This window comes from Strigops habroptila, chromosome 2, assembly GCF_004027225.2.
Source record: "Strigops habroptila isolate Jane chromosome 2, bStrHab1.2.pri, whole genome shotgun sequence".
Lineage (NCBI taxonomy): Eukaryota > Metazoa > Chordata > Aves > Psittaciformes > Psittacidae > Strigops > Strigops habroptila.
The window spans coordinates 93,801,254-93,925,356 of NC_044278.2; the positions used below are offsets into that span (position 1 = coordinate 93,801,254).

At 42.9% G+C, this 124,103-nt stretch overlaps 4 protein-coding genes and 1 long non-coding RNA gene across 5 annotated transcripts; 4 read left to right on the top strand and 1 right to left on the bottom strand.

Moving 5' to 3' along the window:
- Positions 1–1,097: 1,097 nt before the first annotated feature.
- On the top strand, positions 1,098–13,995 carry SLC25A30 (solute carrier family 25 member 30). Its single transcript, XM_030477621.1, has 10 exons — positions 1,098–1,240; positions 4,399–4,477; positions 5,902–6,049; positions 6,705–6,799; positions 7,074–7,159; positions 8,104–8,199; positions 9,937–10,061; positions 10,598–10,736; positions 11,655–11,735; positions 12,461–13,995. Exons 2-10 carry the CDS (start codon positions 4,414–4,416, stop codon positions 12,497–12,499), a joined length of 873 nt encoding a protein of 290 aa, XP_030333481.1. The 5' UTR covers positions 1,098–1,240; positions 4,399–4,413; the 3' UTR covers positions 12,500–13,995.
- A 673-nt stretch (positions 13,996–14,668) lies between these two features.
- On the top strand, positions 14,669–47,701 carry COG3 (component of oligomeric golgi complex 3). The gene is made up of 23 exons (XM_030477622.1): positions 14,669–14,922; positions 17,381–17,527; positions 18,061–18,122; positions 19,831–19,996; positions 20,787–20,861; positions 20,983–21,075; positions 21,353–21,478; positions 23,623–23,703; positions 23,904–23,947; positions 24,153–24,279; positions 24,791–24,882; positions 27,357–27,496; positions 28,747–28,907; positions 31,300–31,405; positions 34,327–34,451; positions 36,067–36,156; positions 38,050–38,170; positions 40,407–40,495; positions 40,594–40,728; positions 41,916–41,991; positions 43,604–43,731; positions 44,618–44,716; positions 45,684–47,701. Exons 1-23 carry the CDS (start codon positions 14,761–14,763, stop codon positions 45,711–45,713), a joined length of 2,475 nt encoding a protein of 824 aa, XP_030333482.1. The 5' UTR covers positions 14,669–14,760; the 3' UTR covers positions 45,714–47,701.
- Positions 18,129–19,702, top strand: LOC115604492. Its single transcript, XR_003990278.1, has 2 exons — positions 18,129–18,445; positions 18,488–19,702. It is a non-coding gene; the product is annotated as an uncharacterized LOC115604492 (long non-coding RNA).
- Positions 47,702–48,612: 911 nt separating the features above from the next.
- Positions 48,613–73,982, bottom strand: LOC115604450. The gene is given in 10 exon segments (XM_030477575.1): positions 48,613–48,957; positions 49,756–49,804; positions 49,806–50,101; positions 51,159–51,528; positions 53,038–53,191; positions 53,338–53,467; positions 55,431–55,532; positions 69,884–69,890; positions 70,803–70,860; positions 73,622–73,982. Coding segments are annotated over 10 exon segments (1,647 nt in total). The 3' UTR covers positions 48,613–48,837.
- Positions 73,983–97,075: 23,093 nt separating this feature from the next.
- CBY2 (chibby family member 2) lies at positions 97,076–100,475 on the top strand. The gene is made up of 2 exons (XM_030476742.1): positions 97,076–97,188; positions 99,129–100,475. The coding sequence occupies exon 2, from the start codon at positions 99,243–99,245 to the stop codon at positions 100,395–100,397; it is 1,155 nt and encodes a 384-aa protein (XP_030332602.1). The 5' UTR covers positions 97,076–97,188; positions 99,129–99,242; the 3' UTR covers positions 100,398–100,475.
- Positions 100,476–124,103: the final 23,628 nt, after the last annotated feature.

The following is a 124,103-nucleotide window of genomic DNA, read 5'->3' on the forward strand; positions in this document are numbered from 1 at the left end:
GGAGCAATACTGCAAGATGTTTTGACCTTTTGGGGTAAGGCATGCCATCTGGTTGCAAGGCAGCAGAGTGACAGCAGCAGCAGGGTAGATCCTACAAGCACGTCTGGCAGCTCTTTGGTCAGAAAGGGAAAGTGCTGAGTTGCCAGAATAGACTGCTTTTGGAGGCAGAGAAGGAACTAACTTCAACTACTTCAGAGGGAGTCCTGGGCTCTGACCCAAGGGAACTGACACGTTGTCCACTCACCTAGTGTGGGTGGACTGGTCACTGACACCCGTACTGTGGCTGAGACCTGCCCTTTTGGGTAGCGCCTGTGCCACTGCTGGTGCCCTGCACAGCACACCCTGAGCTTTCTGGAAGGGTACTGGATATGTATTTACAAGGCAATATAAAGCTCAGTGCATAATTTCAGCATTGGCAATGCAAAGAAATTGTAAAGAATTGCATAAAGCTGCATAATTGGACTAGATGACCTTTGAAAGTCCCTTCCCACCCAAATATTCTATGATAGTAAAAAAAAAAAAAAAAAAAAAAAATCACTTGTGGAACTATATTGTCAAAAATATTTAACCGGGTATTTTAAAGAGCAAACCCACCCTGCCCCTTTGTGTTCCTTCTCAGAGCAGATATCAAAGTTTCCCGTAGCAGTTTAAGGAAGCTTAACCCAGATACAGCTGTGGTGTCGCTAGGCACTGCAAACCTAGAGACAAAATCTAAACGCAACTGTAAACCTAGGGACAGAATAATGTCGTTATAGTTAATGATGAGGAGGAACCCCGAGGGGTGAGCAGCCTGTTCACTAACCGAGGAGGACTGCAATGCCTGACATTCCTAGCACAGTCCCCCGGGGCGACATTGCTAGTGGAAAATACCATACTGTCCCAGCCAGCCACAGGTGTCCCAAAGCCAGCAGCGAAGGGCGGCTCCTGACGGGAAAGACAGGGACAATTTCTACCCCCTTTCCCCAGTTTACTACAGGCTCGACATCGCCCTTAAACCAATTCCCCCTCCGCGGGCCCTTTAAATCCACCCCTGCCACACACCCCCTTCTCCGGCTTTCGCCGGCTCGTCCCCTCAGGCGAGCCCGCCCCGACGGCCGGGCGGGGCGGGGCCGGGCTGGGCCCCGCGCTCCCCAACCGCCGCCCTGCCTGAAGGGAGCGGGGCAGGGCAGCGGTTTATAACCGGCAGCGGCGGGGCGGCGGCCGTTGGCACACCGGGACACGGGCAGGGCAGGCCCTGGCGGTGAGTGGGGCGGGGGCAGCTACTGGCCTTTCAGGTTGCGGGTGATGGTAGGGAGTCACCTCTCGGCCGGCCGGGTGCAGGTGTTTCTCAGTGAGCTTCACCTAGTGCTGCCTCTGAAGGAGGGCGAAGGTTTGCTGAGCTTTGCTCGGCACCCTCCAGAGCCTTCCACCCCCGAGTAGGGACATGCCGCTTCCTTTTCTTTCCCTTGTTTTCCCCTCCTGATCCCGTTCATTTCGAGGCGAAGGTGTGCTTTGTTCTGTAGGCGGTCGTTGCCGAAAGGTTGTTTGGTCGGTGCAGTGGTTATTGCCTCCTCCCTTCGCCCCTTCACAGGTGTCGTTGTGTCACTGCTCCAGCTGTTTAAAATAGGCTGGCGGTGCTGCTCAGGGAGGCACTGCTGCCGGGCATCCCTTTAGTTGGGAAGGGCTTTCACTAGCTTCCCTACTTGTAAAACAGCTGCTATTTTGCAGGGACTTGCCCCGATGGCTGCTAGCTTTAGCCCTAGCCTTTTTCTTTCTGATCATACTTCACTGCTTGAATAAGAACTCTGAGCTGTGTGGCTGCAGTTAAATCTATGCAGTTAAAAAGTATTGCTTAGATAACTGTGTTGCATGTGTGAGCTTCTATTACAGGTAATAGTTTTTTAGGACTAACAGTTCATTAGTGTAAGCCTTCTGTAACAGTCAAATCCATTTTAAATAGCTAAAACTACTGTAAGCTAGAGTATACTGTGGGCTTAGTATGCTAGCAATATGTTTAACTAATGAAGAATTTGATATGTGTCTTTTAAAGTCTGTTTCCTAACAGGGAAATATCTAAATATTTGTCCTAACTGATTCATTCTTTTATGGAACTTTGGCTTTTGATTTTTATTTCAGTTACATTGCCAGTTAAGAGCAATCAAACTTGCTTCTAACTTTTGCAGTGTGTGGATGAATCTGTATTAATTTAACCCAGTGTCCATTAGGGAGAGTACCTCCTCTGTCATCTTCCTGATGTTCAGGGAACAACTTTGATAAAACTGGAGACCTCACTATAATGAGGGCTAACTTCTGTTTGCCACTCATCTGATACTTTTATCAGAGTAGGGAAGAAATTCTGAGTAAGAAGCAAAACAAGAATTCAGAAAAGAATAAGGAAGAAGTTCTTTACTGTGAGGTGGTGAGGCACTGGAACAGGTTGCCCAAAGAAGTGGTAAATGCTCCATCTCTGCCAGTGTTCAAGGCCAGGTTGGACAGCATTGGGTGACATGGTCTAGTGTGAGGCATCCCTGCCCATGGCAGGGGGATTGGAACTAGATGATCTTAAGGTCGTTTCCAACCCAAACTATTCTGTGATAGTATGAAAATGAGACAGCTGAGGTGAAAGGGCAAAATTGCTTGCTGGTGTAAGGTTTTTGAGAGATATATATATTTAGATAAGCTCTGCCACTCTGCTTTTATTTCTTCATATAAGTATGTAAAGTTAGAAGGGGGGATGGCAGGGTAGAAGTGGAAAGCCTCATATCCTTAGTTTGGCCTAAACAGCAGGAGAGGAGGTTAGTAAGCCTTTCAGAGGCACAAACCTCAGCAGTGCTATGTAAGGCCCTCACATTGGGATGCATCAAAGGAACAGTGTGCTGTAAGATTTCTGCATTAGGGTGTCCTACACATGTATTGGAACTTCAGCCAGCATTAGTAGTTCTGTGTACAAATGGGAAACTTTATTTGGCGATGTTTGCACACTTCTACATCATGTCAGTGCCCCAGAATTACATAGAAAAACTGGGTAGCCTTCGTTGCCTAGGCAGAGTGAAATAAAAATGCAGATATGTGTATTAATTTTAGCAATGTTACAGTGTTTGTGATAGATGGAAACTTGTTAATGTGTTGAGGGACAAAGCTAATTGTATTTTCAATTTTGACAAGTTTCTCCAGAGCAAAGATCACATGTATGGCTGATAGTGGGGAAACTGAGCTTGGCTGTGTCGCTGTTAATTAAGTGATCTGCCATTTATCATGACAGAGCAGGAATACAAGGAACTTGGAGCTGGAAGTGGCCTCCCTCTGGCACAGTGTCATACCCGTGTGGCTCTGATGCTTTTGTATTGAAAAGCTGGCATAATCTAAGCCTGTAGCTCCTGATCTTTGTGCTGTGCAGTTCTTGGCAACGTAGTGGGTGTCCTTACTTGCCTTTTCCTCTCCTTTTTTTTTTTTTTTTTTTTTTTTTTTAACATTGGTGCTGTTCTTGGCAGCAGCCTGAGGAATAAGGTGGTTTTCTATGTGCTTGGTGGTTGAGTATTTGAAATTGTGCTTTGAGCTGTGATGGGTTTTTTATTAATTGGCAACAAATAACTGTAGAATCCAATGTTTAGGGGAGGATATTGTAGAAGATGGGCAATGGAAAGTATTTACATTATAAGAAAGGGAAAAAGTAAGCTGTGGAGAGGCCTACTTTGTTTTCGGAAGGGCAATCTTGTATTGGCTGCACTAGTCTGGTTTTGCAGTTATTGACTCTTTTTGAAGGCAATGGGATTATTTCAGCATCTTGAAAAGCCTGTGCCAGAGTTAATTATGATTTGTGTCACTTTGTCAAAGTCACTTAGTTGATTTCTAAGTTAGAGCAGCCTTTTTTACTGTAAAAGGCCTTATGTACCTGACTACACTATTTTCATGTAATGTTCACAGGAATTAACATTGTGAACACTAGTAGCAGAAATAGGTCTTAATGGAAGCAAAGTGTTTTATGCATCCTTATTTTCTGACCAACTGTAGCAGCTCAGCTCATGTTAATGTTGATATCAGGAAAAGAGGAACAAAAGTTTAGTAATTGTTGTAAAATTTCATTTGATTGCAGGATTTAGTCCAGCTAATTCAGTTTGGTAAGAGTTGTTGGAGGTTATTCACTGCGGTGCTCCTTAAGGTCATGTCTGGGAGACAAACTACTTTAACCTTTCATGGTGAGGATAGTGGTGGCCCAAATACAAGGTAGAGACATTGATTTGTGCCTAGATGCCTTTTGTGTGGTAATTACTGACTACTGATTATAAAAGGTAGTAAATGCTTTTATCCTTGATGTGCTTGGAAGGTTCATCTTAAATGGACACGACACAAAACTTTATTAAATGTTAGCATATATATTTATATAACATGTACTTACAGAAGCATTGTCTTATTTTGCAGAAAGAATAATCAATAATGTCTGCACTAAACTGGAAGCCCTTTATCTATGGAGGTTTAGCATCAATCACTGCAGAATGTGGTAAGCTTTTCTCGTAACTGTTTAGATAATTTCCAGTACTCAGTCTCTTTTAAAAAAACAAGCTTGGTTCCATGGTATCAGTAGTATATGGTAGTCTAAAGCACAGGAGGCTTTTTCCTTAATACTGACTAAGGAGTTGCTCAGGACTTTGTTAGTGTCAGAACATTTCTGTCTGTAAACTCTCATCCCTTGTGAGTCTTGTTTTTATACAGACTTTGCCTTTGCATTCTATTATTTGGTGTTTGATCTGTTCCTGGACAGTGGTCATAAGTATACCCAGCTTTTGTGTTGCTGGAGTAGGCAAGTTAAGCTCTTAGCTTGTAAAATTTTTCTCTTAGCTTTTCTGAGTATGTTGCAGTTGAAATTCCCTTTTCTTGACTGTGAGTGGCTGATTAGATTGGAATACCTAAATTCAGTTAGTGAGCATCATAGAATAATTGATATGGTGAGGCAGTGCATCGGATGTCTTGGTGTCTACTCTAAAGACAAACCTAAAATACCAACATCCTTTCAAAGTCTTACCTGAATTGCATGTACATGAAAATAAAGCAAGTCTGGTTTTTCATAATAGAAGAACACAGCCTGACATGTGGTGGGCTTGCATGTGAAATTTATCTAATAAATAGGTGTTGTATATTAAAAATACTATTTTGTTTTCCTTTTCTATGTTCTTTTATGAATAATGTTCAAACTTGAGTTTGAAGTGTCTCTTACTTGACTTGGCTGAATGTGGCCAGTGATGGCGAGAGCTTTGTGAGGGAGACAAGCAATTCATAAAAAGCCTTGCTTGTCTGGTAAACCTCATTAGAACAGATGTAGTTAATCCTGACTCCTATTAGTGTTTAGATGAATATTGAATGTTGAAGTGGTCTCTGTCCTAAAGATAAGTTTTAGAGGAATAGGCTTCTAAGCCCTTTCATGAGGGAGCATGGAGAGTATGAACTTGACATAGCAGTAGGCTACAGGAAAGCAGTGACAGAAATGGCTACTGCTGCTGTTGCTTTTTTAGATTCCAGGCTAGAATCTGTATAGCTTGTCCTATGGAATTTATTTCTTGGCCTTCAATTAAATGTTCTTAAAAGATGTTGGTAGAACACACATCCAAACTCTGTACTTGATTGTGATTGCAGAGTCTGTTCAGTGTGGCTGTTTACAAGCAGACAACACCCTATTTCCTAAAAACATAATGAATGCAAAACAAACATAGGAAGCAGGTAGGGCCTCTGACAAGCTTTTAGAAGAAACAAAGTGACATAAAATGAATCACTTGCTTAAAAGAAAGTCTTGGTAAAAGAGACTTTTTTTCCTGTGGGAGTGTTTATGTATTTTAGTATATAATAAAGGTTACTGATTTTTATATCATGTTCTTTGTTGTGTTTGGTTAGGTAAGTACTTGATTAATTTTTTGATTTTTTTTCTTTGAGGTACTTTCCCCATTGATCTGACCAAAACACGTCTCCAGGTTCAAGGTCAAGTTAGTGATGCCAAATATAAAGAGATCCGCTACCGTGGAATGGTGCATGCACTAGTCAGAATATGCAGAGAAGAAGGATTGAAGGCCTTATACTCTGGGTAAAACTAACTGACTTGCAGTAATGGTTTATGAACAGTCTATTGATAAGTATGAGCTCATAGTGTGTAAATTCTTGGGTTTCAGAATTGTAAGGTATTTGGTTATCCTCAATCTGGAAGTTGAAAGTCCAAGCTTAGATTGCTTCAATCTTTGTACTCTGCAATAGCATTTCATTTTAAAAAAACCCCAAACAAACAAACAAAACCTACTTGGGGCGGGGAGGGGTGGGGGTGGGAATAGCGAAGCATAAAGTTGTTCTATACAATGCTGCTATGCTTGTTCCATCTCATGAAAAATTGAATTAACATTTGTGTATAAATGGACATGCTTTTCTTTAAAACGTGCAAGATGGTGGGGGAAAGATGTAATCTGCAGATTACATTTCACACAGGCTTGCCAGCTATTTTATAAATTTACAAGTTGAGGCATGCTCTAATAGTAATCCTTCCCCAGTTCATTCATGTTCTTGCAGGCTTTAGTCAAAAGAACCCAAAACCCCAAACCTTTTGTCTATAGTGAGATTAAATTGTTGATTTAAATGGTCAGACCTTTCTCTGGTAGATATCTTCTCTTCAGTTTCCTGCTCTAAAAAGTATTTGCTCATCAGTCTTTTGCAATTTAGAGCATAAATATTATCACTACCTATTTTTACAGGATTGCACCTGCAATGCTACGGCAAGCTTTGTATGGAACTATAAAAATAGGCACTTACCAGAGCTTAAAAAGGACATTTGTTGAACATCCAGAAGGTGAGTGGGTTTTTTCAATTTAATTGAGGACTGATTTGCTTGAAGCTGGTTGTTTCCATTTGGTATCTTACTGTCACAGTTTGAACAAGTCTACTGATAATGGCTTTCCTTGTACCAGTTAAAGTGAACCAGCAAGGAAAATTTGTCAGAGCGGTTCTTAAGGCTTCTGTAACTGGTACTCTCTCTGGTTAAAAGAGGGGTGGCATCATCCTACCCTGATGCATCTAAAGCTTTGTAAATCTGCAGCTAAACTACTTCTTTGTTTATGGAATAGATGAAACCCTGATGATAAATGTTCTATGTGGTGTTCTTTCGGGAGTAATCTCATCATCTATTGCCAATCCTACAGATGTCTTAAAGGTAAGTATCTAGAGTTTGCCTGTCCATTTTTGTCCTCTCCTTGAGGAAATGCAGAATCTCGTGATGAATAGAAGATCTGTAACCCTATTTATTCTCATCTCTTGACTTTTAAAAATCAGTAACATCCTGAATTCTTGGAAGCTCCTTTTAGTCCATACTTATAATTTGGAAGTATGCACCGGGAAACTGATGGCTGGGTGGGTAGTTGGATCCATATAACATTTTCTCGGGGTGAAGAGAGAATAATATGGCTTAACTTTCATGCTATGTTGTGTGTGAAAGCCACACTGCGTATTTTATCTATAGTTCTTGATAATACTGTTATACTAGGATGTTGTAGAGCTCAGAAGGATTGATGGTATTTAACTTACAAAACTGTAGCATATGACTTGTATGGCTGCCTCTAATGAAAAAAAAAAAAAGAAGACTATTTGAAGTGTGGGTACAATTAGTTATTTCCCAAAATTATGTCCATGTATCAACTTACTTGTCACCAAACTTGTTCTTGGGAGCCTGCCGTGGTAACTATCAAATACCTTCTTGGAAATCCGCAGGGTTGAAGACCATGGTTCTCACTAGCTGAAGCCTTAATCATTTTAACCTTCCATTTTAACGTGTTCCTGTGAGAACACTGTAAAGGACATCCTGCAGAACCCATCTGTCAGTCTAATCTAAATGGAGTAGTATGTGAGAACAGAAATAGAAGTGACTTAATGCGGCTGAGAATTATACCATGTACTTGTTCAAAATTAGCAGCTGCATTTGGATAGTCAGGTCAAAAGATTGCATCATACTTATGATAATGTCAGCTATTAATTTTTATTCTAAGAGAACTTGAGTTTACTAAAAAGATGTTAACTTAAAATGTCAATAAAACTGTATTAAGCTATTGTTGCAAGTTTGAAAAATATTTATATTCTGATTTATCTTCAAATGAATTGCAGATCAGAATGCAAGCCCAAGGTAGTGTCATTCAAGGAGGAATGATGGGCAACTTCATACAGATCTACCAAAACGAAGGCACTAAAGGCTTATGGAAGGCAAGTTTGTTGGACTGTATTCTACATTTTGAGCACATGTTCTTGCTCAACTGAATTTCATGTACTTCTGCAGTATTCTCAGTTAAAATATGGAGAAGCTAATATGGATGTAGTTTGTCAGGACAACTGCATTGCTGGTGTCTTGGTATGTTTTGACAGAGGGTTACTGCCAGTCTTGTGTTCAAGGATTAGCCAGTTACTAAAGGGGAGATAAAAGGAGGCATAAATTAGGGTGACTGGCTCCAGGACTAGTTTAGCAATCCTTTGCAAGACACCTCTCAATCTGTATGCTCTGCTTTTTTTAAAACACACTAAACAATATTTGGAAATGAAGGCACTAATGAACGCCCCCTCTAGCTCAGGATTTCTTGTAGTCAGTCTTGTAGGTTGTCTCTTATGCCAATTACAGCCAGTGAGTGTATAACAACTGAAGATCCAAAATGGACAATTGTTCTGAAACAGCTGAAAAATAGAAATGTTTTTCTATTAGTGTGCTTTTCTCTGCAGAGTTTCTTGATCTCCATTTTTCTGTTCATATTCCTTATTTTGCCAGTTTTTCAGTTAGCATTAAGGGACACAGTATCATCCCGTTATTGAGGTCATAGCTTGCTGTTGATCTAAGAATTTGGAGGTTAAGCAGAGATGGAGTAGCATAAAGAAACTGAAATTGCCATGCAGTGTGGATGCTGGAGAGGGACTCTTCATCAGAGACTGTAGTGATAGGGCAAGGGTGATGGGTTCAAACGCCAACAGGGGAAATTCCGGTTAGATATAAGGAAGCTCTTTACTGTGAGGGTGGTGAGGCACTGGAACAGGTTGCCCAGGAAAGTGGTAAATGCTCCATCCCTGCCAGTGTTCAAGGCCAGGTTGGATGGAGCCTTGGGTGACACGGTCTAGTGTGAGGCATCCCTGCCCATGGCAGGGGTTTTGGAACTAGATGATCTTAAGGTCGTTTCCAACCCTAACCATTCTGTGATTCTAAGTGTTCTATCTATTAGTTTGAATTTTTGGTTTTTTGGAGCACATACATCTGAGACTTGTGCTAATTAGCCTTATTTGTATTCACAGTGTTCTTAACACATTCATGGTGTGTTGCTTTGTATTATGAGAGTGTCCTGGTTTTGGCTGGGATAGTTTTCTTCCTAGCAGCTGGTACAGTGCTGTGTTTTGGCTTTAGTCTGAGAGTTACACTGATAACACATCAATTTTTTTGAGTTGCTGCTCAGTAGTATTTACCCTGATCAAGAACTTTTCAGTCTCTCATGCTTTGCCAGTGAGAAGGGGCACAAGAAGCCAGGAGGGAGCAGAGATAGGACACCTGACCCAAACTAGCCAAAGGAGTGTGCCATATCATGGGACATCATGCTCAGTATATAAACTGTGAGGAGTTGGCCAGGAGGGGCTGATTGTTGCTCAGGGGTGGGCTGGGCATCAGTCACTGGGTGGTGAGCAATTGTATTGTGCATCACTTGTCTGTCTGGGGTTTTCTTCCTCTTTCTCCTATTTCTATTATTATTAAATCATTTTACTTCAATTATTAAATTGTTCTCATCTCAACCCATGGGTTTTACCTTTTTCTGAGTCTCCTCTCCATCCCACCAGAGGCCAGGGGAAGCGGGTGAGCAGCTGCGTGGTACTTTAGTTGCAGGCTGGGATTAAACCCTGACAAAAAGCTAGGGTTTGCTGCTGGTGCACAAAGCTAATTTTAAACTTCAGGTGTATCTTTTCTTTTGCCAGGGAGTATCATTGACAGCACAGAGAGCTGCTGTTGTTGTTGGAGTGGAACTGCCAGTGTATGACCTTATCAAGAAGCACATAATTATGTCTGGATTTATGGGAGATACAGTATATACTCACTTCCTGTAAGTTTGCATAACTAACTGTTTGCAGAGCTCATCATTGATTAGGTCTCATTATGGGGGGGGTCAGTATTTTGATTTTTGTCATCTATAAATTTAAAAATATATTTAAATATACTTTTGATGTGTTTATACTTTTTAATGCAGTAGCATCTGAAATGGTAGCATATAGCATGGTACTTAATTTTATTTAGGATTTGGATTAACTTCCTTTTGAATATGGAATTTTTTGTGGGTGGTCCAAATCATTCAGCTGTGCAAATTGAAGTTAGAGGAGAGTTCCAATCAAATATTTGCTATTCTCAAAGGCACAAACATCTGTTCAAGTGTATGGAGACTGTATATAAGGACTATATATCAAATCTTCAAAATGATGCTTTATAGGAAATGAAAAGTAATTTTTCTCATTTATTAGCAGATGTAATTTTTAAGTAAAAGCATTAAGTGCTCATTATTCCCCCTCCCCAGAAAACATGCAGTAATTCTTGTGCATCTCTAAGTGTGGTAGATCAAATTTCATTAAACCTTTCTTTTGTTAGCTCAAGTTTTACTTGTGGGTTTGCTGGAGCCCTTGCATCCAACCCAATTGATGTTGTAAGAACACGCATGATGAATCAGAGAAGCCAACAACATGGGGGACACTCAAACTACAAGGGTTCTTTGGATTGCTTGTTGCAAGTAAGTAGTTGCTTTATCAACTTAAGCAGGAATCGGTGCCCTTGGGCAATGATTTTGGTGTAGAGCTTGAAATTGTTCTATGTTTCCAAGTAACTTAGATATGCTTTTTGCCATAATGCTCAAAAGGACTAAACTACCAATAATGCACTGGGTGTGAAAAATATCTACTGTCTTGACAGAAAGGCAGTATGTGCTGCAGGCACCTGGTTCCTTTTGGTGCTTGGAGGAGGGCACTGTCTCTTGCTTAACTTTGTAAGATGTAACATTTGATATATTGGTAGGAAATAATAACTTCATAGGTCAGTCCTTGAAGAACACCTGCTGGGGTAGATGGTTTTCTCTGCTTACTGCGTAGTGGAGAGGCTCGTACAGCCAAAGGCAGTATCAGTGTCTGATTTTGATTATTTTGGCTTGGGTTGCTTAAATACCTACATTGGATATGAGGTGGGAGCGTGATGGCCTTTTATATGCAGAAGAGTGGCTGGACAGTGCAGTTTCTATTGCAGAACAAGTCGCACTGTCCAGTGTAATTTTGTGAAGTCCATAAAGCAAACTGGAAAATCTCAAGGGGGTGCCAGATGTGAGCTACAGGTTTGTATATACATGGGGGGGTGTGTGTATGTGTGTGTGTGTGTATATATATACACACACCCCCCCCCCCCCCATCTGCAAGGGCTTTTATAGGGGTAAAAAAAGTCCAGGAATGTAATTTGGACAAATCTGGGTTGGGTACTGAATGACCTGCATCTTTACTTACCATGGTAATGTGGGCATCGCTAATTTTGGCTTTATATAGTGAAATGTTTTTGTCTCATCACACAACATGTTTAGGAGGTGCTGCCTAGATTTCTCACTAATAAGAATTATTTGTTCTTACAGTGTGGTGTTTGTGTTTTGTTTTTTTCTTCCTTTCCCCAGACATGGAAGAATGAAGGCTTTTTTGCTCTATATAAGGGGTTTTGGCCAAACTGGTTAAGACTTGGTCCTTGGAATATCATTGTATCCTTTTCAAAGGTGTGCAAAATTAGGAAGCTAGCCATAAAACAGCAGGTATTGAAACTTCACAGAATGCTCAGTGTGGAAAGTGTCACATCAGCACAAATATTCCCTTCCTATGAATAGGAAATTGTGTAGTTGACAGTCTTCTTCATCAGCTGCTGCTGGTCAGAGTGAATTTGTGATTCACATAGAGTGAATATTGGAATGTTACCTTGCAAAGCATTTTTCTGTTCCTCCAATTTTATACTTGTCCATTTCTGTGGTTTGGAGCCTAGCTTTAAATAAAATTGCCCAGATAAGTTAGGAATGGGGGCTACTTCCAAAACTGGGGGAAATGATGCTTAGCCGTGAAGTCTTTTTCATTTCTCTTGCACAATTTTGTTTCAAGAGCCAGCTGATGAGAGCCCTGGGAAGTGAGTTGGTAGTAATGTTTTTTTACCATGAGCAAACCTACTTTAGCCCATCAAAGCTCAGTGAGTAAAGACTCTAAACACTTTCACAGTGTTCTCCTGCCTCCTCAGTCCTGTGTTTAAGATCCAGAGAAATAAGTATGGGAAAGGGATTGGCATCACCAGCATTAAAGCAAGTTTCATTTTTCTGCCTAGTACTGTGTGACAAAAATGGCCAACCAGCAGGATTGCTGGACAGATGCAGCTGTCCTTTAGTGGTGAGGTGGCCATTTTCCACATGTGAATAGGAAAGTTTTCCTTAATCAGCCGTCCCAGTTCTTTCTGACATATGAACAGCTGAAGAAGTTGGACTGACATGCTGAACTGTATCCTGAATTCTGTGAATGTACTGTTTGAGTTTAGAGCAACATGTAAGTTGTCTCAAGTATTTACTCCTTGTTGTCTGAGATGCTGGCCAGAGGAAGAGGTCACTGCAAGACTGTTGTGAATGAGAAGAACCTGGAAGTGGTTTCAAGGCTGACTGGCTTCTGTAACAGCAGCTTGCTTATGTGACTCAGTGGGTGATATGTGCTCTTTTCTAGACTGAACCAAATATGGTGGCATTCCTTCTGTCAGCTGTGTAAGTGTGCTTGAATGTGAAGGTCTGTGAGCAGCTTTATGCTGTTGAGGCTCAGATGCACAGTGTTTTATAAAACAGGCAAAGAACAATCTTTCTGCAAAGGAAGACGGCTAGTACCACACAGCTGGTCTTCTCCTGTTTCCACAAGGGTATACAATTTGACTGTGGTAGTTCATAGTTTCTGAGTAACTGGAAGTGTCACAAGATGTCCTTTCAGGCTTTCAGTTCAGTAAAATACCTGCTGCAAGACAAAAATCTGCTTCCGGTTTTAGAGCTTTTCTGTGTTCTAAGACCTTAGATGTTGGCATAAGTTGCTGGGAATAATCCAGTTTCCTTTGAAAGCATGGTTGCTACAGCTGTCAGTTTTGCATAGTTGCAGGTGTTCTTCCATATATCATTCTTGATTTTCAGTGTGATTCTTCAACAAATGCATATGTAAATTGCAAGTAGGAATGAAGTTGGAGCAAGTCCATGCTCATCTGTGAGTCTTGCAGAGAAACTTTCCATGCTTTTGCTGTTGTTGGGAAGAACTACTTGTAATGGATACTGGATGTTATGTATCATCTGAGAGATACAAGTTTTACACTGAGCAGTTCAGGCTATGTTATGTAGGTGCCGTGGGAAAAGAACCAGGCTCCTCCAAAGGTAAATCCACAATAAAGACTGTTTTCCTTCTTTAAGATGACACTCAAACCCAGAACTACTGACCACTTCCATACATGCAAGTAAACTCTTCATGTAGAAATCAACCACAACTTCTTCAACCATGACCTTTTGGCTGAAATGTATATCTTAAACTTCAGGGCCATTAACTAAACAGTACGTCAAGGTTCTTAAATGCTGCTGGTGAATTCCAGGCAAGGAGATGTGCAAGATGTCAGTCATGGGATGGTCCTGTGTTTACAGAGGATGGCAAAGTGGGATGTATAGCTTTGTATTTTTGTGGCATTGTGTGAATCTCTTAAGCAGTTTTGGTTAACTGTACATTCCACTTAAACTGTGTTATAATTTCAAAATTGCTATATTCTCAAGATCCACAACTGGATTTTTAAATGCACAAGGCACTTTCTTTCCTGAACTACAAATTTTTGTGTACTGTTATGCTATGTGCAGTGGTTTCCTGCACAGCCGTTTCTGGGCTTTAATAGACATACTTGTAGAAACTTTTGTACACTATGTAAACTAAGTGTATGGGTTTTGTAACCTTATTAAAAGTTTTCAAATCATTGTGTAATGACTCTGAACTGCTCAGTTTGGAGTGACGGTAGGGGGAGGAGCGGAGTGTGCTTATACCCGTTATGCTGTAGGGAAGATGGGCTGAAACTAATGGCTGAGCGCTTAGGGTGTGAGAATGGTGAAACAAAATCTTAAAGTCATAGAATGGTTTGGGCTGGAAAGGACCTCAAGATCATCCCCTGCCCCTGCCACAGGCAGGGACACCTTCCGCTGGACCCGGTTGCTCAATGGACTTGCTCCAACAGCTCCATATCCTCACAGTTCCCATGTCCTATCCATAACTAGGGCTTCAAGGTCTCAGCTGAAGCTGATTGCTGCAGACAATGCCTCCAGCTCTTTAAGTCAGAGGTGCTTCATTGAAGATTTAGCTGATGCCCAAGAGGAGCGTGGTTTGCCTGGGGCAAGCTGCCATCGCCAGGGCTGTCCTGCGGCCTCGGGAAAGAAAGCCCCTGGGCATGGGGAGGACGGGCAGCCTCCCGCCCGTCCCTTCCCCACCCCGCCGCCGGTGTCCCCAGCCCCGAGCAGCGGGAGGGCGGCCGGCGCCGCGCGGTGGCCAGGCCCGGGGATGCGGCAGGCACTGAGCTCCTCCCCGCCGGCAGGGGGTGCCGTCCCGGCCGGCTGACTCACTGGTCCCCACCAATGACGCTCCTGCTACGCGACGCAGAGCGGGGTGCGCTGCGCCTCCCCGGAAGCGCTGCCGCGCTGTTCCGCCGCGCCCCGCCCCGCTCTCGGCCCGGCCGCTCAGCCCTGCGCCGCCAGCATGGCGGAGCCGCCGCCCGCGGAGCCGGCGGGCAGGGATGTGCGGGACCGCCTGAGCCTGTGGGACCGCCGCCCGCAGCCCGCCGCGCCGCTCAGCGACCGACAGACTGACTCGGTGCTGGAGCTGAAGGCGGCGGCCGAGAACTTGCCGGTGCCGCCCGAGGTGAGGCGGCGGCGCTGCCCGGCTGAGCGCGGGTGGGCGGGCGGGAGGAGCCGCAGTGCCACGTCGCCAGGCGGCCGGCTGGGGCGTGCGGGGCAGCCGCTGCCCGGCGGTGACCACGGGGCTCAGCAGCGGTTTGCGTTCCCGCGGGCCGTGAGGCACCGAGCCCTCCCCTCGCTGCGCCCACAGCCGCTGCCCCGGGCCCCGGCAGGGCTCATCCTTCCCTCAGGACTCCCTGCCGCGGTGCAGCCCGCCCGTCCCGGCTGTTAGGGGCTGGTGGGCAGCGGTGGCAGCTTTCCGCCTAAAGTCCACGGGGCTTTCTCTGCCTGGCCTTGCCTCGGTTCATCAAGAGTTCTTTCTCCTGAAACTGAGAGCTTCCGTCGTGGAGTTCTGTGGTTTTCATAGAATCACAGAGTGGTTTGGGTCGGAATGGACCTAAAGCTCATCTAGTTGCAACCCCCTGCCATGGGCAGGGACACCTTCCACTAGACCAGGTTGCTCCAAGCCCCGTCCAGCCTGGCCTTGAACGCTGCCAGGAATGGGGCAGCCACAGCTTCTCTGGGCAGCCTGTGCCACTGCCTCACCACCCTCACAGGGAAGAACTGTGCTTAATAATAGTTTTGGTCGTCTTAACTTGATCCTGATCAATGCATAGCTGCTGGCACTAGTGTTACTTCCAAGTACAACTTACAGCTGATTTAGCGAGATCTAAAAGACAGGGATAGTGGTAAAAAGCTTAATAATTTGTTATTTCCATGGAAGACATGGTCTCCTATTCAGTTATAAAATATTAGACTCTAATGAGTTGATTATTGATGAATGCTCCCTTGTCTGCAAGGGGAAGTGGAGTGAAATGTTTGCGTGCCTTAACTGCACTTTTCATGAGAGGTTTTGTATTTGAACAGGAACATAGCACCAGATATACTGCCATAAAATCAACAAAGCTGGCTCTCAGCAAGTGTCTGAAAGGTCAAAATAACAAAGAGGAGGGAGTAAAACAGTTCCTCCCTGAAATGCACCTGTTCATTTCATGCTTCCTGGTTTATTTTTTTATGTAAGCTGTATGTATCTGTACTCAAGTAAATATTGGCAGGTATCCAAAATGATTGTAGAAGTTTATGCTGCTATCAGAGCAGGTTTTTAAGGATCCAACCCAGCTTTGCAACAAGGCAGGTACTGTATTTGCTGTTCAGGACAGCAGGGATGCCACGACATTGAGTAATTCAGCTGGTCTTCACCTCTGATGAACTGGATTGGGACAGTGGTGTCTCAGCTGTTCTGGAAAAGCAGGCTCCAATGGTCTCATCTTTTCCTCAGTAGTAGTCACAAGAGAAACCCTGGCTCGCAGCTGGGGATCCTGCCTGTTTTGGGGGGCCAGGGGAGGGAAAAGAGATATGCTTAGATATTTCCTAATATCTAATTAATTCTACCCTCTTTCAGTTTAAAGCCATTCCCCCTTGTCCTGGCCCTACATGCCTCCGTAAAATGTCTCTCTCCAGATTTCTTGCAGGCCCCCTTTAGGCACTGGAAGCTGCTCTAAGGTCTCCCCTGAGCCTTCTCTTCTCCAGGCTGAACAAGCCCAGCTCTCTCAGCCTGTCTTCATAGGAGAGGTGCTCCAGCCCTCTGAGCATCTTTGTGGCCCTCCCACGGACCTACTCCAACAGGTCCATGTCCCTCTTGTGTTGGGTTCTCCAGAGCTGAATGCAGTACTGCAGCTGGGGTCTCAGAAGACCTCCCTTGGCTTGCTGGTCATACTACTGGTGATGCAGCCCTCATACAGCTGGCTTTCTGGGCTGCAAGCATACGTTGCTGGATCATATTGAGCTTCTTGTCATCCAGCAGCCCCAAGTCCTTCTCCTCGGGGCTTCTCTCAATCCTGCTTGGATTTCTGCTTGTGATTGCCCTGACCCAGGTGCAGGACCTTGCATTTGAAAGAATATGAAACATTGGATAAATTCTGGCAGTATTAAGTCTTGGATTATCTCTGAATATCTGGCAAAAAAGTCTTGACAATTCCTGTGCAGTGGCGTTGCCTGGCAGTGTACAACATAGTGGCATTTATTTTGCTTTTGCATGCTTTCCGAATTCTTCTGTTCTCAGATACTTTTCTAGTGCTTTTCTCTGAGTATAGAACCTGACATAGTAGGTCATCAGTATGTGGGATACATGTACGTTCAGTTTCTGTTCTTACACAAATGTGTACTTGTGTAAAATTCTGTGTAATATTTTCTAACTTTGACTAAAAAAAACGGAATCGTTAGGTGCTTCTGAATATATAGATAATGGTAGTTGTTGGTGTATTATCATATTGTTAGATAAAATGTCCATTGCATTTATTTCTTTAGAAGTAGACGCCTGTATCTTTCTCAGGTTGATGCTTTGGATTATGTTATTGTAGCTGTGCTGAATATACTAATTCTTAGTAAGATCTCTAACAAAGCTTGTGGGTTTTTGTGAGCAGCTTCCAATTGAAGATTTGTGCAGCCTGACGTCCCAGTCACTAGCTGTTACGCTGGCAGCTGCAGTGCCAGAATCCACAGAGGATGTCCTTCTGAAAGGGTTTGCCATACTGGGGATGGAGGATGAAAGAATTGAAACAGCACAGCAGGTAAGTGATGCTGAAGAACCTCCAAGGTGTAGTGATCTTCTTCAGAGAATGTGTGAGTTTCTGTGTCTCTTGCCTAACTTTTAGTGGGTTTGTTAAATATTTGGGGATGTTTTCAAGTTGCATGAAGAGACTTTGGGGAAAAAAGTCTTAGTTCTTAAGTGGTAGATACTTTTCCCGTTTTGAGTAGAGTCTTTTGTGAGAGTAAGGCACCCCTTCAGTAAGGTGGTGTTGCTCATAATATAAAAGAATGTTGTGCCCCCTCCCTCCTGTTCTAATGTGACAGCCTTGTTCTTGTGCAAATAAAACCAGATTAAATCCAGTCTTTCCCATTTTAATTTAGCAAAGGAATAGAATATAATGTTTCAGTTGGAAGTAACCTACAACAAAGAGTTATGGTTTGTTTCCTTGATTAATAATTAAGTTCTGAAACAGCTCTTTTTAACAGAAGCTCATCTTCATTTTATAGATCTGATTTTATTTTTAATTGATTTCATGTGATGTCTGTATTTTTCACACCGTAAAATCTCTTCTAGTTCTTCTCGTGGTTTGCTCAGGTACAGACACAGATGGATCAAGATGAAGGTGCCAAGTACAGGTACGTGTTCTTCCTCAGTTCCTTTCACTGTAAGCAGTTCAAACCTCAAAGGGCTTAATCTTGTTTATATAATGTTAGCGCACATTTGGGTTCAGCTGGCAGGGAATGGGGGAATGTGTTGGAACAGCTGAAGCTTTTCAAGGCAGTATGCCCCACGCCCAACCTGAAGGCTATTGCCCTTATGGCAGAGAAGTTAAAAGGGGTGCAGATTTCCTTGTGAACTGCCCAGTATAATAAAACAGATTTAAATTAGTTTGGCTTATAGACAGGGCTGTAGACAAAAGCAATCTAGGAGCTTTCATACGCCTTTTCAGCTGCTGCTGGTGCTATTGAAATGGCATCCTCTGAGGGCAAGACTTTGTAAGCAGGTGTGGCTGGTAGTCATTTCTGCTCTCGCTGTTTGGTTCCCCAGTGACTATGGCTGTGATTCTATATCTGCATTCCCTGCATGCCTTGACACTGCGCTGAGCTCCAGTTTTGAGACTTGGCATTCTCAGCTATTTTCGTCAAACTGACTTTTCTATCAGGCTCAGAAGAACCCCTTCCCACTGACTTCCACAGTTACTCCTTGAGAGTCTGAAGTACAGCTGAATGGCTTAACCAGAGCTGCTGATGGCTTTTAGGGAAACTGGCTTGTGCTTTGAGACTTTACAAACTTGTCCTTGGCCACAAAGAGATGCTGCTTTATTCCCCTCTTCTGTTCTTCTCTGCTTTTGCTTGGTCTGTCTCTTCCACTCTTGCTCTGACGTTTGAGGACATGATGTTTCTTAAAAGCAGAGGTTTAGGCATAAACTAAGCCCATGATCGTATCATTAACAACCTGAAAAGGGTAGCACCCTTGAATTTTGTCAGCTGACATGTTCATAATAGCGCACAAAGGTACCTAAGTGTGCCATGAATGCGGAATGGTTTGTAGGATGGCCAATATGTAATTGTTTGCAGGAGGCCAGAGGAGCAGGAGGAAAATTAGTAACTTTTCCTGAGGTACACTAAAGGGTTGCAAATGACTACAGAGAATTGTGATTTTTACTTGCTGCTTTGTATGTGGTAAAGTAGAGCTCAGAAGTTTTAGCCGACACCCAAGAGTAATTCATTTGAATAATGTTTTGGTCAAGCAGAATGGTTGGCATGTTTTTGGTGGTCATCTAGAGTTTATATTTGCATTGAGCCTTAGACAAACTTGGTGACATTAGATACTGGATCTATTTCATTTAAGCCTCTTTCAATCCTCCCAGTAAGTTTTGAATCCTCTGGCTAATTTCAGCTACTTTAGGAAAATGTAAGTGATTTCTAAATGAAAACTGAAAATTGTATAGAAGAGGAGAACCAAATTAGCATCACTGTTGGAAGCAAGGCAGGCAGAATTTGGCTGATGGCAGTAGTCAGCAGTAGTCACTATGTTTGTGCTGTCCATTTAGACAGTCTTCATATGCTCTAGACTAGGTGTGATGCATGCTGCTGCTTTCTGGGTAGGCTTGCTATACGGAATGGTGGGGAAATGGAGTTACTGTGGTGGCTGTTCCAAACCCTATAACTCTGTTATTTCTGCAGATCATGAAGCATCTGCTTATTGTGCACTCTTGCTTTATGCAAGTGGTCTTTTATTCCTAGAGAGAGAAAGGTAGTTGCAGTTCCCTATAGGCAGCTGGATTTGCAAATACAGAAAGTGGAATTTTACTACTGTTATCTGTTGATTCTCTTTTTCCAGACAGATGAGGGATTACTTGTCTGGCTTTCAGGAGCAGTGTGATGCTATCTTGAACGATGTGAATAGTGCTCTTCAGCACTTGGAGTCACTGCAAAAACAGTATCTTTTTGTATCCACAAAGACAGGAACGCTGCATGAGGCCTGTGAACAGCTTTTGAAAGAGCAGGTAATCTTTGATGAGAGGATCACTGGAAACTTCTAAGATACCATAAGTGAAATTTGCTTGTTCTCAGGCTGGGAAAAATTGTGAGCTGTGATGACAATCCCTCTGTTTGCTTCGGACCTCATTTTTGGTGTGTTTCACCTGCAGCTAGGCTGTCAGGCTCTGTGCAGTAAAATGTTGACTGTGTGTTGATGCACACTGTAATCAAGAAGGATAGCCAGCTGAGAGGAGCTTTTGTAACTGATGCCTGGCAAGTGCAAACTTTGAGATTAATAATTCATATAAATTAAAGAAGTATTTTGAGATCGTTGTTGGAAGAAAGATTTAAATTACAAGCTTCTTTCCCAGACACTTCCTTTTTCTTCATGAACTGCTATAACAGTGATATAATAAACATGTCTTTTTAGCATGACTGGATAAGAGAGAACTTCTTAAGACTCCAATCCTGAAATACAGGATTTCTGCAGTTCTCTGTAATACTGACGACAGCACTGCTGGTTTTATGCAGTATTATCTGTGGAATGCTGAGGAACTTGTAAAATATGTGTGTTTTTAAATACACTTTTGAGAGTAATGTGTCTTTCTCTGGTAAGAGAGAGCAAGAGAACACTGCTGTATTCTGCATCTTTTATTGCACTTATTTAGTTTCAGGTTTCCTGGAGGTAGGTAACACTGGTGGGTGCTGAGAGCCAAAAGAGAGGCTGAATAATATATATATTTATATACGTATAAAATATATATTTAAACTACTTGCTAGGTTGCTGATTTTCTTTTATTTATTGTTTTTTAATAGTCAGAACTAGTTGACCTGGCTGAAAACATCCAGCAGAAACTTTCTTATTTTAATGAGCTGGAAAACATCAACACAGTAAGTATTATTCCACTGTTAACAGTCTTAGAAAATGAAGGTGTACTCATTTTTTGAAGTTTGTCTCCAGCACTGAGTTACTTGCGTTCCTTACAATGATGCTTTGTCTTGTTTTTCAAAGAAATTGAATTCCCCTACGCTGTCCGTGAACAGTGAAGGATTCATTCCCATGCTGGCTAAACTTGATGATTGTATTGCATATATTTCATCACATGTAAGTAATTCTGTATTGGTTTTGGTTACATTTTAATAGTTCCAAAACTATGTATTCATACTATTTTTGTGGTGTTCCCTCCCCCCACTCCCCAAAATGTCCTGTCTGCTAAATAAAGTAAGAAAGCAAAGATAAACTTATTTCCTGAATATATTTAACATTCTGCTTAATTTTTATAAACTACTACATGTCTAGCTAGTAAAAAGAGTATTTTAAATTTTGATAATTTTTTTACTCTTAGTGTTTGTAATTAAAGTGGATTTTTTATTTCTTTCAGCCGAATTTTAAAGATTATCCTGTATATTTGATAAAGTTTAAACAATGCCTTTCTAAAGCTATGCACCTTATCAAGACATACACTGTGAATACACTACAGAACCTCACAAGCCAGTTAATGAAAAGGGTAAGATGAATCAGTAAGTGGTAACTCGAGCTGTCCTGAAATGTCTATTGCAACACTATACAGTTTTCTTCTCTTTTTATTTCCTTGAGGCTGGGAGGTACCATCAGTTTTGTTTGAAAACAGGTCAGTCCTGTACCACTGTGTTTGTGTAGATTGGCCAAGTTTCAGCTGAATCTGTCAGAGAAGTAGTGATTCAAAAGATTTAAAAATAGTAATAGTTAAAAAGTCCTGGAAATTGAAGACGGAGAAGTAGGTGAATTGAAGAAGGTAGACAGTAACCTCAGTGAAGGCCAGGGGTGGATAAATGACTGTTAGGGAGGCAGCAACCAGCTGGCCAGAGAGCATGCTTTCCTGTAGCAGTTTGTGCACAGTAGCTCTGAATCTGCTCTAGTGCATGCTGCTGTGTGTTGCCAAATGGGGAGGCTGCACAAGAGGAAGATGGGTACTGTGGGGTCTGTTTTGGAGTGGGATAGTTAGAGACAGAGGGAGAGGTTGCAAGAAGTACTTAAAGTATACAAGAGCTGGGTGTCATAGGATGAAAACAAAGCACAACTCTGAGTTAGGACATGAGTCGGTATTATATTCCAGTAAGTATTTTTGGGTGTTCTTGGTCATCTGAATATTTCTTTTTTGATAAGTTTGTGTAGCTGAGGAGAATAACCGTGACAGGTTCCTACCAGTTTTGGCAGTATCTTTTGGTTAGTTTTAAAGTGTTGACAGTGAAGTTAGAGAGTCACAGGGAAGAGTTAGGTGCTTTACTCCCACTCACTCCAGTGGGATTTAGGCATAAAGATGAGTAGGGAGGTTTTTTTATTTCATTAAAATGTTAGTAATTTCATGCTGCAGTATTTTGGCAGAGGAGAAAGGAGAGGGAAATGTCTCTTTCTACACACTTTATTTCTCCAATTAATTTTTGTATGCCTTGTGCTCAGTCCTATTACAGGCAAACTTGTTGTGAGGGATAACCAGTGAAATTGAAAGATGCTAGAATTGAGAACTGACAGACATAAAAGAGGGGGACTTTAGACAATCTTACTGGAAACTTGCTAAGGATACTCCAGGAGTGAAGATCTTTGTTTGGTACAAAACTAGTTTTAAAGAAAACAACATAGAAAGATTAGATGCCAACAGATTGCCATGACTAAGCTGAATTCAAGCAGAATTGAACATTTCTCTTAACGAGCATGTCTACAGAAAGAAGTGAAACCTTATTTCTGGATTTGAACTGCTGCTTAGCAGTTTTAAGTCAGGAAGGAGACCTCTTTTAGGATTCAGATGGCCTCTTCCTTCCCATCTGCATGGGGGTTTTGCGGATGTTTTGCACATATCTCTGAAACATCTAATGTCTGCTTTCTGCTAGAAATGCAGTAGTGGACCAGTGGTCTTTAGCGGTGATCAAGCATTGAGATTTCTTGTTGCAACACAAGAGGTCTTGTCAGGACTGAAAAGGGACTGATAAGAGCTAGATGTTCTTTGTTAGTTCTGACATATGAGTGTTTAGGGATTTTGGTCTGTGTTTGTAGAAAGATGATCAGATTGCTCAAAGGGATGACAATAGGTGGGGAAGGTGGAAGAGTTTTCCTGTCCCCACCTTGTTTCAAGGGAAGGCCATCTGCTTTTCTCTCTCTCATCAGTGGGGATAAAGGGAAAAAAGCCTGGTGGCTAAATTGGGTCTCTGCTGTGCTTCCTTAGTGCTTTGTCTAAGTCCAAGGGGTCTGCCTGGCTAAGCTGGGGAACCCCAGGGGGAACTGGCTCAAAACTTGACATTTCAGTTGAAGCTCAAATGTGAGCTGAAACTTAGCTTCTCCACCCTGGGACTGGCATGCAAAAGGGAAATTTTGTTCCATTTTAGTACTACAGATTAAGGAGCCACAATCTGTGGCAGATCCAAAGAAAATTGTTGACTCTAATGAAGAATCATAGGATCATAGAATGCTTAGGGTTGGAAAGGACCTTAAGATCGTCTAGTTCCAACCCCCCTGCCATGGGCTTTTCTAGGTAGGAAGTGGCAAAGAGCTGTTCTTCTGGCAGTATGAGTATAAAGAACCAATAACCTGTTTTAGAGCCTATTATCTCAGCCATTAACTATTAGAAGCCAAATGCAGAATTTTCCTTTTTAACCAGTTAATCATCTCTTCTTTCAGGATCCTTCAGCTGTGCCAAGTTCTGACAATGCCTTCACACTGTTTTACGTAAAGTTCAGAGCAGCTGCTCCCAAAGTCAGAGTAAGTAGGCTGGTAACTAATTGTAAACAGGAAGCTATGAAAATGGGGTTTGAATTGTTTAGTAGTGTGAATGCAAGGATTGCATGTTATGCAAGTGTGAATGTCCAAAGATTGTATATTGTGTCCATAGGAAAAATACCAAAAACTGTTTTCCAATTACTAGAAAAAATTGATAATACTTTTTTCTTTTTATTGAGTAGACACTTATTGAACAAGTAGAGCAAAGATCTGAAAAAATGGCAGAGTGAGTATGTCTACACAAATTATTTTCAACAGTTCTAAGTTTTGAAAATCTTTACTTTTGTTTAAGTACTGTTTAATGCATTATTTGTTTAAAAGAAAGTTTTAAAAATTGAAATTATTACCCTAAAATAGGGTATTAGTATGAATTTTATGTTTAATAGAAAATGAGCTTCAGGATGCAGTTACTGTTTTAATTTCTGTTCTAGGTATCAACAAGTTCTTAATGAAATCCATCAATGTTACCTCGACCAGAGGGAGCTTTTGCTTGGTCCAAGTATCGCTAGCACTGTTACAGAATTAACCAGTCAGAACAACAGAGATCATTGTGCTCTGGTACGTAAAGTAGTCATGTGTTGTGGGGTTTTTGTTATGTTTTAATCCTCACCTCCCCAAGTAAAATGTACTTATTTAATAGTTGTTTACATGCAGAATTGTCACTTTTGTTTGTGGTTTTGGATCATTAAAATTTTACTAATATTTTCAAGTAATGCATGTTTTATGAAAGATTATTCTGTAAAAACTCTGCTCTGCTACCAGCCTCACAAAGGAGGATTTGCAGGAGCATAAAATGTGGTTACTTAAATTTCATCAGAAAGAAAAAGGCACAGAAGTTGCACAATAAGCTTTTATTCTATTAGTTACATTTTTTCAGTCCTTAGTTTTATAGTCTATCTCAATTTTTAAATTTGCAATGCTTCCATTTAACCATAGCTGTAGTAGTAGTATTAATAATACAATATATAATATAATGATAAAACACACAATAATATCTGTGATACCTCCTGTGCTACTGATGCCAGGAAAACAGCTTAATGATCAAGTATTTGTATTTCCGTAAATACAGGTACGGAGCGGTTGTGCCTTTATGGTCCATGTATGCCAGGATGAACACCAGCTTTACAATGAGTTCTTCACAAAACCAACACCAAAACTGGAGTAGGTGGTACATGCTGGTTTTGTTTTACTGCATGTTGTATTTACTGTGCTGTGATATAGCAGACGATGTTATATGGCAAATAGGGTTGTATTGAAGTGGTTTGATAAGAACTAGCAAGAAAAAAACCCCAAACTTAATCACTTTATGTGTCAGAATTCAGTGTTCTTTTGGTTTTTTTTATTTTTTTCCTCAAGCAAAGCTGATAGTTTACTTTCCCCATAAATAATCTATGTAAATGCTCTGTAGATGGTCTGAAAGGGATAAAGACATACGGTTGCTTTGGAAATAGCAACTGTAAACTGTACAAGTTTACAGTACTACAGCTCTTAACTGGTTTTGTACTGCCTCTATGCCAGTGGTTTGCACAACCAGTAGCAGAAATGGTTTTCATTTACTTTGGTGTAAAATTAAGCTGATGAACTCCAGTCATTTTTCACCAAGGATTTAGAGTTAGTGAGCTGCTCTTACTGTCAAGGAATATTTGCATGTGTCTGTGTGTGGGCTGAACAGAAGGCAGGGTAGTGGGCACTTGACAAGAACAGTACCTGTATATGGTCTGCCTGGGTCTCGAAGAGGGACAGGTTGTTGTCTTCACATGGTGATAGCATTATAAAAGTATTTTAAGTTTTTTGCAACAGACCTGTAATATTAGAGCAATTGAGTAGGTTATGCCCCTTCTCCAATTGGCTGGTATGTTTTTATAATTATATTTAATTTTGAAATTAAATGCAGGTTATGTTCCCTTTCTAACTATTTATGTTCATAAATAAAGTATATTCCTATTAATGTAACTAAAACACTAGTTTTGAGTGTTATATTGTCTTAAAATCAAGTGCAGCTTGACTTGACTAAGTGTAACCTGGAAAAATACTGCCCATTACCTTCCCTGTCCTCTAAAGCTAAAGGAAAGCTGTAAACACATACTAGAAATAAGCCACAGTGGCAGAGTAGTGGCAGAGTAGTAGCAGTCTTTCTGTTTTCCGAGAAATTGAGGTCTTGTGTGGGACATGCTCAGGATTTGAGGTGACTTAACTAAATTGGCTTAAGAACCAATTTAGCTATCTCAGTCCAAATCCTGAAGTAAACATCTCTAATTGTTAACAGTTAAAAATGCTGTTCAGACAGAAATTTCATCCCTATTGCACTTCACACCAAGAATGAGAATAGGCTTCTGATTATTTTTGGATCTTGATGGAAAGTAGTTTTACCTCCTTTGTAAGAACTTGCTTCTCTTTTTTGCCTAAATCTAAGTAAAATATTTTGAGGAAAATGTTTCAAATAGTATCTACGTTTTTAGGTTTTTCTTAGCTACATAATAAATAACCTTTTTTTTCTGAAGTGCTGTGGTGATCTGAAGACATAATAGCTAGGTATCTATGTACAGACAAAGGAGTTTACAAAAATCTAGCCAAGAGTAGAGATCTGAGGTTGAGTGTGGTATTTAACAATAAGGCTGTTGAAGCTTTCTCCTTTGTTTCTGCTTTTAACACGGAGAGTTACTGTTTCATCAAGTTGTTTGTATAGCTATAGAATACAAGAGAGACCTTCAGAATGTTTCTTCTGTGGACATTCTCTCATGAGCATTTTTTGTCCACAGTCTGAAAGGAACTGAAATGTCCTTGTCCTGTTGTCAGACGTTCTTTGTGAATTAGGAAAAAAAAATTACAGTGCAGTAAACTTGTCAACTCTACCGCACTGTAAATACTTACATGTTCTTAGTGTTTATATTTCCAAGTCTAACTGGGGAATTACTTGAATTTTCAGCTACTGGCAACAGCATTATCTAATTGGTGATTAGCAACAGGAGCATTGAGAATAGCAAAAATGCTTGGAATGAATGTTACTGGTGTCTTAACCAAAATATGCATCACTTTGAACAGGAAAGAAAAAAAATAAATCCAAGTGGGATTCCTGGTGTTTCATTTTGCATTGATATCATAACTTCAGTTGCATGAGAAAGTGTGCCCTGCAATGTTGGAAGTTGTTACAGAAAAGGTTACCAGGGTTTTCCCCTTGTGTCCCTCTTCTGGTTCTAATAAACTATTGGATACTTGTAATCAGATGAACCTTTTCTGAAGGGGAAATCCGGGGTATGGCTCAGAGCTCAGCAGGACATATCTTTACACAGAAGCCAGGTAAACCAGTTGGCAGTATCTTCCCTTTGCAACAGGTTGAGTTGTTTTTTGTTTTGTCTTGGTTGGTTGGTTGATTGTTTTATTTCAAAATGTATTAAAAACTGTACCATTGCTCTAAGCAGTTGGTATCCTACATCTCTTAAAAGACTTTGTAGGATATCAGGGATTCATGTTTTAAACAGTCCTTTCTAAAGCCTTCTGTGATACCGTATTGCATTGTTTTCTGACTCTCCTTTAAAAATCTTTGTTATAGAATAATCCATGTTTGTGATAAAATTTTATTTTGGTATTGCAGGATCCTGAAAGTGTTTCGCTTTGCTTTATTTTTTTCTTCATAGTGAACTCTTGGAGAAGTTGTGTCTTTCATTGTATGATGTCCTGAGGCCGATGATCATCCATGTCATTCACTTAGAGACGCTTTCTGAACTCTGTGGGATTCTCAAGAATGAGATGCTTGAAGATCATGTACAGAACAATGGTAACTGATAGATGGAACCTGATTGTCTTTAACTTTCATCTTAACTGATAAAATTCTTAAATTCCATAGGCAAAAAAAAACCACCCCGAGTTGGTTTTTTTTCAACGAGTCTTACACATGTCAGAGATGAGATAAGGTTATTTTAAATAAATTATGTTTTTTCATTTATAATGAAAGGTCTGTATTACTGATGTTATAGAGCCCTATTTTCTCTCGATTGTACAAATGCAAGCAAGCAACCATCCAGTGCATATATGTGCACCAGGATTGATTTAAATGAACTTCTCAAATGAATTGCTTTGCTTGGCCCTACTAATGCATCATCCGTGTGGAGCTTTCTGCATGCATGACGATAAAACAAAGGAATGCAAACTTGATTTTTTTTTTATTCTTCTTGACTTAGTGTTTCCCAGTCTAGAAATTGTAACTTCAACAGAGGAGTTACTTAGCTGGTAGAGATTTTGGAGTTTTGGAAGTGTTCAGAGCTCACAGTCTTGTAGAAGTGAGCTGACCATCAGAAAAAAATCTGACATCTCATTTCCTTAGTGTGACCAGAATCATTTCACAGTCTTAACCTTGCATCAAGCGACAAATAGAAATCATTCTTGGTTGCTGGTATATAACACAGCATAACTCTTTCTCTCTGATGCTGTGCCAATGTCATGAAGAATTGCTCATTTTCCTGGAAGTCGAATTGTAACACTCTTTTCGAATAAGATAAAAATTGGTGACATAATCTTTTGGCTAATCTTAAGTGAATTTCTACTGCTTAAGCTTAGGTTGATACAATAGTTCTTAAGTTGGACATGACCTGCTTTGGATCATCTGTTCTGGTAGGCAGATGAGTTAGCTTGTCAGCTCCTAGCAGTCACACTGCAGGCTTTGGCTATGATAGAACCAAAGCACGTTGCTTTGGTGACCAGGTTGAAATGCCACTTGACATACCCAGGTCTGAAATAATTAGAATGCTTATTTCTAACCTGGCATCTGATGTCATCAGTGTGAGATTGCATTTTCACAATCTAATGAAAATTTGGGGAGCTGAAGCAACTGTTGTATGGAGTTCAGTAATTGTAGCAGTTTGTCACAGATCTGTCTGCATGATGCTGTTGCAAAAATAGGCTGACTTCACCTGCAGCAAGGCAGTTTTGTGACTGTTCTATATGTGATGCTTCAAACTTCTGTGTCTATAAGCTTGTTTTGTAATTAAATTAACAAATTTGTGCCTTTTTTTTTTTTGCCTTTGTCAGCTGAACAACTGGGTGCATTTGCAGCTGGTGTCAAGCAGATGTTAGAAGACGTACAAGAGCGCCTTGTCTATAGGACTCATATTTACATTCAGACTGATATCACAGGCTACAAGCCTGCTCCGGGCGATCTTGCATATCCTGACAAGTTGGAAATGATGGAGGTATAGCATCAGGTTTTTTTATATGCAGTATATACAATTGTGCAGTGTAGTGCTTTGCAGATGCAGTTTTCCTGTTCTTAGTTGTATTATGTATTACTGACACTATCAAACTGTCACTGACTGATTAAATTATGATTCTAAACTAGATGTCAGAGAACACTTTATGTCAAACTTGGTAAAACTGGCAATAGTTCTCATAGTTAACACTTTTATATAAACCTGAATCTTCTACATTTTCTCTCATAACAGTAAATTTTTGTTTAATTTCAGAAGTAGTAGGTATTACCCAGTGTATTTTCTAGTTGAGCTGGAGGTGAAGACAGCTTGTTGACAGAGTTGAAGCTTTAGACAGGTACAGTTAGCTGCAAGTTTGTTTTCAGAATTATTGGTCAACTGCTGTTTGGTACATGTGTGTACGCTATGCTCAGACAGTATAAGGGGAGACTTGCTTGTACCTTTCGATAATTTAACATGGCAGCAATGGTTTCCAGTAGCCTTTTTCAGGTTCTTATCAGTATTAGCTATTTTTGTAGTCATTCCAAGCCCTTTGAGTCAATGTTCCTGTTGAAAGGAATCAAACTAATTCTATTTACTAATTCTACTTTAAAAGGTTAATACTTCATTGATGACAGATTTCAAAATGAAACTACTGATAGAAATAAAAAAGTGACCAATGAAAGACTTTAAATTAGTTTTTGACTAGAGCAAACACATTTGATATGCAACTGAAAAGTATTATTACATGGAAGGGATTAAGCATAATAAAGACTCCTCCCAAAATAACAGTTATCATTCACTTTATAATGAGAAGTCCAAGCTGTCAAAGGATTAAGATGACCGAGAATGGCAATTCCAGCATGGACTGGCAAGATCCAGATTTTATTGCTCTATTCTGCTTTCCATCTGTCTGCCAGAATAGTTGATGGTGCTTAGAAAGTTGTAGGACTTACTGCAGCTGACCAGTTGGTAGAGAAGCTGTTGTTTGACTTCAGAATCAGAGCATTACTTATATAAAACACAGAAGCTTCATAGCTATATATAATACATGTATGTATATTTTGCTGTGGGCTTGAAGAAATCAACATTGTGTAACTGTACTTTATTGTGTTCCATTCTTGCCTGTAAACAGACAAACACTGAAAGAAACTTCTTAGTACTGAACTCATGTTGCTATAATCTTAATACATGTCTAAAGCTTTTATTGTGTTACAGTTTATGCTTTGGTGGGGACATTCATAGGTTTTTTAGGAAAGCATTTACAAATCCTGAAGCTAGTGAGTTTGTAGGATACTTGCTCTTTATATTGAAAGTTTAAGGGCTAATAAGCTTTTGAAGAAAAAGCAGAAATAATAATTGAGAAGCACACCACACAAAATGTAGCTAAACGGGATCTGTATGTTGAGAACAACTAGTGATCAGAAGTTTGACCAGTAATAACTATTAGGAGTGCAGGTTTGTTTGTTTATTTCTTTTCTAAAATGGTGTGAATAGAACTGGATAAAAAAAATGATTTTGAGAACATTTTAATATTAGCTATAACTTCTATGGGCAAGCAAAGCAGGTACTTAGTCTATACAAGGCCGTATTTTCTAACTAGGTTCCTCTGGCTGTTCAGTTAGGAGGAAGAAGAAAGGGAGTTTTACAGTTCATTCTAAATTGAGAAATTATGCTGCTCTTCATATGTTCTCAAAAAACTCCAGTTTTTGCCTGGTTTGACATTCATTTTGCTACTTGATTGCTTTTAAATCTTAAAACCTTGCTATTCAGAGGGTAAATGAATTATTAAAATGTTAAAAGCACAGGGCAGAAATATTTCTTGTGCTGTTCTGCTCAAATATTAATGCAGTTATTTCCCCATTCTTGCTGTCTCTCACTGCTTTGAAGCAGACCAAGTAATGAAAAATGTTGAAGTGTGGAAGTGTGGAGTAATGTTAGGGGAACGCTTTTTGTTGAACTCCTGCAGGGAATAAACTAGAGAGTACTTTGGGGCCATTTGCAGGTATCATTTATAGGAATAAAGCCATCACAGAAATTATCTGTATGAAATTCAGGTGAATGTTGAATTGGGTTCCCCTATTTGAGTTTCTCTTTCTAGGTGGCTTCACAGGTTATTATTTAGAGATCAGTAAAACCGGGCAAAATGAGAAGAACAGTGCTTTACTCAGATCTGTGTAATATTTGTGAATCTTAAATTGATACTGAAATGTTTCTGCTACTGTTTTGGAAACATCTGTCTGTTTCTTTTAAAGCCTTTGAAACACTGGGGAGCTGAGTGTAGCTGACTCCTTTTGCAATTTAGTGTGATTTTCTCTATTATAATGAAAGCAGCGTAATGCTGCTTAAATTAAGGACAAAAAAAAATTACAATGTTGTGGTATATCTTCCTCTGCAGCAAATTGCACAGAGTTTAAAAGAGGAACAGAAGAAGCTGCCATCTGAAGCTTCATTTTCAGATGTCCGGCTAGAAGATCCTGAGTCCTGCAGCTTAGTTAAATCTGGTATGAAATAGATCTCATGTTGTCAAATTAATGCATAAAGCTCCTGGAGAGCAAATATTAACTTGAACCATCGGTGAGAAACTTGCATGTATCTTAAAGGGTTATTTTCCTAGAGAAGTTCATGAGAGATTTTGAGAAGTAAACTTTGTCTTAGGGTTCTTAACTTTTTTTTTGAATGAGAAGAACTTAATCTTGTTCTTTGTGTGGCATTTCTTTGTGCTTTCAGTGCAGTCCATTCTGTGAAGCAACTACTTGTATAGCTGACAGCATCTATTGTACTTTATATAAAACTGAGCCGTGGTATTCTCTACTGCAAAGTAGCCGTATCATCAAGATGTATACTTATGGATTCCTCTGTTTGTTAGCTGTGCTAAGATGTGCTAAGAGTGGTTTGGTGTGTCAGGCACGCCTCCTAAGTGAATGCTTTGAGCATCTAGGAGTGTCTTTGTGTGTGCCTTTACCTGGGAAGGCAGCTTCTTCCTTTGAATGCATTTCCACTTACTGAAACGAGTCAGTAATTTTAGCTGTTTACAATAATTCGGAATATAGTCCTTGACTTTTCAAATATGTGACCTGTGTGCCTGTAAATTACAGTGAACTGGAAGCAAATTCCAAGAAATGTGGCTCTTTAGATGTCAGTCATTTGAGTGTTGCAAACTCTTTAAATTTTTGTCTGAGAGCCATAAAGAATTTCTCCCTTTATTTTTAAATTGTTCAGAATGGTACAGTGTTATTTCTCGCAGCAGCACCTTTTTCAGCTCTTCATCAGTTGTTTCTCATATTCCTTTTGATTACTGGGTAGTTTCTTGCTTTTGGCTTGCAAGGCCTGCAAAGATCTTTCTGGCTGTTTCTAGCTGGGCTCCATAAATTGTGTTGAGAGTGGAGTTCATCTTGCTTCAAGCCAGGTGTGTGGCATTCACAAATTCTGTAAATCCCACCTGTGTTCAGGAGGTGGAAGGAACCTGGATGGTGTAATTTGAAGATAAGTGTCTGAGATAATTGGGATTATTTGCCCTTCAAAGGTGCCTCTCCCATTTCAGTGCCCGCAGGAGAAGCTGAAGTGACTAATAAATAGCCTAGGAACCTCAAACTGACAGCTAAGGTCTTACACGCCTTCTAATTACTGTGGCAATAAATCTATTGTTGAAAAGGGTAGAAAGATATTGCTAAATTATTTTAGACAATTCCTGCACTGATGACAGAAAAACTTCTCAAGTGCTTGTTCTGTCATAAGGTAAAACTTAAAATTTTACCTGTTTGGTTGCTAATTGGAATCAGAGTTCTGATGCTACTGGCTCAGCTGTTTCCCAGGATTTAAGGACAAAATGAAAGTAATACAAAACTTTTGTCTGTCACGTGCTGTGCAAATCCATTTTGAGCATACAGAATTATTACAGAGGTTACCCAGGAGGAGCACTTTTTTATGTTTACAACCCCCTCACGACAAAATTGGTCTTGCCATTATTTTTTCTGTAATTAACATGATATTTAAACTGTGCACTTTCCGCAACTGTTTAATCCATGTTTAATCCAGGATTATCTCCAGCAGAAAGGAAAGCATCAAGAAGTAAAATTCATAGGATCATAGAATACCAGGTTGGAAGGGACTTCAAGGATCATCTGGTCCAACCTTTCTAGGCAAGCATGACCTAGACTAGATGTCCAAGCACCCTGTCCAGCCAGATCTTAAATGTCCACTGTTGGGGAATCCACTGCTTCCCCGGGGAGATTATTCCAATGGCTGATTGTTCTCATTGTGAAAAATTTTCTTCTTGTGTCCAATCAAAATCTCCCCAGGAGTAAATTGTACCCCTTACCCCTCATCTTTTCCATGTGACTCCTTGTAAAAAGGATGTCGCCATCATCTTTGTAGCCACTCTTTAAATATTGGAACATGGTGATAAGGTCTCCCCTAAGCCTTCCTTAGGCTGAACAAATCCAGCGTTTCCTTGTACAACAGGCTGCCCAGCCTCTGATCACCTCTGTGGTGCTTCTCTGGACCCTCTTCAGCCTGTCCACATCTTTTTTGTATAGTGGGGTAGTGGGGACCAAAAAATTGATTGAATGAGGGGTTTTCTTATCTTCTTTTTTTCTCTTTTTTCTTTCTTTCCTGAGCAACTCCTGTAGTTGATCACTAACCATTTTTTTCTCCTATGTTTTTTTTTTCCCCAGTATTTTTTTTAATCATTTCAGCTGTTGAGCTAAGGTGGGGGGAGGGTGTGTCCTTGGAAACATGCCTGTGAAACTAACTCATTAAAAAAGGTCAAGCTGGGCCATGCCTGAAAGCAAATTCTTGTCTTTCACAGCTGTGTGCTCTATACACATCAGAAATCTAGTACTGGCTGCTCAGAAGGCAAAAAAAACCAAGCCAAACCTAACCTCTTTGGGTGCAATAAAGTATGTCACATTACTGTGGAGTCAGGATAAAGTGCAGTTGATATGAAGCCTCTCCTGTGAAGTCAGGCTGAGAGATTTGTGCGTGTTCAGCCTGGAGAAGGCTCAGGGGAGACCTTAGAGCAGCTTCCAGTGCCTAAAGGGGACCTACAAGAAATCTGGAGAGGAACTTTTTACAAGGGCGTGTGGTGACAGGACAAGGGGGAATGGCTTTAACCTGAAAGAGGGGAGATTTAGATTAGATATTAGGAAAAAATTCTTTGCTGTGAGAGTGGCGAGACGCTGGCACAGGTTGCCCAGAGAAGCTGTGGCTGCCCCATCCCTGGCAGTGTTCAAGGCCAGGTTGGACGGGGCTTGGAGCAACCTGGTCTAGTGGAAGGTGTCCCTGCCCATGGCAGGGAGTTGGAACTAGATGAGCTCTAAGGTCCCTACTAATCCAAACCATTTTATGATTCTATGATATTGCAGTTGTCTTCAGTTAGGAGAGATGGTCAAGTTTTTCATGTGTGTGTTTTACTTTTAAACAGGTTCAGCAGAAACCCTTAATCCCAGGCACCAGACCACGATTTCACCAGCAGACCTGCATGGAATGTGGTATCCTACTGTCAGAAGGACTCTAGTGTGTCTCTCCAAACTGTACAGATGTATAGATGTATGCAAAAATTTCTTTATCTATTTTTTTGTTAAGTGAAGTTATGAAGTGTGCAGTACCGTGTCTAAATATTTTAATGTAAATTCGGAATGGACAATTACTGGCCTCTGTTATCTCTTAGTCTTTTTGCTGCCATCTTTATGTAAAACAAGTGAACTGACAAATTTAGGTCACCAACACAATTTCGTATGTGTAGAAAAAAGGCACTGGTTTTACATCTTTTGCTTTGCTATTACAGAAATACTTCATTGTCTGATGCTCAAGATACTTATCGCACCAAAGTTGCGGAGTGAATAGGACAAGAAAAAATAGGTCTAGGTCAATTATAGAGAATGATTTTATTGCTGAGTTTATTACTGGGTGAATATGTTTCTTGCTGTGTGCTTTGCAGGACATCAGAGAAAATGATGTTTCTGGTCTTAAAAATGGTGGCTCTACTACTTACACATTTTTGAATTCTTCTCAAAAAATTTTTGTGGCACATTTTTCCACCTTCTAAAATGTAGGAGACATTTCCAAAGTTTAAGCCAGTAGGAATCGTCTATAACAGAAACAAAAGTGGTGCTTACTTCAGAAGTGTTTTGGGACTTGCCCTTTAGAATCTGATCGATGTCTGTCACCTAAAAGCATAAAAGGTCTCTGAGATACATAATGCCAGTGTTTTTATTTTTCTGTAGGTGTTGTGTCTTTATTAGATACATTTAATGCTTTGATAGGTGTTATGTAAAACTGCTACCAAGATGGTATTTGCTTAAAAAGCTGGAAAATATTAATACTTTATCGCTTAATATATCAATCTCATTAAAGATAAATGAGTGTTTGCCGTTGTTTTCAGCTAGACTTTTGGCAATGAGGTCGGTTTTGCATTGTTTGCAAGGCTCATTTGTAGTGTGTCTGCACAGTGATTTTAGTTTTTTGCTGAGATACTCTAGCAGAACTGTTATGCCTGGCCTGCACCTTGTAGATAGGAGAAGACATGAATGAAGTGGCAGTCACTGGCAAGTCTCAGGGCAGTCAGGGCTGTCATGTACTATGCTGCAGCGCTGGTGGCAGCGAGCTGTGTTCCTACAGCTAGCTCAGCCATATGATCTAGTTGCTGCAGCTTAATGAGTTACTCCATGTCACTTGGGCCATAGCAGCTGTCATGTTTGTTTACTAACCCGGTGCAAGTAATTTGAAGTAATTTGAGTTTGCTTGAGGTTAAGCTCGCTGGAATGATCTCGCGTCTGTTGAAAGCGTCAATTGCACACGCACACAGTTTACCCTGACACGCAAAGTGTCTGGTCAGGTTACCCAGGAAGCATCACTCATGCTGTTGTCTCTGTGAATGCATGAGGTATCACTGACCTCGGCACTACCCAGGTGCAAATTCAGAGTCAGAGGGTGAACAGGGCGTGCTTGAGTCTATACCTGTACCCAGCCTAACTAAGTGCTGTACCAAGCTTTTATATATGAATGCTCCATCCTTGTCTTATTGCAATTAGACAATGTGATTGTAGCTAACTAATGTAGAGTTTTATGGGCTGGTAAGCACATCCTTCACAAGCTACAGCTCTTAAATTGCGTTTAAGTTTTGCTAATATCTTTTTTTGGTCTCATTTCGTCTTTCCTGCAGAGGGCAGTGTTTCAGGGATTATCGCAAGAGGCCTTATCTGCCTGCATTCATTCGCTGCTGGGAGCTGCAGATTCTATCAGCAAAAACAAGGTCAGAATCTGTGCTTTGGGTATGATTTCTTTTTCTCCCCCCTCTGTGTATATCTAAAGCCATGAAGCAGTTGTTCAGAATTCTGCTGAAATCTCAGTGAAACTGTATTGCTCTGCCCCCAGAGACCTGATGGATTCGCCAGCTTTTAGTTATGGTTAATGTATTGTAAAACAAAGATAATGATTCATATGCTAGCCTGTCTGAAAAGGTGGAATACAAATCATAGCAATCATATTTACAGGCTGCTTTAACTCATGTGATTGATCAAGTGATACCTAAAGAAAAATTTCTGCTAGAAGTCTCTGCTCCCTATATGTTTTCACAGCCTACTATTCTTTTCTCTTTCTCTCTGCCTCCATTGTTTGAATTTTCAAAAATCTTTCAAAGTATTAAATTTATTTGGAAGATTTGTTAAGTATTCTCCACTCAGAACTGTCTGTTACCAAAACATTTGGTCCAGTGTGTTGCTCAGAATTCAATGCGGTTTCATTACATCATTGTAACTTTAAGTGTTGCCTGAAGTAGTTGGAGTAAACCTTTTTTTTCCTGTCACAGTTCCCTTAATACAAATACTGTAGTAATTTGCTAATTCCTAAATTCCTAACAGCCAGGAAGTGAATTTAAGGGGGAAAAAAAAAAGTCATCTTAGTAGGCTAAAATTGTTGGATTTGTATTAGCAGTAAATATTTAGTGATGAAAAAAGTTTTAGTTGCTTTTAGAAATGAAGAGCTGATTTGAAGTATTCCTTTTGAGTGTCCTTTGAAAAATGTCTGTTAAATGTAGTATCTTTAAAAAGAAATTCAAACCACGTTTTCTTCTAGCCTGAGCAAATAACTGTTTCATATGTATTTGATTCAGAGTTCTATAGTAATTATCCATTCCAGCACGGTATATTGGCTCAGCATTGACCTAAAGTATTGCAGAGAATGAAACTCATCCTGCAGTGAACCCTAGATAGGTTGGCCCAGGACTAGGGTCTGTACCACTTGGTTCTTCATGCATCTTCATTTAAAATTATCTGGTGAAATCATGCATGTAAGACTAAAAAAATCCCGAACTTAAGAAGGCCTCGCATCTCTTATTTTTAATAAACAGTTCTAGTTGTTCAAACTGCAGATTTAAATCTAATTTCTTCTTTACTGTTCTGTATAACGTTATATCAAAAGCAGTTGTCTTCCAGCTTGCGAAAGCAACTTTGAAATCTTGAGTCCTCCTCATTTACCTCAATGAGCCATGAACTTCAAAGGTTAAAAGCAGCATGCAGTATAAAGCACATAGCTGAAATAACAAGCAGTGCAAAACCCCTTGTCTCAGTGGTGTGAACTTGGCCTTGTTTTATTCTTTGTATCTTTGCTGTACTGTTTAGAAATTAACTAAGCTTTGTGTTTAATGGCATGAGAAAAATGCCTTGTAAGACCTTTGCACAAGAGCACAGTTAATCAAGGTTATTACAGAAACTGTTTAGCTTTTTTTTTTTTTTAACCATCATAATGATTAAAAAAAAATTTAGAACCTCATGTTTTTTGACTATAAATTATATGAATTACTTGAAATAATTCCTGGCTCTTATGAAGAGTAGGTTTGTAGCTTTCAAATAATGGATACCTGTATTTAATGTGGACATTTAGTACTATATAATCTCTGTAATCTAATTCTTCTAAGAAATGTAAATAAAGTCTGCTTCTGTAGAGCAATGTGTTAGAAACAGGCAAAGGTGGGATTTGTTGATCCCAGGGTGTAGTTAATGGCACTACAGGCTAATGGAAAAAGCTTGTTAGTAAGATTATTAGTATTAATTTTGTTATAGGAAGTAACTAATAAAAGTGGAGGCATTGAAATTATGCTCTTCACTTAATTGTTTTTGTAATGCATGTTCTTTCTCTTGTGCTGTAGACCCAGGTTGACGGACAGCTTTTCTTAATAAAACATCTTTTGATTCTTCGTGAACAAATTGCTCCTTTCCACACTGATTTCACCATTAAGGAAATTTCCCTGGACCTTAAGAAAACTAGAGGTACTAAACAGTTGCTGGCTACAGAATGGGATAGGATTGTCCTCCCTGAATGTGCCAGCAAAAGTTCTGGGTTTATTTTATGTTCACTTGCAATGATCTGTATGCTTGTTCTAATATCTTGCTTTGTTCTTAGCTTCTCTGAAAAAAACAGAACCATTCTTCTATTCAGGGTGATTCAGGATGTGTCTAACAAGTGCTTTATTTTTGTATGAAATGCATTTGCTTTTTGCTGCTGACCTAACTTATCTATCCAGTCTTTTTTAAGAAGAGCTAAGTAATGTACATTTCTGCTGCACAAAGATGTCTTTCCCCTTTTCTGACACTTTAAAGGAATATCTTTATCACTGTTTAGACCTTACTGTGAGCTTTTGTTTTGGAAAGGATTTGTTATGTTGCAAGTTCAATAAACAGCACTGATGGATAGTTTTATGTAGCAACCGTGTCTGTTGTATGAAGGGAAAATAGAGTAGTGGCCATGGTCATGATTTTTAAATTGTACTATGGTTCCTTTGTGAAATGCAGGAAAACCCTCTCAGTACAAAAGTGAACTGTCATGCGCTTGTCAAGCTCGTAAAGATATTTGGAAGAATAATTGGAAGCATGTCAAGTTTCTCTTCTTCTATTCCAGAAGAGAAAGCTGAAGAAATAACTTTCCTTTCCTGCCATCTAATATGCTGCTGTTTTAACTCGGAAGCAAACAATTCTTGCACTAACCATTTCACATGTTGCATTTGAACATCAATGAAACCTCCTACCTGTTGAGTGGTTTCTAGTTGACTGGAGGTTAAAGGGCAAATACATCCTTTTGGTGTCTTGTCCTGGCTGACACACAAGTTTGTTCTCCATCTTCATTTAATTGAATAAATTTTTGTGCCAGCCAGTGCTTTGCAGATGGTAGTGGTAAGTAATGGAAAAACACTTTATTTTGGGGGGTGGCGGTGGCGTTGAAAAGATGTACATTGTGTTTAATTCTTAATGTAGTGTAGCACAGGCCAGTAGGGCTTTTATATTTGGGTTGAATTGTATAAGTAATGTATAAGTAATGTATAAGTAATAACATGACTAATAGGAGTTTTACTGTGCCCTAGCCAAGCTTTCTGCCCATAGATTTAATTTGGGATTTATAGACAAAGGGACACTGCTTAATGTAAAAGTAGTATAATGCTAAGGTTCATGTAAGTGAAGTATATAGTGAAGTGACTTTTACACTGACTAGCTCATAGGCTTCTAATCAGAACTTAGACTCTTTGTGGAATCAGTGAAGTTTCTGGGAAATAACTGAGAACAAAATGAATCTTTTCCTGCAATCTTCTTTAACTGCATAGGAGTACAGATTCTTAGTTCAGTACAAAACGTACATGTCCACATGTCTGGTATTCCCTCTTTGTATAATACCTTCAACAGCATTTCTTTAACTCTTGTCTCGTTTCCCTCACATTGTTTTATATAGCAAGGGGTGTGCAGAATTGCTTTTGAAATGAATAATAAAAAAACCCAAACCAGATTGATGTGTAGGATGATAAATGAACGTCATTAAGCAGTAACCTATACTGAAACGATATTGATGATTTTATTTGTTTCCAGTTTGGTTAGATTTCAGGTTGACAACATCCTGTTAACACTATAGGAATAATGTCTGTATCTTGTGCTAATTGCAGACATTGTTGCTTTTCCTTCTTGGGACTTCTGTAAAGACCACAAAACATGAGTGTGTATCAACCCTGATGTTTTCTTGTTTAGTCCTAACTAAAATAATTAGGCACAAAGGAAAAGAGTGCCAGTTCTAAGTTACTTTATGCAACTGTACTTTGTTGTCTCAGGCAACCTGGGCCAAATTCTACATATCGTTCATAAATGCTTACCTACACAGCTTATGTAAAAGTCTTTCACTTGTGGATATAATTAGAAAGGGAGTAAAGCTCACACAATTTGCATGCTGATAGCACCATAGCTAGTATCAGTCAGTTGTTAGGTTCATGTAATGTATTTATCTGGTTTGACTGTGCAACTGTCAGATTGAGGTTTACCATAGCTGCAACGAAAAACTAGTGGATTGAGCTTTGTGTGCTTCTGTGCATGTGCGCTTGTGCATCCACACCTAGCTATAGTGCAGTCATCAGTGTTATAGTCCTCATCATGCTAGGCCATTTTTTATGCATAAATGAGTGATTACAGCTTTTAATTCCTGGAACTGAATCCCATTGACTTACAGTGTGAGTGACTTTCTGATTCACAGATGCAGCATTTAAAATCCTGAACCCTAAGACAGTTTCAAGATTTTTTAGGCTAAACAGCAACAACGCCTTGATACAGTTCTTACTGGAGGTAATATGGAGTCTTACTGCATTAAGAAAATTGGGTCATTTAAGCGGGTGGTGATCTCTGGCAAATAAGAAGGAGAGAATTGTTGTCTTCTGTTAAAGGGTACTCCAGAAATCAGAGAACATTATATCGACTCTAAGAAAGATGTAGATCGTCATCTGAAATCAGCTTGTGAGCAGTTTATTCAGCAGCAAACCAAGCAGTTTATAGAACAGCTGGAGGAGTTCATGACAAAGGTACAAACATGTTGTATGTTCATTAACCTAACTGAAATACTGGTAGGACAAGGGAATTAGTATTAAATTGGGTAGAGGAGAAGCTGCTAGTTCTGATTAGCTGAAGATGCTGGCATTTCCTGTTATATGGTCATGTTTCCTTTTAAGTTCCAACAGTAATTTTCTAGGCATCTTTGAGATTAATGGATTAAAGGAACATGACATAGTTTGTTTTTAAAAGCATCCCTTATGCTCTTTGGTCAAGAAGCTTTAATGTTTCATTGAGTTGAAACAGTTGGCAGGAGCTTTTCTGTTTTCAGAAAAACTCCTGCCTTGACTGAATGTGTAAGCCTTAAAAAACAAAAAATCTTGGGTCGTGAGGGTTTTTGAGGGAGGCCTTAAGAGTATGGCTGTGAAATGTGTTTAAATGTTCTGTTCTCAGCATATTTTACACCAGTGTGGTGCTTGCTGACCAGGACTCTCCTCCCAAGTCCTGTTTGCGACACAAGTTCCTGATAAAAGTTGGTCAGAAAGACTAGGCACCCTAGGGAATAGGAACAAAAAGAAGCCTCGCTACAATACACTTCTTTCTAGAACGTGCTCTAGAGCCAGGGATTTCTAGGCATCCTGAGAGAACCACGCAGTAGGATCTATTCTGGAAAATGGAAAGTGTGATGTGGATCCTTATGTACTGTAAATAAGTGGCATGACATCTCGGAAACTGGGGCTACAGTGTTGCATGGACATCACAAATATACCAGCTGCTGTTTTTTGAGAATTTAGAAGATTACAGCACTAAATTTACTGATGCCTGTCATGTTGGGGTGAGGGGTCAGTGGCATGCGTAAAATATAGATGGGTAACTGGTGAGATTGATAGATTGTTCAAGTGATTCAATGATTCATTGGGAATATAGGGCATTTGACTGACCTGCTTAAGTATAAATCTCATTTGAGGTTTTGTATCCCTAGGTGCCTAATCATCTTTGTAAATTTAATCCTTTTTTGAATTTCACTTTCAAGAGGTGATCGTGGTTGTAATGTTGGATTGCATTTCTGTCAAGCTGCTTCCCCTGTGTGTTGTTAAGTCAGAGCGTAGAAGTGAGAGAGCAGGGAATACTGCAGTAGAGACTTGTGCAATTGTTACTTCGTCACTTTGTTGTGGATTCAACTGTAAGAAACTCATTTTGTTGATTGTACTTGTTTTAGGTAGCTGCTTTAAAAACAACAGCCACTCAAGGAGGTCCCAGGTACAGCCTTTCACAGCAACCTTGGGCGCAACCAGGTACTTTCTTTGTTCTCATTTACTACTTTGAAACTTCTTCTCAAAACTTCTCATCAAATGGAGAAAAAGACCCTTTTCCATTCACCATTTTTGGTAGAGCAATATAAGGTGCATTATGTGGGGCCTGAGTATTTCAGAATGTCATGAGTCTGTGTGCCTGACTTCTAAACCACAGGAATCTGGAAAGCTGGCCAGATTAACTTGGACTGTGAGACTGTGATTGATTTGGAAAAATTCCAAGTACCTAAAAACTGTCTATCTTTTTTCTTGAAAATCCCAGCTTCCATTTTTACATGTGTGCTAGTTTAAATGTCTTAAGATATCTCTAAATCAAAACCTGACAAACTTCAGAATAGGTATTTAATTGGTGCACTAGAGGAATGACTTGACTATTTCTCAAGCTGTGATTGTTCTTGCATGGAAACAGCATTTCCGCAACTGCATACGGAATGTGCTTAAGGAATTATTTGATTACATTAGGATAAAGCTTTTGCTTTTGTATGAAAAAAATGAGTCTGCATTGAAGCTTTTATTGTCTGTACATTTGGTACATTTTTCAGTTTTCCTGTCACTGAAAAAATGGAATCCAGCTTTGTTTCCCCTTTCTTAAGAATTCAAACGTGATTGCTTCGTAGGAACACTTGGAGTAGTTCAGATGTTACTGGGTTGTTTTGCTCTTCACATTACAAAGTTGTGCTTCTGGGTGATGCTGAGAAATCTGATTATTCCAATTCATACATTGGAACCTTCTGTTGCCTCATATTCGTAAAATGCAAAGCCAGCCATGTTCATTCATAATTCAGTGCTGCTCCCTGGGTCAGACACTCTCAAGGGCTAACTTGAGCTTCTACTTAACATCCCCTGCTTCTTCAGGAGTATTTTTAATGTTCATTTGAAGATAATTATGTGTGTAGAGGCATATTTAAGCAGCTTCTGCTGTTTTTTGGAGTCATTTGTCTGGGAAGCAGGAGTAGACAGAAAATTAGATACAGTAGAAATTGAGGAAAAACCGCACCATAATATATTAATTTTGATAGTTTAAAGCTACAAAATGTACTTCCCCCCTGCCTTTTAAACAAAGATCTTGTAAAATCGTTAAAATACCTATCAATAAATAAAGAAGGTCTTGTCTGAGAGAAGATTTCTGTCTGGTTGATTCAAAATCCAGATGTTTGCACAGCCTTTCTTCATACAGACGTGGCCTGTGGTCAATAAGGAGAATTTGTGATATGCTGTTCTCTTTGCTAGCACTGTTTATTTCCCAGGCAAGTTTTCTAGGGGTGAGCCTACGCAGAACTTTGTTGCTGTTGGAAGGCTGTGGCTTCAGGAACCTCAGGAGGATGTGGTAGCTTGCAAAAATGGGTTGGATGCATTTTCTGCAGGGAAAGAGAGGCTGATGTCTTTGGTAGGTCTCAAAAGAAAAGCCCTGCCTGGCATGTTGTGGTTGTATGGTAGTTTGATGCTGCACAGCCCAGTCACCCCCTCTCTCCCTTTCACTCAAACCTTATGGTTATGATCAGCCCCAGTGAAATGGAGGTGATACTCTGGAGTGTAGCTTTCAACTTGCGGAATGCCATTTCAGCCTATTAAGCATATTTTCTTTTGCTTTCAGCAAAGATCAACGATGTGGTCTCTTCCACTTACAAGACAATAAAAACAAAGCTGCCATCAACATTACGAAGCATGTCATTATATTTGTCCAATAAAGATACAGAATTAATTTTGTTTAAGCCAGTTAAGGTGAGTATTGCTAGATGTACTTCAGCATGATTTCCTGTAGGTGATGTGCCTTCATTTAAAGACTTTAAACACATTTTGTGGGACCATTCACCTTATATTTTTGTGTGTATGGTTATACATATATATATATCTCTCTCTCATATCTATATAAATGTGTGTATGCATATATTTATAAGTCTATATATATGCAGGTGCACATACATACACATATTTGTAGAGTTATTCTAGGCTACCAGTCCAGCCAGTGACAAATACCATATACATGTAATAATGAACAGACTATTACAGGCACTGTAGTGTCCCTGATCTGAGAAGCCTGTTGAAAAGACACATGACGAAAAAACAAGTTCTATAACGATATGTTTAGCTTAAAAAACACCAAACAAAACAAAGTTTGTCCTGCTCTCTATTCTACTCAGTCTGCATAACACACATGTTACCAGGAAGTAACTGGTTCTTTTCATTCTGTGTATCTTCCACGGGGCACCATAAGAGCTGCTATAAGGAAAATTAACTCTGTCCCAGCCAAATCCAGTACAGCTTGGTCAGTTATGCATGGGGGGAAGCACTGAAGGCAGAGAGAATGATGCAGATTTATGACTGTAAACCCACCTGAAAGAACCAAGCTTGAGTTTTAAGTTGCCGGGTTAAGTGTGTAGAATTCAGGGTTTCCAGCTTAGCATGTCCTAGCTGAAGTTTTTGTCTTGCAGCCAACATGTATTCTTTGTGGCTGTTTTGGGGCTTGTTTTAGAAGAAAAGCTCTGAAAGCTTGACCACTTCACCCTACCTGGTCATTTTAGTAGGTATTCCATGTACACTGTGCTTATTCTGGTTCATGTTTGAGATGGTTTTTTAATACTGAGTTTTTTCTTCTTCCCTTGGAAAGAATAACATTCAGCAAATGTTCCAGAAACTCCATACTTTGTTAAGGGAAGAATTTAGTAATGAAGATCTCCAGATCATAGCTTGCCCTTCAATGGAACAGGTATATATTGAAGCTCCGTGTTTTATCCGTTGCCTTTTCATGTGACTGGCTCTGACTTTTTTAAGCATTCATTTTATCATTTTTAGTATTTCCCGTGTTCAGAATCTTTATTTATTGTTCCCCTTAATCCTGGATGATTAAACACAGGGCTTTATCTTAACTCTAGGCTTTCAACTAAAAGGGGGTTTTGTTTGGGTTATTTTAATGAATATCCAATTGAGTTTTTAAACTGAAGGTGGTGATTGATGTTGCTGGGGATTGAGTTGTACAATGAGTCTTGCCATTTCTGGGTATTGTCTTTTTGGAGAGATAGGAAAGCTAGTGAATAGGCTTTAAAACAGCCTGTGCGTGTGAAGGCAGCCTGGCTTTTGACAAATACAAAAAGCAGCAACTTTTACATTTGGGAAGCATGAGGAAGAATTACAAGGGTTTATTTGAAGTAAATTGCATTGGGAAAATGTGCAGATGTTTATAGAAGTGTAACCCTACATGATAAGGTTTTTAGTCTCAGAGATGATTGGGGTTAAGAATTCTTTGTATTAGGATGCTCTGACAGAAACCAAGTAGGTTTTTAAAAATCTCGCTTTGACCTTGGTGGTCCAGGGAATGTGACTAGAATCGTGATCATCCCAGGATGGCAATATTTAAACAGAAAATCAGGTTTACGGATTAGAGGACATAGCTGGTGTGCATATTTTTTGGAACCGCTTGACAAGGCATGAAGTCATCTTAGCAACTTTGACACAGTAGGTTCTCACTGCTGAAATAACCAGTCAGCATGGTCAACAATTGTGTTTTAAAAAGCATTTGACTGTCAGTTTAGGCCAGTTGTTTTGTAGCTGTCTTCTCCTGATACGCCCAAGTCTCTATGTGCTTCCTAGGAATCCTGTTTAAGGGTTAAAACATAAGACATCAATTCTGAAACTTAGCTGCTCTGTCTAATAGAGCTTTTCCTTTTGTCTTTCAGGTGAACTTACTCTTATCAATGTCCAAGTAGCCCAACAGCAGCCCAACAGTGAGGCTGCTTGCAAAAACTTCAGCTGAATGCCAGGCAGTGAAGGGAACGCAAAGACATTTGCTTGAAGTAAACGAAGGATCCCACTGTGCAGTTCAGTCTGCATCAACACTATCCAGGCTGCTTAACCCTGTTTTAGGGAAAAAACCCAGCAAAACAAACCAGTTTTATTGATTTGTTAAAGGTTTTCCCGTTCATTGGCTTGAGAAGTTGGGGAGAGAAAACAAAACCAACCCCTCTCTGCTGATGACTCTTATGAAAGTTCAGTTACTGCCTTATCCACGTATTTTCAAAGTTGAAATCCCATTTTTTTAAATGTAAAAGCCTTTCTTGCTTTCCTTTAGTAATCTGATGTATGCAGTGAAAAGCTGCACTTTCAAAGACACTGGAAATAAATTGCAGGGAATCAAATTGGAGCAGTAATAGGTATTTGCAAGGCTTGGAGATAAGCACATTGGTATGACAATTTGACTTAAGCATGCTCTGATTTTCTTTAACTCCCATGAAAATCCTGGTAATCCACCACATGCTTGAACGTAATTCAAAGGTTCTTAGTTGGGAAAACTTTTATTTCCCACATGTGAAACATTTCTTGAAACACTGGATGTGCTCTTTCTCTTATAATGTTTCGGAGCTGGTAGGTCTGACCTGAAGTTTCATACTCTAACCTTCATCATGGAAGGAATCTCAGATCCTTGAGATTTGCAATGGAAAGCTGTGCAATATAACTTCTGTTGGTTCTGAGGGAACTGCATGTTTTCAGATGCTTTACAGCAAAGCTTAACATGGAGATTCTCAGGTACTTAGTTTTAGGTTAGAGTTGCGGTTTTTTTGCCTTACCCAAGATCAAATGGTGGTGTCACATAGTTTAAAGTGGGAACTGGGACTGGAACTTCTACAGCCTTTGTGTGCTGGAGGAAATGCTAATAAGAGGGTATGGGGATGCCAGAAATTGAGTGTGCATGGCTGTCAAATCAGCATTGTGAACGGAAGGTAAGGACTTGGTAACTGGTAAACAATGCACGCTGTTCAATGTGTATCAGTTGGTCATTATATGGGAAAGCTGAATGCTAAACACTTGGCCATTAATGGAATGAAACACTTCAAGCAGCTTTAGGGTGTCTAGGTGTGTAAGTCTTCATTGTGCTGCACTGCAAAAGGAAAATATGGTGACTTACATGGCAGACTTTTAACTTTTTATAAAACCTGTTCTCTAGTTTTAAATATGTCAATTTCCATGCACATCGGTGGTGTTTTGATTTAGTAATTTTCTTGTTATAAATCACATGGCTGGAGACTAATGTAGGATTTAAACCTACCATGAGAAGTGTTGCAGCAGTGGTGCTGAGGTACATAAATGGTACGGATAGAACCTTACATGACTCCTTAAAAATTAACTAAAGGAACTAACAAGGAAGAAAACTTGCCCTTTCTTTTTACTTATGTAGAAATACAGGCTGTAAAATAATGTCCAGTGTGTTGTAATATATGTATATTTGTTTTTTATAAAGTTTTACAGAAGGACTGCATGGTCACTGTACAGAGTTATGACTGACTTAATACAGACATTGTACAGGTAGGACATGAAGGGTAACCCATTGCAGTAGTCACTTTTGTGCTTGGGGTCTTTTTCTCTCTTAGAGTACCCAGACAGCTCTAGGACAGCTGGTTGGAAGATTAGAAGAGCAATCAGTTTATACAGCCTGTTTGCTAAATGAACATTTGTTTAAACATGTACAGTTTCAGATATTTACGTTTACAAATAGTGTAAATACTTTCAAAAGATTAATTTAAGATGCTTTATATTATCTGACTAGAAACTTTGCTGTTTTTAATTTTTTTAAAATAAAAATGTTGCCTCCTATTTTGGTCCAAGAGTAAAGCTATATTCTGTATCCTGAGGCTTGTCTGTCAAGATAACTGTAATACAGAGACAATAAACATCTTGTAAGCACAGGCAGTGCATCGCTGAGGAGAAGTGTTCTTTTTTTAGCAGTAAGAGAATTGACTTTTTTTGGCACAGATGTATACCTGAGTGCTGAATGTACAGCTAATTGTTAAAGTAACGCCTCTTTACTGTTATAATAAAAGTAAATTTGTATTTTCTTTACTGATAAATGATCTTGTGTGACTAAGTGGTCTCTTTACTTGCAATTTTGTGAGGGGGGAGAAACTGTAATACAAGAACATTTTAACGTACGGCTTGGCTTTTACTTAGAGAAAACTTGGGAGCTGGTGGCAGAAAGCACAAGTATTAATGTGTTTGATAGCTCTGCTCGTGTTACCTGGTTACTCACAGGCTCATCTATCTATAGTTTCTCATTACCACATGCTGTTCCTCTGGGCCTTGTAGAAGCACATCATCCAGAGCCTTGTGGTTTGTCCTCTGTAATGTCAGCATGAAGCTTCCCTTCACCCTCTGGCTTTGACAATGTCATTTGAATGAACTAACCTAAGGAAAAACACTCCTTTCTTGTGAAATTTGGCTTCTCTCTGACTGGTACAGGGCAGCGAGTGACCATTGATTGCCTTCTAGGTGCTTGGAGCTTCCTGAAAAGGTTTGGCCCTTTGGATTACATCTTTCATAAATGAAGTGAATGCCAAAGCAGCTGGCCAAGCATTCACGCTTCTTTTTGTACAACAGGGATGCCGTAGCATAGCTTTTGCTGTGCCGGGTGCTGTTCATCATCCCTCTCTACCAGCCCGGGAGTCTTTGGGTGAGAGCCAAAGCAGGCTTGTTGGTCACACTTGGTACAAGTAGTTCCCTAAGTCCAGTTCATCAGCTGTAGGAAGGAAGCCATCTCCTTCAAAGTACTGCAGGTTCGGTGTATAACCCCGCTGCAATCCATCAAGTGCTTTCAGCTGAGACGAGCTTGGTGTTACAAGGACTTGATGTACGGGAAGATAGGCATTGTGAGCTTGAACTAAGGAGCTTTATTTTCATCACAAAGTGACTGTTATCACCTTGGTGAAGAAAAAGTTGTTCTGAAATGCTGATGTAACTGCTTCCTGCAGGTCTTAATAACTTCATTTCAGTATTTCCCACAGATAGAAGATAGTGAAAAACATGGAAGTGATATCACTAAGAGAGGGGTTGCCAAAAGTATTACAACACTGTCTGTATTTTGGACAGCAGGCTCCTGAGCTGAATCTTTTTAGACTGAAGAAAGAGCTTCACTTTGCTTTCCATCCACCTAAGTTGGTGACTTGTTTCTGGGTCTTTCAACTGCAAAGAGAGCCCCTGCATAGTGAATTTTGGGGATGGAGGAGCAGGTGCCAGTGCTTTATGCTTCTGTATACTGTGTATACTGACCTTGGGTTGTTGCCACCTTTCTGAATAGCTGCTCCAGATGTCTTCATTAGCAGTGCATCTGTGGCCACAGACAGACTATTGCTATGAGGGTTGTCAACATTTGGTTTGTGTCTGCACAGGGTAGACAACTTGAATCCTTCATTCTAAGGCCACAGCCCCCAACCAAACATGAGCTCCTGGTGATGTGCGACCTGCGTCTCAGAGCTGACCAGTCGTGTATGCATCCAGCAAAGGGCAGGCATGCACAGCATCAGGCTTGGGCAGTTGCACTGGCATTGAGCAGGGCTGAGCCCTGGCCAGAACAGCATTTCCACCTCCAGGGAAGGGTCAGAGGTGGGAAACCTGAGCTGCAACAAATACCAAAGGATTTTGGCATTCCTCTCGCCAGATGCTTGTTTCATGTTAAGTCAAACGCTGTTTAGATAAAATCAGAAGCTTTGTGTTTGTATTGACATTTAATATAAATGTTTTGAAAAGAAATAGTGTTTCAAAATGAATTTGTGCGTCTTGCTGTTCTTACCCTTCAGCGACAGCATTTCAATCTTATCTAAATGCTTTCCTGGAAGGGAATTTCATTAAGATTCACACAGGCAGGAAATTTGCTTTTGAATGAAACGGTGATTTTTCTACCTGAAAGCTTGTGACCAGCCCCATGCAGCAGCCCCAAGCTTATCTCTGCTGGGTGGTTTCCCTGCTGCCGCTGCTCTCCACTTGGAGTTGGAACCCCATGATGAAACGGATGCAACTGTGAACAGAAGTCAATTTGATCCTCAGCCAGGATTTTAATGGTGACGTGGCCATTAGGTTTCATGGTGGGGGACTGGAAAGGAGGGCTGTGAGCATGGTGGCTGAAGTCACGCCACTTCCAGTGCTTTTGGCTGGCCTCTGCCTGGTCCAAGCAGATCCCAGTGCAGGGCTCCAGGGCGGTCCTGAGGACAAACACAAAGCTGGATGGATCCAGAGCCAACAACTTCCCTGTCCCAAATGCTGCGTTTGTCTGGAGCTGGACCAAACATCTTATTTTTGCCATCCAAGAGTCACTGCTGGGACCTGATGCATCACGTCAGGCAGAGGTTTTTGGTAACAGTTTTTGTCCTACAGTAGAAGCACACTGCAAAAATTGGCTGGCCCCTGGGGGAACATTGAGTCCCCAAAGGGCAGAGGAAATCCTCAGGTGGAATGTGGGCTCTGTGATGTGTGAGTCTCCATCTTCCTATTGTACGTCTACATCTTCTGAAAGTCCCTGGTCATGATAATTTGTTTTGCTTTGGCAACCTTTATGCTAAAAGCAGGTCCTCGTGTGTGGTGCTGGGTACAAGAAATGGCCTTGACAAACTACAAATGAGAAGGAAACGCAGTGTTTGGTGGAAAACAGCCTGTATTTACAGCATACAAATCCAAACCGATGCTCTCCGTCTCATGACAGCCGGGGCAGGCAGCTCTGGTGCTTGAGCATCCCCCAGCCATGGCACGCAGGGAGTTTTTATCATTCATGGTTGTGTTACATCAAGTTTTTCCTGCCTAAGCATGAAGAAGTTGATTCTCACTGGGCTGCGAGAGCGGCTCGGCCTCCCCCAGTGTTACCTCATGCTGCAGCTCAGAAAAAACAGCAGGAAAAAAGAATAACATTGCAGCTCTGATGTGCTACAGCAATGGATACAGACAAGCCTGAACCGGTCCATATGCGGGACAGAAGGCCTACCCACGGGTTTTCTGTTTTCCTCCATCAAAGCTATCACACTATCTTCGTAAATATCAGAGTGGTCCCTTAGCATTGCCCTTAATTTGTAGGTGCTGGGAAAGGCTGGGAGGGCTATAGCAGCCTCCCCAAGCTCGGTGGCAAGGCGGCAGCCAGCGAATGGGTAACACTGATGGCAAGCATGTGGTCCAGTGGGGTCAGGAGAGACGGATGACGGGGTCTGTGATGGTTGAGTGCTTCTAGGGATCACCTCAGGGCCGGACTGTAAAAACCTGGTTGCTGTGTGATGGATGAAAGGACAACGCGTCTGCAGGCGAATGGTAGGATTGCAGAAGTCTGATGGATGCTTTATTGCAAAAGCTATTTAAAATGATTTGTAATAGTCGGTTAGACATTTAAGATGTCCATTAATTACTCTCAGCACGGGGAGGACTTGTAAAATCAAGATGGGTTTTACTGATTCCCCCAGATACTGGTTTTCTGAAAGGAAACTTTGGAGACTGGGGTTAGGGTGTCCTGGGAACAGGAGAAAAAGTGTCTGTCCATCAGGATAATGGCGTCTTACGGGATCAGGAGAATGGCAGTGCTGAAGAAGCAAAAGCAAGGTGATGAGAGCCAGGTAGGAGTATAGGAGTAGTTCCATGGGAGTGCCTGCCTGGACACAGGGGACAGGGATGGTCTGCCCAGGCTTTCCTCTCCCCACAGCGGTACCAACCCTAGAGCACTGCCAAAATATCACACTCTGCACTTTCCACCTAACCTTGGGGATTTTTGTCTGTTTTCTTCTTAATTAAAACCATTTAAAAAGCTGAGGAAAACTCATCCTTCACTTTTGTGTTTTTGCATTTCAAATACAAAGCTCAGCTTTTCTTATGTTATGTTATTAGCTGCTCTCTGATGATATAATTTGCCCAGGGCCCTCTTTCCATCAGACACAAAAGTAATTTATCCTGCAACACACTGACAAGTGAAACAGAAACGTTGCTTTGCTAAGGGCTTAGCTCCCAGCATTACAAGGAAGCTGGGTTTAATGCTTTCTAATAGGAATAAGGAGCATTACCGCCTGCTTCTCTGGGAAGAGTGGAGAGAATCTAGGAGGGGGGGAAGTGGAGAGACCTTGCTGTTCCCTTTTAGCACCATCATTAGGAGCAGCAGCACACTGTCACGTGCAGAAAGGTTTTGTCTGTTGTGGGAACTTGAGGGGCTCGAGCACAGCAGTTCCCTCTGGAGGCATTTCATACACGGGAAGTGGCTGACCCCAGCCATAACTGCAGCACTAATTTATAACCTGAAGATGCACATTTTGGCTCTGCAGAATAGCTAAGAATTACTTCCTGGTTGTAAGGGATAGAGGGGAATGAAAAAGCAACAAACCAACGATTTTGTTCCTGCTTTCATTTTTCAGGCTTTTTATGAGGCTAAGAAGACAGACAGTCCCAGGCAGGAGGATTTGCTACCCTTATATTTCTGGAGGGGAGAGCAGTATAATGCGCTTCTATGTAGGAAATAAAAAAGCCAACAAAACCTCTGATTGTGTGCTAAATCACAGGTCATTTTCTCGCACGTCTGCAGGAACTGCAGCGCTGTCTGGTTTGGGAAGGGTGCGGAGGAGCAGGGGAGGGCAGAGAGGAGCCTTGCTGCAGAGGGGCTGAGCTGGCAGGGGGTTCCATCCAGCCCCATACGGTCTCTGCTGTGTGGCTGGGTGCTCTGCTTCACTCCACCTGTGTGCTGTGCCCCTGACTGCCACTCTGGTCTCTCAGGTCAACGCTCAGCTTGCATGGCTTGCGGGACCAAGCACTGCATGCCACGTGTGCTGCTGACCCCCACAGAGCCAGAAGACAGACCTACCCAAAAGGCTCACACCAGGTCCAGTGCCAAAATTGCAGAGATGAAGCAGCTGGTGGCTGCTGAGCCCTCAGCTCTAGGTGCTCCTCATCAAGCTATTCAGTGCCTTTCCAGGGGTTCTGCAGTGAAGATGAGCTGTGTAGGGATTCTCAGCCAAGTATTGCCTTGGCACCACTGAACCATCCTCTCCAACATTTTATTCTGGCCCCATTCAGCGCTGCTGCCTGCTCAGCATGTCCTGCCCAGAGCAGATGATGGATCTTCCCTGCCAGTGGTACCATCATAGGACTGACATGAGGATGCTTCAGCGCTTGTTGGTGCACATGGGCGGCAGTGCAATGCCACAAATAGGTTCCTACCAGAGAAATTCTCTGGGACCAGAGTGAAGGGACTAATGGGTCTGGTCTCCATCCAGCAGAGCCGGAGGCTTGTCTCCCTCAGCCCCTTACTGTTGAAACAGTTTCTCCTTGATGCTGCTCCTCAGCTCAGCTTGGGAAGGGTTGGAATGGGGAGCGATGTCCAGCTCTTTCTCTGCTTCACCCTCACTCATCAGCTCTTGGGTGACAGCATCAAACACTTCCTTATACCTTCTGCAGCAAAAAGCTGTGGGGTGCAGTTCCCACCAGGAGCGGTGGGGCTGGCATGGGGACCTCCTCACCCTCCAGCTCCCCCTGCCCACATCCCTCTGGAGAGGGATGGTTGCTCTCCTTTTCTGCCAGGAAGAAGCTTAACGTTACAGGCATGCTCACACCATACAGGTAGGGTCCCATTCTCCTGGGGCTGTTCCCTCAGACCCACGAGTGTTGGGACTGGCTTTTCAGGGGCATTACAAAAGGTGCATTTTGCAGAGTCTTCTGTCCAGGTGGTCTCCTCAGAGGACAAACGAAATGCAGCATCAGCATCATTAATTTAGTAAAAACTAAACTGGGCTTAAGTCTAAGCTGTTTCCATAAAGGCAACCAAGCCCACTGCATTAAGTGTAACACTAGAAGTCCTTTTCAGTATGTATATATATAATGTCAGGAAATGTAGGTTGTATTTAAATATCTGTGCTCCCAAATGTTGGAACGTTTACACCTCCTTCTTAAGAGCTCAATGGAAAGTTATAGTTTTTTTTCATATGAAAATGTGAACAACTTTTTAATTTGGCCTTCTTTTAACATCCTGTGAAGCCCTGAGTGGAAAAAAGAGCAAAAAAAAGCCTTTAAGCCTTTTTGAAAGCCCTAAAACTTTAAAAAATTTAAAACCATTTTTAAAAAGCAGCCCCCTTTAAAAACCAAAACTCTGAGAAACTACATTAAAAACAAGACACGCTCAGTTTTTAAGGCAATCCTGATATGGAAAAACTTCAAGGGAAACGAGCATCTTTGCAATTTGGAAAATAAAAATAACCTGTGTTTGCAAAGTATTTGTGATGGAAACATTCATGATTAGCTTTCTTCCTTCCTGGTTGGACAATCCGAAGCACAAATACAGGCTGGGCAGAGAACAGATTGAGAGCAGCCCTGAGGAGAAGGATGTGGGGGTGTTGGTGGATTAGAAGCTCAACATGAGCTGGCAGTGTGCGCTTGCAGCCAGAAACCAATCGTGTCCTGGGCTGCATCACCTGCAGTGTGACCAGCAGGTCAAGGGAGGGGATTCTCCCCCTCTACTCTGCTCTCAGGAGATCCCCTAGCAGTACTGCATTCAGCTCTGGGGGCCACAACACAAGAGGGACATGGGCCTGCTGGAGTGGGACCAGAGGAGGCCACAAAGATGCTCAGAGGGCTGGAGCACCTCTCCTATGAAGATAGGCTGAAAGAGTTGGGCTTGTTCAGCCTGGAGAAGAGAAGGCTCTGGGGGGACCTTAGAGCAGCTTCCAGTGCCTAAAGGGGGCCTGCAAGAAATCTGAAGATGGACTTTTCACAAGGGCGTGTAGTGATGCGATGGGGGGAGGGAATGGCTTTAAATGAGATGGAAATTGAGACTTCTGCCTTTGTGCTTAAGGTGGCTGAGCACCTTACCCACTGAGAGGAGGAGGGGGTTGATGGCTGCAGCATCAGTGGGTCTGACTTCTCTTGAATTTCTGATTTGTGTTGTGGATCTGTGAAACTAGTGGGTTTTTTTTCACGTGCATGCGCATTTTTTTGCCAGGAGACACAAGTCTTCCTGCAGCTCAAGAGACACTTCGTGCCTGAGCCACTGACACCTGATCACTTCTTATCAAACAGATCCTGGTTTTCTTACAGTCAAGTTTCAGTCTCTTAAAGGGCAGAGCCTCTGCACTTTGGAGCAATTTTTGCTCCGTTGTCAGGGAAGAGACACTATCTTTCTTTCTTCCCTTGCAGCTGCAGAAACATCAAACCGCCTCTGCAGAGCATTCTTCTGGAAGCCACATGCTTGTTCCGAAAGGCATCTCACCAGAGAGCTGCAAATCCTGCACCACCTGCCTCTAAAGCTGCAACAAGAAATCACTGGTGCTGAGGAGGAGAGGGAAACATGCTCTGTGCATCCCTGCTGCTTCAAGGTGCGCCACTAGGCAGAGGTGAGGAACCTTCCAGTGAAGGTGCTCACTTTCTCTCCTGATTTTTGCCTAGGTTAATTCATTTTGTGCTCGCCTCCGGTGCTGGCGTGATGCGCAGCCTGACTCCTTTTGGCTATGAAGAGCCAAAAAGCTCTCCAGCCTCTTACTGCAAACAAGGATGCCTCAGCAGGAAGGAGTGCCCCTCATTGTACTGATACTCTGCTGGGCACTGCTGCAAGGTACTGCTCTCTGGGAAGAAACCACCACTGAAAACGTGCTCGTCATTGGTAACTTCTGGTTCCTCTCACTAATGGACCAGTTGGGTCTCCCCTCGCAAAGGCAGAGGGCAGTTGCCAACCCATCATCCTCGTGCTCTCCTCCCATGGACAGAGGCTTCTTGTCCAACTCCAGCCTTAGACTCTCTTGGGCAAGCTCGACAGGCTTTTTGCAAGGAAGAGTTGCCAATTAGCTCCTACTCATTCAGAGCAACATCTCACAACTTTGTGTGCAGAGGTTTTCTCAGAGAAAGGCTTTGCCATCCGTTGCTTCCCCTCCACCTCCTCTCCTGGGGTCCCAGGACTTCTGTGCACCTCTTTGTGCCTGGGCCCAGCTTCAGCAGGAGAAAGGGCCACCATAACCTTGTCCATCTCCCACTGGTCCTATACAGTCTGGTGGAAGGGGCAGACACACATCCCAGGAGGCGGATTCAACCCTCCAGTCTGTTTGTGCAAGGGGAGTGGTAGACATGCCGGTTAGGTACAGTGCCATCCATTCCCAGAAACGCCAACTGATCTTCAGCGACACCCCAAGAGCTTGGGAAGCTGCATTTCTTCCTTCTCCTTGGCACCCGGCACTTCAAATTTGAGAGGGAAAGATGCTAAATTAGCCTAAACATTGTCCCATGCTCCCAAAATATTAATAAATAATCTCAGAATAGCAGAAAGCAGGGAGAGGAGAAGCTTGCTGATGATATTCAGGGTGGTTGAGGCAAAGGATTGGCTGTGAAGAGTTGCAGAAAGACCCTTGTGGCACTGAATAAAAGGGTAATAAAAATCACAGATGAAATCTGATGTAGATAAATGTAAAGTGATGCGCATGGGGAAAGACAATCCTAGCTTTACATACAAAATAATGGGCTCTGAGCTGGCTATTTCCACTTGGGAGCGAAATCTTCAGGTTATAATAGATAGCTCTATGCAAATGTCAGCTTAACACTCAGTAGCAATCAAAAAAGCAAACAGAAAGCTAGGAATTATTAGGAAAGGAAGAGAGAGCAAAACAGAGGAAATCATTATGTTGCTGTATAAATCCCATCTCCTGAATACTATTGTGCAGTCCAGATTCACCAATCTCAAATATGATACAGAAGAAATAGAAAAGTTACAGAGGAAGGCAATTGAAGATGATCAAAGGCATAAAAGGGCCTCCATTCAGGGAATGACTGAATAGATTAAGACTTTTTATCTTGGAAGCAAAAATGACTGAAGGAAAAATATGACCGAGTTTTGCGATGGGAAGAGTGGCGTGACTGCGGAACAGCTGTTCACATTATTCAGTGCTCTTCAAAGGAAGAGAGTGATCATCAAAGAAAGCTATCAAGTGACAAGTTCAGAATAAACAGGAGATTTTTAGCTGTGGCACTCCTTGCCATAGGGAACAGCGGATTTGTGTTGGTTCAATAGGGTGCAAACTAATCGATGGAGAAAATATCCATCCAGGACTATTAAATGCAGAGATGATGTCTACAGTTCACGAGGTTCCTGAGTCACAGACCACTGGGGAATGGAGAGTATTCTGGGAAGTATAAACACATATTCGTTCTATTTTTGCACTGCTTCCTGAGCATCTGCTGGCTCTCCTCCAGGGCAGGATGATGGGCCAGGTGCATTCTGTTGGCTGACCGTTTGCCATCATCCCTACGCCCTAGATTTCACACCAGGCCATATCTCCCACTAAGGCAAAGTGGCTTAAATGTAGCCCAAGGTGTCTGGTTCTGCTGCCTGTCACCATTTCTAAAACAGCCCCTGAATCACAGAGACAGAGCCTCTTGGTGGCTTTCCAGCCTGAACACACCAGGCACAATTCTCAGCTTAAAAACTCTTTCACCAACACCCGCAGACAGGTGCATCCTCTTTTCCTTTATCTCCCAAAGCAAAAGTCTGTGTAGGCCAACCAATTCAGAGCATGGACCCTTCTAATAGGATACACCTCCTGTGGAAGACAAAGCCATGACCACTGTGGCTGTTGGTGGGACCCCTGAAGCAGACCTTAGTGACTGAGGGGAAGCAGCAGCCCACCTGAGTGCTGGCTACCTTGAATGGGCACACTGACATAAAGCAGAAGGCACAAAAGCAGAAAACTGGCTTATACCACCTCCTCCCATCAGCAGGTCTGGAACCTGAGGAAGCCTGTCCAGTCCACCTTCTCCTGCATGGACAAGTCTTCTCTGCAGGTCCTCAGCTGGAGACCAACCTATTCTGAAATGCAGATGATAACCAAGGGATATGCCTCTTGCTCCATGCAGACCTCTACTGTGCATCTCACTGTGTGGTAGAAACATGACCTGGGGGTGGCTGTGTCTCAGAACAAGGATGTTTTATGGCAGTTAGCCCACCTTTCCCCAGCCTGGCCTGGATCACCTTGGGTTTTATTGTTCCAAGGCACCATTGAAAGAGAATGCATAATTTTGAACAATGGGAGAGTGAAAAAACCAAAATGTTCAGCAGTGCTTCAAATGGTCAGTCGAAATCCGAGTCATTCACTCAAGTGTTCCCCAGTAAATTAAAAACAAACACTCGGACGCTCTGCTGACACAATACATAAGTGCCCCTTCTGGCTGAAACCTCACCACCTTAATGACAGACCATTTGTGTCGTCCCTGTGTATTTCTCCAAGGTTGCCTTAAAATTCATGCCTTGGCTATTTACCAGCTGACAGACACAAACTGGGAGCCTTGCTTTGCACCTCCTTTCCAGATAGAAATGAGGATGAAGGATAGTGGCTATTATAAAGTAATCACACCCCGGAGGAAATTCCTGAGCTCAACTATCTCTGTTTCCCAGATCAGGGTAATCTCCCTGGACTTGGCTAGCCATTGGCAAAGCTTGTCAAGCTGGGTCAGCTTGTCACTCTCCGCATTTAAGAGCCTGCCTATTTCTGGAGGCTGCCGCATTGCCCAAGCAGCCTCATGTTGACATTGCACGCTCAGTAATGTGGAGGTGAGGCTGATTTTCTGAAAACTGACCATTTTCACCTATAAAGCCTAATTTAAAGTAACCATAAGGACAAATTCTATTCTTATTGACATCTGTGCTATCTTGCAGCAGCTCTGAAGGAGTAATGACGATATGTATTGAAACAGGAGGACAATCAGACATCTGGCTCGTCAATTGATCTTCAGGAGAGGGAGTACAAAAGGATCCGTTACACACACTGAAGCAAACGCTCTGATGGTGACTGTTATGGGAAAAAAATCCCCACCCACATTTATTTCCCCTAGGTTTCCATTAGGAAGGTGTCCCTGCTGCCTCTGGCTCTGTAGGACAGGGAGGGAGACGAGAGTCTTGAATGTAGAGTGTGAACTGCAAGCAGGCAAGGGCAGGAATCTTGGCTGCAACCTGGGGAAATCAGGTGCTTTCCTCTTCCTCTTCCTCTTCCTCTCTCCCTTTTGCTCTCCCTCACCTTTTCCATCTTCCTCTCCTGTTGTGGCTGCCCCTCTCACCCACTCTTCCTCCTCCTTGGAGATCCCTGCCTGTCACTGGCTGGGGTATCCTGCCACCCCAGCAAAGCAGATGAGCCAGGGTAAACCCCAGCCCAGTTCCCAGCACATGTGGCTTTTAGCCACAGAAAGGCAGACCCCTGGCACCTCATGGCCACATGGCTCATGCATGAGGCATCACTGGTTCAGGCTCCTCACTCCTGCGATGGCCTTATTGTAATATATTTGTGCTGAATAACACATATTTCTTGCAAAGAAAGGTGGGTGTTTCTGTGCAGGGGGAGCTTGGCAGCTCTGAATACTGAGCAGCCATTTCCTCAAAGCAGTAGGATTCAACCTGGTAATCAACCCTATTAGCGATAAAAGGAACTGTATAAATGTCAAGCCAGGTTCAATAAATAAGCACTAACACATTTAGAAATGGCTTAGAAAGGGGAATTAAAGTTTTGCTGTTAATTATGTTTCTTATTTTAGATTTTCTGTCAATTCTAGCTCTTCCATTCAAATGAGACACTGCTAAGATGAAGGAAATGAGATGGCCTGAAAGCTGGAGGTGGGCAAAGCTGTTTATATATAATAGAGAGCTAATGGGGACCTTTGCCTCTCTCATGGGCCCCTGGAAGCACAGTAAAAATGGGGTCATCAGACCTTTCAGTTAGATACCTTCCAGCCTCCTGTTATAGTGTGTCCCAGATCCTCTGGTACCTCTTGATCCCACTAGAGTCAGATGAGGAGGGCAGGCTCCTCTGACCAGCTGAAGGCATGCAGACCAGGATATAGACAAGCAGCAGCAGGAAGCATGGCTTGCTGGGGGCACATTTTATAAGCAGCTTCAGAAATCAGTACTGGTTTTGACAACCAACCCTACCCCTCTGGACCCAGCCACCTCCAGTGCTGCCTGGATGGAAGCAGCTCACGCACGCCTGGTGCTTTGATGCAATAATGACACATAACAGATACTGATGGCAGAGGCTAATCCAGTCTGCCCCATAATGTCCCCAGTCAATCATGCAATATTCTGTTATTGGAAAAACTCATTTTTGCACCTCTGATGGTAATCAGTGTATGCCCTGAAGCACAAGGCTTGATAGCCTGTGTAATTTGCAACCTAGCTAAGTGTAACTGCAGATGTTAATCCTATTTATACAAATGCCTGACAAGCAAAAGCAGGGATGGAGAGATGAGCTACAGGAGAAGGCGTAGAGCTGGATTTCCATGAATTCTCCTGCAGGTTTCAAGCTGCTGCACCCAGTGATGGAAGACCAAGGACTTTGGGGTGGTCAAAGGGAGGTAGCACAGGCAGTGACTGCAGCTGTGCCCCTCCTTTGGCTTGGTATCTGTTCTGGAAAATGATGGAGCAGACCTCACCATGAAGCAGGTCACTGCTCCAGGCAACCACTCTCTAGCTACAAATGTGTGTCAAAGCTGGTGAAAAAAAACAAACAAAACGAGGGAAAAAAAAAAGGGGGGGGGGGGGGGGTAGGGGAGAGGTGGAAAGACAGGAAAAGCAAAAACCTCTTCTGTCTGCTCTCTCCCCTTTTTATCCCAAACAGAAAGGAAGTGCTTTGTGTCCCAGGTCTTTCTTTCACAGCCTGGTTCCTCTGAGGACGGCACATATCCAGACAGAAGAAAAGAGGATTTGCTTTGTCTGCACTATCTTGTCATCAAACTTTCAGAGGACAACCAGGAGTGTTGCCCTACTGAGCTTATCTCCCTTCTGCTTCTGGGGTCAGCCGCTCTTTGCTTTGTAGTTTTAATTTTGCAATTTTGCTAAATTCCTTCTCCTCTAAGTTTTGCTTCTAATTTATATCCACCTCTCCTTTCAATGTCTCACTCTCTGGTTTTCCACTACCTCTCTCACTCTGCCTCTCTCTTACTCCTTATTCTTATTTTCCTCTCCTCTCTCGGGTCTGTCCTCCTTAGTTTTTTGTTCATATGCCCACAGCTATTGATATTTTTTCCTTCTCCAATATAATATTTATTTATTTATTTCTCAGATTCCCAGTTTTCCTTCTTCCATGCCCTTTTCCAACTTTTTTTTTTTACCAAACTACATATTTTTCTTGCCTCCCGTGGTCTCTGACACCCCATGACCCACCGGCCTCGGCTTTGCAGGAGCTGTTACCTGTGGATGATAATGGTCCCATCAGGAGGGACCCAGCATCACAGGGATCAAGCTGCCCACTAGCGTTTCCAGACATGGATTTCCTTGGCTTTGCTCCCTTCCCAACAGCCCCACAACACCCAGCACCTGCACCCTGATACATTACTGCTGGCATCATCCTTGTCCTGCAGGATCAATGAAATAGCAGCATTTCCCTGGTCTTATTCCAGGTTTAGCTAACCTAAACCAAACACCAAAACTCCCACAAACTCCAACCAAGGAAAACCCAGCTCCATGACTATTTAGTTAAGAATGATACCTCTGGAAAACATAGCTACAAACTACCCTGAATTTGTTGTGCTTTGTTTTCCCGCTGTTCATCTCTAGGGATGTCTCCTGCTTGGTCAAGATACATGAGATGCACTAAGAGCACACACTTGGGGGTACATGCAGCACTTAACCTGACCAACACATCCTCTCTGCCTCGTTACGCTGAGTTCTGTTGTTTAGAGCAAGGCTGTGACAGCTTGGCTCTGTTGCACATTTCCATAGCTGCAGGAGACCCGACTGTGGCCAAGAGTCCCCACTTGCTGTGGTTCCAGCTGCAGAGTCTTAAGGAGAGCATCAAGGATGGGCTGGCAGGGGATGGTAATATCTTTAATTGTATCCATTAATATAGATGGAAAAGAATGGATAAGCCTTTGGGCGCATTTGTTGCTTTCTTTCAAACCTGAGAAAGAGGTGGTGCAGCCAAGAACACATTTTCCACCCCAACTGTATACTACGATTCATCTAATAAAAATGTATTTCATTTGCCTGCAAAAATCACTCTTCTGGGCACATTATAGCCATAAAGCATGCTGTCTTCTATTCCTGGCTTCCTTTAAAAGGCCAGGTCTTGCTGCTTATATTAGTGAATGCATCAGGCACATCGTACAGCCAAGTGAGCACTGCTGGAGAACTTCACATTATAGTTTTCTAGGCTTGATCCTCCACGCACTTAAATTGATTTTACACTCATAGTACTCCTGGGACACCCCGGCAGCTGCTTCAGGTTTTCACCAGTTTAAGAAGATTAGGATTGGGCACAAGAGCTTGTTTGCCTTGCAACAGCCTATGTGGTGCAGGCGCTTTTACCTTGGTGAGCTCACCTTGAATTGCCGAGGTGAGTATCTCCAGAGAGGACGCCTTTAACACCGGAGCGGGGGGAGGCACAGCGTCCCGGATCCTCAGTTCGGAGCGGCAAGAGCGACCGAGGGAGCCTCAAGTCCTCGACAGGGCTTGCCCAGGAGCCGGCAGCTCCGCTGACGCGAGCAGCTGACTCACAGGGGGCGGTGCCAGGAGTGACGGCACCAGCCCTCAGTGGGGAAAAACCCATCCCAGGGAGCGCGAGCGACCAGGGGTGCGGCGCGGCAGTTGGCGCAGGCAGGGCGAGCGGGATGGGGAGCACTCGCCTCAGGACCAGGGCCCGCTCTGGGAGCTGTGCCCCGGCGGTGGCCAGCGTAGGCACCCAGACAGAGCCGATGAGAGGGGAGGCTGCGGCGCAGACCTCGGAGTGTAGAGAGTGCCTCGACTGGTCTCTTGAGGCGAGGGTGCACAATGGGCAGGTCTGCACTCGGTGCGCCCTGGTGGAGGTCCTCCTGCAGCAGGTGGCTGAGCTGCGGGAGGCTGTTGGTGAGCTGAAAGATGCCAGGGAAGCTGAGAGGAAGCTGGGCTGCTTGCTCCAGGCCCAAACTGCACAGGGGCCGCAAACGTCCAGCATTGCTCACATAGGAAAGAAGGAGGGCAGCAACCCAGGAAGCTGGGAATTAGTCACGAGAAAAACGAACAAAAAAAGGAGGAAGAGGACAATTAACAACAAGGGGCTTCCTCCTAAATCTGATGTCCCCACCCAGAACCGCTTCGCAGTTCTGCAGGGGGCTAATGAGAAAGCACCCACCACACCTAATGAGCATCCTGCTGATGCACCAGTAAAGAGGATCACTACTGGTGCCTCCAGGAAAAAGCGGGGGGTCATAGTAGTCGGGGACTCTACTTTGAAAGGCACAGAGGCACCCATCTGCCGGCCTGATCCAGTCTCAAGGGAGGTGTGTTGCCTGCCAGGGGCTCGGATCAGGGATGTTGCTGAGAGGCTGCCTGCTCTAGTAAGTCCTGCTGACTATTACCCCCTTCTAGTGGTCCATGTGGGTGCTAGAGATATAGATAGCAGTAGCCTGGAGAACATTAAGAAGGACTACAGAGCCTTGGGAGAGGTGGTTAGGGGCTCTGGAGCTCACATAGTTTTTTCATCGATTCTCCAGGACAAAGGGGAGGACCTTAAAAAAGCTAGGTGTGTTTGGCAGGTTAATAAATGGTTAGAATGGTGGTGCCATAGTCAGGGGTTTGGCCTGATCAAGAGGACTCTGTGGATGAAGCGCTCTACAGACAGATAGGAGCAGCCTCACGCTCGCAGGCCCTTGTCCTCATGGGGGACTTCAACCATCCTGACATCTGTTGGAGGGACAGTACGGCCCGGCACAAGAAATCCAGGAGGTTCCTCGATTGTGTGGAAGACAACTTCCTCTTTCAAGCAGTAGAGGAGCCGACGAGGAGAGGTGCCATGCTGGACCTTGTGCTCACCAACAGGGAGGGACTGGTTGGAAATGTGATGCTCCAGGGCAGCCTTGGCTCTAGTGATCCCGAGATGGTTGAGTTTGAGATCCTCAGGACAGCGAGAAGAGCATGCAGCAAGCTCACTGCCCTGGACTTCAAGAAAGCAGACTTTGGCCTCTTCAGGAACCTCCTTAGTAAGATTTCATGGGATACAGTCCTAGAGGGCAGGGGGGCCCAAGACTGCTGGTCGATATTCAAGGATCACCTGCTACATGCTCAAGAGTGTTGCATCCTGACTAGAAGAAAGTGCAGCAGGAGGGCCAGGAGACCTCCATGGATGGACAAGGAGCTGCTGAGGAAACTTAGAGGGAAAAAAGAAGCTTATAGAACATGGAAGCGAGGACAGGCGGCCTGGGAAGAATATAGGAGCGTTGCCCGGGAAGCTAGGGACCAGGTTAGGAAAGCTAAGGCCCAGCTAGAATTAAGTTTGGCAAGGGATGTAAAAGATCACAGGAAAGGATTCTATAGATACGTAGCAAATAAAAGACAGACTAGGGACAACGTGGGCCCTGTCCGGAAGCTATCAGGAGAACTGGCTACCATGGATTTGGAGAAGGCTGAGGTTCTTAATGACTTCTTTGCCTCCATCTTCCCCAGCAAATGCTCTGACCACACCACGAAAGTCTTGGAAAGCAAATGCAGGGACTGCGAGAATGAAGACCTTAGGCCCACTGTAGGAGAGGATCAGGTTCGAGACCATCTTAAGAATCTGAACATGCACAAGTCCATGGGACCTAATGAAATCCATCCACGGGTCCTGAAGGAGCTGACGAATGAAGTTGCTAAACCACTGTCCATCATATTTGAAAAATCCTGGCAGTCAGGTGAAGTTCCCGATGACTGGAAGAAGGGTAATATAACCCCCATTTTCAAGAAGGGGAAGGTGGAAGACCCAGGGAACTACAGACCAGTCAGTCTCACCTCTGTGCCTGGCAAAATCTTGGAACAGTTTCTCCTGGAAAACATGCTGAGGCACATGAAAAACAACAAGGTGGTTGGTGACAGCCAACATGGCTTCACTAAGGGGAAATCCTGCCTGACCAATTTGGTGGCTTTCTACGAGGGAGCCACGGAACTGATGGACAGGGGCAGAGCAGTTGACGTCATCTACCTGGACTTGTGCAAAGCATTTGACACTGTCCCGCATGACATCCTTGTCTCTAAATTGGAGAGACATCAATTTGATAGATGGACCACTCGGTGGATAAAGAACTGGCTCGATGGCCGCACGCAAAGAGTTGTGGTAAATGGCTCGATGTCCAGTTGGAAACCTGTAACAAGTGGTGTCCCTCAGGGATCGGTGTTGGGACCGGTCCTGTTCACTATCTTTATCGATGGTGACATGGACAGTGGGATGGAGTGCGCCCTCAGCAAGTTTGCCGATGACACCAAGCTGTGTGGTTCGGTGGATACGCTGGAGGGAAGGGATGCCATCCAGAGGGACCTTGACACGCTTGTGAGGTGGGCCGATGCCAACCTTATGAAGTTTAACCAAGCCAAGTGTAAGGTCCTACACCTGGGTTGGGGCAATCCCAGGCACAGCTACAGGTTGGGCAGAGAAGAGATTCAGAGCAGCCCTGCAGAGAAGGACTTGGGGGTGTTGGTTGATGAGAAGCTTAACATGAGCCGGCAGTGTGCACTTGCAGCCCAGAAAGCCAACCGTATCCTGGGCTGCATCAAAAGAAGCATGACCAGCAGGTCAAAGGAGGTGATCCTGCCCCTCTACTCTGCTCTCGTGAGACCTCACTTGGAGTACTGCGTACAGTTCTGGTGTCCTCAACATAAAAAGGACATGCAGCTGTTGGAGCGAGTCCGGAGGAGGGCCACGAGGACGATAAGAGGGCTGGAGCACCTCCCGTATGAAGACAGGCTGAGAAAGTTGGGGCTGTTCAGCCTGGAGAAGAGAAGGCTGCGTGGAGACCTCATAGCAGCCTTCCAGGATCTGAAGGGGGTCTATAAGGATGCTGGGGAGGGACTCTTCCTTAGGGACTGTAGTGGTAGGACAAGGGGTAATGGGTTCAAACTTAAACAGGAGAAGTTTAGATTAGATATAAGGAAGAAGTTCTTTACAGTGAGGGTGATGAAGCAGTGGAATGGGTTGCCCAGGGAGGTTGTGGATGCTCCATCCCTGGTGGTGTTCAAGGCCAGGTTGGATAGAGCCTTGGACCACGTGGTTTAGGGCAAGGTGTCCCTGCCCATGGCAGGGGGGTTGGAACTAGGTGATCTTAAGGTCCTTTCCAACCCTTACTATTCTATGATTCTATGATTCTATATCTGTGTGTCCAGGGGACAAATAGTAGGACTGGCATCCACAACTGGGATGTGTGTAAAACTGATGGCTAGCTGGGCACTGACCTAAATGGGCAAGCAAACTCCGATGAAAATAGGCAAAACTGGTTTAGGATCTTCTGGTTGTGGTGTATATGCCAGCAAATGGCATTTGGTCCTTTCGGCAATTCCTGAGACCATGCACAGAGGATGGTTGGTCAAAAAAGGTGTATTAAAACCAGAACCTTAATGCCGCTTACCTTGGTCTTCTGTGGGCTTAAAGCTGCTCCTGCCACACACAGCCTCTGAGCTCTTCTCCTCCTCCTCTCCTATTACTGAAACAGCCTAAACATCATGTTTTAGTTATAAAGTGAGTTTAGTGGATGGAAGGGTGGGAGGGGAAGGGGGATTAAATTTACTGCTTCAGTGACTACAGATCTGAAATAAATCTCCGATTCAATGATAGATCAATAACACCAAGATTGGGTTTAAATTATTAATAAACTATGAGAAACGAGGATAATTATTCTATGAGTCACAGCTCTCTAATGCACTGCACATTTTTTCCCTGAGACATCTGCATTGAAGCACAACCTGACTATCTTTTGGCAGAAAGCTGTAGCCAAGAAGTTAATGCTTTTTATTTTGCTAGCTAAGCATTTCATAAACCCTCATGGGCTGAGACAGCCTAGTGACAACATTGTGCTTCTCTCATAGAGAAACCCTTAGGCCAGGATGCCCTAAAACATTTAGGTATCTAATGTGCTCCTGGAAATCAATGTGATTGATTTGAATCACATTTGTGAATGGTTCAGAAGGCCCTCAAATGTCCTTTTGAACCCTTATGGCTGGTGATGGAGGAGTTGCGTTTGCCTAAAAGGAGATGCTGGCCTTGAAAAGTAACCTTGGATGGTTGCAGAGGCCGGTCTCGCTGGTGGCATCAAGGAGGGACAACCTCAGGACTGCAGGAGGCAGGGAGGGGAGGAATGGCTTTTGCACACTTCTGGCAGACTGCAATGACAGCCCCATCAAAACACGTGTGAGCTTCAAGTGAAGTTCACTCCTCCTTTTCAGGAAAGAAGAGAGGGACCCGTCAGCCCAAAGAGGTCTACTAAAATCAAGAAGCTGAAAACTGGAATATTCCTCCATTCTGGGTCGCAACCATCTCTCTTGACCAAGACAACCCACACTGACACAGCATGGGCTGTAGATGCTGAGCATCTCTGGGGATCGTCCCACCTCAGCAGGTGTCATCCCTCAGCTTCAGTGTCAATGCTTAGGGTGGTGATGGAGAGCAGGTCCCACTTCGAGGGGCAGCTCACTGCAATATCACCTCATCCCTGCTCTTTGGCAGAGTGGGCTGGGGTCATATGGGCTCAGAGCACTCTTGATGCTTGTCAGCTGCTGGGCTATCAGGCAAGGTGCTCAGCATTGCCTTGGCTTACCAGGAGAGTACCTTACTTAATAGGAGAGGAACAGAACTCAGGATATTGGTAGCTAAAGGCATTTATCCTTATCAAAAGTGCTCCAACTGAATAAAAAAGATTACCTTGTGTTATTATTAGTTTTTTTATTAAACTGATGCCAAAAAGCCATTTATTTTTAAACAGAAACTTAGAGCTCTGAGTACTTGAGACGTTGGACAGGGCTGCTTTAAATGAACTTGCTGTCCTCTGCAAATGGCATTAGGTGACCCCCACTCCGCTGGGTGATATGGCATCATTCTGCACCCTACACAGGCTGGGGTCTGCTGGGGCACCCCTTCTTTAACGCGGCACATCCAGCAGCAAGTGAGGCTTTACACACCCCTTGCCACTCTCTCATTTCACCTGAAGTTGTCTGTCAAGGTATGAAATCATTCTGAACTGTGGGAAAATGGCGGAAATTAGGGACCACTTTTCCCCAGCCATCCCAAGTTATATTATAACACTAACGAAACCTTAGTGTAAAACGCAGCTGCTACTTCCAGGATGGGATGCAGCTGACATGCACGGAATCTACCCAGTGATAGTTCCCCAGGCAACCCTCCAACCTTGGCATATGCTAAGAGAAACTGAATGGAGCGTGGGTGGAGTGGAGCGAAGGCCCCGTGGCCAGGCTCTGTTACACTCCCTGTAGGAGTAGGAACTTGAAGGCACCATGTACTGATAAACCACACAGCAGCTGCCAAACAAGGAAACTAGATCTGTATTTGTAAAAGCAAAGCAAGAAGATTTTACACCCATCAGTAACAAAGTGTGTATGACTAGAGTCACTCAAGCTCCATAGGCATAGAGTTAAAAAGCTGAAACCTGCGTTACTATGGAGAAGCCTGGACAGATACAAGGGCCTCCTACAAGGTCAGGATGAACAACATTGACGAACAAAGAACTGACGGGGGAGAGGAGGCTTTACCCCTGTATAGGCAGATTAAGAAACAGGGCTAACGAATCTCTAATCAGGAAAGACTATCCTGGAAGCCTCGTTCAGCACATGGACATCGTCAACATACGGCTTCATGTGTCAGCAAAACATGACTAGGGTGTGCTTTCGATGGAAATGATGTGCAAACTAACTGACCACTCTGTACATGGTGGGAGGGTTATGGGGAGTTACTAACCTGAATCAAATGGAATAAATATGTGAAATTAGGAAAGGGAAAGCAGGGAGGACTCCACTGTAACTTCTGGGATCAGTCAATGGGAGTCAATGGGCTGAACCTGTCTTCTCCCCCATAGGGACACCTATTGAGTAAGAACTTTATTTTATGCATTCTAAATAACTAACGCTAGCTGTTATTAGTGATTATAGTCTGGTTGTGTATCACTTCAACCTTGTTTTTGCAGACAGTCCCTATCACGGGCAATCACGAACCTGAATTTGTCACGATTTTATATTAATAGTGTTATTCCATAAACTGTCAGTGTTAGTCCTTCATGGGAGCCAGCAGCTTCTGGCAGTGGGTAACACATTCAGATAAAGTGGGGAGACCCACTGAGGGGTCCCTCTTATGCTGCTGGCACGTTTCCCTGAACAGGTCAGTGGAATCGCCCTTCAATCCAGCAGAACTGCTCCCAGTAATGGGATGCTGACAGACTGGTTGGGCACAAGGGCCTCGGCCTTCCTGGGGCATTGATAGACATATCAAATGCTATGGGTTGAGAAAATCTCCCCTCCTCTTCATGTGACAGTGAACCTACATCATGGTGCAATCAAGGTGTCCAGCTGCTTCTATCTGTGTAATGCAGGGAGAAATTTTTGATTGCCCCGATGATATTAAAAATTAAAAAAAAAAAAAAAAATTAAAAAAAGCAGCTGAACAAACTGTGGTTGGGCCTGACTTGATTTGCTTCAAGGGAAGGAGTGAAGTGGTTTTGATTTTTTTTTTAAATTTATTTGCATGATTAATTCAACAAGGCCTTTACACATCACTGCTTTTTTATTAGTTACCTATGAATTATACAGGATTCTGGGCACAGCACACACAAATTAATGTATCTGTGGAGGAAATTTTTGAGGAGTAGGGGGAGCAGTGGTGCTCTGGTGCTTCCATCATGTGTTTGCTCTCCCAGCTCTATTGAGGTAGCGAAATACTGTCATCTCCACCTTACACATGAGGAGCAGAGCCCAGTAAAGGCCCACATGCAGGTTAACTGCAACAGGTAGCAAACCCAATGTCATGGGAGCCCCTGTTCCTGGGACCAGGAGGTTGGTGAGTGACTAAAGTTGCTCCACAGGTCAAGCTGGTGTTTGCTCAAGGACAAGACACGTGCTCAGACCAAGCAAGGTACCTGTCCATGAGGGGTCTGTGTGCAGCCCCAGTGATGCATGGACAGGTGGCTGCACCCCAAATCATGGCTGGACCTGAAGGACAGCTCAGGCCAGCTCTGTGAGGAGCTGGGCTGTTGGGTCTCCTCCAGCTCCCACTGCAGCATCTCTGCATCTTGAAGGAAGGCACAAACCTCTCAGATGGGTTGGACATTCTTGCTTTTCCTGCATTTGTATAGTGATTTTCTATTAGCCTAGAAATAATAAGGCTGATTCCCCTTGGTATCACACCAGAGGTTTTACCTCAGATCTGGGGGAAGAATTTGGGGAAGAAATAAAGCCTGCACTCTTTCAGGCTGCGAGTTAGGAATTTATAATCCTGTAATGAAAAAACCACCTTTCTGCATGTTCATGTAGTGATACAACAGCCTTCCCTTAAACAGCTGCTTATATTCATTTCCCTCAGTGCCAAGCACGTGTGGTAACATCTTTAAGGAAAAAAGCCAAAACATCCTTACAATATTCATATAAGGAATGTTTTCAATGAACTGAGTGCCATTCAAAGTACACTGCAGAAGAACTTGGCCTTTATTCATCTCTTGAGCAAGTGTGTTTATTCAAGTTCTCTTCTCTTTTCTCCCCTTCTCTCTGTAAGGAAGATCAGGCATGTTTATTCAAGTTCTCTTCTCTTTTCTCCCCTTCTCTCTGTAAGGAAGATCAGGTATATATGTTTATACCGGACAGCTGAAAGGAGTGAGCTATATCCCTGTTGTAAATCCACATTGCTGCAGCAGCATTGGTGGTGTGAAGGGTGGTAATACCGTGGATTTACAGTGACCGGGGAATCAGACCTCCCTTTTCCCTATAGCTGGAAGAGCAGCCTGCAGAGTAAAAATCATACATCACAGCCGCTTCGAAAGATGCTGCATGGGGTTTATCTGTCTAACAGCAACAGAAAATAATAAAAATGCCCTCTGCAGAGGCCAGCAGCATCCCTTTTAATACAGAAAATGTTGAGGGTCCCAAAGACAACCGCTTGGACAGACATTACTTCCAGTTTATTAATAGCAAGGGCACAGCGGCAGCTGACAGGCTGTTGATGTCTCAGGCATACTGTAAATCTCCAGTTGTTGGGTGTTCCTGCTGCTCGCCCACGTATGGCATAAATACAGCCTAATGTGACTGAATTATATAGAAAAATGTTACCAATTACTCTCCTTACTTGGATTCCTTCGGCTTAAAGCCAGTGGGCTGTGCTGACGGGGAATCTGCAGCTGATGCTGGAGGGGAGGAAAAAGCTTTCTTTAAAAAATAATAAAAAAAAAAATCCTCTTTTTGTGCAGAACAGCGGGATTTTTCCCTTGCCCTGAGATTTCTTGCCATTTCATTATTTTGTATTCCAGATAAAACCTTCCCACCTTAACGAGGAACATTTTTCCCCATCGGTTTTAATAGTATAATAAATTGTGGGAGAGCAAAGAAAAAGCTCCCAAAAAAGGAGCTGTAAAAAAAGTTGCTGGAGACCAAGGCAGGCTTTGCAGAAGGAGAGACAACAGTTACAAGCTTATTTACTTTGCCATTCCATTCAGGTTTCATCTGTAAGCAGTTTGGGTCTCCTGATTTTACTGGCTCTTTGGGAGGCCATATTCCCATGGGTGTTTCATTTTCCCTGCTCGTGCTGGTGCAGCTGCACAGGGGCAATGGGGTGAAGCAAACTGGGGCTGCCCCTCTGTGGGAAGGTCATGATGATACGAGAATAGGGAGGACACTGATAATTTTGCCTTAACACCTCATACAGGCAGTTGAAGCACCCTGAGTGGTTTGCTGTCAGAGCTGAATCCTTCTCCTCCAGGTTTGCATCAATTCAATGGCCACAGGCTGCATGTCTCCCTCTTCATGCAGAGCGGAGCAGACCTGGGGGCTCTTACAGCCCCCATCTGCTGGGTTAATTGTACATATCAGCTCAGCTGAAATGCTCTATCAGATAAACTAGCTCTTATACAACCCACCTCAGTGCCTACATCCTAAGAGGTGTTATTTCCAGAAAGTCAGAGAGGACAGAGGAGAGATTTAGGGCAGGCATATGCAGAAGGTGGTGAGAGAGAGAAAAGGCACCTGTGGGCATGTAGGGTCTAGGGAAAGAGGGTGGACATGGAGGCATTTGGGGAGGCAGTAGGGTTGCAGAGGAGATGAGGGAAAAGAAAATGTAGAACAGTAAGAGGCATGGAAAAAAGAGAGGCATGGCTGGACAGGGAGCCAGAGAAAGCATCAGAAGGAAGGTTACTGCTCAGATTACATAAGCCACTCTTATGAAAGACAAAACAGTATGAAAAGAGATTGAAAAGGCCAGAGAAGCCCTATGAATCATTGTAGTGTACAAATTCTTGAAGATATATTAACTGTTTACTCTAGGTCCCTAATGAGACATTCCCGTATTTGATTTTCCTTGGTAAATCTACTTGTGTCTAAATACTAGCCCTCTACTAAAACAGGATGAAAGAAACTTCATATTTCGACTGAATTTTAAGTTGTGATGTGGAAATCAAACAAGCTGTCTGGGATAACACTGTGACAGGTTTCTGCATGCATTTGCTTCCAGTCACTTGTAGCTGTTTCAGATGCTCAGCCTCTTGCCGGGGCATATTTGTCCTCAAGGATGCAGCTCACATGTATGCCTGCTGAGAATACTTGATTTCCAAGTGGAAAGCTCTTAAAAATAAACCTTACACATGCAAACAGTCGATTTTTCTCATTCTTCGGAGCTGGCAAATTTTCATTGAGAAAAATGCAAAAGTGAGCAGAAAACACTTCTGATGGCCAACCCCCAAGGAGGACCAATGCATGAATTCTCTAGGAAATGGGTAACCCTTTACTTCAGGGATTAGCCTGACTCTTCCGTGCTGGCTGTGCATTTCTGGCTGTGTCAAGGCGGGCTGTGCTGGGGGCTCTCCTGTATCAGGTGGAATGAATGCTCACAGCATATTCAAAGAGGAATATGGAAAAAAGTCCAATCTTTCCTCTGAAAACCTGATTTACACTTAGGCTAGGGCAAAGTTTTCCCTCTTGGGACCCAGTCTGGAATCCAGTGTCTGTTGCAGAAAGCCAGACTCTCCCTATGCAAGGAAGCAGCTACCATTCTCCATGGCTGCTGTGCGGTCCCTTTCTAGTGGCTTTTGATGGGTCCATTGTTCCTTCCTCACCCACTCAGAGGGGACAGCTATGACCCTGTCCTCCACACAGCCACAAGTCACATCCTGGCTTGCAAGCAGAGGAGATGGGCTGTGTCACCACAGAAAGACAGAGACAAAATAGGACAAGTTCTTGCCATCCTTAAAAATGTCATTCCCCCCACACCATGATTTAGAGGGGTTTCCTCTCCATGGATTAACTACATTTTTGTCCCTGCTATCTATCTGCCTTCGAACATTGACCATATTACTTAATGAGCTGTAAAATATTGTTATAAGCAGATTGTATATAAATGTATATATTTAAAATGTAAACATAGCTTGAGATATCTAATAGGAGAGATAATTATCTAATATTAATTTGCTGGCATTTACATGCAACAGAGCCACTCTGATTCAGACAAAACTAAATGTTTGTACTCTGAACACCTCTGAAAGTCAGAAGTGCTGCCTAAAAGGGAGGGGTGGGTTTTCTGTTTACACTCTGTCCTGGCTTCACTCTGCTTCTGTTTAAATCACTGGTAAAATCCCATTTTTCCCAGACTAGCCCCTTGCATTTGTGATGAGCTCTTTCCATGGTTGTGATTCAAGTCTGGTGCTCCTTACCACGCTCTCACAGCTCACTATTTTTGCTCAAAACATGGTACAAAGCAGCCTGGCTGCCCACACAACTGCAGCACTTGCTGGCAGGCAGGGAAGGGCAGGCACATGCTGTTCCTCAAAATCCATCACCACTTCAGGTGCCCAGGCACGGCACTCATACCTAATCATATGCAAACAGAAATGTGCAGAAAAGATCAAGTACAGCCATCTTATTGTCTCTCCTTCCCTCTAACAGATTGCTGAAAAATACCTGCTAGTAGCTTATCTTTCCTTGAAATGTCTTCAGAGGTCTTCCAGCAAACTTCACTATTTTCACTCTGCTCTACAGAGAAGGATGAGGAGGCTTCTTCGGACTCTGCATCCCAGACAAGCTCTGTGCTGGTTTTCCTAGCTGACTCTTTGTTCAAGCAAGCAAGATTAGTCTGCTTAATATAATCTTGTATTCTCTGCTTAGTGAAGGCCTCTTTAGAAGCAGTGTACTCCATTTCCAGCCTTTTCATATTTTTCATTGTGAGAGCAGAGCTGGAATCTGATGACCCAGTCCCATGGGGAAATATTTTTGGCTGGTACTGGTTACCGCCAGACCATGACAGCTTGCGTCCATTAAACATATCTGCAATGCATTAAGGAGATGAGAATCTTCAGCAACAGGCAAAGTCAATTCATCATTCTGGTAACAAAGAAAGAAAGAAAGGAGAAATCCCATTAGTCATTTACTCCTGACGGGCATATTGATTGATGTAGTTAAAATGTTCACACTAAGATAACCTTATTAGATTGAAAATCACTTTCTTTTCAAGAGGACCTACTAGGCTCCAATTCAACAAAGCACTTAAACAAATACCTGATATCAAAGGCATGCCTGAGTCCCATTGGTGAGATTTTCTTAAATAGGTTCCACCTAACACTTAAATGCCAAAGCTTAAAATAGCTACAAAGGACAGCATAATGCCTGCCTGTGTTCAGATAGGCGCAAAGTTGAGCAACCAAATACCTTGCATCATAACACACAATAGTCCCTCTTCTCCACTAAGGCTGTCTAAAGATTGCATCAGTGATTTCATTATTAACCCAGTTTGCTTTGACCATAAAATGCTATACAGCTGAAACTTACTCTATGCAGGCTGGAACAAGCACTTTATATTCATTACTAGTACTCAGACAAATTATTTTGGACATTTTATGCTACATGCTGATGAGGAAAAAAATAAAAATGTACAGTGGAATCTATTGAATCTGTCTAATTGGACCTGCTGGTGGCCATCTGACCATGCCAATTAAATAAAGACAAACAAAAGGAGCTCTCAAAGGACTTGCAGTGGATAAACCCAGGGTAAATACCGCATGTTTTTTGTTATTGCATTATTCTGTATAGTGGTGTGTCTGAAACATAAACTAGCCATAAAAAGCAGCTCGCCCTCTTGTTTGCAATATCTGGTTAATTGTGTCTGTATCTTCCCTTCATCCACTCAGTCTGTTTAATGTCAAAAGAGAAAGGAGGGAAAAATAATAAGGTTAGTTTGGCAGAACTAGAGCTTCACAACCTCCTCTTTCCCTGTGCGCCCCTCCCTGCCAATTCCCATTGGGTATGATGCTCTGACTGACTGCAGAGACAGCTGTTTGCAGGTGTTTTACCAATGCAGGAGGCCCAAAACCTTCCAGTGCCCTGGTTGCCAGCTTTGGGGCACCCATGGATCACCTCCAGACTATGCAGTCCTCTCCATCCACACGGGCAGAGTGGTGCCTGACAGCTGTGGGAGCCCACGGACACGCACGCAAGTGAGCACCACAGATGGGGAGGGGACTGCTCCATGGGACGTGCTCCTCACCCCTTGGATGGACTTCCCCAGTGCCACAATTTCTGAGAGCAGAGTAGGCAAAACCCAAGCAGGAGCAGCACAGCACCATCCATGGTGAGGACGCTGACAAGGTGAGGACCCAGCCAGCACTGTTTCTGTGGTACTCTGGCAATGGTCATCTCTTACGAATTCTTGCATACTAGGGACCATAGGTTTGAGACAAGGTGGTTAATGCGTTTTAATCCACAAGTCTGACCTAGTTTAGTTTCTTAATAAAAATGCCTGACAGAATGAACTCAAATGTTACAGAGAAGCACATGTATAGGGTATCAATACTTCCCTGTCAATCAAACTTCTACATCTCATTAAAAGAAATCACTGAGCTGGCTTGGCAAAAGACATATTCCCTAACTCCGTGTTGATTCACAATAAGGACTATTTTTAATTCTTGTCTAATCCTTCTCTCAGGATAAGTTTTTTAAGTTCTCTGGAACTTTTCTTCTGGTCCAGGACTTGTGAAAACTGATACCAATGGCCTAGAGAGATCCCAAAGGTTTCTCATTTACTACTGTTTGGTCTGGGCTAGCTCTCTACCTCTGACTTTAAAACACCTAGCTTTACCAGTGGCAGTCTAACACTGCATCCTTTGTTGCTGGGACAGAAAGTATCTCATTATCATGTAATCTAATTATGTCGCTTGATTTTTATCTCCGTAGAGAACTAGGTTTGGAAAAGTCTGTCACTGCTGCCTTTCATGAACAATTCTGTCATTTCTCTTGGAACAGATTAACGTTAAGATTCCTTTGCTTCCTCATCATACTTTAAATGACATCTTTAAATGACATACTTTGAATGACACCACCATACTCTAATGACACCTCTGATGTCATTAACTCTACTCATCATTGTACTGCTGTCCTTTTGCAAAAACAGGTCAGCTAGATCATGTGCATTGAGGTTTTGTCTGCTCAGATTTTAAATATCTCCACAGACTGAGATCCTACAGCCTTTGTGACTCTAGTATTTAACAACCCTAATGCTGAAAATAATTTTGCTGATATTTAATTGGTATTTTCCACACTCCGGTGTGTGTCTGTTGCCCCTTATCCCACTGCAGTGCAGCTCTGAGAAGAGTCTGGCTGATTTCTTCTCAACCTCTGATTTGTCAGCTACAGGCAGCAATGCGATGCATGTGAGCATTTTCTCCTCCAGGCTGAACAGTCCTGGCTTGCTTAGCCTCCTGTTATGCATATGGGCTCCAGTCTCTACATGTCTTGGTGACCCTTTGCTTCAGTACGTCCATGTATCTCGTAATGGCAGCCCTGAAATAGACACAGCACTGCAGATGTGCCTCAGCAGTGCCCAGCAGAGGGTAGTAATCATGTCCTTCCCCCCTGGGTTTGGAAGTCAAGTCTCACCCAGCAGTTTTGATTGCTGCTTCCTCTAACCAAGGGTTGCCTTTGTCTCCCCGCTTTAAAGTCATGTAACTGCCATTTGCCTTGGATCACAATGCGTGGATATAGGCAAGCTCAGAGACTGCTCTGGGCCAAACCAGTGCCATTTTCACAATGTCTGCATGGCAGGGACTGTCCTGGCCCCATGTCTGTGCATGGCACTTCTCTTCATCTCTGCACTTGTCCTTCATGCTGCGTTTCACCGAGGTAAATCCCTGCTCACCATCACCGCTTAAAACTGGCTGCTACCCTTGAACTCTTCCTTTTAACAAATGTTTAAAGGACATTTTATAGTGTATTCTTAATAAGGATTTTGAAAACTTTTCTCTTGCAAATATAAGGAATTTTAATTGATAAAAGCACAACTGAAATGAGCACTTTTCAAACCCAGCAGAAGCATGCGAGCCATGAACATGCAGGCTTAGCTCACCTGCCTGGCTCCGTGCAGCAGCAGCACCAGTGCCTAGGGCAGGATCTCATCTTTAATATACAGCTTGTCTATGTTGCTTTGTCACCCTTCCTATCCTGACTTACCACTTCCCTTCCAGTGGTGGAGAGTTACTTCAAATGGATTTTTCCAGGCCAGGTTGGACAGAGCTTTGAGCAACCTGGTGTAGTGGAAGGTGTCCCTGCCCATGGCAGATGGGTTGGAACTAGATGATCTTTAAGGTCCTTTCCACCCCAAATCATTCTGTGATTCTCCCTGTGCCACTCTGCACAAAACCATATAGCTAACCCTCTGGAAATCACGTATCAGGCGGGTAAAGCCTTCAGGACTGACAGCTTCTGGCTCTGTGCTTGTACCTTACCTTCCAGGCTGAGCCTTCATGCTCATCAGGGCACTCCTACTGAGCAATATGAATGACAGTAGCTTTTAGAGGACCTTCTGGTGGCACTTGGAACATCAAAACTGTGCAACTCCTGGATCAGCAGTTTCCCCACAGTTTGAAGAAATGCAGTACTTGAATGTTCATGTTGAACTTTTCCAGGAAACTGAAGAGGATCAAATGAAGTGTTTTATTGAATTCTAAATATGGGGGTTTTTTTGTTTGCATGCTTGCTTTCGTCAAAAGAAATGCTTGAAACAAAAAGCCCATGGCAAATTAGAGGGATGAAATGCCACATTTCAAAAGTGCCAAAATTAAAGATTTTTGCTTTGGAGGTTTGACTCCCCCTCTCCATCATGAGCCATTCTGGGATTTTGATATAAAAGCATCACATTTGTCACTTGACCTGATATATATTTCATCACAAAGCCCAATCTTTTTTTGCAAAATGCAAATAAACATTTTGCTAATCTGAACAGATAGGGTTGCCACACAAAGAAGAGTGCTCTTGCTTTTGTAAGCTGGGGAGCAGTATTAAATAGAAAAATCAGTCACATCAAAATGACAGGCTTAAAAATCGATCAGATAATGGTAAGCTGCCCATTACAATGTTACAGGAGATTGTCCACTAAGTATTCACAAACACATCTGTAGCATAATGACACATCTTCTCCAAAGCCATATCTGTCCCTGACATCAGAGCTCCCCATAAAAAGCAAGTGAATTCAAAGCAACATTTATTGGCTATTTCATCAGAAGCTTCACTTTCTCTGTAGCTCTTCTGTTCTCATAATAACATGCTGAAATCTAGTCAGAATATTTGAATCTTAGAGAAACAAAACACAGCTGAAGTAGCTGGAAGGCGAAGGGTTCATGAGGCAATTTCCTCTGATTCATCAGGAGACAAAGACAGAGCGATGACTGTGTTTGTGTTAATAACAGTGGAATTGCCTCCCTGGTGCCATTACCCTCATATTTCTTTGGCTCTTTCTGTCATGTCCCATCTCATAACCCCCCGCTCTCAGTCACAGCCAGGTTAGATATGTCCATGGGAGGTCATGGCATGACCTCCTGCCATCTCTGTCCTGGGGCACTGCCCTGAGGTCAACGGGGCTGGCAAACTGAGCTGGCTGGCCCCAGTTGGGTATTCCTGTCACAGCTGCAAGCTTCACTATCAAAATCCTGTTTTCCTTACTCTGAGCTCTCCCGTCATCCCCCATTTAAAAGTCAATCTGAATTCACCATTTCTGTGACCATAGCCCTTGGGTTGGGGTCCCCTGTTCAGTGCAAGGAATGCCAGGAAAATGTTGTCAAACTGAGAGCGACTTGTGGGAACCCAATATCCCAGGCAGCTCCAATGGGTGCTGCAAACACATGGTTAGAGGTGAAGCCTTCCCCGGGGGATCATCCCAGGGGAAATGGTGGTGTTTGCGCAGCTGTAGTTCCCCAGGCAGCAGCAAAAGGCAGAGAGTGCAATGCCATCAAATGAGGATTAAACTCCATGCTGTACCACAAAATGTCAGGGAAATTAATTCCAGTCATAATCTCCCTGCACATATCCCAAAAGGTAGAGGAGTGCTATGTACACAAGGTTAGAGAGACTTTCATACACAGACATTGCAGGGGAATTTCCACAGCATAGTGGGTCTGGTGGGAAAACTATGTAAATAGGAGTTTAGTCAGCCTCTGCTTTCCTTTGCTATCATCTTCAAGATATTTGTGCTTGTAGAGGGAATCTTTTCCTCTAAGCAATGCCTCTTTGATCCTACAGGAATTATAATGTCCAGCTCTATAGCCCAATGCAATGAAAGGCATCCGACGGTGCCTCTGCTTTGTCTACTTTTGTGACTTTGTGGCAGGACTACAATGCAATAGCTGATCTCAGGAGCTGCCAGACCCACAGCCCAGGAGGGACTGAGGCTCCCAGTGAAGGGATTCTACTGCTGCAGTCTCCCTTTTCTGTTGGAGCAGAGGGGCTTGCTGGCACCATGGGTGCTGTTGATGCACAGAGCTACAGGTTAATACCACCCACCAAGGGCAGGCTGTGGTTGTGGGAGTCCACACTTCCTTCAACATTCACAAAGCAGCTATATATGTGTATATAAGCATCTATTTGCATATCCAAGGAGAGCAGTTGACTACTTTCCTAATAGTGTGTACATAATACACACTAATATTTTTATTGTGCACATATACTTTTAATATGTAATATAATACAATATAATATTACATATATATAAACATTTATGGGCTTTAACTGCAGAACAACCCCATTAAAAGCAAGCAGATTGTTTCAGCTATTTCTGCCACTGTAGTTATGTCCAGACTAGATTTCCAAATTCCAAGTTATAACCACTAGTCTTGTAGATAAAACAATATCCTAAAATAACTATTTCTGCACTTTGTACTTTCAAAGACATTTGGAAAGCAATTGCTTGCCGTAAATCACACAGAAGACTCTTGAGTGGTCTCCTGTTGTGCAGCCCTTACGCCTTATTGCATCCTACTAGTCCTGTAAGCAGCGGCAGAGCCACTAATACTCATCTCAGCAGTGTCTTTCAGTTGGAAGAGCTGCATCCAAAAGCCTGGATCTCACCATAGAGGTGACATCAGCTCTAACCGAAGGGCTGCTTACCTCTCTGTAACCCGCAGTGGCCGTTAACAGACTTACAGGAAATATAGAAATATATGGCATATATGCGGTGATCTAGGTCCTGGTGAATTCACTCAGCCTCAAGGTTATAAAGAACGTGCTATTTCTGCAGGTGCAGGGATGAGATGCCTCTGCTTGCAGCCACTAACACCCACAAATTAAGAGTTTAAAACATTTATTCTGTTAAATTGGAAAAGTAACTTCTACTATTTCTTTGCATGTGTAATATAGAGGCATAAACAGCTTAGGAGGGGCATGCAGAATCAGACTCACAACCTCTACCACTTGGATTTTAAAATAAACCTGATTTTAGCAGATGGCATTGCCTGGGCCATGGAGCAGGCAGGACTCATGCTGTACACACAGCTGAGAGCTACAGTCCATGAGTATGCTTCAGAAAGCCTGGCTCTTCAACAGTTTAGCAATTACACGTCACAGTAAAACGAAGCAGCTCCAGCTGTAAATCATGGTTATTAGTGTATGATGTTCTGGGATTTGTGTCATGAAAGACAAGTACTAAACTGAAGTTAGATTGTCTGAAAGCACAGAAATCCCTGATTAACACTGCCAGTGTTTCCAGCTCTTTCCTGCTCTGGAGGGGAAAAAGACTCATCTGACAGTGCCGACAGAGATTTACTGGGTTTGGCTCGGGGTATCACAAAGCTGAAGTTACTGCTGGCTGTGGCTTTGATTTCTAACACTGCAGCAACCTGCAGGTAGAAACATTCTGTGCTTGTTTCGGCACGCAGGACCTAGTCCTCTCAACCTCACAAAGGTCTTTCAGCAGCAGAGTCCCTCCTGCTTCACATCCTGCAGCGTGAGAAGGAAGCCCAGGCACTGCTGCCTTTCACCCTGCCCTCTGCAGAAGCCAAACATTTTCATAGAGATTAGAACAACATTTCTTACATGTGGTGAACAATGCGTAACTAAGCTCTTAGCCTCTAAACACACAGCTAAAGGTAGTAATCATGATGCACCCAGTGAAATGCCAGTGGTGTAAATTTGCAGCAATACTGAGTAAATAGAGTTACTGTATGCTTGGAGCAGAATAAATCACAGAATCACAGGCAGTTGTACTGAAAAAGTGCTGAGAAGCTCTTTGATGTCCCCTCCTTCCCCTGGCAGAATAAACTGCATTTACACTACCCAACTGAGCCTCTTTTTTATGCTATGCTCTCTAAAGTGTGCAACTAGAAATATAAATGTTGTGGAAAGTCTCATATATTCATGAAACATATGCATGAAACATATATTCATGAAACTGTCTATTAAAACTACACATTCTGAAATAGAAATTTATGAAGGTGTAATCTGAAAAAAATAATGAAAAAGAGATAAATGAATATGAACATTGTTTATGAAGAGAAAACAGAATGAGAAAGAAGCCAAGAGCCAGTGCTGTCAGTGCTGACCCTGCTGAGGCACAGTCCTACCAAATTCCCTAAAATCCACTTGCCTACATGCTATCCATTGGTACTTGGCAAGAGGCTGCCTGCAAGGCTGAGCTGTCCCTAAATGCCATTTGTGGGGTCTGTCAGACCGAGGGTCTAGGGTGGGGGCAGAGGGGGCACTGACTCAGGTCTCAAAAGCACTCATCAGATTTTGGAGAAAGTATCTATCTTCTTTTTTATTTTTATTTTTTTTAATTAAGGTATCATAGAATCACAGAATGGTTTGGGTTGGAAGGGACCTTAAAGCTCATCTAGTTCCAACCCCCTGCCATGAGCAGGGACACCTTCCACTAGACCAGGTTGCTCCAAGCCCCATCGAACCTGGCCTTGAACACTGCCAGGGATGGGGCAGGCACAGCTTCTCTGGGCAACCTGTGCCAGTGTCTCACCACCCTCAGCAGTGAAGAACTTCTTCCTAATGTCTAATCTAAATCTCCCCTCTTTCAGGTTAAAGCCATTCCCCCTTGTCCTGTGACTACCTGTCCTTGTATGTTATAGTATGGTCTGGCCAACAGTTGCTTCTACATTTCAGGGAAGTCTCACTTCAGGGAGGACTGGGGAGCTGAAGGGGGAGGTTGGCTCTGTATCTCTCCCCCTCCCATCACTCACCCTTGTGTTTCCACCCCTGCCTGCTGGCAGGAAGGGGACGGTCCTTGGGGCACCCTGCAGCTTCCTCCTCCTCCCTCCATAACCCCCTTACCGTGCTGAGGCTTTTCATGCAGGAGTTTGCTTTTCATCTCACACATGAAAGGGAAAACAGGACAGGAGAGCAACAAAAATGGGAGCAATAAGGAAACATGGAGGTAGATGGTAAAGCACCACCTGGCAGCCACAGTGGGGCCACAAAAAACTTCCTCCCCGTAAAATCCTCGACAGGCATCCCAGGACGGGCTTACCTCTCTGGGCAGGAGAGTCCAGGAAAGCAGGTGAGGACCCCCCTCATGAGGGGCAGACAGAGACCTGCTGCCAGGGAGGTGCTCAGGACACCCTCTTGGTCCTCAGTGGCCCTGAGAGTTGGTGGAACCTTTCCCCTTGTTGTTCCATTGTCCCATTGTCCTCCTGTTAGGGCCAGCTGCTGGTGTCACAGTTCTCAGGCTGTAACAATAGGGCAGGCAGGGAGACGGGCGCTGCTGCCAGCTTGCCACCCTCCCTGGAAATTTCAGCAGGGCTGTGGGAGCCTGGTGCAGGGCTGGGGAATGGAGAGGGACTTGCTGTGGTGGAGGATGTGCAAGGCCACGTCCAGAGAGGTCAGGACTGCCTGGCTTGCTGGGAGCAGGATGCTGACCTGCCAGCACATCACAGGGAAGGATTGGTACTGTAGTACCTCAAGCATCTTACCCCAGGCAACCCCTGAGAGGAGGCAGGAAAATTGCCTCCACAAGGAGATTCTGAGTGTCTCATGCTTGGACCCGTCCATATTCATGGTGGGTGGTTTCTGTCCAAGGCCTCCTTTGCTGTTGTTTTTTTAATGTGTGCGGCATCCTGAACCTTCTCAGGGATAGGCTGTCCCCATGATCCCCAGCACACCATCATAGTCACTCCACCAGGCTGCCAGAGTGAATTAGTAAACCTGCTGTCTTCTTCAAAAAGGGCTCTCCAGCTTGATGGGTTTAGGCTTTTTATATATATACCCTTTTCCCCTCCATCCAGAGGTGAAATAAGGTTGCTTCTTATTCTGGCAGCTGAGTGTCTGAGCTGAAAGGGCTAGGGGTCCTAGGGAAGTTGCAAATGCCGATGACTCAGGCAAAACCTGCTTTTTCATTTCATTCAGAGATTTCTTGAAAGGCAAAGGTTTAAAGGGAGTGCTTGCTAAAGTCCAGCTGTGAGATGTACCAGTGTCATCAGGAACTCATGGCCCTGTCTCTGCTGTCTCCAGCTGTGTTTTACTCTTTGCAGGCAGTTCCTTTAACCCCTCTGCCAGATTCTGCAGGGTATTTTCCACACTGGTGACTGTGCTTGTGGTGGGGCTGGGGGATGACCTTACAAAATGCATTACGAGTAATTCACTTTGTGCTCAGTGGTGGTGGTTTGGTGGTGTTTTTAGGGAACAAATGACAACAGGTGAAGCAAAAAAATCCCCATGACCAGGTCAGCAGGTGTTGCTGCAGAACCCTCTGCTTTACATGCCCTTCAGCACGACACTGCAGCCTGGTTTTCCTCTTTTGCAGGGCCAGCGGTAAAAAATGAACCAAAATGTCAGTGAATTTGACCTTTGCCTGTGGTCTGAGAAATCACAATTGATAAGTTGGTGCCTGGAGGGCCAGTGGGGCTGGAGGAGCTTTCCTCCTCCTGGCTCCTGCTGCACAGGGTAGGGAGAAAGCACCAGATGGTGGTCAAAGATGATGTCTGAAGCCAGGAGCAATGCTCACCTCCACTTCTGGACAGCCATGATTTTGATTTTCATCTTGTGTCCACAGAACTTCCCTAAGGGCACTTAGGTGTAGAAGTTTCTCATGCAGTGGTGCTGTTAGATGGCGACTGAGGCTTGGCTTCCTGTTGAAAAACAATGAGTGTTTTTCTGGAGGCAGGGGGCATTCTCTAATACACAGTAATTTAAATCAAATTCATGTATTGTACAGTACACACCTCTAATATAATATAGATTTTATAATTGACTAAAATTTCTTACTAGGAAAAAGTCAATTCCTGCATGGCAAGGCAGCCAGAGGAAAGAATGCTTTAGTCTGCTCAGCAGGCAGGGACCTATTTTTAATCCAAAGGCTCTCTGTTAGTTCTTACCTATTTAATGTAAAACGAGGATTTACTACACATACAACTTAATCCCCTTTTTATATTTGCACAGAGATCTCGGAGCATGTGTATGAACAGTTTTTGAGATAAGAGAGGGAAGGCCTCAGGAGTCAAAGTCATTATTTTTGCATGAAGTATTTAATGCTAAACATAAATATTGAGAGGACTGAATTCCCATGCACTTACAGACTTCACTCTCGTGCTCCTGAGGATTTTTGCTTTACATCCAATTATTAAAAGCCTGGTTGTAAGTGAATGAAAAAAAATTTACAGGAAGCCTTTATATCAAAGACACTTAGCAAACTTCATTTTCCAGTTAAAAGGAGAGACAGGTTGTAGACAAAACAGAAACAAAGGTAGTATGCTTCTCACCTCCCCAAAAGAGCATGGATAAGGAGAGGCTGTGCCAGGCAGTAGAAACCCAGCTCTAGGAAAGGACTTTCTCCAGTGATGACCTCAAAGGGGATTGAAGGTGGAGTTCCTGTGGTGCACATTCATCAACCCCGCTCATTGTAATTCACATGATTTACGTTCTCACAATCATGATTAGGTGGTGGAAAAAAATTTCTACATGCAGGTTGACTTCAAAAAGCGACATTCTTTGTCCAAATCCAATCAAGCCCCGCGGCAGGCAGTCCTTTTGATTTAGCATTAATTTTAATATGTGTGGCCCTGAAAATAACCCTCCTGGCTTCGGAAACCTCGGAGAAAAGACTGTTGAGTAAGTGCTGGGCAGAATGTTATGTCTGAGAGCTGTCATTCCTTCCTCCAGAGGCAGTTTTTCTGGCATGAAGGATGGGATGCTGCACTGGTGTGAAATTGATTTAAAAAATGTAGTCAAAGGCAACTTGGTGGGGAAGTTTACTTCTCCAGAAGTTAAAGGAGTCCCAGAGGAACTCCACCAGTGGAGCTGCTGTAGGCTCAACAGAGCAGTGAAGTGAACAGCAGACTTTTGCTTTACTGGGGGTAATGTAATTGGATTAATTTTTGCTTTTCTGCTTCTAATGGATGTAATATGATTGGCAAGATCTATCTTTGGATGTAAAATCCCTGACTCACTTCTGTTGATAACAGCCTGGTTCTTGCCTGACGATAACTGGGCTCTTCATTGTAAATCAGAGAAGAGAAACAAGCAGACTACATGGGTATCGGTCTGATACTCACTCCTAAACTGAGGCAAAACAGGAGGGTAAAAACCCTGGCAGCATCCCTCCAGCATATCTTTCTACATCACCTTGCTATATCAAAATTCAAAAGCAAATCTTGACCAGCACTAATGAGCAAAAGCAGTCTGTGGCCAGTCATCCAGGCAAGTGGCTTATGGGTATGGAGGAGAAGGAAATCAGAAGAGATATCTTACTTAACTACTGCAGGCTGAGAGAATGAGTTTGAACCCAAAACTTGGTTGGGTTCAATCTGACATACAAATGAACAAGAACGTTTTTATTAGCATGCTACATAGCAAAATTAAGAAACTGTTCTCTCCTAATAATGTCTTTGAAACCATTAACCAGTCACTCTATGCCGGTGACAGCATTTTCATATGCTCTTGAGTGGTTCTCCCGCCCTACAATTTTTCTCCTATGAACAGAAAGCTGTAGTGCTGATTGCAAAGGACAGATACCTAATTATAGGGCTTGTTATTAGTAGTCTGGGAAATAAAAAGTCTGCAGTTCATATAGTGTAGAGAATGACGAAGCATCTCAAATCACTAATGTGACTTTAAATGGGGTCTATTTGGCATTTCACATTTTTTCCCCTATTACATCCATGTGAAAGCCTATTTGCAGCAAGATTTGGAATGCTTTCTGTTCTTTTCCTTGACTTTTGCCAAAACTAAACTTTGAATGTTTTCCTGATGTCTTTATCCCATCAGTCTGTCAGTCAGGCTCACACTGTCCTTCATGCAAACCTATCAGGGCATTCTATAATCCAGTGTGTAATAGACATCTTGAAGGAAAACAATGTTTGACTGGAGATCAAAGGCTGGAGATCTTGCTGCTCCCAGGCACATCCCAGCAAGTTTCTGGGACACGTTGTCCCTTTGCTGCCCTTCGTGCGCACTTGTGGCTGATCACAGCACCGCAGGCTCGTTGTCCTCAGGTGTGGCTAAGAGGGAATGACCTTGGGAAGGGACAGGAGCGGGGCTGTTTCCTGTCAGCACACACGTCTCTCCCTGCTGGCAGTCTGCTTTATAGTTGTGCTCAAATCAGATATATTGTTTAGACGAAAATGCGTGTGGGGGTGGGGGGAGAGAGAGAGAGAGAAGAAACTGCCCAACAGTGAAGATGTGAAGTGAGGGGAAACAGGCACTTCTTTCTGTATTGCTGAAGGCTTTGTAAAGATAACAAGCCATTAAACTTTATGACCAAGATCTCAGGGTAGTACTGGTTTGGGGTTTTATGCTGCAGTTGCTTGTGCGAGTTTTGGACTGCTTTTGACAGCTCTCCTCCCCTCCTGCACTTTCCTCCCTTCCCCCTGCCCTTTTCTGTGAGGTATTTGGTCCTTTGAATAAATTGCACCTATTAATTTCTCATGGGCTTGTTAAGTCCAGTGCCTGTCTCTTAGGGACAGTCCATCAGGCTGAGTTAACCTAATTTGGCGATGGTGTAAAGCACATCTGGGCTTGTCTCTTTTCAGTGGATGTTCCTAGAAATTTTCTGTGCTGGTACTTGCTCAGTTAATGAGCAGTGTGTCTTTATGGCCTGAAACACCAGACTCCAGAGTCCCCGTTATGTGACACGTAGCACGCATGGAGATAAATCTTTGGATTTCTCCATGATTTTAATCTGGGCAAAAATAGACAGGAAAGGGTCATTTCTAATTTCAGACTTTTCAATTTTCATGAGAAAAAATATAGATCCTCCAGCCCTTCTTCCCTCTCACACCCTCTCTTGGGACCATTATATCTTAGGCTAGTTCTAAACTTTAGCTGAACCGCAGAAGAGACACAGCTTATAATCAGCGAATTATGACTTGCCAGACATATCAAAAGGTTATAAGGATGTGGCAGCAACCCACCTAAATATTGGAAATCTTAGTCCTTGAAAGCTTTGTGGGAAATCCAGGGCAGCCTCTCAGAAGAGGAATAATGTGATCTTGACATTGCTAATGAGCTGGCGGCTGCAGGATTCTGAAGCAGCTGCAAATGATATAGAGTTTACCAGGAAAATCGAAGATGGGAAGCAAGCTGTAAGTAGAGAGGGAGTGACAAAATTATGTTTCAAGGATTCTGGTTCTCCTTGACATAACACGTCAAAAGCTGGAAATACCCAGGCAAGGGCTGTAAACAGCTTTGACAATCTGATTGATGTGAGCATTAACTGAAGTTACAACATAAAATATATGATCCTGCAAATGCTTATTTTTCCCCATGAAAATGATTACGACAAGCACTTTGCGCAGTGATATGTATGTGAACTTGTACCTGTGGTTTCTCAGACGCACTGCAAAAACATGTCAGTATAATGAAGAGCCGCTATCTCTATAATTTATTTTATACGTATATGCAAGTGACAAGGCATTTAAAACACATACCTTTTTAATAAACTTTGTGGTCCAACCAGATTTTAGTTAAATTCTTGTTACCCACATCCACCTTTTTTTACTTAGGAACTTCTTCAGTGATTCTGTTGTTTGGGGAGAAGTGGTTTGATGTTACTTCTCAGGTACTGGTGTTTTATATTCACAATTTGGAGGAAATGCTGCTTCAAATTTCTGTGAGTATCTGTCCTTCCAATGCTATGTATTTTTCCTCCTTACAAACACAGGTATCCCACAGAAGGATGCAGTTTCACTTGATATTAACATTCACCTAAATCTCAGAAGCAGTCTCCTTAGCAGGCCTCCCAGGAGATCTGCAGCTCAGCCACAGCCGTCACCCAGGTGTATCTGTGCTTTGGTGGCAGTTGTGTGTCAAAGGTGACGTGATTCAACAACAAGGCGAGCAATTTCCGGTCTCACTTGCTCAAGTGTGTTTATTACGTCTGAATTTTTGCCTTTAAACAAGTACTGTCTCTGGCTTCCTCAAAAAAGAAGATGTGAGGGTTATGTGTAGGTGTAAATGGAAATCGTTTCTAAGGGCTCAGTGTTTGGTGGAGTGGAGCTGGTGCAAAGAGGGAGAAATGGGAATAGTGGCTGGTAACAGAACTGTAAGGGCTGCTAGTAATCACACTGGCCAGAGGAGATGGAGTTAGCTAGCTGTTTAGTCATCTGTCTGCTTTTCTCTTCTGAGGCAGAGTTGCATGAAGCAGATGTTCATAGCGTTGTCTTTTGCTCCCTGTACAACCAGAAAACACATTCTGGGGAGAAAATCACAGAGCAAAAGTAAATATGACAAAACCAAAATAAATAATTAGGCAGATATCTCATTATTTGTAAAGATAGTATCCACTGTCACCAGAAAGAAAGTACCTTTTTCTGTCTCCCAAGGGTGAGAAGGAAATTTGACCTCTGTAAAGATTCAGAATCCAGATGCCAAATAAAAAGAACCCTCCCCCCCTTTATTTTTAATAATTTTTTAAACTGTCTTTGTTTTTAGCAAATTTTATGATTGTTGAAGGCTTGGGGTTAGCAAGGCTGAACCTAGTTAATAAGCCTGTGGAGTATAGCAGATAACAGCATCTTTGATCAATCAGGCAAAGCAGATGTGATGCAGAAAAATTGGCCCACAAGCCACAGAGATATATTTTTTTGTCATTCATCTGTTCTTGGGATTAGACTTGTAGAAATTAATCAGCAATGGGGTGGAAGGTGAGGGAGATAGGGGCTGATGACATGTACCTTGTCTGTAAGTTTGTAACAGGCTTTGGATCAGTCATTTCAGATGAGTCTTCTCAGGTCACGGGAGTGCCCCTTTGTGCCTCGGAAAGGTGGTGTCAGGATGCTGTCTTCTTATTAGTGTCAGGTAGAAATCTTTGCTAGAAATAGAAGGACAGTCTCCAGGTACCTTGTTAGATATTGAAGACGTGACAATCGCAGCAGCAAATAATACAAAGCATTTCATGGCTCAGGAAAGACTATTCTGTCTCATAAAAAAAGTTTTGCAGAGTTTCTGCAGTCAGAGCAACTGTTCTTTTCTGTGCACTTCTAACTTGTGAATAAACATGCAAACAGGCACATGCTTAGAGAAGCAGTAGTACAGCTTTCTGCAAGCTGCAGACTAATAACTACTTGGATTTAGATAGGAGCTATTGACCTGTTATATCTTTCTATTATAAGTACAGGAACCAGTGTCCTTGGAGTTTGTCCATTCAGCAGTGAGCACCATGGTACTTGGTCCGTGATAACCTGCAAAGCACTGACAAGTATAAACAGTAAATCATATTCCTGATACTCTGTCTGTGCAGAAAGTGACTTTGGTAAGATAGGAAGAGTAACATCAGCACAATGTGTAACCTCAGTGTTTGTATTATGCAAAACAGTGTTTCAGTTAATGGGCTGACTGCCACATACTGTATGCTTATCTTGTACAGAAAGTTCAGGTGGCTTACAGTTCCTAGCACAATGCTCAAGTTAAATACCTAAAATGCAAAATATTTTAATGGTCATCACGTATTTCTGCCACCTCATTCCTGCTTACAGTTGGAAATAGATGAGCTGTCTTTGCCCCAAGCAGAAGAGGCTTATCTTTGCTGCTTGCACAGCCAGCACTGCTCAGACAAGGAGCGATGCTTGCTTGTGCCTGACATGGCTGGCAGCTCTGTCACATAATATGACTTACGTTGTTGAAGACACTTTGCAGGAGAGATGGTGCACCTTACACTGTAAATCAGAGATTCAAAGCTTATGTATGGCACCCCAGGGCCGCCATATCAGAAACCTTGTGCAAGGGGTGGTTTGCCCTTACTTGAGTGCGCTGGAGAAGAGCTGATACAAAAAGGCCACTGTAGGAGAACCAAGGACATGTGCAAGCTAGTAACAAACAGCTAACGTGCAGGTGCATGGTCACACAGCCTTACGCTTGGCCCCAGAAGAAGGGTCACGTCCAATACTCTTCCCATGAGTTGTGGGAGCAATCTGACTGCAGTTCACATTTAGCAGTGCAGGACAAGGTTACAGCTGTGTCTGAGGAGTGTCTCTCCCCATCTCATCACATGCCTCACCCCACCTAAGCTGTTTTCTCAGACTTTGCTCACTGAATCGTTGGCATTACCGTAAGAGGAACATCTTCAGGGATTTTATCCCTTCACCTAGCTGAGATCTGTGCTTCGACTGAGATCTGTGCCTTATTTTCTTCTGGATGGTTAAGAGTGAAAGGCCTACACCAAGTAAAGAGCAACAATATTAGTAAAAAGTAGAGTAATATTTTTTAAAGCCCAATAACTCCATACTCGCGCCTGCTGTACACCTTGCTATTAAGCTTATGCCACTGATGGGACTGTTCATCTGAGTGAGGCAAAGCAGCAGGGACATTATAATTAATAATGCTTAGCAAGAAACAAGTTATTGTGCTTGGGGCAAGAAGGGCTAAAACTGTTCTCTATTATTTTTTGAAGAGTTAATTGGTAGTAGGCAAAGATTTGCTGTGTTGAGCCAGCAGGTGCTGCTTTATGACTACATTAATGTTAATGATATCCTCCGGACACATACAAAGACAGTTTAACCTATTTCTTTCTCATTGCATTTCTCTGGGTGGATGTGTGTTCTGGTTCCAGTTATTTGTTGTGTGCCACTACAGAGCTCTTGGACAGAGAGTGACACCACATGTGCACAGATGTTTGCAAGTAGTTTTATAAGACCAGGTAACTTCTGTAATCTCCATTTACACCAGGACAGACTTCGCAGATTAGAAGTTGAAGGAAATGGGTAAAAGGGGCTGCTTCTCTGGCATAAAATCATTCCTAGGGGTTGCATAACATTTCTAAAATTGCCCAGTTAATTGTTCTTAGATGTGCTTAAGATGTGCTTAAGACCTGGGATCTAACTGTCTACTCTCTTATCACTGAAACCCCTCTTCTTCTGGCACACCATTAAAAAAGTACTCTGGCAGCAATTTAAACCCTGAGAAGAACAGGTGTTAAAATTGTGTTCCTTTAAGCAAATTGTGCCATGGCCCATGAAAGCATGATATGCGCTAGAAAAGGCAAACCACTGGCTCCACAGAGCTTGAAACAGTCTCATTTCAGCACAGCTCCATGTTTCAAATTTTGTTACGAGCCTGTATTTGCTTTTTTTAAATTTTTCATGGGCTCTTGCATATCTGCTTTGGCAAATCTACACTGTCCACTAGGCTTCAGATACCCTGAAAGCTGTTCACATTTTTCATAAGATGCTTGTTTTGCACAAACCCATCAGCCCCAGTCAAAATCTGGGTGCAATTGTAGCAGGCAAAGATGCTGTGGAAGGACAGTCCTCGAAGCTGGGTGTGGGACTCTTTCCAAAACTCAGGTGACAAAACTGCCATCAAAGAAATCTACTGGGCGTTTCTGAAAGTCAAATCTGATTTTTAATAAGATTACCACATGGGTCCTGTGCCCTGTTAGACGTGTGCCCCCATGAATCTAATGATAACAAAATCTTGCATGCGTGTAAGGACCGAGAGTGTTGTATGCAGCACTGTTTGCATGGTGATTCATCAGAAGAGGTTGCCCAGTAAAGAAGTTCTGGATGTCCTCTCCCTGAAAGTGTTGAAGATCAGGTTGGATGGGGCTTTGAGCAAGCTGGTGCAGTGGAAGGTGTGCCTGCCCATGGCAGGGAGGTTGGAACTTTACGATTTTTAAGATCCCTTTCAACCCAAACCATTCTATGATTCTGTGATTCTATGAATACTGCTTTGTGAAACTATCGTAATAGGAGAAAGAAACCAGGAGCAGCAGTGGGTGGGGACGGAGATGTACAGAGTAGCTGATGGAGAAGCTATGGTGAAGAGCTACTAGGAAACCTTTTCCATCCCACTGATCCAAACCTAGTGTTTTAGAGTCTCCAGGTTCCTTGGTAGTCAGCACGTGCCTGTGAAAACCATTGGTAGTACAGCTATTTCCTTGCATCATACATCTCTCCCTATAGCATGGTTTTGTGTATAAAATAATTACTTGTTATTGCTATTGCAAGTGCAGCCTGTTTTATTCAAACTGCAGAGATGTTACTAGTCCTGCTGGTGATGTCTAGAGATCAGTGTGGTTGTATATAATAAAATTTTCTCAATTTCTTTAAAAATGTCAGAAAATACACATGCACAAACACATGTCAATTGAACATTAAGGCTCTAAAATAAAACATTCAAGAGACAGGAATTACCAGAGCTTGCTAGTCTTTCTTCTTTGGTAAGTTTCCACCTTGTTCTGCCATTTAATCATCTGGGTTAGCATCTGTATGAATTTTTTATGTTGCTTTCATGTAGCGCTGTTTATAGTATAGTGTCTAGCAAACCCTAATGGGATACTAATTTTTTAAGATCTTAGCTTCCTCTTCTTTATGCCTTTTAAAATAAAAGCAAATGGTTAGATTTCATTTAAACAGATCCTTATTAAAGTAGGAGCTAGTCTGATAATGACTTAAATTGGTGCTACGTGGCCATCACATGCTATTTGATAAGCATTCCATTATAATTAGAAGTGGCTAATAGACAATTAATATACAGGATTACACACTTCACTAATTAGATGATTTAAATTTTTTTTGTTAGATTAAAATGTACAGGACCCAATAAATCACTATTAGAGGTTGTTTAATAAGCCTGAACCCTCAATTTTCTCCCTGTCAGTCAGGAATGGAGCCGCTGACTCTTCCTCTGCCCAGCGAGACTTGTCAAGTGGAAGAATTGCTGTGTTCAAAATGACCCGAAACGCCCTCCACTCCCAAACTTGGCATCTATTCACGGGACATTGCAGCTCCAGTCTGCGCTTTTGTGTTCTGCTCTGCTCATCGAGGCTCAGCTCCTGCCCATTGAGACTTCCAGCTCCTGTCCTTGCACATGAAATGGGATGTTCCTTAGTGTTCCCTTGTCCCACACCTTTTGCAGTCTCTTGCTTGATGCCCATGAGGAACAGGAATTTTGCACATGGCTCGTTTTAAGCCCCGAGAAGAGGGTGTTTATTTTTAACATGACTCTTTCAGTTCTGCCAAGCTGGCCCCATTTAGGTGTCCCAGGCCATGCAGTAGTCGTTGGCTTGGCAGCAGTACCTTCCCTTGCACGATGCACATGCAAACCAAGCCGAGCTGGAGTACTCTGCTGGGGTGTGAGGCTCTGCTTTAACCACCTAATTGAGGAAGTTAACAACTGCAGACTCCTCAGTGGTCAGTGCAGGGAGAGACAGCTATATCTTCAGGAGGTGGCACATCATGTCCAACAACATTGCGGGATGATTTACGTCCAAACTGGAGACAACTACTTTGAGATGTCTACATGTGACACCTACAAGACAAGTGTTTAAGCTTTCCTGCAATCAGCAGAGACCTAATCAGCTCCTTTGAGCTAAAGAGTTCCTTTGGATGCAATGTCAGCTCTACCCCTCCACCACCCTTGGTGAGTGTGCCTCTGCCCTCACAAAAGTGCACGTATCATCATTACTTCTAGTATTTTCTCAACAATAAACAACCAACAGGCAGTTTCAGCAACACTGTGCTCTGTAAAGTTCGATTAGACAGAAGTAGGAGACTGATACGGCAATTGGGCTGTATTTTGTTGGCAAGGCTCACAAGTGGTATATCACAGAGGCACAACTCAAAGGACATTGACAGGCAAAGCTTAGAATTGACCAAGAGTTTGCACATGGTTTCAATACATTTTAAAAAATATTCATAGCTGAAGTCAGATGAAAGCAAGGTAGGAGTGAGATCTAAGGTGGAATAACACAAAGCCTGACATCTCTGAAAGGTGTCACTTAGTAGTAAAAGTCAAATGTTTTGCTTCAGCTTGAAACCAATGTGTGTATTACAATTGTGGGGATAAATAGGAGTGGTGCACAGGGCTTGTTACTGTAGTGCTTTTCATGTTCCAAGCACTTCACAAGTAAGAATTAATCTCTCTTGACACCTTATGTCAGAAAATCAGTATCCCAACCTCAGTGAGAAACCAAGGAAATGGGGGCATGGGAACACAGGATTTACCCAACATCTAAAATGAAATTAGGACCAGAGGCAAGGTATGAAAGTAAGTATTTCCACCTTCCATTTCAGCTCTCAGCTGACCAAAGCATTCTGGCCGGTGTTGACATGAGTATGCAGTTTGGTGTTTCGCACAGCATTGCATGTGTGAGGCTTACACTGAGGCACACCGGCAGCAGTGCTGTATGTTGTGCCTGGAAGGACAATTAGTCCAAATAGATGGTGACATTGGTGTGTCCCACAAGCCATGTCTGAAAAAAACCTGCTCTGGAGGTTTTCATTACTGATTTTCATGCTGCTGACCAAGTGCACTCATCTTTTCCTAGGCAGAATACGATGCTGAGATATCACCACCTCTCCCTCCAGACACTTCACTGCCTTAAAACCTAAGAAAACATTGTTTTTACTTCTCAGACAGTTACTGAGATCAGGAGATGATTCGAGATCACTCAAATATGCAAGAATCTTTTCAGTGACTCAGTAGGATTTGCATCCAGGCTTAATGCCCTGGAGAGCAGTGGGTGAGTGTGCAGTGGGAGCAGCCTGTGCTGACAAGAACAGAAGCTGGCATTTCAGAAACACCAATGTGTTTGGAGTGGTAGAAGGTGGCACTGGATGCCTTTGGTGTTATCAAATAAAGATTTGGGACTATGAGACACTCATAAAAAAGAAAAAGAACATGCTCCAAATTAAAATAAAATAAAATAAAATAAAATAAAATAAAATCCAGATTATTTTGATTACAGGCACTTTAACAGGCCTTCTAAACCCAAAAGAAAACAAAGGAAGGGGCTGAACTTTACTATTTGTACATGCCACCATTCCCAATGGGAAGGAGGCTGGGATAGGGTCTCCAGGGTCCTTCTTGCAAGATCTTCATGGCAGCAGTTCAGACCTTGCTCTCCCCCCATGCTTCCAACCCGTCACTGGATGGTGACTTCTTGCAACCCAGCAGGGAGAAGAGTTTCCAAAGTGGAGAATATTATATGAGTATGTGTGGGATCATCCACTCTCTGCCACTGGATCCTTTCCAGAGACAGATAATCTCTGAGAGAAAGGACAGCAAGGTCAGCTGAACAGCCTGGTGTAAGGTGTGCAGGTATAATGGGGAATATGTCTTTGGTTCCAATTAATATTTATTTCTTTGTATACTGAAACAGTAGTGTGAAGCTGTGGACAAAGCACTCAGCTGGGAAGTTAGTTCCAACCCTTCTTACAGAGCAGGAGTTACTTGTCTCTTGGCAGGGAGGGGAACACACTCAGCATGATTTCTGCCTTTGTAATCTTGTGAATGACATCTCAGTCCTTTTGAGAGTCCAGCTCAGAAATCAGTGTATATGCTATAAAAAATTCTGCAGTGAGCTGTTGCAGCATTTCCAGTTCTGCTGTACACGTACACACATCTGATGATGTTCACTAAATCTGATCCAAATATATTGGTATTTGAAGTCATAATTTTCAGCAAATAAATGACTTGCCAGAAGAATTTATTCAGCTTTAAGGAAAATAACTGCATAAGAAAAGGCAAAAGTACACTGTTAACTTATTTCTCAGCAGCTCCGATTAAGCAGGCTTTGTCTGCTGGTTGGTCTTAACGCTGCACTTGCCTCTTTTAACTCAGTTTCCAGACAGCTCTTAGACCTTAAGTTATTCACCAAAGGTCTGTTGCAGTGGTCCACAGCCTTGGTTCCTCAGAAGTTCAGATCAGCCATTTCAGTCACCTCTCCCAAAAACCAGCTGCATCCTTAAATTCCCATTTGATGGCAAACCAAGTACAACACCCATGATAAAATATTTTCCTTTCTCTTTCGAGGACATTTTCCTGCTTTCCTGTGCAGGATCCTGGTGCTCGAATAAAGGAGAATGCTCCCTGAGGAGTTGCCATAGTAACCTGTGATGTTTTTTGTTGTCTAAGATTAAATATAAGCAAGGGAGAAATTACAGGGAAGAATTTTATACGAGAGTTTATCATCTTTAACACCAAAGCTGAACTGCACCTCCAACTTCCTAAAGCAATAACAGTCACCTTGGGGCTGATGTCAAGTTGGTAATTTTCACTGGAAACAAAATTAACTGCTGTATTTATTATTCAAGAGCCATGATGAGAAAAAAAAAATCGTATCTGAAAGATGTAGCAAATAAGAAAGAGAATGAGATCATTAGAAATGTAAAGACATGGAAGTGGGAATAGTTGCTACAAATAATATCTAAACTTGTAATGCATGAATGCCTTGCATATTCTATTTTCTTCTTAATAGGGTTCAGTGATATACTGCTCTTGAACTTACAGTCAAAGAAAAACTCTAAATTCATGTTGTTCTTAGAAAACTTCAACTCTCACAGCGCATACAAGGAAATTATTTTTGAATGTATCATTATCAGTCCACCAACAAACATAATTTGAAGATTCATAATGAAAGCAAAGTTTGTTTCAAGAGGGTGTTATGGAGAATGAATCCACCTAAACTGCTCTAAGTTATGAGCATCAAAGGCAGATCGGGAAGTCTAGGATCAGGAAAGGGCATGAGAGCTGAGCTAATAGAAAAGTCATTTCCATGAGAAAAAAAAAAAAGGCAATGCTGGGAAAAATCAAAGACAACCCTGGGAGACCAGCAGGGAGGGAGCATAGAAGTGCAAGGAGGGCGTTCAGGAGCTCCCACCCCTGGGGAGAGATGGCAGGGGGCTGGTTCTAGAACACTCACATCACAGTGGGTCCCTTCTATCCACAGCTGCACACCCCAGCTGTGCCTGGACACCCCAGCAGAAGCAGGACCACAGACCGGGCTGCTTGGCAGTGGTGTGGGCAGCAGGAAGACCACCGCCCCGGCTGAGCAGGTGAGCACACACCAGCCATGCACTTCAGCGCTGCTGAATTACCCAGCCCAACTCGGTCTCATATGGCATCTCCTGGGGTTGTTTCCTTCAGAGATGGTGGGGAAATGATATGAGAGGTGCGAGAACCTGAAGCATCTCTCTGAAGCCGGGGTCGATGTCTCCGCTGCAGTGCAAAAGAGCTGACAGAGCCACTGTCCAGTTTAATTGTCCCCAAGATAATGTCCTTCAAAGCTGTATTTATTATACATTTCTGTTTATCTTGAAAACATGCCATCTAAACACTTTAAATGTGACTTTAGCAACTCTAGCTTCTTGCCCATGATATGCAGTGGTAGGTAAGGTCTGGGCTGGGTGTTTTCTACTCCTCTTCTGGGTACTTAGAGGTTTGTGCTCCCTGAGCTGATTTACCTCCTCATCTTGGGGCTGTTGGTGGAAACAGCGGGACTGGGCACTCCAAGGGAATGGGATGGGTTGGAAAGGCTGCAGGGGAGAAGGTGCAAGGAGGGGAGTGATATATGGCTCTGAAGATGGCATAAGTGCAGACATAAACTTCCTGAACTGGGAGTTTTGTGGGAAATCCCTTGTAGCAGAGGAATGAAAACACAAGTCTGATGTGAGGTAAACCAGCTGGTGATGTGGAAGACAACCCTGAAAGTCAGACGGAGATCCTATTGCAAAAAAATCAAGTGTTACTGCAAGCTGACCTATGTTGCAATTGCCCTCTGCTGCATTAAGGGATTTTGGATTTTAAACGCAACTAACAATTCTCTGAGCTTTATAGTAATTCTTTATAGTAAAAAAATTGACTATAAAAATAGTTCTACCTCACTTCAAATGACTTCACCATGAAAGCCACACCCATTTAATTTTGATAAAAACCGAACAAAATAAGATTTTCTTCTGCACATTTTTTTAATGGTTTTTTTGTTTGGTTGGTTTTTGCTAATGTAAAAACCCCCTGAAATCCTTCATTTGCTTAGGTTTACTCATGCTTAGAAGCTGATATAAGCCACAACATTTCATGTAGAGGGAAGGAGAGTGTTGTGCAGCTAAGTCTGATGTTTCTGTGACTGAAATAGGAAGCATTGGAGGAACAGCCCCGCAGAACGGATTTTAAAGAGATGGGTTTTCTGATGATGTGAAAAAGAGGCAGACAGTAGGAAAGAGAAGTGCAATCACTACTGCAAGGCTAGAAAGCAAGAAAAGTAATTAAGCTATCAAAGGATATAAAGAAAAGAGAGATGGGAGAAATGAGAAGGCAAGATGGGGAATTATCTGTGGGTCGTGATAGTTTTTGGACCATGGTGATGAGAACTTGCCAGAAAAACACGCAAAGAGCAACAGAGCACTCTCTGGTCCCAGTGTCCCAGGGCTGTGGTTTGGAGTTTTAATTATTTGTGCATATTGTGTCACTCAGTGCTCTTCCTGTTTACAGTTCCGTGGATTTTAAGATCAAAAGGCATAACTGCCACTGCATTTTTGTGGTATGCTGTTAACACAGGCTACTGCTGAGCATCAATAAGAAAGAGCTGCTCTCGAGGCCAGTTTTACACTGTGATCCTTCAAAAATGTTTTATTTTGAAAAGTTGGTTTCAGCCTCATAACAGTTTTTAATTCATGTGTCTGTCAGTCATTTGGGAACAGTCTATTCTGAGATGCAAGATATACTTATATTTTAGTCCCTCATATGTCTGTAAAAATGAGGTAGAGGGATAAGAGCCCAGGGTTTTATCCCAAAGCTTGTGGTGCTGCCATAGAGCTGCTTTATCTACTAATGCCAATTTTCTCACCTTTTAGAAAGTAACTTTCTGATGTATTCCTTTCAGAGTCAAAGGGGCAACACAGTCAATTGTGGGAACTGACTTATTTGTTCATGTGCTTTAATTTTGAACTTGAATTTTGTCAGTAACTCTGTGCATTTGTATTCCCTTTTCTTTCAGTCCTGATCACGCTTCTCCAACTACGCTGTGTCACCTGTTCCTTGCCAGAGGAGTCCTGGAAGTCCTGGAATAAGTCTTTTCGCACAGTCCTCCTCAATTTAGTAAAGAAAGGCCATGTCTGCTTTTGATCTGATGAACCAAAGCATGCAGCATGCAGAGCCTGAAGTAGAATATATCGCCCCATGGATGAAAGTGAGGGATGATATGTTTGTCTTTGTTGATGGTAAATGGGTGAATGCGATCTGCTGCCAGCCATCCTTTCCTTCCCAGAAAGTCTTTAGCAAGAAGGCACAGAATGAGTGGAGCATTTGGGAGGAGAACAGAGCACTCTGGGAGGAAAACCAAGTCCTCCGGATAGAAAACAGGATGCTCTGGGAAGAAAACAAGGCTCTACAATGTCAGCAGTCACAGGACAAATCTGTCCAGGTTATTTACAGTGATGCCATTCAGCAAAGCCTCCAGAAGGAAAAAAAGCCATTCCCATTCTTCCAAGAGAGGAATATAGGCTTTCAGCTCAGCTCAAGCAACAAAACCCTCCAGGCATTCCAGGAAAAGAAAAGAGTCTTAGAGGATTTCCAGCAGGATAACAGAAGAGTCCACATTATCTGGAAAGACCAAAAAGCTGTCACAGAGAGCAAAGATGCCAGCTCAGATCTTCAGAAGGACACTGGCACCATCACAGTCCGTGAAGAGAGCAAAGATGCCAGCTCAGACCTTCAGAAGGACACTGACGCCATCACATTCGATGAAGAGAGCAAAGATGCCAGCTCAGATCTTCAAAAGGGTATCTTCACCATGACATTCAACGTAGACAGCAAAGATACCAGCTCAGACCTTCAGAAGGACACTGGCGCCATCACAGCTGGGGAAGAAGGTAACCCTGGCCAAGCCCCCCAGCAAGAACATGAAGCTAAAAAGAAAAACCCCACTGCGACCCAGGATAAGACCATGTCTGCCCCAAGCATGCAGAGTGAGTATGAAATCCTCCGGGCTCTCCAGGACTTACACGAACTCCTCTACATTTTCCTGAAAGTGAACCATCATATTATTGGGGAGAAACAAGGCTGTCATGTTCTGTATGATGTGAACAGAGCCTTCCAAGAAGATTACAATAAACTGAAGCTGCAGCTGAATGCTGTGAAAAACACTGTGTCAGACATTACAGCTCAAATGGAAATGTTGGAAAAGGAGCTCATTGCCATCACTTGCCCAATGTATGAAGAAGCAGGACTGAACTTGGCACCTGAGCATCAGTTTGGAGAGATGTGAATCTAAGACCTCTTAGTTCCATTTCTCGGAAAGCTTCTCTCCTTGCTTCAGGGAACCTAATAAATCCCATTAAAGCCTGAAGACACCTGGGGTACATTGTGTTATTCTGAAACTTTCTTACATTACTTAGAAGTATTTCGCCTTCTGATTATACAGTGTGGGTGACTGTCATGAATTTGCCTAGTGTCAGGAAAACAATTTTCAGCATTTTTTTTAACGTTTCTGATAATAAGGTCTAGGTTTTAAAAAGACAGTTAATGCTTTTCACACTTAAATTGAGGTACTTTATGTTGGCCATATTTTTCAGAGGGATGTGCCCTTCCTGAAAATGAAGATCCCAGCTGAGAGCTGAATTTGGATGCCGGTGGTCCCTTGCTTTCTTATGGCTGGCCAAGTTTGATGGCTGAACTGTGTTTTCTGCCACACACCAGCCTTCTCTATTTCATATAGGGTAAGCAGTGGATCATGGAAAATGTAGTCTCCCAGGTGAGACAGGTCCATGAAAGACAGTGGGACAGAGGAAATCACAGTATATATGCATAAATATATACACGTATACATTCTAGCTGTCTCCTTTTCCCAGTCCCACATTCCCACTTAAATTGTTATATCTTTCCCTTGTTTAAAGCTCTTCTTCAGAAAAGAATCCATGTCTTGCCTCAGAGTATAACACAACCATAAAGCAAACATCTCCCTCCAGAACAGCATGTCCCCTTCTGCCTTGGTTATTTGTAAATTACCTTCACTGTTTTGTACCTTAATTAGACTTAATTCTTCTCAAATTGCCTTGTTTTGGTACACTTGAATAATCCTACTGATTTCAAGTAAGATGATTATTTGCTGATAAACGACACTTTTAGGATGAAGTGTGTATAGGAAAGACTGCTTAGTGTTTTATTTATGGCTCACTGCTAAAAGAAAATTCCTGTAGCCTTTGGTAGTCATTTTGGACCAAATCTTCTTTGTGGCCAGGGATCAAGTGTATCATTGTCTGTAAAGAATTATGTGCAGTTATGAATCTAACAGTTTTCTAGCCTGGAGGAACATTGATATTTCTAGTGGTACCACAAAGCAAGGAAAAGGGCAATGCCCTGACCCTGTACAGCAGAAGTCCCTGGGCAGCTCTGTGAGTCTGATCTGTCTTTTTGAAATCTTCCATTGGACTTGGAGAGCTGAAAGCAGGACTACATGTCCCTCAAGAACTTGCTGTCACATGCTGAGGACTGGGCTAGGCTGAGGCCGATACCCTCGCCAGTGCTGCTCCGTCACCCAACGCAGGCAGGTGGGGAAGGGCTGACCTCCTCTGCACCTTGCTCCTGCTGCTGCTTATCTTAGGACTTTTACACCTTGTTCTTGCAGCGCCTTTTTTTGATATGCTTATGTTTAAAAATGTGGTCTACTCTCACTTGTGTGGCCAGAGTGTCTGGAAATGCATTTTCCTCTGTCTTGGACATCCCTAATGCAGTGCAATTTGTTGCAATCTTTCAGGCAGAATACAGGAATCTTTTGGTAATCTAACAAGACAGGCACAAGGAGACTTCCGCAGAGCAATTGTAGGAGCATTATTGTAAAGCAAAGCGAAGGTTATGGTGAGGTTTACCTCTTGCAACGGGACCCAAGAAACAGGTTGTTACTCTAAAGGTCTCTTAAGTGATGTACCACAAAATTACCTAAAGGATGAATTATCTTTCACCTTGTATTTCACTGATATAACACCAGGGCAAACCCCAGTGATGACTCTTTACTTCAGAGGCTTAATGTAAGGGGTATTTTCTTCTGCTGTTAGGGCTTCAAGATGCTGCTCTGTTGCATCTATAATTGCTTTGGGGGCAATTAGTTACAATTTAGACATCCAGTTTGGAGCCCTCTGAGTTAGAGGGGACATATCCTGCTCTCTGAGTGAGGAGCTTGCTGGTCCCAAGCAGGGGAGGTTCTTCAGCAGGTGGTGAATTGGCACAAACTCGGGAGCATGTGCTGCCAGTCCCAGTCCCTGGCTTCACTCTCTGTGAGATGCGTTCATTAAGCAGCTGACTCAGATGTCTCCATTGTGTGTGGAAATTATCACTTTGTGAACTAAATTGAGTTACTTTGGGCAGACCTTAACTGTCAGGAACACATGTAGGATCCTCAGGGGAACACGCTACTTCTCTTGAATGCTAACGATGTTCCTGGAGGGAATTGGGTTTAGTGAGCCCTTCATGCTTTGATCACTGCTTTGGATATTTGATCTTCCTGGTTATAAAAAGTCTATGCCTGTTGTATGTTTTTCAGCATGTCTCATGAAGAAGTCGAATTGACTCATGCCTTTACGGTTTCTGAAGTCTGTCATGTGCTGAGATAACAATGTCCATAAAGACTGCCCAGTGCTTAACCTTGCAGAGGACTGTGTGATAAACAAACTGTCATAATCCCAAAAGGTACCTAGTCTCCAGTCTGCACTTATTTGGTTACAAGCTGGGCACGGTTGGTGACAACAGTGGAGGACCACTTCTGGGTGATGGTAGAAAGGCAGATGATCACGAGTATTTTTTGACCTACATGACTACTGCTGATCTGTTACTCAATGTTGAGGGCACAGATAGATAGTGAGATTAGACTGAATTGCCTGCAGGGTGACACAGAACTGCGTGGGGACAGTCCTGAGCACTGCCCGTTCTCTGCTTTGTTCCATTTCCCCAGTGAGTGGCATTAACCATGTCAGTGGGGACTGTTGCAGTATCCTAGGTCTCCATCCAGAGTGGGTACTGGTGAGGAGTGCTAGCCTCACAGCTTTTGCGGTCTGTTTGAAGTACAAAAGGAGGAAAAATGCACCAACAGGTATTTACAGGAACAACGTGTTAGTTGTCTTAACATTTAGGCAGGTTTGAGAAAAAATGGGGTAAGTTGAAATTTTTTTGTCCTAGCCTGTTCACTGATTTGCAAGTCCCTGGAAATTAATAGCTATTATGGTTTCAAATGGATGGATGTCCATTCCGTGTTCTTATGCATATTCTTATAGTGCATAATTTACCTTTTGCAGAGAGACAAACTTTCTGGCTCTCTCCTTCTTATTGTTGCTGATTAGGTCCTTATTTTTGTACTACTCATTTGTCAGTATTATTTTTGGAAACTATTTTTTTTGCAAGGTCACCATCAACCTCTTGCTTCCCTGCAAACTGGATTATTGCCTGTAGCTGGATTCTGTGCAAATGCTGACTTTCCTGTTCTCCTTTCTTATTAGGCAGTCTAATACAGCTGGTTTTGTAGTGTCTTCGTATAACCCTGGCCCTGGCCTTTTGTGCTTATCTTAGCAGTCACACAGCACCTTCCCATTCTTAAATTGTAATTTATTAATTTTTTCAAAGTGCTTTGAGCTTCCTTGAGCCCTGGTTTGCTCCTGCTAACTGCTGAAGACAGTTTTCATAGAGTTTTGCCTGTGATCTCATGAAGTCAGGGGTGTTCTTCAGAAGCTGTGGCATTGGCCAAACCCATGCTCGCAATGATGGTGCAGGCTGTTTGTTGGGGTTCTCGGCAGCCCAGTTTGGTCTTCCCAGTGTCAGTTCCAGTTCAGCACAGAATTAGCCATAAGTGTACTTTTAAATGCAGGATATGGCAGAAGTTGTTCAGTAAACCTTTGTGCTGAAACAAGACCAGTCATCTTCTTTTGACATTCAAATTTGAGCAGGGACTACTCACAATACTCACGCAGTGAGGTGTGAAGAAGGGGAGAGCAAGTCTTCAGATAAGGTGAGTGAAGAAATTGTTTCCTACAGAGGCCTTTGGCTGATTTTAAAGCTGACAGCTTTAAAACACTACCACCATTCTCTGAAATGATATTCATCCCACCTATATGGAGGTGGAGGCACTTAAATGAAAGTGGTAATTGACACCCATGGCCACCTGGGGTGGCTTCTGCAAATGATGGAGGAAGGCAGCTTTGCCAGAGGGACCCTCTCCAGAGGTGCAGGTCTTTCCGTGTTGTCTTCTAGCTTTTCAGCCTTTCTATGCCTCTGGGTTAATATTTTTGTTGTTGTTTTGGGTGCAAAAGGTAAAATCACAGAACTTTCCAATTTTCAGAAGAATATAGTTGATGGAAATGTTTTCTAAATGCAAATTGAACATCTTCCTTTTGATAATGGGCTATGCCAAAGCTCTAACATACATTTTTGATCTTATGGTAGTGTCTGGAGAAATTATGGGATTTTAATATGCAATAATAGATTCTCATCAAGACTTCTAGCTTTAGGAAATTGTTTAATCTCCATTCTCTGTGGCTGTTTCTTTGATGCAGCTGTGACTGAAGGGTCCCAAGTTCTGGGAAAAACAGCTCACCAGCTCAGAACAAAGCTGATTATGTAAATTGTGCATGAAGATTCAGCTTCAATTTAATTTTATTCTGTAAATAAATATCGCATTAACGTCTATCTGGTAAAAGTCAGGTAAAACATTTTCAAAACCTCCGTTGCTGTGGCAAATGTGACTGTCATGAATAGTGATGGGGTGGTGGCATGGGAGGACATCAAAGTGTAAAGTGCAAAGCACATTTTAAAAAGCAAGGAAGGTGTTAACATTTAATTACAACAAAAAGGACCTTGTCTGATTGTTTCAGACAGACAGTACTTCCATTTGTGTGTACCGTTTGCATTATGCAAAATGCTTTCTCTGATTACCGTCTCCAAGATCACTACTAATTATAGCTCATTAATTCACTTAAAATACAAAAACATTTCCGCTGATGAAGGTTTACTGAACGGTGTCCAAGCCTTTTTCTTAACATATTTTTATTTCAACAGGTTATTTGTGAGTACTCATCTTCCCTTGGTCTAACTGCTACTCCACTGCGAACAATGTTAAAGATTATACTGCTCAGGAAGAGAATGATGAACCCTGTCAGGTTTTCTAAATTACTCTTTGAAGAGTACTAAAAAGTTTAAGTGCTCTTAACCCATAGCTATTTTTAACTATTTTAAATAATCAGAGATTTCATGGGCACTGCAAAAGAGCACTCAACAAGGAAGCAGCTAGTGGATTGAAATAGGTTTCATTGATACTCAAAGTATAAAACTGTCTCAGCTAGAGATCACAAACACGTTCCTTATATATTCTTTAACATGATGAATTGTAACAATGCTAATTTAATTATGAAAGAATGGAAAAGTTATTTTCTATGGGACACGTGTAGGGGATGTTTAGAGGTGGTGCATTGCTCCACACCTCCAAGATGGAACAAGCAAGGAGAAATTGCAATTCTTCAAGGTACTATCAGACTTGAATGCAATCTTCCAGTGCTCTGCTATTCCACCTAACTTCCTTATTTGTAGGAAATCTGCAGCATACGTGCAAACTCTTACCCCTTGGCAGAAGCTAGCATGCCTGTAAATAACTAACTGTTGGTACAACAAAATACCATATGCTACACTAAAGCTGACAGTCTAATTCCCAGTAAAACCAGTGTGTGTGTTAATGCTGCAGTGAAATCTTTTTACCAGAACAAATAAAAGCAGAGTCTGGCACCAAGTTTTGAGTATGGTTTATTGCTCAGTTATAATGCGCTTGCAAATCTGAGACAGCCCAGTGGTTCTCCATGTATCAGATATTACAAGCCGTGTCCTCCTTCGTATTTGATTTTCCAAAGTGTGAGGTCATGGGGACTGTAGATACAACAGATATATATGGCTGATCTTACAGGCTCTCCTCACGCATCAGAATGCAGTAAATCTGTTTTGACTGTACGTTTTCTCAGCTATCATAGGCTTTCATCTTCAATTGGATTTTCTGGTGGTATGGGTGTTGGGCAAGGAATAGAGGCCCATGCAGCTTTGATCACCTCCTACATCCCTAGCTGTCACAGGTGCATTCAGACTAAAAAAGGGAGGTTACCCCACCCCACCAGGCCAGACTTCTGACCAAGCAAGAGTGACCTCTGACAAGGACATGATAGGAAGGAATCTTCAGCTTTGCTGTGTTCAGTATTGCTGCCCTGCCCAAAGCTTTGCTCAGGTGCAGTCTGTGAGACCCCGAGGTCTTAGCTCTAACACAATGTGAGAAATACAGCACATAAATGCAACCTTCCTCAAGAAGGCTGAATGCCTCATTTGTGACATTACACAGGCTGATGTACTCTGCTAAGATGGGCAGGAAGAAGCAAGTGGCCCTGCTAGAGAACTTCTCTAGAGCTGGAGCGTTAGATTGGCCAAGACTGCTCAAGAAAGTACTATTTTCTGGCATGGACACCAGCTGTTCTGTAAGTGGAAAGCCCAGACTCCTCCTGGGAATAAACACAGATACGACGTGGATGCACACAGCCCATGGAGTTGTTCTTCTCTAGGCAAATAAACAGCCACAACAAAGCATGTGTTGCATGATCTGTACTCTTTTATAACACATAATCAAGGTTTCATCTGGTCTGGCTTTCACAAGATTCAGATGCAAAAAATTGATTAGTCTTCAAAAAAATGTTTGTGTTTCTCTCCTCTTGACAGCCCATGTCACAGATTTGTTCTGCCCCTGCACCCCTGAGGTGACATGATGGTTATCTTTTTCCCCACCATATGCCTAATCCCTCCTCAAATCCTTGCCCACTCTCACCTCCCAAACCCCAAGAGCCTTACCTGGGACAAGTTACTGTAAGTCACATAACACACGTGTTGAAATCAATTCTTTTCTGAGGGATGAGATTCCTGGGAAGCTTTGGATGTGTGATGCTTTTGCCGGTATCTAAAACTGGGCTTGGATTCCAAGTAATTTCAGGTAGTTACTTGAATGCAGGACTGATCAAGGATATTTCTGTCGTATTTATTAACTTTTGGCAGAAGAGAAAAAACTTCCCATAGCTGATGGGTTTTTCACCTTCTGGCAGGCAGAGAGCAATAGGACTTCCAGGGCTGGGTGGGCTTGGTGAATGTCCCCTTCACCCCATGCTTGCAAAGGGACATTTCCAATTCATTACATGTTGCCTATCCAGAATGAAGATCTTTTTTAAAGAGGTTTTTTAGAAGACACACTTTATTCTGATCAGATGCCTCTGTGATCTTAGTATCAGAGAGGCCAAGGATTGTTGGCAAGCTTTATTGAGTATGACTTAAATGCATTAGATTAGAAAGCACTCAATTTAGCTGGTTGTTTTTCCTGATTTGCTTGGCTACTCCAGCCGTCTCCCCCTCCCGCTCCTTTATTATGATGGAGATGCCATAAGGCTGGCATGCAGAAAAGACTGCATGTCAGCATATTCAGGGTCCTAAAAGCGAGCTGCATCTATGATTGCATAGCACAATGATGAACAGAATTCCATGGCTTCCTAATTAACCTATATAATTTATCTTCCCACCATATGGTAAATCAGAAGATAAATACAAGAGAGGAGTAATTCAAGGCCTCATTTTCAGAAGGTCAGCCTTGCAATTTACACGGACTTTTTCCACTTGGGATTGAAAAACAAGTGCTGATAAAACTGATAGCACTTCCAGCTATTTGCTGGGGTAAAGGGAAGTGGGGAGAGATGCAAGTATACAGGGAAGTGTTTGTCAAGTGCAAACTTGGAGGTGCAATTTTTACAGGTGAAAAATGTCATCAGGCTAAAGGGAGAGACATGCACTGCCCCATCAAAATGTTTCCTCTTAATAATTTAGCTTTGAGATTTCTGCCACTGCAGCTTGGGGCAAATCTGTAGGGTGGGTGCATCCACAGGGCTGTTGCTCCAATATGGTGGCACTTGACATAGCTGTAGTTCAGAAACGCACAGTGGAAGAGGGCTGTGCTACGCTAGTAAGACCTGCCTTCTCCTTTTAGACCTTTTTCTTATGTCTCAGCAGGACAGACTTGCTCAGACATGCGTTAATTTCTCTGAATAGATGTTTAGGAGAGAGGTACGGCTGAAGTCCCTTGTGGTTGTCTGCACCCAGCTGATGTATGCATTAGAGAGATGTAGTGTTAGAAAAGTTGGTGTACTGAGATCCCATATGGATTGCAAGGAGTCTTTCCTACTGAAAGGTGTGTTGGTTCTGGCCCTGCAAGAAGCCATTTGCAGGGTGTGTGAGAGAGGGGGGATTTAGGCAAAGGACCTGATGACAAGCCCCTTTCCCAGGACTTGCACCCTCCTGGTGAGTCAACCATCAGTTCTCAATCCTCTACTGTATCCACTCCCTCCTCTGAGACCCCTGAGCCTCCCACCATAACAGCGTCCAGTAAGAGCTCTATGCTGCTCGGCTTCTTTGGTGAAGGGGAACACACAGATTTCAATACAGAAGGGAATCAAAGGAATGGAGAGGGATAGGGGTAGCTGGGGGCCATCCCCAGGACTTGCTCCCAGCCCAGTGGCTGTGACAGAGGGGCAGACAGCACACCCTTGCTCTGGGAGAGATGAGGTGGAGGCAGAGACCAGAAGGCAGCTACCTGATACATTTTCTTTTGTACAGTGGTTTAATAAAACATATCCCCAGTCACAGAGCCTCCAGGAAAGGGATTTAAACACATGCAAAACAGTCTGAAGACCTGTCCATCTTACTTTAGTACTTGACAAGCCCTGGAAGTGGGCCAGGCTCCTTGACAACTGCTTTTTGGAATGCAGAAAGTGACTTAACTGCCTGCTATACCCAGCCTTGGAGAAATGAGTCCTGGGACTTGGGCTGCAACACTGCAGCCTCACCCAGAACTTGAGCATCACTTGAGATGACCTTGTTTAATGGAAGATTGTTCATCTTCAGCTATGGCTTTCCTTTCTTCCTGGCCTCTGGCCGTCCTGCTATTGTGTTAACCAGTATGTGCACCCAGTAAATACCCCAGGAAACACTATGGTTGGAGGTGCCTCGCTCATTTGGGGAGACAGGACCCTCTTGCTTCCTCAGCACCATGACTTTACCATCCCACATTTGTGTTGCAATAGGCAGTGACAGTGGAAACTAGGCATTCTGCAAATATATATGTATCAGAGGTAAAATGAAGAGACACAGTTCATGCCTAGTTAATTCTTTTCCTGAATTGTCTATTTCCAACATAATTCCAAATTATGCCATATATATGTTAGCCATATATATACATACATATATGCACATACACATATAATTAATATGTTAGCCATATATATACATACATGCACACACACATATAATTAATTTCCAGATCCTTTAAAGGTGTCCAGAAATAAACAAATAATGCCCTCTCACAAGACAGGTTTGGTGGATGTTTACAAAGGATAGGAATACACTCAATTATGCAGCAATAAGGCTGGTGATGGACAGTCTTGAAAACACAGCCTCAATACTTACATGGTACTTTCAAGCTCCAAAGTGAGCTGAAAACAGAAATAAATCCTGTGAACTGAGCAGCTTTGTAGCACTACCTGCCTCTTTGTAATGGATTACGATGGAAGAAATCATAGAATCATAGAACCATAGAATAGTTTGGGTTGGAAAGGACCTTAGGATCATCTAGTTCCAACCCCCCTGCCATGGGCAGGGACACCTTGCCCTAAACCGTGTCGCCCAAGGCTCTGTCCAACCTGGCCTTGAACACCACCAGGGATGGAGCATTCACAACTTCCTTGGGCAACCCATTCCAGTGCCTCACCACCCTCACAGTAAAGAACTTCTTCCTTATATCCAATCTAAACTTCCCCTGTTTAAGTTTGAAGCCATTACCCCTTGTCCTAACACAACAGTCCCTAAGGAAGAGTCCCTCCCCATCAGATACTGGAAGGCTGCTATGAGGTCTCCATGCAGCCTTCTCTTCTCCAGGATGAACAGCCCCAACTTTCTCAGCCTGTCTTCATATGGTAAATGCTGCCATTATCAGCAACTGGCTCCATTTTTTCACTGAAAAAAAGAAATCAACAACTTGAGCTCGAAGCTGAGGGCTTTTCAAGTTTGAAGGAAGAATTAGGCATACCCTTGAGGAAAGCTGTGGGGATCCACCATGGCCACCACAAAGATCTCCAGCATGGGTGCAAGGAGTCCCCTCTCACCATGGATGACCTGTAGCAGCACCCAATGAGTGCTTATTTGCTTAGCGATAAAGGAAACCCCAGCAATTGGCTTAGATGTAAACATCTGTATTTTAAACTATAATGCTGGGTGAGAGCTCTCTGATTCCTGTGCTACAAGATCTTCTGCTGCAAAGTCCAGCTTTCTGCATAAAGAAAAGTTAAAACTAGTGAAAAATTAAAGAGGTTTCACACTACTGTTTGTTTCCCTTTGATATAGGAAGAAATAGACTTAGCACAGACACATTTTTCCATCCTGAAAATGTTTTACAAACCATTCTACTAGTATTAAATGCATATGTAAGTACTCTGCTGAATCAGGACCTACAGCAAACATGTTCAGTCCACAGAAAATTCAGCTGGGGAAATAAGAATAAAAAGAAAAATGACTCGTCTGGTTTTGTGTCATCTGTGACAATGACTAAAATTGAACCCTGTGGGATTACGTTTCACTAAAATAAAACTTGCAGAAGAGGTAGCAAGAAAATGGTCATGAGTCAGTGACACACATTCATTGCTTGATCCTTTTTGGCTCCATGTGCACTGGCAGGCAAGAGCTCTGCACAACCCCACAATTTCTGTAGGCTTCTGGGACCGCTGCTGCTGCTAATGCTGAGAAGTGTTTCTGCATGATCCGTGTTTGCAGTGTTATTTCCTAATATGCAATTTGCTTTTAGGTAGAAACCGTTGGAGAAATTAAGCTGTGAGCAACCAAGCTTGAAGCAATACAGCAAATGGCGCTAAAGGTTCCTTGCAATCTGGTTCACCTTTCAGAGCAATATACTCCAGTTTAAAGGGCAGGTGACAAAAAATGTCTTCTTGGAGTTCTTCCCTTCTGCTTTAGCGGCTCAGATAAATTATAACATCTCTTGCACTGCTTTCCCCTCAGAGTAGAACTTCTATTTTAAATTTCATACTCTGCTGGAAAGAAAACAAACAAAAGTAAATGACAGAATAAATCTACTGGGGAAAAGAAAACAATGGAGAGTTGCTCCAGTGACTTACGAACATTAGAGGTGTCCACTTGATTTCATGGGTATTACAGTTCTGAAGTGGTCAAAGCTACCTTGCTGTATTACAGTCACTGCAGTTCAGGCATGAAGATTTGGCTTCCAGTTTTCACTTTAACCTTTTCAAATCTAGAATGAAAAAAAAAAAAAAAAAGAAGAAAAAGAAAAAGGAAAAGTAAATGAAAAAGAAAAAGCTCAGATAATATCATATTTCCTGGACTTTGTCCTGCCAAAGCATACAGGCCACACTGGGGGCTCACGCACCATTCATCTGAGTGAGCAGTAATGTGGGGACAGAGCACTGAATGTAAAATTAACAAATCATGTCATTCTGACAGGGCTTAAGTTTACTTTTGCTGCAAAGAGTGACCAGTACTAAAAAAGAGGGCACCATAAGCAACAATCCTCTTGGATACCCTCACGTCTTTTTTTCTCAGTGGCGACTTCAGAAAGCTATTGGATGTCCTCCTAAAATGCATGCCATAGCTCAGCAAGGAGTTTGGAACTCAGTGTGAGAATACTGCGTGAAATCAAATGGCCCTTAATTCTGTCAAGGAGCTCAGATGAGACAATTTGTTCCTTCCTGGCCCCAAAATTTATGAATTTTGTACAGGCAGTGGCTGGCACTAGGAGCTTTAAGGCAGGAGAAAGTCTGTCATGGGGGATATCTCCCCTGGATTACTACCATGATCCAGCCCTTTATAGAGGACCGGAGACAATTTTCATTATAGAGAGCGGCAGAAGTTAGCTCTTTATAACTGCTGCAGAACAGGGAGAAGGGGAGAAGATATTCCACACATCAGACTCCAGGAACAGCAAAAGATGTCTCTCTGAGGCTGTGTCCTTTAGGATGCATACAAATTTAAACATACTACTCAGATAACGGCTTCTCAAACATGTGGGGTTAGGAAGATGTGATCCAAGCAGAGAATCGTGGTGATGCTGTCCCTGTTGGACAAGGAAGAATTTTTCCTGCCTTAGAGTCCTCTGTAACACCAGCACGTGATAAGGCAGGCTCAAGCATACCAAGTTGGAACATGTAGTATAGAGATCATCCCGATCCACCCCTGAATCATTGTCTCTCTTACTCTTTCCTTGGTCCCCTGCACATTTTTGATGTCATTGGTAGAGAAGGCTGATGTAGATACATACACTGGCTTAGCTTTAGGAGGATCTTGGGAGGGCTGACCAAGTTTTATCTGGGTTCAAATGGCAAGTTTGCAGTGCAGATCTAAGCTCAGACATGATCAACATTATCTCCAGTGAAGGCAAACAGGCACCTTCAAGGTGAAAGACCTCTCCTAGCACAGAGGCCCAAAAGCAGTCAGATGGGGTAGACGCTAAATGCACCCATTTCTGCCTAAAGACGGTAAAGAGAGCTGAGAATGCGATGTTTGTAAGGAGATGACTGCTCTGTTGGCACCCCATGCTAGATGAGACAAATCCCTGGCCCTTCTAGCCCAGTTAGCACCATCCTATCCCTCTGGATTAGCTTCGCTGGGGGAAAGCTGTGATGGTCCCCCACGTCAGCACACCACAGAGGTGGGTGAATGAACGCATTGTTCACTGTCCTCACATGCATACCTTGCAAGTCAAATCAAGGAAATAATCATTACCTGTAAAATTGCTGCAAGCTGATTTTCTCATTAATATTTCATTAACGTCTTTTTTTTTTCCCTGACTGTGCTAAATCCCATACTTTTAAAAGCATCTCATTCTATTATATTTCCATTAACACTAGGCACCATATTAATGGCTTGAAAACACAGGTTGGTACATTTATGCTGCTAATGCGCACCACCCTCCCCTTCTCAAAATGTAGTTACACCATGCAAAATAAATACTACAGCTAATGCTTTGCATTCCTCCCATGGATGTGTTTTAAAGACATCAGCAGGGTTTCCAGTTAATCTCAAAGGTCTCACCTGTGTTTGGTTTGGAAACAAAGCAACACCACGTTATTATTGCCTCCATCTGACCACAGTCAGGGCCCAGCTGGCAAAAAGCAAAGTGTCCCACTAATGCAGGCTGCTGCTTTGTCGTCATCTTCAGGCTCTGAGAAGAGTTGTTCCACAGGTAGAGGCTCATCCTGGTGCTCTGCAGTAGGGCTTTCTGAGCAGGGCTTTCTGAGTGGGTCTCCTGCCCTGCAGTGGCTGCACTTCTCCAGGAGGGCTTCTCTGCTCCAACTTGTCCTCCAAAACTGGCCTTTTCCTGCTGGGAACCAGCAGCCACATATGGAGGCAGAAGTGAGCACAGTGGCTCAAAAAGTTGAGGGAGGGAAATTCGTGAAGGGCATGCCTTGCTGTGACATGGTTGGCACCAGTGGGATCAGGAAAAAGCCCTCCTGCTCTGCACAGTCCTTCCCTATTGGCTGTACGACGAAGCATTGCATGCCTGCCTGGAAAAAATGCACCAGAGGCTTACTAGAGTGAAGGATGGTGGGAGGACACCAGAGGAGAGAGTGTTTTGTGATGTACCAATGTTGAGCATCTGAATGCTCATCCCACTGACTACTGACTGTGTTATGGATCTGCTTCTGTCGCCATCCCCAGAGGACATCAACCGTCACAGGCCCTGGATACAAGACACGGGCTCCTTAGTTCAAAACATGTAAATGCATCCCTCTGGTGTGCTGCTGAAAAAGCAGCCTTCATGGCCCATCCCACTGGCATTAGAGGCAGCTTTTAGTGATGTGAAGATTTGGTTGGACCAGGAGCCCCAGAGTGACCACAATCACCCCTGGTGTGCACAGATCATGCAGAAAATAATCACATTTAAAAAACTGCTCCCAACGACCAGAGGAGCGTGGGATACCCGAGGGGGCCATGGTGCCTTGGCATGCCAGCACTGTCCCTGGCAGCACACCCCCTTGCTGCAGGTTCACACTAGTGTAAATGGGAGCAGAAGCTGATGGATTGCATCAGCATCTTGCAAAACACTGTATTGCACGCAGGGCTGGATGGCCTCTGGAAAAGACCCCCTTTTCTCAGCCTTTCTGGCTGTGCGGGTAGGATTAGAGAGCTAATAAAGCAATCAGCACAGAGGCAGCCTCCTCTGCTTCTCCAGTTACTGTGCAAGCACCAGTGTTTACTTTCTTATACTTTCCTAATTAGGGGGAGTGAAAAAGCAATATCCATACACTCTGTCTCCTGGGAACAGACTGAATGTAACTTCAGGAAAAGATAGAGTTATCTTTTTTGGGACCCAGGCTAATCTCCCTTTTCCACAGGGTGGGGATTAGGGTTAGGGTTGTAGGATTTGCAGTTTTAATCAGAGGAGCCTTGACAAATATCATTGTCTGCTCCAGATTACTCTGGCATCTCCATATCCTCCCATCCCTTTGAATAAAGAGCAGCTGCAGGCTGAATCCCATCTTACTGATACTGCGGGACTTTTATGGTTTTATGGAAATTGACAGTAGCTAGGCTGCCACCTCTTTTCAGAGAAAAATGAAGGTTTCATTGGCATTGAGCTCTTGCCCTGCTCCCTTCAGTGACCCAAATGATCTGGAGAACTTAATGAACTTTTTTTCTACTGGTGGTGAGAACAGCAGGTCTGGTCCTGCCTGACATGACTGATAGTTGATAGATGGCCCAGAGCAACAGCAGAGCAGAGCAGCTCTTAGCAGTGGAGTCTCTCTCTCTGACCTCACTGCAGGTTTAAGCTCACAATCTCAGGAAGCCCAAAGGTTAAAGGGGAAAAAACCTCAGCATTCTTCAGGACTAGATGATTCAAGAAATTGATGAAGGATTATAGCAATTTGTTTTGTTTTGTTCTACCTACAAAAGTAATGTTGTTAGTAGAGGCCAATATATTTTGGCAAAGCACTTCTTATTTACACAGAATGGAAATGAAATCCCGTTCCTCTTACTGAAGTAGAAACAAACACACCTGGAATATTTCTGGCTCAGATATCCCATTCTGGTGAGTTCTGTGACCAAAAAAGTCTTGTCTCTGTCATTGCATGGCCAACCTGCCATTGCTCCACTGAATTATTGCTGCCAGTGCCCTCCTGGGGCAAATCTAAGGGATCAGCTCTTGCTTATGCAACCAGAAACCCCAATGACCCTCATTAACCGCAATAACCAGGCCTCAAAATAAAGGTAATTGTCTTGGTTGAGGAGCTAACACAGTGGCCACCTACCAGACAACAGAAAGAAGCTTAGTTTTTATTTCAGCTGCTATGTCTGGGAAGAAAATGTGTTTAGGCTAGTTGCAGATTTTTTTTTTTTTTTTTTTTTTAATTAAAGAATGTGGGTTTTTTCCCAGCTTCTTTTTTTTTCTTTTTCTTTTCCTGAAGAAGGTATTTTGTGGTCATATATTGATTTTAACTGTGTTTTCCCATTCTGCTTTAGTGAAGTTGGAGGTGGACTGTCTAGTTATATCCTTGAGGGAGAGAAACACAGAAAGGGGGGAAATACTGAAAGACCTGAAAGCCTTGACCTTTTCAATCTTCCAAAGGACCTTTTCAGTCTGTTTTGACATAATCCCCTGCTGTGAAAACCATCAGAAGCTAAGGGATTTCTTCTAATGGGAAAATTAAAGCAGATTTCAGAACTTCAGAAATTTTTGTGACACTAAAGTGAATTGCCACCCTCCAGCTGTCCCTCATGCCTTGCACAGCCAGATGCTTCAACCTTACCTGCAACTGGTCTTCAGTCATATCTCGCCTGCTGACCACCACATATCCCTTCATACTCATGAAATGAATACTTTAGCTTATGTTTAGCAGCTCTGTCCCAAAGACGACAATAAGCACTCCCAGAAAGGAGTTGAAGAGAGGGTGTAGGGGATCACGCTGTGTGGGAGGTAGAGTGTAAGCGTGGGAAAGGGCCTGGCTTGGAACTCCTGGAGGCAGAACACATGCAGATGTGCAGCAGGACCCAGCAGCTGAGGACACTCCTGGGTCCAGTTATCTAGATGTAGGCGTGGTGAATAAAAACACCCTTTCACCTTGAGCTGGGTGTGAGGGCACCTGGTGTCCCATATGATGTCCTTCTGCTTGCTAGGGAAAAGAGCCCTGAATGATTTCTCAGGAGCAGCAGTGGTCCAGAAAAGGGGAAAGCATGTGCATAGAAGGTTTTATAAGTAAAAAAAAAATGATTTTTTGTATTAATGTACTTATATGGATTGCACACAGATCTGCTTACATTTGGGGTTGGATCCTCTCAGCCTAGGGATACCAGAATCTCCATCCACTGGTGCAGGGGGGCTGCTCTGCATTCCGTGAAGTGTCCTGGTATGGCCAAAAAGAGCCCTAAGAAGCTGTCATCATACTTCCTGGGAGAAAAAAAAACAAAATTTGCACAAGATTGTCTTGTAGCCGTGCAAATTGCTTTGGATTAATCTCAGTCATGTCAGTGGTCCTGTCAGAGTGATAACTGGCCTTTTTCCAATTTTACCTGTACTGCTTGATGCAGGACTCATCAGCTTTGAGTGAAAGCTGATATATTTATAAATAAATCTGGAAACAAATTGAGTTTACATTCAATCTCTTTGTTTATAATGCAGTTTTCACTGATGCAATAAGTTTGCCGAATGAATTTCTTCTGAGAGTCTTTATTATATTTATTAACAAGAGCAAAGCTATTCCACTGGAGCATTTCTACCATAGCATTTTAAATACAGGGAAAATTAATTTCTTATATGGTCTCATTAAACTTTGTGTATTAAAAAACGTGACTCCATGTGGACAGTTACAGGCATGAAGAATTTATTATTTGTTCAAAAATACTCATATCCTTCCTGAATCCACCCTTGTTTTGCCTGTAGTTCTGGGAAAACCACTTCTTTTTTTTTTTTTACAGATGTCTACAGCCTCCTGCATTACCCTGTCACTTCCAGAAAATAGGATTTCTCACCTACAGATGGTGAGGAGAGAGGAGGATAGCCGTGAACATTAGGTTGAAATTACTTGTCAAGTTTGATCAATTCATAGAAAGACAAAAATCCCTTTTGAAAAGGCACAGTTGATTTTTGAAGATTAGTAGCGGTGTCCTCGCAGCTCTATTGTTTGGGTAAATTATACAAGGGTGCAGTTTATTACCTAAATGAAAAATACATTTGCATGTAGATGGTACATAAATTATTTAATTCTGTGCTGGGCGGAGCAATAAACAACCCCTCTCCTATACACACGTGCACACAAATGAACATATGCATTCACCTACCTGGGACTTATAACACAGGGGGTGGTTCTTTTCTTTGTGTTTTCTTTTTCCTTTTTTTACCTTGTAAGTATTATTATTTGACAAAGCGCTAGGGAAGGAGTACATGAATCTATTAAAGATAACAAAGCTCCATTGTGACCCAAAACTCAGGAAAGCAGAAAAATAAATCTTTCATAATGTGGAATAGCTGGTCCCTAATTCTTCAAGCAAAAAAGGAGTCAATCTTGAAACAAACACTAATCTGAATCCTGCTGTTCTTGTGGTGACTCCTTGTTGCAGCAATTTCTTCTACAATTTAGTCATGTCATGATGCATTAACTACTACCTGTATGGCTCTGTTTAATGGGAGTATTAATAGACAATACCTCGTAATACCTCCTGGAGTAGTATTTATAAGAGACAAGTGTGCGTGTGCCAGAAAACAGCTCCTGATCTGCTGCATGCTTTATGGTCCACCTATGTAGGCTGCTAATAGGCAGGCAGTTGGCTGTCTCTGACAGGAAAAAAAGATATGTTTAATAAATGTTTCTAGCTTCTTGCTCTGATTTTCAGCCTGGTTTCCTTCAGAGATGTGGTTTACACAGCCCTGTGCCTTTCAATGTCCTCATCATGCCTGAACCAATTTTTCTTGGGTGCACCAGAGCTAAGGATTGCTCAGTCTCACCACCAGCAGCTGCATCCAAGGCTGGATTTCTGTTCTGTTGTTCCCATGCTGCTCACAGATGCAAGGAAGCCCTTTTCTCTGCCCCATCTTTCTCCCAGGGTGGTGGAATGTTTCATTCTTTAGGAAAGTCCATGTGTGAGCTATATGGGCAGCCGGGGAATTGGGCGTTCCACAAAACACACACACAAAAAAATTTTGTGTGTGTTTTGTGGGCTAACCTGGAGATGCCAGGTGGGTTTCAGGAGGAGAGGTGGCTAAACTGAAGACAAGGGGCTCCCAGCATTGCCTGCAATGGAGGACATGTATCACATGTGATCTCCTGGGGAACAGTGTAGAGCCTGGGAAAGGGCCATGAGGCTGCAGAAATGTCCCAGGCTTGCAGAAAAGTCTATCTGCAGCTCACAGTCCATCTCTTGCACAAACCACATGTCTAAGCATTGGGCTGGAATAAAAAAAGTGTGGATACTTCAGCCCCCATGACCTACAAATTGGGGAAAGTCAAAGTTCTATATAAGAAATATCCTGATCTCACATCTTGGGCTGTGTGGAGATCTACCTGAAATGTTATGAAAACCCTCTCTGGCACACTCTGTTTGCTGGTCACATGCGAGCAGCCTCAGGAAAATAAAGCAACACTGGTCATTTTCTCCTTTGACCATTGACATTTCATTCTCCTAAGATTACGGAGAAAAAACTGAAGACCCAAACAGCCCCATGTTTCTGAACACTTTTGCAGCAACAGAAAGAAACAAAGTGAAACAACCCCTTAAATTACTGTATTTTCAAAAAGAATCATAATTTCATTGTACAGATGGTGTGCGCCAGGCCCTTATTAGCGTCCTAGTCTATTTTTAGCCCCTGTTGTTACTGTGCATGAAATTTGGTTGTATAAAGAAAGTACCACACTGCCTTACTCAAACACCATTTCAGTTCACAAAAAGTACTCTGCCTCTTCCTGCCTCTGGTTTTAAGGCACATCTCTGAGAACTAATGACTGCTTGGCAACCACCAGCATATTTGCTCATGGGGAAGTGGAGGAAAATCACCTGTCAGATCTCCCTCCTCCATCATCAGCTCCTTTCTTTTTGTGTGTGTCTTCCATGAAGAAAGTTGTTAATCCTGGAAAAAGCAGAGTCCTCCTCTTTAGACCTTGTTAACACAGAGTCTAGCATTGTGCTGGCAGGCCACAGAAAGTGAGGACAATGGAAATTAAATTCTCTGTTCGCTGCCGAACAGGAAACCGATGCTAACCCACAGCCCAGGATGCTCCTTTGGTAACCTTTTGTTGTTGCCAGCTGGTAAAGGAATGATTGCCCCAGGGAATTTTAGAATACAGTAGGAGTGCAAACACAAGGCACCCTTCATTTCTAGGCTGCAGTGTTTGGGGTAGGTTTCACTCTGATTTTCTTGGAGATTTGAGCCCTCAGGAAAGAGCAGATGTTGATATGAACAATGTAATGACTATTCCTTTCCTCCCTTAAGTAGGTGTCTAAATAGCTGAAATGGGTCATATCCTCAAAGTTCTCTACCTCCACCCACTACAAGGGAAACACAGACACTTATCTTCTAGCTGTTTAAAATCAGTGGGGACAACATCCGTGCTTCATGCCCAATGGGAGGAGTCGGTTCTTTTAGTCCCTTCAAGTCCACTTTCATTTGCATACAGCAGAGAATTTCAGATGCCCCTACTTTGGATCAGATATAGTTTTTTTCCACTGTTTTTCTGAGTTATTTAACATGAGCTCTCCGTCTCTTGCAGCTATTTTCCAGAGGAATGAGTGGTAATGAGGCAGTAATTTGTATGAGAGACAACAGGTCAGCTGAAGGCATCCGGCTCTGAGAAGATAGTGGAGGTTGCTCCAATAAACCATGAATACTCATCTTGCACGTCTGGTCAGTTTTGATCACTCAGCTCTTTTCTAGGCAATTTCTATCAAGCTTCATAAGTGCCTAAAACAGGTTTCGGCAATAAGAAAGCAAAGAAAAAGATTGATGTTAAAAGGAATTGACAGGCAATAGGATTAGAGATCCTGCACAATTCTGATCTTGCAGATAACCAACCTGAAATTAAAGAATTAATCTGTGAAGGTCCTTGACAATTTATGAGGTAGTGCTAAAGTGTATTTCCTGTTAATTGTCCAGAAGAAAAGTCAAACAAACAAAAATCAACATGCAAAGACTGCAAAAAATGAGGAGCAGCCCCATGTTTTTTCCATTTAGTGAAATGACAGAAAGATTAGAAAACACCAAGAACCGCTTTCTTTGTTTCCCCACATGACCAGCTTTGGGCTAGACACAGGACCAAAGCTCTGACTCCCATGTGGGTTTTCAAGCTCCCACCACAAATGCAGACAGTGCTGAATCCAGCTCACGAGGGCAACTGGGAACAGCCCAAGGTGGGAGTACTGGGACCTGTGTTTTGCCTTTGGTGATAGTCACACTTTTCTTTTTAAACTGGTTATAACCGTAGAAGATGACAGGTAGGCAATAGCAAATATTAAGGCAAGCTTTAGCAGGCAGTGCGCTTTGGCAATTGTTGTTTTCTTCCTAGTATTTCATTTCTACCCTCTCATGATGCACTACCCTCTTCACAAAAGTAGCCCTCCAATGCAAGCAGGTGATACAAGCTGAGAATGCCAAATAGGATTTAATGACATTTTTCATGGCAGACATTGTGAAATGTTTTACAGATAGCAGTGGAAAGGTTTATTGCTGCTCTTTCATGTAGTACATCATCATAAGGACTTCAAGAGTATTGTATACACTGGATCAGATTAAGAAATTCTCTCTGAGGTATCACTTCATGTTAAAGTAGAGCACTTCATACAATGTAATGTATTAAGCTGATGTCAAATATTTGGGGGCAATAGTGGGATATGAACATTAACAAATACAAATATGTGTCAAAAAAAGCATGTGGAAGAAAATACTGCTTCAGATTTGTATAGTATATTTCTTACCTATTCCTATGCTACTTTCTTTACTCAAATTCTAATCTGGCATACCTCACCTGGGTTCAGGCAGGTTATCCACGCTTAGTCCTTCCCTGTCCAGTGAAATGCTTAAGCACATGTGTGAAGATCTCCTGACTGAGGTCCTAGGAAAAAATTGCTATGCAATGGTCTTTAAATGAAGCAGCAACTTTAGGAGCTTTGACATCATATCTGGAGTGCTGCAATGAATGGCTATAAACTCTTCAGAAAGGATAGGCAAGGAAGGAAAAGTGGTAGGGTTGCCCTGTATGTAAGGGCATGTTTTGATTGGTTAGAGCTTAGTGATGGGGACAATAAGGTTGAGGTTTTATGTGTATTTTATGAATGAAGGGGAAGGCCAACAAGGCAGGTATCATGGTGGGATTCTGATATAGACCAGCCAACCAGGATGAAGAAGTGGACAAAATATTCTATAGGTAGCTAACAGAAGTCTTACAATTGCTATCCCTTGTTCTTGTGGGGGACTTCAACTTACCAAACATCTGCTGGAAAAAACACAGCAGAGGGGTAACAGCCAAGAAGGCTCCTGGTGTGTGTGGAAGATAACTTCCTGACACAGGTGGTGAGTAAGCCAGCTAGGGAAGGTGTCCCGCTGGACCTGTGTTTGTGAACAGAGAAGGACTTGTCAGTGATGTGATGGCTAGAGGCTGTCTTGGGCATAGTGATCACAAAATGATAGAGTTTTTGATTCTCTGAGAAGTAAGGAGTGGGATCAGCAGAACTGCTACTTTGGACTTCCAGGGGGCAGTCTTTGGCCTGTTTAAGAGACTGGTTAATGCAGCCCCTTTGGGGGAAGTCCTGAGGGGCAAAGGAGTCTAGGAAGGCTGGACATTCTTCAAGAAGTAAATCTTAAAGTCACAAGAGCGGGTTGTTCCCATGTGCCGAAAGATGATCCCATTGGGAAGAAGGTTGGCCTGGCTGGACAAAGAGCTTTGGCTGGAACTCAGGAAAAAAAGGAGAGTTTATGACTATTGGAGGAAGGCAACTCAGGAGGACTACAAGGGTGTTGTGAGGTTATGCAGGGAGAAAATTAGAAGGGTCTAAGCCCAACTAAAACTTAATCTGGCTACTACCACAAAAGACAATTTAAAAAGTTTCTATAAATACATTAGCAACAAAAGGAGGGCTAAGGAGAATCTCCATCCTTTATTGGATGTGGGGGGAAACCTAGTGACAAAAGATGAGGAAAAGGCTGAGGAACTTAATGCCTTCTTTGGCTCAGTTTTTAGAAATAAGACCAGCTGCTCCCAGGGTACCCAGCCCCTGTTGCTGGAAGACAAGGGTGGAGAGCAGACTGAAGCCTCCATAATCCAAGGAAAAATGGTCAGAGATCTGCTACACTGCTTAGACACACACAGGCATATGGGGCCAAATGGGATCCACCCAGGGTAGTTAGAGAGCTGTCGGAAGTGCTCACTGAGCTACTTTCCATCATTTATCAGCAGTCCTGGCTAATAGGGGAGATCTCATTTGACTGCAAGTTAGCAAATGTGACACCCATCTACAAGAAGTGGTGGAAGGGGGATCCAGTGAACTACAGGCCTGTCAGCCTGACCTTGGTGCTGGGGAAGGTGATGGAGCAGATCATCTTGAGTAACATCACACAGCACGTAGAGGACAGCCAGGTGATCAGGTCCAGTCAGCATGGGTTATGAAAGGCAGGTCCTGCTTGACTAACCTGATCTCCTTCCGTGACAAGATGACCTACTTAGCAAATGAGGGAAAGGCTGTAGATGTCATCTACCTAGACTTTAGTAAAGGCTTTGACACTGCTTCCCATAGCATTCTGCAGCATTCATGGCTGCTCATGGCTTGGACGCCTCAGAGCTTAAGCTAAGCGTTTGGGTTAAGTGACCTGAATTGTAATTAAATCATGGAATAGTCATGTTCCAGAAACGCCTCTTCTCTGTAGTCCTCTGCTGAGCTTCAGGGATGCCCGCGTTGCCAGCCCAGCTGCAAGCACTCCTTATTGCACTCCTTGATGCTTCTTTCTAACTAACTGAAACTGAATCCTGTCTCAGTCTCTTGATTTTCTGCCTGCTGTGTGCTTTGCGATGTCTTGGGCTAGTTTGCCTTAGGGTTAAATGTGTCTATCCTCTGAAATGACACTGTGTTATGACATGTGGCATCTAACACAAGGTTGAAGAGATAGCCAGGATCCCCTAACCCTTTGGGAATATGACATCTTGTGCAATTATGTTGACATAACAAAGAGGTGGTTTGGGTTCACTTTTTCAGCTGGAAAGTTTTCTTTTTAGAAGAATTAAAGGGAAGGCTTTCAAGCACAGCAAGGGGATGGGATTACTATTTGTGGAGGAATGGGGATAGTTCTGTGTGGTGTTTGGGCTGGAGGCAAGGCTGCTTGCTAGGGAAGGAGGCTGGGGTGGGATGATGAGGGGACAGCAAGCACTTCTGCCCTGGCAGTGGTGACCCCACACCCCATGATGGTGTTTGATCTGGAGCTGCAGCCTGAAGGCTCTGGTCCAAGGGACTGAGGACCATTCTCAGGATTATGCTTCACCATAACCACAATCAAATTCTCCCCCAGGTGAAGTGATTTGAACGCAGTCATCAGCACTGGATGAGAACATTAAGCTATAGACATTTTAGTGACAATGAAAATGCTTCCCAGCATCACCATTGTTATTTGTTCCTTTCCCTAGAGGACCTGAGACCAAACATTTGTGTAGCTGAGGAGTCAGAAGGACCTCTCCTGATCACAGCTTCATGTGGAAGCTAGCCAAAAGCAGCCTCTAACTACACAGACCCTTTCCAGCACACTCCCGTTTGACAGCAAATTAGTCCCCAAGCCAAGTCAGTTAGCGCTTCTCTGATCAGAGATGACTGCCATTGAGTCTTTTAACATGCAATTATACTTTGAAAGGTCACTCTGTGAAAATGGTGCTATGAGGCT

What these genes read in the sequence shown, in the direction of transcription:
- SLC25A30 (XM_030477621.1), top strand. Translation starts at nt 4,414, where the DNA reads ATGTCTGCACTAAACTGGAAGCCCTTTATCTATGGAGGTTTAGCATCA. An exon ending in ATCAATCACTGCAGAATGTG is followed by an intron (nt 4,478 to 5,901) that starts GTAAGCTTTTCT and finishes TTTTTCTTTGAG; the next exon opens with GTACTTTCCCCATTGATCTG. An exon ending in TTGGTCCTTGGAATATCATT is followed by an intron (nt 11,736 to 12,460) that starts GTATCCTTTTCA and finishes CAGCCGTCCCAG; the next exon opens with TTCTTTCTGACATATGAACA.
- COG3 (XM_030477622.1), top strand. Translation starts at nt 14,761, where the DNA reads ATGGCGGAGCCGCCGCCCGCGGAGCCGGCGGGCAGGGATGTGCGGGAC. An exon ending in ACAGAGATCATTGTGCTCTG is followed by an intron (nt 24,280 to 24,790) that starts GTACGTAAAGTA and finishes CCGTAAATACAG; the next exon opens with GTACGGAGCGGTTGTGCCTT. An exon ending in ATTCTATCAGCAAAAACAAG is followed by an intron (nt 36,157 to 38,049) that starts GTCAGAATCTGT and finishes CTTGTGCTGTAG; the next exon opens with ACCCAGGTTGACGGACAGCT.
- CBY2 (XM_030476742.1), top strand. Translation starts at nt 99,243, where the DNA reads ATGTCTGCTTTTGATCTGATGAACCAAAGCATGCAGCATGCAGAGCCT.